At 41.2% G+C, this 111,118-nt stretch overlaps 1 protein-coding gene across 1 annotated transcript; it reads right to left on the bottom strand.

Annotated features, from left to right (window-relative positions):
* Nucleotides 1-10,509: 10,509 nt before the first annotated feature.
* On the bottom strand, nucleotides 10,510-80,046 carry LGR5 (leucine rich repeat containing G protein-coupled receptor 5). Its single transcript, XM_035127534.3, has 18 exons — nucleotides 79,505-80,046; nucleotides 55,740-55,811; nucleotides 48,710-48,781; nucleotides 45,669-45,740; nucleotides 35,962-36,177; nucleotides 33,662-33,733; nucleotides 32,851-32,919; nucleotides 25,387-25,458; nucleotides 24,176-24,247; nucleotides 23,994-24,062; nucleotides 23,560-23,631; nucleotides 20,594-20,659; nucleotides 19,726-19,797; nucleotides 18,049-18,120; nucleotides 16,242-16,367; nucleotides 14,578-14,723; nucleotides 13,516-13,599; nucleotides 10,510-12,998 (listed from the first exon to the last, which is right to left on the bottom strand). The coding sequence occupies exons 1-18, from the start codon at nucleotides 79,735-79,737 to the stop codon at nucleotides 11,908-11,910; spliced, it is 2,748 nt and encodes a 915-aa protein (XP_034983425.2). The 5' UTR covers nucleotides 79,738-80,046; the 3' UTR covers nucleotides 10,510-11,907.
* Nucleotides 80,047-111,118: the final 31,072 nt, after the last annotated feature.

Below are 111,118 nucleotides of genomic sequence, written 5' to 3'. Positions count from 1 at the left end.
ATTTTGTAAAAACAAGAGAGCATGCTGCAACAGGCCAGGATCTTGTTCTCACAGTGGCCAGGCACAAGAACACACACTCCTCCTGCAGTTCCCGGCAGCAGGTATTCAAAAGCCTACAGCCTCCAACCTTTGAGGCAGAGCATAGTCATGAATGGCTGGTTGCCCTTGATATAGAAATTTGTGGAAGGTAAATGCTATTTTAAAGCTATCCAATGCCACAGTTTAATTATACGCTGCATAAAGAACTTTTTTTCTGGTCTTTCAACATGCAGATTCATTGGATGCCCTGATGCCTATGAATTCTCGTGTTACGAGAGATGGAGGAATAACCTTTATCCACTTCATGGCATGCAACATTTTATACCCTGAGGTCATGTTGCCCCTTACCCTTTCTCAAGAGTAAGAGTTCCAAATGTTGCCGCCCTTTTTCCATAGGAGGTGGGGTGCAAATTGTTAATCTGTAGCCCCACTCCCCAGTTGGACTGCACGAAGTTCGCTGGTTTTCATGTCGCATCACTTTCAAATTAAAGAGAAATTGAACTATCATTTGGTCCAAATACTGTTCTTTGTTAGCAACACCATGCCCGCCCTGCCTATTTAGGCCATTATTCTCTTAAACTAGATTAGAGAGGCTAAGGGGAAATGGTGTGTCCTGAGGTCAAACGCTGGGTCTCTGGCTGCAAACGTCTTTTCCAGGGATAGCACATGAAGTGAGAACAAGTGGATGCCAGAGAATCTTCATTTCATGCCTAAATAGAAAAACAACCTGCCACCAGCAATTGAGGAGAACCAGCTATGGTGCAGTGTTCATCTGGCTGCTACAAACTTGTTACTCAGTCTTGTACAATTCTCTTTTGCTGCGATTCTTCCTCAATGGGAATAAACCCTTTCATCCTATGTGGTGTTTCAGGGCAAACACCAATAATACCAATCACTTTTTCCACGTTACTCAAGCTTCATGTGGAGTGAAGACAACTGCAATAGTAGGGCATTTTATTTTGATAAACGCAAGCATAGCTTAGTTCTTTTATAGACTTTCCGTGGGGTAAGTATCATTGAATCCACTGACAAGAAGTAGAGTGTGTTTGCTTTCTTAAATAAGAGAGGCCTTTTTAGTCCTGAGGTGGGGTAAATATATTAAGCAAAGTTATGTATTTTACTGAGTACACAGTAATACACAGCAGATACAGGTGTGGCATATTCTCTATCCAAAAAATGAATTTTTCTTCCATTTTGCAGTTAGCTCCCTGACTGGAAAAAGTTATGCAGATGCAACCTTTTCACAACAGGAGCATTCCTGTGACTTTGATTCAGCTGCAAACTATTAGTGGGAGTTTTTATTCCTCCTATACATATTTGTGGGCACCCCTTCCTCTGGGGAGAGATTGGAGAGGTGTGAATTTGTGGTTCTTTTATTATTATTTTCTTAGTCTCTTGCACCTAAAAGGTTGCAGAGTGACTTGCATTTAAAAAACATACACGTAAATGCATTAACTATAAGGAAAAAAAGTCATACGAAACATTAACATTTCATACAACATGCAAAAATGAAAACAGCCCTTCACACTCGGTAACAGCGATGGAGAACGTTTGGCACCCCACTAAAAGCAGACAGTGCAGTCTTTCAAAGCCCTGGAGAAAAAGTTACGTTTCTACCTGGTTCTGAAAAGGTGTGCAGAGACACCGGGCAGACCTCACTGGGGAGAGCATTCTACATAGTTGTACTTCAATGGTAGAATACATGCTTTGCATGTGAAAAGTTTATGAGCTTCCCCCTACTTTCAGGCATTTGGTTCCTTTTAATTTGGTGCTGGAGAAAGTCCTTTAAAAACAGATACTAGTATAAACAAAGTTTAAAAACACGGCGATGCTAAATTGTCACAACCAGATTTCCTGTGTCAACAAAAGTCATCTATTCCAGACTTAAAAGTTGAAAGCAAAGATGGTATTTCGATTAATTGGTGGAACTCAGGAAGGTATTTCAGCTAAAGCAACAGTGATGCTAAGAAAGGAAGTTGTGACTGCAGATGAGGCTGTTCAATTGCATTGATAGCCTCTTTTCGCTATGTTTATATGTTTGCAGTAGAACTTCTGCCAGAAGTAATCTTAACGGTCCTGCCTGGCTGTCGGGCACAATAAAGACTTGCTGCAACTGAAATCAAAGCTTGTGAAATTGCTGGCATGGAATGCTGAGATTTATTTGCTTTTCCGTTAAAGAGGAGTGTACTCCTGGATCATAAAAGTTTTTTCACACTTGCACCTGTCGGTTCAAAACAGTCCCAGGCGCGAAGAAAGGGCAGCTTAAGGCCTTTCCTGTATAGGTAGAAAGAGGTCAAAGGAGGACAAGCAGGGTTATTATATTTTTAGCTGCCTTCCTAAGAAGTGTGTGTGTGCATTTGAGCCTTCCATGCTGTTCACAGGTGACTGCTTCCAGTATTTTTATATTAACAATTTGTGTGCTTTATTTGAGTGCTGCATTTCCATCTGAAGATGAAGTAGATGAGCTGATAACTATAGCAAAAGTACAAAGCCCTGCTGTGCACCTGAATATTACCATGCATACTTATTTATAAAAATATATGCCACAGTTTCATTGGGCGGGGGATCAATGGGATGCAATGAAAACTAAGATCACAGACCACCAGCTAATCGTAAAATTAAAAGTGTTTCCTTCCTCTGTATAAGCCTGGCACCATAGAAAAGTTTTCAGCAAAATTTAGAAATCAGTATTGAAGGTTCCTCCTGAATCTATTGGAAGAACATTGCACAAGAATGGGCTGATCAGGCATGCCAACCTGAATATAATGTTGGGGGCCAGGTGAGTCCCGCCCCACATTGATCACAAGATGTGAAACACACACACCATTTGGATGGCAACGCCTATCAACTTTAGGGAGGCCAAGCCCCCTCAAATATTTAATGGGGATGGAGCGAAGATACCTCCACCCCTAGGAGTTGACTCCTATGGGACTGCTAACACTGAAAACCATTTCGTGTTGTCATCGATGAGGCTCACAAGTATGAGGAACTATTAAGGATGTGCACACGAAAGCTCATACCAATGACAAACTTAGTTGGTCTCTAAGGTGCTACTGGAAGGAATTTTTTCATTTTGTTTAAACATGTTTCAGTTATTTTTTAAGGTGCCACACTACAAAAATGGCTTGAGCACTATTCTACCAGTACCTCTACGATATAAAAGGATGGTATTTGCATACCACCATTTGGGCAGAAATTTCCCAGGTGCTCCTACTTCATGAGCAAATAGGCAGACCTTATGGAGAAATGCATGAGGCGACAGTTGTACACAGGCCCAGACCTGAGATGCCACTTCCTGCCATCAACCCAATTCACAACTACAGAGGCTGATGAACAAGAAAAGGAACAAACATCACTTGTGCTGGGTGGATCCTTTGCCTCTCTTCTGCAGTCCTGGGCCTAAGGAGCCAGACATACGTGACTGAAGGTCTTCTCCAATTGCTCATGAGGTGCCTGAGTCAAGATGTACTCTGTTCCTCTAGTATAGGCTGATTATTTTCATTGTAGGAAAAGGTAGCTGAGAGGACTACCTGTTTTTTGGGGGGGCACTTCATAAAATGTGTGTAAATATTCTGATTCTTAAAATCTGGTGGAATTGGGGTGTCAGAAGGGCCTTAGCCATTTGTCCTCTTAATATATTGAGGCGAGCAGATCATGGTACTTTTGTAGCATTTTCAGCAACCCCAGTAGTAAAGTATGTACACATGCGTGCAAGTAACACATTTATATACCACCTTTATCTTCCAAGGATTCCAAGGTGGTGTACGTGGTGGTTCTCCTCCTCCTCCTCATTTCATTCTCACAACAACCCTGTGAAGTAGGTTAGTCTAAGAGATGGTGACTGGGCCAAGGTGACCCAGTGAGCTTCAAGGCTGAATGGGCATTAGAACCCTGCTCTCCCAGGTCCTAATCCAAAGCCCTAACCATTACGCCACAGTGGCAACTTCAGAGCTGATGTTGGTCTCTTTTTGGTGCTTTCTGCTGGAAGAAGCTATTTGCTATGATCTGAATGGAATATTGGAGCCTTAGAATGTATCGATTGTAAAAAATAAATAAATCCCTGTGTCAAGATTTGTGGACTCATACTGCAGAAAACGGAATATCCCTTGGACACATTCCAAGATATAAACAACAACTTAATTCATAGAACCTACATGAGTCAGTTGAGGACTATAAAAACCAAACTGGCACATGAAACTCATGTTTACATCCCTTGTTCAGGGACATCATCAAGGAGCCTCACAGTTAGTAGCTTTTTGTTGGGGTTTATCAGGTCAATTTAGATCAAAGTGTAGGTTGCCTCTACAGAAATCCAGCTGTTGGCTAACTTCATCTAAGGATTGTCCCGATTTTTCCACGAAATTGTGTTGAATCTTTCTGAGGTCTTACCTATTTGAAAAGTGATGTTTCCTAATATTTCTGCCACTTATTTTAATCTTGTAACTAGCAGTGTGATTGGAAGGTCCAGCTTCCAGCTTCCAATCGAGGTGACAATCAAGCCTGCTGTTAAATAAACCCAGAGATTATTCCTGCCTTAGTTAAATGAACTCACATACTTAATATAAGTTGGACTGACATGAGAAGGTGAACAAAACCTGATCACTATGCATATGCATTTAAGGAACCGGATAATTGCATCAATGGGCCACACCCCCAAGGGCCTTTGCATCCTTCCCACAACGTGATGGCAACTCTGTAGTATTCAACAGTATATTTTTGATGCTGCATACACATTCTGTCCTTGAAAAGTACACACATTTACTGATCAATGTGTGCAATACATCTTCCAGTTTGAGTTCATTTGCTCAGTATAAGTAGGTTCCTTGTATTCTCCAAAAAAGTGCATTTTCTCCATTTCCCCAGTGGTTGTTTCATTCACATTCAACCCAATATATTGTTAAATTTGGTTCAGATGCTGTGGAAGTGCCAGGGGAACCACTTGCCTGAGCTTGGCTTCCTTTGAAAACAGCAGTCAACAAAGACTTATGCAGCTAAGCTCTTACAATTAATACAAACTCTAAAATGAATACAAATAAGCAGCCCCCCAAAAGACATTTTCCAGAGCAGCAAGCCTGCATTTCTTCTTCTGCCTCAAAACCGCTACTTCCCTCGCTCTCTGGCCCCACCTACCACTTGCATGCGGCCCCTGGAAGGTAAATCACAAGGGACAAAGTCCCCCATCCTTGCTTGTTAGGTCTCTTTATTGTTTCCAAATGGTGCCTTTAATGACTAAGAAGTGTTCCCTGAATGCTTAGGGATATGCTAAGGTTCGTGCGCACAAGTCTGCTTTGAGCATAGGACAGAGATAATGAACAGAAGAGATTTTTTTCTAGGAAGGAGATTGGCCATGAATTTAACCCCACGCAGCTCCTTTTGGTTAGGCCCACAGTTAAATTTACATCCACTGTACTTCCAAGAAATAGTGAGTAGGAATTATACTCTAATTGCAAGAGTTCTATCATCTGTCATACACATTCTGTTTCCAGTCATGTTACACTTACCCAAGTTCCCTAGGGACAAATATGCCCTTTGTGCATTTAATAACTGAAAGAGGATGTGATTAAATAAATAAATAAATAAATAAATAAATATGTAACATACTTCTTGAAAAGCCTTAGACCCAGGCATAACAATATATTGATTTTTTGGGGGGTAGTGGTGGTATGATGATGAAGATCTAATTGTTAGAAACCATTCTCTGGGATTCTTTTGCTAGCCAGTTAAGGTCACCCTTGGCTGGCGCACGGTTTAAAATCATAAATGTTAAATGTTTCTAAATGTCTTCCGTATGCCAGAGGAATTTTGGATGGAAAACTGGAAGCAGAGGGTTGCCAGGGAATTTAACTGGGCAATCTAGAACTGGGTAATAATTTCCTAATTACTCTAATGACTTTCATTACCAAGAATTCCCAGTGTGGTCCCCCAGGAAAATAAAAATGATGGAGTGTTTAATTTCTAAAATGTGAGGTGCCAGAGATCAATTGTGTCTGTGCCATGTATTTTTCTCAATGGGCCATGGCTTCTGAGCAGTGAGTCTCCGGTCTGCCTATCTAGCTGCATTGCTTTGATCATCTTTCACCGATGCAAGGTGAGCAGTTTACAGGAGACACAATAACTCACATCAACTGCCTGTTGGGGTCAACTCAGCTGGCAGAATTATTTGGCTGCCCTCAGCCTGATCTCGGTGATGGTAGCCATCTGGATTGGTTTGGGATAAGAGAACAAAGCTATGTCGAAATTACCATTTACTCTGGCTCCAGTGCACTCCCAACACCTGCATCAGGTAAAAGACATCCCCACCCCTACATAGCCCAAGTTAGGAACGCCGTGGGAGGCTTTCATCCAAAAAACTAAAATTGCTGAATTTTTTAATTACGTTGATGGACTCAAGGGCACCCACAGTAGTTTTTCCAGGAGAGGGGAGCAAAGTAAGGGGGCGTTGAGTGACTCAGGCTCGTGGGAAGACATTGATGTCCACATTTTGTACATTTCGCCTCTCTCATGTTCTATTCTCTTTTTCTCTCTTTCAATGAAAGCTGGGAATCCGGGGGCTATGTTTAGTTGGGGGAAGGAAATTGCCCCCCTTGCACTCATCACACGGACCACCACGGTTGGACAACAGTCCAAACTCTTGTGTGATTTCACTGCTCCTTCTGTAATATGCACACAACACAAAGTCTGAAGGGAAAAATTTCAGTCTGGTTCCTGCTGATCTCCAGACAACTAAGGCAAGGGAGGGGAGTCTTTTTACAGGGAACCAGGCAGAGGGCCTTCTCGATAGTGGCGCCTGCCCTGTGGAACGCCCTCCCATTGGATGTCAAGGAAATAAACAACTACAGCACCTGACTTTTCGAAGACACCTGAAGGCAGCCTTGTTTAGGGAGGTTTTTAATGTTTGATGTTTTATTGTGTTTTTAATATTCTGTTGGGAGCCGTCCAGAGTCGCTGGGGAAACCCAGCCAGATGGGCAGGGTATTAATTAATTAATTAATTAATTAATAATAATAATAATAATAATAATAATAATGGTGCTGGAGGAGACTCTTGAGAGTCCCATGGACTGCAAGAAGATCAAAGCTATCTATTCTTAAGGAAATCAGCCCTGAGTGCTCCCTGGAAGGACAGATAGTGAAGCTGAGACTCCAATACTTTGGCCACCTCATGAGAAGAGAAGAATCCTTGGAAAAGACCCTGATGTTGGGAAAGATTGAGGGCACTAGGAGAAGGGGACGGCAGAGGACAAGATGGTTGGACAGTGTTCTTGAAGCTACGAACATGAGTCTGACCAAACTGCGGGAGGCAGTGGAAGACAGGAGTGCCTGGCGTGCTATGGTCCATGGGGTCACGAAGAGTCGGACACGACTAAACGACTAAACAACAACAACAACAACAATAATAATATCCACCTCCTGCAACCCAAATGCTCTCCTCCAGGAATCTACAAACCATCATTTATTTATTTGAAAACCTTATATATCACAAAGAAATTCAAAGCAATGAAATATACATGCAATAAAAAACTAACAAAGAAAAATGCTTTACAGGCTCATACAAATCAGTCCTTTCTTCCCCATTATAAACTGACATTATCAACCTTCCCATGGCTCAACTACTCCAAGCCATATAGGCTTCACTTGTAAATTCACACAATCTGATTGACTTCCTATTCCTCTGTCTATAGATCTCTCCTCTCCTCCCCTGACAGATATGGGACATATTGAAAACAATAGAGAAACCTAGGATCTTAGCATAGCTGTGATTGGGTGGCAGGATGACACCAAACAAACAGGGAAGCAGCAGAGACTGGAGGTTACTTTAGTATTTCTTATCTCCCTTACTCATTCTGGAAGCTCTCAGGTGTGTGTGTGTGTGTGTGTCAAAGTAGTTTACAGTAAAGCAAATTAACAAATAATAGTACAAAACACACAACATAAAATGAAAGGCAGCAAAACACAACCCACCGAGCAGCAATAATAAAGCAATAGTCAGACTAACAAATGGGTAGCCCAAAGCAAAACCAACAGGTAAGTCAGCAGAACCAACCATCAGTAGAACTACCAGCCTCATTCAAAGTTTTGCCTGAGTAGCCAAACTTCCATTAGGGATCAAAATGATAGCATAGGCCTGTGTGGGTTTTCTCCAGAGGGCATACCTTACAATCCATCCCATAACTAAAACAATCTCCCTGGTCTTTGTACCCACCTACCTGGATTAGGTGCTTGGCTCTTGATTGAAGCATGGCGTGGTATGTACAGAGAAGACAGTACTTTATGTACCTGCATTCCAAAATGTTTTAGGCTTTAGCTAGCATGAGGACAGAGAAAGCTGTCGCCTCTCAATTATTGTGGGACTCCAATCCTGTCAGCTCCAGCCAGTGTAGCTAATGATCAGGAATGAGAGGAGATATAGTCTAGCAACACCTGGAGGTCTACAGATTCCCACCTGAACTCGTTGTGGGATAACCAGCTTACCGTATGTAGCCAACATGCTGAAGTCTAATTAATCCATGAAAGGGTTAATACCATAGAGTAAGCAGTCCTACCTAACTTAGCTATAGTTACAGGTAGTTAGCCGTGTTGGTCTGAGTTGAAGCAAAATAAAAAAAATTCCTTCAGTAGCACCTTAAAGACCACTTCCCCCTCACCTTGAGAGGAGCAATGTAGTCAAGCCTTTGGTCTCCTTCAGTCTGCCTGAGTGTGTAAAGAGGTTTGAGCTAGTTGCTACAACTCAGACTGCATGGTTTTCACAAGCCACTCAAGTTCCTATACCAATAATTTAGGAGCATTCACCACTCTAAGTTTTACTGCCTGTGTAAGTTTTTCTGAATGCTGTATTGAAAAGCACATGGCTCTGATCTTTGGTGAGCTTGTAAGTAAAGCATTTTAAACTTACTTTTGAACTTAAAGGGCGTATTTTAAAAGTCTAACAGCCTATATTTCCACACTTTACTTTGCTGCATGTTTTGTAACATTAAATATATGTTGGGGTTCTCTCACCAAAGAGTACAGTGGAACCTCGGTTTATGAACACCTCGGTTTATGAATTTTCGGTTTATGAACGCCGCGGACCCATCTGGAATGGATTAATTCACTTTCCATTACTTTTAATGGGAAAGTTCGCTTCAGTTTATGAACGCTTCAGTTTATGAACAGACTTCCGGAACCAATTACACCCATGTTTCAGTTTATGAACGCTTCAGTTTAAGTACTTCACGGACCCGTCTGGAACGGATTAATCCACTTTCCATTACTTTCAATGGAAAAGTTCGCTTCAGTTTATGAACGGTTACTCCGTGGACCGTCTGGAACGGATTAATCCACTTTCCATTACTTTCAATGGGAAAGTTCGCTTCAGTTTATGAACGCTTCAGTTTATGAACAGACTTCCGGAACCAATTGTGTTCATAAACCGAGGTACCACTGTACTTGCCCCAAACTTGGATCTTGGCGTTCAATAATTCTCCTTTCTATATATATTATTTTTCCTCAAATGAACACTAGGAACTTAAATTGTGTCTAGAAATGAGCATGTAATCACAGGCTCATATAGCACCTCAGAAATAAACTCTAGCCAACCTCAGGCAAAAAAATTGTTGTGGTATTTTGTACTAATTTGATTTTCTGGATGCTTTTCAAGTGCTTTTTCACATACAAGAGGATAATCTTGGTGTTGGAAAAATATTAATGGCATTGCTTATTCCTTCTTGTTCCCATGCATGAGTATACCTAAATGGGAAGAAATATATTTAGTACTCCCCCCCCCCCAAAAAAATTGGCATTTTCTCTTAAAGGGGGTACTGTATCATGAAAAGCAGCACAAAATCTCTCATAATTTGAAGTCAGGTTTGTTCAAACATAATGCAGAGCCAGCTTTTATTTAAAGACTGGACGTTTTTAAAAAAACTTTTTACATGCTGGATCAGTCTGTATCTCAAAAGTAAGTTGCCTTATTGTTGGCTAAATTGCTGGTCTACATCCATCAATGGATGTTTATTGCCCAAGGTCAAATACCCAATAATAGACTACTACAAACAAATGTAAGTGTTGGTGAGTGTGGAAAAGTTTTCTTAAGCTTTCTCTGATTACATTCCTCCTCACCACCTCTAATCTTTACCTCTTGGGGAGCCTTTGTGTTGGTAACTGTAATTCACCATTACTGGCTTATTCTAAAATTATAGCCTTTCAATGCAATTCTTCATGAGAATTTTGTTAGGGTGACACAAACTTCCAACATGAAAAGCTATAGGTATGTGACATGAAAATCCCTGGGCTATAATGCCAATACCTCGTGTGTGAGAAACATTATTAGGTAAATTGTAAACGTTATGAGATAAAGTATTTTAAGTTTATGTTTTTGTCCTCTGTGAAAAAGAGTTACTTGCGAGTTCTATTATCATGAGGTGGTAAAAAGGTTCTGGAAATATTTGGAAGTGCTGCCTATCTTCTGAGAGTGTAAGATACCAAGGCACTCTTTCTGCTTAGCTGCAGGTTTTTATTACAAATTACATATATTTGAAACACCAGTAGAAAAGAAACCACATCCTCTATTTACAATCACTACACATTTACATATATTATGTACAGATAGTGAATTTAGTCAAATATATGAGAAGAAAATAGAAATCTAGGAAATATATCAGTACAAAACTGTACATGGCTTATTCTCATTTTTAGTATGATTTTACTGTAATAATAAATACAGTTCTATATTTACAAATCCTTTTTTTAAAAAAAAGCTTCTCAAATGAATTTTATTATTTTCCCATTAAAATATCTCAATTATAGCTTTCAAACTTGCTTATGAAAATAGTATGCATAGTGGCCTGTTTTTGTTCTGAAGTTCATCTAACCTAAATTTTTAATATGAAAGAATCTTTATTGAGCCAGTCTTCAGACTTATTCTTCTACTTCTTGTATACAAATGAATATATATTCATGTGAGGAACAATTTCACTGACATTAAGCAGCACTCCATAACTGAACCACAGTAAAAGTAAAGCTAAATAAACATTGTAGTATGTATTGTGCCATGGTCAGATGATCTCTTGTTTAATCCAAAGTAGTTTTAAGAACAGAGCTCCAGTTGCACGCTGCATTGCTTCAAAATCCAAGGAGACAAAGGAATATGATAACCGTGCAGCCGGCGTTTGGGTGCATACTTTCCGCATTTGTTCATTTTCTTTCCCAAGGATGCATGTGTCAGCTCAGAAAAGTGATGCTGGATAAATCTGAAAACAATTCAGGTCTCCCAACCTATAGTATTAAATGTGGTTCTTCCAAAGCAGGTCTGCTGTTGCTAATGGGACTTCTTCATGTAAAGTACTAAACTCAAATGCCTATAAGCTGTGCCATGTTCAACCTCTTTAACCAGTTAAGAGCGGCTCTTCACTTTCACATTTAGTTAAACAAGAACATTGAGGCCAGTTCATGTGTAAATATGTATTGTGCAACTAGGAGTGGTACATTTTTCATAAATACTTCCAAGATAATCTCATTTTCTTAATATTTGAAGTCCCATTTTTTTTAAAAAAAGATCAGCTTAGTGGAAGTTTCATTGTGACCATTAAAAGATTCATGAACGGAGAGTGAGAAGTGTTGATCTATTTTGAATCACCAAAGCCAGTGCTGTAAACATCAATGGCTTTTGGATTTTTTCTTGAGTCTGAACCTCAACTGATTCAAGAGTGGTTGTCTCGAAACCAGACTGAGATGGTATCTGTTAGGCTTTAGGATGACAGTTTTTATTGCCACCAAGCCTTTGGCACCCAATAGTAGTAGACAATTATTTCCCTTTTACTGCATATGAAATGCACCCATTTAATAAATGTGTGATTGATCATTTTTAAACACAGGTGACTCTGAGACGAAGCTAATGACATGGAACAAATGTTACTGACGACAGGTTACAGCTTTCACTCATTCGATACGATGATGGCACTAGTGAATTGTTGATGGGAATATCATATGATATTCTGGTGCTTGCAAAGGTTACGAGAGCCTGAGTTGAATCACATGACTGTTTTTCTGCATCCTCTGAATTAACAGAGACCAGGCTGGCATGCTTGGGCGCTTTCCATGAAAAAGTCTGCTTTCGAAGACTTCCCAGGTCTTCCTTGAAGTGTGGGTTGAAAAGTATATAGAGAAGTGGGTTTAGACATGCAGGTAGGGGGACAATGACTAAAAGTATTGGTTTAATTACTTCTGGGCTAATAAAAGTAAGATTTAACAAGGAAGAAAATGATAAGATAGCCACAGGACAATAAAGAATGCAGTTAGTAAAAAGTAGCAAGGCAATATGCTTGACCATGGAACAGTCCCAAACATTATCCAATTCTCTCTTATCCAAACTACAGTAGAGTTTTGTATAAGCTATTGTCATTATAAGAAAACAGAGAGAGTTCAGCAAGACCAGTGCTACCATGTAACCCACAGCAGTTGGCTTCCCAAAAGGCAAAGGTATGCACAGAGGTGAAACCCCATACTCACTTCCCCCAAGTACTGGAATCACTGCAATGATTAAGGCCAAGACAAAGCAAAACAAGATGGCTATCCTCACGCTAGCAAGAGTGGCACTGGTCTCAAACTTTGTGGCATGTTTCACGGAAAAGCCACGCTCAAGAGCTGCTAGTGTGAGCAAGAAAATGGAAGCCTCTGAAGCAAAGATGGAGAGAAGTCCAATGAAGTGGCAACCAAGTCCACCTTCCCACCATGCTCCGTACTGAGCAAAGACTCCAAAAGTCAATGCATCCATGCTGGCAAGCACACTACTGGACACACCCACGAGTGTGTTCACAATGGCGATTAGTCCGATCAACAGCTTTATGGAGGAAATGAAGAGCGGGAATCTGAAGATCGTCGCAACTACCAATGCATTGCAAACAAAGGCCAAAACAACGATGGTCCAGACTCCAATTCGGATTAGCCAGCTCCCAAAGAGGTAGTCACAAGGCTTGAAGGGTCCTGCAAAGGCGAGACAGAAAAGATGAGTGCTTTTAGCTGCCGTGGCAACAACACAGGCCTTCTCTTGACCACTTTGCACAGAGTGCCTAAGATAAGGTTACCAGATTTTTTTCAATGAATCCAGGGGCACTTTTCAACTTCCTACTAAATAGATGGATTTTGTCAGGGGGCTGATTTGTAAATCCAGGAAACGGGGATGTTTGGTAACCTTAGCCTAAGGCCTTTTTTTTGTTCTGTGTAATGGGTTTTTTGTGGTGCTCAAAACAGCTTTTTAGATTTGTGTATTGGACAGTGGCTCTCCAGGGCTTCAGGCATAGCCCTACCTAGAAAAGCCAGGAATTGTATCTGGGATCTTTTGGGTACAAAGCACGCACTGAGTTGCAGTCATGCACACCATGGAGCATTGCACTTTTTCATAGCTCCTTTTCCTAGAATATAGTGCGGAGTCTGCCAAGAGAGGAAGCGAAGGAGTTTTGAAACCAACCAACCAACAGATGGGAAGTAGCTAGCTCAATACCTGGAGAGGGAGAGCATTGCACTGAATGATGAGCTTTCAAATCTTCATCAAAGTCAAGAAGAAAATCCTCAAAGTCACGGTCATCTGTAAAAAGATGAGAACAAGGAATGAGAACAAGGTCGGTGCCAGTGTTGTCTCACTTGGAAAGCAGTTCCATAGCCTGGCGGCAGCCACTGAAAAGGCCCTCTCTCTCGTCCCCACTAAACATGCCTGTAAGGGTGGCGCTACTGAGATGCACTTCCTCTGAAGATCTCAGAGCAAGTATATGGTCCTTCAGATAGCCGGGCCTAAGCCATAATATCATTAATCTCTTAAGCATTCAGAGAAAGGGCGGCAGCTTATCCATTACTTCAGCATTTCCAAAAGATGCCTTACTGTAACTAACTCTAAGGACACCTAACCCAAATAAAGAAAAAATTCTATCCCAGTTTACACCTACGTACTTCCCTCCCTTTCATCTGGGTTGAATTTTAGATAATATACTTATTGGGCAGACAGTTGTCCTCTTGTAGTCTGTAAAGAACAGAGGCAAAGCTACATTAAAAAAAATCAGTAAGACATTTTGTGTTAAATTCAGGAAATTGATTTCAACGACAGTAACAACCATTTAGACTCTAAGGCAGAGCTGGATCGACAAATTTTGTCACAGAAGGCAAAAGTCTGCATTGCTGCCCTTGCTCTCTTGCAGACATGCCCCCCCCCATCCCACACCCCTGCCCCTTGGAGTGGAGAAGCCTTGCTGGAGCTGGGAGTGGGAATCAAGAGGAATTCTAGATCCCCAACTCACCAAGCCCTGGATCCCTCTCCTTCACCACAAAAGATCCTGAATCCTACAGCTCCTTGCCACCAATGTCTGCCCACACAAAGCTGGGGAGAAAGAATCCAGAAGGAGGTAAAATTCGAAAACATTACTTTACAAGGGTAAAATAGGCATCTTATTGGAGGCTCATTTGTACTGGCATTTTATTTTAAAGGCAGAAATAAGAAAGGCATACATTCATTTGATTATACATTCCAGTCAACAGTAAGTGGCCTCTGTTAAAACTGGTTCTTATTATTTACCATGCGTATGGAAAACGCCAACATCTTTCCTTTGAAACTCCTCAGCACTGCTGTTCTCATCCCTGTTCCACTGGTTTTGGATTTTGTAGTGGCCATCGCAAGCTCCAAATGCACAGCACTGATAAGCATAAGGCATTTCAATCACCCTTTAGAATTAACAGACAAGATTGTGAACATTAAAACGTCTCAGTGTACTCAACCTACATCCTTTGCAAAGTCAATGCAAATGGCATTAGCATCAAACTGAAGCAACAGAGAGGCAGGGCTCTGACTCATTAAACAAATATCAAAAATTACAGTAAGGGAAAGCATATTCTTCCCACATCCCTCTACATTTCAGAACATTGTACACATGCCATAATTCATTCTATTTTCAATGTTCAGGCTGTGAGCACTGTTGCTTATGTAGCCACACAACACTGCTGGTGAACAAGAAGGACTTATCAGTAGATGTGTGCGTAAATCTCAAGGTTTGCAGAATTACATTATTACAGAAAAACTCTAAACGGAAAGGAAACTGAACAATATCCACATGAGGACTATCAATAACCATGAAATAATGTCTGCAGGGGTTGGGAATCAGAAAACCAGTGGGGAGTCAGAATGCCAGATTGGAGTGGAGTGGCTATGAACATAATAATGATTTATATGACCTGAACAGGAAATATAACTTGGATATTTCAAATGTGACGCCAAAATACAGGTTGTTGGTTTTCAATTTTTTTTTTGCATAATCCTTAGCTCAGGCATCCCCAAACTGCGGCCCTCCAGATGTTTTGGACTACAACTCCCATGATCCCTAGCTAACAGGACCAGTGGTCGGGGAAGATGGTAATTGTAGTCCAAAACATCTGGAGGGCCGAAGTTTGGGGATGCCTGCCTTAGCTCAATTACATTGCTTATTTGAACCTCACCCTTTTGATCTTGTAGACTTATGTAGATACAGAAGCTCAGAATGGCTTATGCTGTCCTATTGACTTTTTGTGCCAGGCTGCAGTTTCATGATGGCAACCAACACCCTGGGCTGGACCAGGATACTGGTGCATTGCATTCAGTTGTGATGCTGTTCCTGTTTGGCATTGGTTGAGCCTGACTGGTATCTTTTTACATGCCAGCCCCACCTCTCAAAAGAACAGACCATCAATAGCTCTTCCTCAGATGTTCTGGTTACAGTATTTTTGCATTGTCAATAAGGCAAAGTATTTTACTGCCACCCTCAAACTACCTACTTGATTCAATTCTTTTCTTTTTGTTTGCAGCTATATATTCCCTACATTTTTCAAAATGGGGGTAGTTTATAAAAGCAATGGTCAAGTGCTCACTTTGACAGCAGACATACTAAAATAAAGCAATGGTCAAATGAAGGGAGCTAGCCACTATAAAACACAAATTAGACAAATTTTAACAGAGGCTGTTTATTTAGGGGGGATATTGCTGAGAAGCAGATGTGTTTCAAAGTGAGCAGCTACCAGGGTGTCCAAAATCAATCATATTTTCTTGAGATAAAAAGGATGTAATAAGTCTATAATTTTTACCATGTATATCTTTGTTTCAGTGCTGTGGTTCAAAGCCTCTGAATAGGAAGTAACTCACATTATACAGTGACACCCCTCCCATTGCACATGAGCACAAGTGTGCCTTATTAGTTTTAATGAGGTACTCACTTGAGCTCTGGAAAGTTTTCAGATGATATCAAACTTTGTAGTGCATGATTTCCTGTTAATTTTAGATGAGTTAAACCATATAGGCCAGTTACAGGAAAAGAGGACAAAAGGTTGGATGACAGATCCCTGCAAAATTAAAGGGAATAAAAACCAGTTTACTATTCCAGAAGGGTGGGATTTATTATTATTTTTTGCCTGAGGGTATTTGTTATTTTCGCAGAGTATTAAATTCTGCAAATGATAAAACATAAAGACGATTCAGCTGACAAAAGACACACCTTGTGTCACTAGTAAATCTGCTGATTCACCTCAGAGCTCAATCCACTTAGAAGGTCTCTTGTACAAGCCACATGGAAAGGAATAGGACTGCAATAACATGTTATTGGATTCTTCCCTTCATTTTTATTGTTGGCAACTCTTTGATGCGTAAAGGGCCTTTACTGAAGTTATGTGTACTTGGATGTCAGTGTGCTTGCAACCTAACCAGATTGCTTTGCTTGGATTCTGCAAAATTAGTCAGCATCTGGCATATTAGCAACCACATAATTTAAAAAAAACCAGCCATTGTTACTTATACTGATGCCTTCTAGCACAGGGTTGTGTCCAACTTTAGTCCTCCTCTAATGTTGATCTACAGCAGTCCTAGAGTAGATCTATTGGAATTAAGGGACTTGACTAACGTAGGGCCATTAATTTTACTCTGAGTAAAACATAGTTGGATACAGCCCACACAGTTTTTAAAGAGCAGGCAAACTTTTCCATGGTATGTTATTTGTATGTAATCATTGTTGACCTTTTTACAGGTAGGTAGCCGTGTTGGTCTGAGTCGAAGCAAAATAAAAAAAATCCTTCAGTAGCACCTTAAAGACCAACTAAGTTTATATTTTGGTATGAGCTTTCGTGTGCATGCACGAAATCTGCATGGGTATCTGAAGAAGTGTGCATGCACACGAAAGCTCATACCAAAATATAAACTTAGTTGGTCTTTAAGGTGCTACTGAAGGAATTTTTTTATTGTTGACCTTTGTTTGCATGACATACTAAGACAAACTATGGCTTACCAGGAGAATGTGAATGTGCAGGCTCCTGGAGACAAGCTCACAGAACCTTTGCTTTTCCCTGGTCTTTCTTTAAATTATTTTTTAAATCCTGTGCTGTGTTGAACCTGTGCAAATCAGCCAATGTCATGTCAAAAGCCAGAGCATAAAGTGAGAGAGAAAAACTTGCATCCTGGGAGTCATGCTGCTTACTCTACATAGTAGAGCCAGCCCTACTCCTAGTATCTATGGACACTGCCAAGAACATGCACCGTGGCACCTACTGATGGGATGCTATGGTTCCATGCACCTGTGCAGTGCTTTTAGTCACTTGAAAGCCTCATGTCACAGGCCATGTAAGTCCTCCTTGCCACTTTAGTAAATTAGGGAAAATGTGGGACAACATGGAGGGCTCTAGTTAAATACTGTGGTAGGCAGGAGCTGAATGAATCTAATTAGATTTAGAGCCAGGCTCCAGAGTGATCTGGGTCTGATCCAAATTTAATCATGTGGTGCTAGACATTAGGCATCTGCTGCCCAAGCTTGCCTGTTCTGCATTCACTCCATCACTAATTGATACCATGAAACAATGCAGAAATGCAAGACCACAATGGCTGGCCAAACAAAGGCCAAAGCTACTTTGTTTTGCATTTTGTTGTTCATTAAATTGTCATTCTATTTTACTCTGCACTGAATAGAGCTTTTTTGCCACTGGGTATTTGAATGATCATAATAGGACAGCATCAGACATAAAAAAGCAGAATACTTACAGTTTAATCAGAGACAATAAAGAGGAGAATGCATTGGCATGAATGACTGATATTTTGTTCCAAGCTAAATCCCTGCAGAAAGGAAGAAAATTATATATGCTTTAAAATGCATGGAGATTTACTTTGAATCTTTTAAATTAAACAACGATTAACTGCATGAAATAACTTCCAGTAGGATAATTTTAGACCCGTGTTTGGACATTATGATAAGCCACAAGTCATGGCTTACTGTGAATGAGGAGCATGCAACTGCACACAGCCAGATCGCTTCTCCCTTTGTTGACCTGGGACCAACAAACCACTAGTCTAGGCTTAGTGTGCTGTATGAACCAGTGCTCACAGTTCGTTTGCCTCCAAGGTTTGTTCTTGGCTTACCTACCGGTACTATGGTTTGTTTGGAAGAAACATACCATAAGAACTGGTTCACACACCACACTAACAAGGCTCATAGTTTTTTGCTCTTGGCTCAAGAAAGGGAGTACAGCAGGAGCACATTTTATGGCTTACTGAAATGTAAGGTTGCAAATTTGGGTTGCAAATTTGAATGCACACATCTCTTCCCCTTGATCCAGGATCTAGCTAACTAATAAGCAAATAATGGGATGATCTCTGGTCTGGTTCAGATAAACTACTGCCGTTTGAACAAACCATGGTTTATTGGGGGGGAGTGTTGGGTTCTCCTCTCACTCCCTTCACTCTTCAGTTACATTCAGATTGAGACCCAACTACTAAATCACCATGACAGCTGAACCAGGAAATGTAGGCAGTTTTAAGTTTACAATCAGCATCAAACCCTGATTTGTAATCCTGGTTCACAGGCTATATTTAAAGCATAGCTAACCAGTTCAGATGCTACAGAAAACTGATTTTATAAATCAGAAAGTGTCTCCAAAAGCTAGGCTTGTGAAAGGATGGCAGAAAGGGAGGGAGACTGCTCTAACAAACCATGGTTTGTGGAAGTGTTAAACCTGAACTGAACCTTTCTCTGTTATCTACTACCTTCTCAATAGACCCTCTTCTTCTTTCACATCTGCCACTTCTCCCATATGCCCATCTCTCTGTCTTTCCACTCTTTCTCCCACATATTCCCTTTTATATCTCCTTCTGGATGCATGTTGCTTTTTGCACCAATGCTTCATCATAATAAGAACATATACATATGTATAAGAACATTAAAAGAACATGCCTGTGGAAAACCTAACAAAGGATAATACAACACTGAATAGAATGTTATAGAAACGGATCAATATTACTCCCATTACATGAAGTGTGGCCGTCAATTTTTGTACATTTACACACTCTGCTCCTTGCTCTTTCATGTTGCCATCTGTATACAATTCGCTCAGCTTTTCCATTCAGCAGTGGATTTTGAAGTGTACCCATAAGAGGCTTCTATATGAGTTAAATCAAACTTCCTTTTTCTTCAGAGAAGTCTACAAGCGGAAGCTATTTCAGGGTTGGGGTTTTTTTTTTGTTGTTCACGGCTGTGTGAATTCATTGCTGGAAATTTTCAACGTCAGAATGTTTGTTTTGCTTTGGCAAATCTAACCTGGCAAGCTGAATGATCAAAGGGGGGGAAATGGAAAGCAGAATATGTAGGAGCAGGCAGAGGAAAGGAATGTGAGCTTCCATGTTTCTCAGTACCAAGGTAAATAGCTCTTTTATGGCTATACTCACAGAGAACGTAGGGCAACCAGCTGCTGAAACGTGCCCACTTTGATTTCATATATTTCATTGTGGTGTAAATCACTGTAATGGCAAAAAAATGGCTTTAGAGAAAATAACTTCTAGAGAACTTCAAATGCTGCCCAGGATCCCAGAACTACTTCAGATGTCCCAAGAGTTTGAGCATATCTAGTGGTACTTTGAGTCCCTGTACCAGATCATAAACTGACCTCTCAGATGCAAAAGTTGCTTGGTTTATGGTACTTGGGGCTGGTTATCAGAAAGCATAGGTACAAAGCCCCCTTTGGTTGAGTGTGCAGAACTAGTTGTATGTTTATTTGAATCCTGGCCATTGTTTAGATTTCTTTTATAGCTATATGTTACACAAAAAACAGAATTTCCAGTCTTCTCATGCATGAGAAACAACTTGCACTCCAGAAATATGTATCCTATTCATCCTGTCTCTTTATCCAAAAGGAAGAGAACAAGGCTTAAGGAGCTGCGAAGGCGTTGTAAGAAGCAAGCTAGATGGAAAGAGCATCATATCCTGGATAAAGGTTTAGAGCTTATCCACTCCACTGAAAACTTCACGGACAGAGTCATCTAAAAAATTGAATCATCAATCCTCCCCACCATCAAAAGCCCCTTATAGTTATATTTTTTTAATTCTTCCACATTAAACATGCAAAAGAAATGTGTGATATGATGGGATACATGATGCACCAGAACTCACCAAATGCTTCTCCCCCTAACCCAAAACTATGAATTTAAAATACAAACAAAAGTTTTGACTCATATATACAAGTCTACTCCCTGCATTGGAGGGAATGGTAAAACCTTCCTTATGTGCACATACATAATTTATTTTTTGTAACCTTACATTTTCTGAAGATTTTCACAAGCAGTAAAATGAGGCAAGTCACCCAGCTGGTTATATGAGAGGTCTCTGAAATACAAATGCAGAAAAAGATAAGGTGCCTAATTCTGTTAAATAGTAAAAATATATTTAGGGCTATTGCTTCTTTCTGGATTCAGTTTCCCTTCAAAACACAACTCTTCTTTTAATTGTTTAAAATAATCTACTAGATACTTGGTTTTAAACCATTTTTCTAGGTGGATCTGATCTTTCGAACTACAATCACAGTGAAATTTAATTAGCTTCCCAGACTACACTTTAAATTAAATAATCTTGCCTCTGACCTTTAGAACTGCCATATCTTTAACTGAGGAAAGTGGTTTGAGGAACTAGAACTAACTTTGAAATCAATCACTACAAAGGGGGGGGGGGAGAAAGCCCTTCAAATGATTTGAGCCAAAACTCAACAAATTGCAGAATAACTGAAACATCTGGACTCATTTATAGTATAATATAGCTAATCAAAAACAAGCCATGGTAATTTGCAGAAATTGTAAAAAGAAGAAAGAAAAAAGGGAAATAGATTTGCATCCTGTACTCCTTTGTGCAGGGGAAACTCCCATCAGGTTTAATACGACTTTTGCCTCTGTAAAGAAAGAAATGAGAGTGGACACAGGGACATGTCCCTTGGTTCTGTTTTTTAACCTTAGATGGTAAGGTTTTGCCCCTGGGCTAATATTCTTTAAAATTATTTTATGAAGTTAATTTTAAAGTTCTCCTTGTATGGGTGCAATGGGGAAGCCCCGCGCCCCCAGAGCATTTACTTCTCGTAGGAAACATCTCCACTCAATGGGAGAAGGGTATCAATGCCAAAGATAAAGGGCATGCTCATTTAGCAGGAAGTAAAGCACAAGAGGTGCGCTTGTAACCTCATCAGGTGTAAGTTGCAGAGGCACAAAAATGGTAAAGTTATAGTAGGTCATTTTGGCTACCAGAGAGGTACGTGTGTGTGTGTGTGTTAGAGTGGAACTTCTATCCCAAGGGTAAAGTAAAGTAACTGTAAAAATGGTCAATACTGTACAACGGAACCACAAAAAGCAGAAACACTGGAGGAAAGAACTGTCAGGCCACCCCGTGGATTAGGAATGGTAATCTTTGCACCTCAGGTTCCCTGGTCTTAAGGCCTGGTTGCTTCAGATATTGAGAAAAGATTCTCATGGAAGCATATGACCCAGGGCACACACTGCACATTTTAAGCCTGTAGACAATCATCTTCCCTACTCAGATATGGTTCTACACTCCAAGGAGAGCCTGCAAGGAAACTCCTGCTTAGAGGCATTCTCTCTCCCGCCCACCCCAAAACAACAGGTGGGCAGTAGAAGCAGGAGTGGAAGGCACACAATGCCAGGGCTGGAATCAGCAGGCAGCTATTCTCACCGCTTGCGTGATGGTTAATTGCATGAGAGGAATGCCGAAATAGAAACAAATGTGAAACTTGCAATCTGGACAAAGAAAAATATTCCGTAAGTTGAGCCAACATTTCTGAATGATTTTGTTTATACGTAGGCCTTTTCTGCATTAAAAATAAAATTGTCAATGCTTCCCCCCTTTTTTATACCCCCCAAATGCGAATTTAAATCAGATAATTCTGTACATATACAGTTGATCTGTGATGGTAACAATGGTGTCAGTTGAAACACCTTTACTGAGTTTGGTCCTATTCTATGCTTTGCAGGAAAAGATACTTCATTTTGCTCCCAAAGTCAGAGGAGGAAAGGTAGCTCGTAACCAGCAATATTTAAAGTTAGTTTGATAGAATTAGTACCCAACTTTCTAAGAAGTGCCCACAAAAGCCACTTTGGCACTATGACTGTATGTTTTTAGCTAGAGTTATTAGAATGTTGGCAAAGCAAACTAATGCCAGATACATTCATCATGATGTAATCATTAAAGGAAAGTGCAGTTGGCCCATTCACAAAGAAGTGGACAGAATGATTACTTTTGATAGTGATTAAACTAACACTGCAGCATTCTTGTAAGCTACAATAATGTATTGGTTAATCATTATAAGGAAACAGGTCTCCCATACATCTCGGGAATAGCGTTCAAAAATCCAATTGAATAAATATGTCTTGGAGAAAAAATAAAGGTATGGAAAATGAAGGTATAAGTGAGGATGGAGTCTGTCCCCATTCTCGGTGATTATCAGAAAAAGAAAAACCTTTGAGAGAATGCAAACTGGACTTCCCTGGCCCCTTATGTATGCTTTCTGGACACGGGTGACCTTTAAAAATTATTGAAAAGTAGGAAGAAGCTTGCTTAAATCCATACATTCTATCAATCCTATACACTCTCAATTTTCTCTCTCTTATGGTCACTGCAATCAGTTAACTGAGCATTCTCTGACTTGTGATATTGCTTGCTCATCTGATTTTACCAGGCCATCCCACCACGTGTTTTACCTTTTTTTTGCATTATAAAGGCATTGTCTCTCCAACCACAATCCTGTGTATCAAGTATAGACTGTAGGCACTGCAAGCAGGGGCCATGCAACATTTATGTTCTGTACTTGGCTTAATACACCATTAGCTCTGGATCAGTGCTAGATAACAATAGTATTCATTTTATTTTATCTTGCCCTTTCTGCAAGGAACTTAATGTGGCATACAGTTCCTATCCCACCTGCCCAAGAGCCTTGAGAGATGGGTTAGGGTTAGACTGAGAGACAGCAACAGGTCCAGGGTCACCTTGTGGCTCACCAGCCCTGGACCAACACACTAAACACTCGCCATGCTCAATCTAGCGCTAGTACTAAGTCTTGGCATGACGCTGCAATCTTGTTGCTAGGCTCTTTGTTATGCATCTGTTTATGCCATTGAATTACGAGAGCTAAATATGTGAATTTCCATTGTGATGATATAACACATTTCTGAGAACGCTGTATCTTGAAAGTTCCTATGATTTAATGTAAATATGTCTTTTATACTTACAGTACTTGGAGGTTGGGTAGCTGATCACAGATTGTTTCAGGAAGGTATGTGATCCGAGCTCCTGTAAGGGTCCTGTTAAGAAATTACACACATCTCCTTAGGGTGATTCATGCCAATGCCCACCAGGGAAGAGGGAGACTGAGAGAAGATCATGTGAATCAGGCTTATTTGAGAATATGCTTCTGAAAGGAGTATGGAGCATGGGAAGAGGTGTTCAATTGTATCTCCACCGTGCAAAGAGTAAGAGCATGAATCAGATCGTAGTGTCAATGGGATCAAACTAGCTCAAATCCATGAAATTTGAATTGATCAAGGTTTCAGTCTAGGTTGAACATGATTGGTTGAAGGACAGCTTCTTAAAAGCAAGTCAGCATCTGCAATAATTAATGCCATCTGCTTTCAGCAGTAACATGAACTATCTGTTTGATACTTACAAGCTTTCCAGACTTGTTGTCCCGGTCAGATCGGGAAACTCTGTTATCTGTGAAGCACCATTTAGTGTCCTAAAGTTACAAACACAATGTAATTAGTGGGATTTTAATTTTAATTTTTTTGAGAAAGAGCAAAGGAGTTGTTGTTTTAGGGGTGAAGAGATTTTAAACTTATGGATACATACAAGGTTCTGAGTTCAGGTAAGTGCTGAAAAGCAGACTTTTCCACAATCTGAATAGGGTTGTCATAAAAATGGCTGTGAGGAAGAAGAAGACACATTTAATACTCAATATTTATTTCTTTAAATACTTTTGCAATAAACCGGGGGGGGGGGAATGGGATGTTTCTCATTAAAGCTTTGAAGAGCTAGCTTGCAATATATTCATTATCCCTTCTCCTCTGCAGTTACTTCTTTTAATGTGCCACACCTTTCTCCCTTGCTTTTTGAATTTGCTCCCCATATTACAATTATATGCTTATTTTGATTTAGACCAACTGTATGATTATACCATGGTGCATTACTGACAAAATGTGTGGCCTAGGGACATCAGAGTGAAGGGCAGGAAATAAATTAACAAACAAACAAACAAACAAATAAAGGCAGGGATGGAATTGAACACACCTTACACATTCAGAGTAAGAAATGAATAGGAAGATAGTGTTCATACTAGCCTAGCGAAACTCTCCCATCTTGTTTCCACACTAACATATCTCAGTTTATTAAGCAGAGATATGCACAAGCCTTGTGCCAGCATGCTCAGTTTTCCAAATGTGGAAACTAGGGTTATCAGGTTACAGAAAAAACAGGATCTGAAACCAACGTCAACCTGTTAAACACAGTTTCCTGGTTTTGATATACAGTCATACCTCGTGTTGCGTTCTGCTCGTTACGGACTTTCAGCTTACAATTGTGGCAAACCCGGAAGTGTTTACTTCCAGGTTCACCACCCGCACATGCGCAGAAGCCATCTGCATGCTTCGCACATGTGCAGAAGAGCTCGATCACGCCACGCACATGCGCAGAAGAGGCGCTCTAGTTGCGGACTTTTCGGGGTGCAAACGGCACCCTGAAATGAATTAAGTCTGCAACTAGAGGTACCACTGTAAAGAGAAACTACGTGAGGCCTTTTAGACAAGTAACTCTTTATAAAATGGCATTTTATTCGCTTTTTCATCTTCCAAATGCCATTGTATCATGTATGTGTCTGCTGGGAGCTGGAGCCCAACAGTATTTGGATTCCACAACCTTGATTTTAATGTGTACAAAGGTGGGGCGAGATTTCATAAAGTTTGAGAAGCAATGGCCTGCTCACAGAAAGTAGAGAAGCAAGATACGCAATGAAATTTAGTAATTCATTTCACATTTTCTATTAAAAGTGAACTGATACTACTTACATTGCTATAAGGGATGGATTGCCCACAAATGCCTGCCCAGGTATTGACTTGATATTATTACTGTGAAACCCCCTGGAAAGGAAACAGAAAGCATGATACACACACTCACAATATGTGAAAGAAATATGTGAAAGGCATGGTTTCTTGGCATAAAAAAAATCAGATCTGTAGAATGCTAGCAGGTGTAATAATGGAGTCCTTCTGTTTTCTAGACATTACGGCAGTAAATGGGGATAGATGGGTGGACAATCAGAATTTTGTGTGTGTGTGTGGGGGGGGGTTGTAACAACACCAGCAATTTTCTCAAGTCTTTCTTTTTATTCCTAAAAGCAGCAGGAAGTGAACTTGCCCATTCCCTCTAGTAGCAACATGAAGAAATGTTTCTGTGATACACTGGTAAAGTAGTGTTTATGAACAGTTTTATGCTGAGCGACATTTTTTGTTAATGAGATTTGCAGCCAGAGCTTGCATACATGCTTATTTTGGAGGTAGGTCCCAGCATACCACTCTTCTAAATATCTTACTGGACAAAGTGAACTAAAATAAACAGGACCAGCTCCCAAGAAAATGTGTTTCAGATTAAGGTGCTGCTAATGAATGCAAATATACATAAAATCCCAGGGTATCCTGTACATTTTAGGCTTTCACCATTTCTTTATGAAAAGTATTTTAGATGAACAAGCTAAAAAGGACAAGCTAAACAATGTAATTGCTGCCGTTTAAGAAGGAAGCAAATTGTCTCCAAATTAATTACAGCATTTTATTCACATGAGTAATAATCTATTGTCAGAAACAAAGGCAGCAATGAAGTGTTCAGCAGGAACAGTAATGATTTGTGTGGGAAATGTTCATTTGTTCAATCAGGTATGAACAAAGTCCCCCAGATTTAAACTGAAGCATGGCTTGGGCAAGACCATCAGCTCCTGCTATTAGTAGGTTGGCTCAGAATACTGGCTGCACAAGAAAATTATCTCTAGAGGAGAACCCTGAACAATTAAAGCTGAGGCAGAGCACAACACTAATTATTATTATATTTAAAAAAGATTTCTAAACTACATATAAAACCCCAGACATTTCCCCAGTGCTTTATCGTCTGCAACATCATATCATTGGGGGGAGGGGGGATCTAAAGGAGAGTTTTTCAATATTCAGGCAGTGAGCATGCCTACTGTAGAAGTTATGTAGCTATTTGTTCAACAGTGCAAAATTAATGTTATTTCAACATACAGTAACAACCTTTAACTTTCTGCCTACCATGACAATTTTGAATGTGCTGTTGTACGGCCAGGTGAAAAAAGAACAGGCGTCCTCTTGCATATTTAAGTTGCATAGAAGAGGCCCTTTTTAGCAGATGGAGCTTTTTTTTTAATTTCCCTATGTGCACAGTGCTTTTCCCAACGCAGTGGCTGAGTATCTCATCCTGTGAGCATACTAAATCTGAGAAAGTCAGATTCTTATTTGGTTAGATGCAGGCTTCCTCTATGTCAGCCTCCCCATCTCTTGGGGACAGAACATAATAAAACTCTATCATTTTGAACACAGTTTTTTGCCTCCATTACATGAAAATTCTAGAGGCACCAGCCATTTAGAATCAGTATTACTGTTATCTTTTATTTTCAGTGCAACCTCCATTTAATGTATTCCCTGATCCAAAGACTTTAATAAAAATGCTTTCAACCTTAAGCCTGGCATTGATTGACTTAGGACCTGCTTTACCCACAAGTTTAATTCATGCTATAGATTTACTAAAGAGGGGAACGTGGGAATATTCAAAGTGAGACTGGCTGGCAGTGACCAACAGGCCAGAGAAGCATTAATACCCTATTCTTAAAAAAACAAAAAACAAAACAACCTCCTGGCTTATGAGCAGGGGTACAAAATGGGTTCTCGAAGCTACCAACATGAGTTTGACCAAACTGCAGGAGGCAGTGCAAGACAGGAGTGCCTGGCGTGCTATGGTCCATGGGGTCACGAAGAGTCGGACACGACTAAACGACTAAACAACAACACAAAATGGGAGGTGGTGATGGCAACTAATATTTGCAGAGGTTCCGCTCCCCCGAGAGTGCATGAAGACAAACACACCAGATATAGGAGTGGCAAAGGGTTATAATGATTTCAAGCCAGTTCCCTAATGTGTATGGTACACAAAAGCATGCTACTAAAAGCAGGTATTATGGTCCCCTTGCACACAGCTTGAACAGTTGGGAGTTCTTAGTCAAAGGGGAAAGATGAAAGGAGAACTTTAAAAGTCAAAGATGGAAGTTTTTAAATCTCGGGCAGAGCATCACAGAGTTCAGAATATGGAGTTAAGAGGAGAAATGAAACAAAAGGTATCCTAAGAGCAAAAATGCGTTCAGCAGGCTTGGCTGGGGAGATGTCATGGGGGGAAGGATGAGAAGAAAAGGCTTTGTTGGCATCATCTTGTACAAGTTGTGTTATACAGTGGTGCCTCGACTTACGAATTTAATCCATTCCGAAGGCACCTTCGTAGGTCAAAAAATTCGTAAGTCGAAAAACGGCATTGGAAACACGATTTCCCATAGGAATGCATTGAAAACGAAAAAATTCGTAAGTCGAAACAACCCTATCTAAAAATTTGTATGTCGAAAAATCCCTATCTAAAACCGCCACGCTTTCCTTTCGGATGTTGAGACATTCGTAAGCGCGCGGATTCATAAGTAAAAAAATTTGGTTGTCAAGTCATTCGTAAATCGAGGTACCACTGTAGATTTATATTTAATCTGTAGAGGAAACTTGAGCCTTTTGTTTAAGCTAGGGGTGGTTAACGTGTGGTCTTCCAACTCCCATCAGCTCCAGTCAACATGGTCAGTGCCCACGTCTTGCAGAATTTGGACTTCAGCAACATCTGGAGGGTTACTAGTGACCCAACCCTGGTTTAAGCATTAGCCTGGTAGACAGAGGCTACAAGGGATTGCATGTAGGCAAGTGAGTGGACTGACAGAAGATGGGCAGAGATAAGAGGTCTTTGTCCCATTTTCTGTGCCCAGTAGAGAAATATAGTTGGGTGCTGTGGGAGGGCCAGAACTCTCCCAACCAGGTGAGTATTTTATTTATTTTTATTTTTGTGGATTAGTAACCTTCTGGACTGTATTTAAAATACTGTGATAGTTCAAATGCTGTCTGCAAAGCTTTGGCAACATTTTCAATTGCTAGCAATTGTCGTACTAGAGACATGCCACTCTTGAAAGAACCTGCTCTCTCTTTTCTTTGGCTATTACTTATGAATCACCATGTAAATAAATGAAGTCATTGCTGAGGATTTTTGGATTATAGCTGTGTGTGTGTGTTGCCTGGATTTTGGGATCTGAGAGCTGCTTGCTGAACAGGGGAAAATGTCGTGTGTGTGAAGCGGCCCTAACCTCATTGGCAGTCCTTCCAGATGATATCACAATTTATGTTCAAAGGCCTCGGGATTGATAAGGTCTGTTACAAGTGCAAATATCATTCATCTTGATTATAATGATTTCTTTTTGATGTCTACAAGATGCACTTTTGGCCATTCTGGTAGCATCTGGAAATACATACTTCTTGTGGCAGTAATGGGCAAAATTCAGATGAATTTTGGTTCAAATAATTTTTAATATGGAAAATATTCCCAGATGCTAAATGACACCCGTACTGTTCATGGAGGTACATATAATGGGGAGGGGTGTGTGTGTTTCAGTACTGGAAATCTGTATGTGGGATGTGCCTTTCTGGAGTCAAGGCAGCAGTCAGTTAAACAACCAGGGAAAGAACTGCAGGAAAGCTTTGATGCCAATGGCTGCTTTCTGACTCTGGAATGCTTTGATATGGCTTTCAACCAAATGCAGGAACATACAGTGCAATCCTAATTATGTCTACTTGGAAATAAGTCTTATTGAATTCAGCGGAGCTTACGAGGTAAGTGGGGTTAGAATCGTTGCCTCAGGCAGCACTGCGAAACATACATGCTACGGAGTAAGGAGTAAACCCTATTAAATAAGGGGAAATAACTTCTGAGTAAATGAATAAGATTGTGCTGCGATGGTATGGCAAAACACCATGTATACAACTGGGCAAAAGTTAGCCTTGACTACTTCCCACTGACATCAACTGAACTAAAAATAGTTGTGACCATTCAATTCTGTTTCTTTCAATAGTGCTAAATTCTTAAGTGAGGAGAATCATAGAATCATAGAATCATAGAGTTGGAAGAGACCACAAGGGCCATCTAGTCCAACCCCCTGCCAAGCAGGAAACACCATCAAAGCATTCCTGACAGATGGCTGTCAAGCCTCTGCTTAAAGACCTCCAAAGAAGGAGACTCCACCACACTCCTTGGCAGAAAATTCCACTGCCGAACAGCTCTTACTGTCAGGAAGTTCTTCCTAATGTTTAGGTGGAATCTTCTTTCTTGTAGTTTGAATCCGTTGCTCCGTGTCCGCTTCTCTGGAGCAGCAGAAAACAACCTTTCTCCCTCCCCTATATGGCATCCTTTTATATATTTGAACATGACTATCATATCACCCCTTAACCTTCTCTTCTCCAGGCTAAACATACCCAGCTCCCTAAGCCGTTCCTCATAAGGCATCGTTTCCAGGCCTTTGACCATTTTGGTTGCCCTCTTCTGGACACGTTCCAGCTTATCAGTATCCTTCTTGAACTGTGGTGCCCAGAACTGGACACAATACTCCAGGTGAGGTCTGACCAGAGCAGAATACAGTGGTACTATTACTTCCCTTGATCTAGATGCTATACTCCTATTGATGCAGCCCAGAATTGCATTGGCTTTTTTAGCTGCTGCATCACACTGCTGACTCATGTCAAGTTTGTGGTCAACCAAAACTCCTAGATCCTTTTCACATGTACTGCTCTCAAGCCAGGTGTCTCCCATCCTGTATTTGTGCCTTTCATTTTTTTGCCCAAGTGTAGTACTTTACATTTCTCCTTGTTAAAATTCATCTTGTTTGCTTTGGCCCAGTTGTCTAATCTGTTAAGGTCATTCTGAAGTGTGATCCTGTCCTCTGGGGTGTTAGCCACCCCTCCCAATTTGGTGTCATCTGCAAACTTGCTCAGGATTCCCTCAAGCCCATCATCCAAGTCATTGATAAAGATGTTGAACAAGACTGGGCCCAAGACAGAACCCTGTGGCACCCCACTAGTCACTACTCTCCAGGATGAGGAGGAGCCATTGATGAGCACCCTTTGGGTTCGGTCAGTAAGCCAGCTACAAATCCACTGAATGGTAGCATTGTCTAGCCCACATTTTACCAGCTTCTTTACAAGAATACCATGGGGCACTTTGTCAAAGGCCTTGCTGAAATCAAGATAGGCTACATCCACAGCGTTCCCTTCATCTACCAGGCTTGTAATTCTGTCAAAAAATGACTTCATATCTGGACTTGCTCAAAAGGTTTTATAGCCTAATTCCATTTTGCTGCCCATTATGGTGTTTTGAAACCTTGTTCAATTCAAACACGTGGGTGCCTGGAGGGTTAAATTGCAATAAATAAATCCTCTCCTACCAGTTAAAACCCATCCCACAAGTTCAAAAGGTTAGACATGATGACTTGGGGAAATACCCCTATAGCCATTTAATTGTTCTGTGTATTTTGCCACAAGGAAACAGAGGTGAATCAGTCTCATTCCAGGCCCCTTTTCACCTTACATTATGAATTCCCAGAATTTAGGATGTTGCAGTGCTGTTTTCACTGAAGTTCTTTCAATGGCATTATAAACAAGGGAATCAAGAATCCTTGTTAAACCACAAAAATGGTCAATTCTTTTTTTTAATAGCCAGTGAAAAATAGCAAAATATTTTCATTATCAATATAGGCCTTGTGATATGGTTCCAATTGACCTCCAGATCTGGAAGAAATTCTGTGGGTAATTTATAAGTCTGATGGATGATGTTTCAAGGCTAAAACTGCAGACACCTCACCGGAATAATGCAATCTATTTAATATAGTGGCTTGGCTGAAACACTTGACAAGCTTTTAAATAAAATAAACTGCTGTGCAAGAGCTGAAGATCAGTCCCCCCCACCCCATACCAAAATAAACTTGATCTCCACAGAAATCTACTCAGGTTGTGGCTATTTTTGCATCAGGTGCAAGAAAGACTACCACCACTCCCAGGGTTTCCCTACCTGAATTTCTAAAACATCTGGACCACAGACCCAACCGAGGAACATAGGTCTTCCTAGGTTGGAAGTACAGGCAAGATGACCCTCACCTTTAAGTGAAAAAGCTGTGTGTGTGTGTGTGTGTGTGTGTGTGTAACACTACAGAGGTAAGTGGGGTTTCCCCTACACCAAAATACTTGTCCTTTCTTAAAAGGTTGGCACCATTTATTATTGGTTGTACCAGCAAGCCACATTTATGTAAGGTTTTATTTATGTAATGAAGAATTTTAATGGGCAGAGTGTACCAAGTATGTTTAAAACATTGCTGACGAAGAATTGTCGAAACAGGGCCTTGTCCTGGGATTTTTTCACTGGAATTTATTTTTATTTGCCTATTATACTGGAATTGATTCCTATTTGAATTCTTCATTACATAAATAAAACCTTTTGAAGATTCACTTGAAATTCATCTTCCTCCTGGCCCGAGTTCTTGTAATTTACAGTTTAATTTTTGAAAGCATATCTTGCCTATTGTATCTGCTTTTTGATGGGACCAATAGTAGTGCCATGCCATCACAATGTAAAGAATCATATTCCCCACTCATCTTCCCAAATACAACAGAAACAAAATCTGCATGTTAGTTCCAGAAAATCCCTATAACTATGAGGATCAAAAAAATAATAATGTTAGAAATATACCAGAAAGTAGAATGTTTCTACTGGGTGTGAATAATGTCGTATTCATTATTTACATACTGCCTATATTCTGTACAATAAATTCAGTCTTGCGCCAAGCTCTACTCAACAGTAGACCAATTAATGGTCATTCATTCATTTCAGCGAGTCTACTTTGAGTAAATGTTGGACACAACTCAATCAATATACCAAAGTTCAGGTCTGTTTGGCTGCTATGACTCTCAGAATGGCCATTTTGCAATCTCCCAGAGTAGACTAATTAGTTTGTACTGACCATTGGCTACATAGCTGCCCTAGTTTCATCTTCAGAAAGATGTAGAGGAGGCTCCAGAAATAATGCAGAAGTGTTTAGGATCCCATCTCTCACCTTTTTTTCACTCTGATGGTGGTCAAGTCAAGCCAAGTGAAGCTCCGAGTCTTGGCCATGAGGAGAATAAGCTTCCATAGAGCTTCTGTAATACTACCAGTTTAGGCAACAAAAAGTGCACTTGAAGCTGAAAAGTCAGAATGACCCCCCCCCCCCCAAGGTATGAAGGATGTGCTGCTAGTCCTGGCACTTCTAGCAAATATGGATTTGCTAACAAAGCAATTAGCATTTGAAACAAAGCAATCTACAGGAGGAAAAGAGGATTCTAATAAACTTTGCATTCAGTACTTACAGTTCTTTCAGGTTTCTGAGTGCCCTGACAGAGATGGGGAATTCATCCAGATTATTGTAATTTAAATCCCTGGATGTTAAAAAAAATATCACATCACAGTAGCTATATTAGATTATACAGTATTCATTCATATTTGCAAGGAAATATTTTGTCTGCATTGTATTTATAGGTCTATAACTTCATAGAACTTCAAGAGTAGGAGATGAGTAGGAAATGTTTATGGGCATTTGTAAACTCTCCACCCACAGTATTTATTATTATGTCGTGCTTAGTTAATCTATTCCCAAGAAATAATCTTAGGTCCACTTCCCCAGCTGAGCATGCCTGAGTGACAGCTGAGTTCTACAAGCTTTATAAAACATGTCAGCTTCCTAACTTACTCTTACTGGAAAACACACACACACACACACACACACACACACACACACACACACACGAAACCAAACCAAGAACACTGTTGTAGGCATTGCCAGTTGTTGCAGATTAGAATTGTGTGTATTTAAATCTGCAATAGCAAATATGAACCAAGTGAAAAGTTGAATCTGGGCAAAAATCTGCCAAAATAGACAATTTAAGGATTTGCAAAGATCGATAAGTAAGTTCCAATGTCACTGTTATGTTCCATTGTCTACTAATAGGAAAAAACAAATTAAAAATTTAGACACCAAAATTTACTTTTATAGTGTCATCACAAATGTTCATCCTGAAGCTGCAGTAATCCCAAAATAATGTTTGCCTTTTATTTTTTATTTTTGCATAATGTCAGTGAAAACACTGAAAACAAAGCACAACAAATAAAAGGTCAACTCACAAAGTCTCTAGGTTGTGGAGACCATCAAAGCATTTCTTTCCCAGGGAGTAGATTCTATTGTTATGGAGATGCCTGCATTAGAACATTAAGAACACAAGTCAGAAAAACAAGCTATATGCAGTAGACATAAAAGAAAACATTTTGATGCTTAAAAATCTAAAAGAAGTGTTGTTTTTAAAAAGGCTGGCATGATTTATATGCAAGTCCTGTTCTCACAAAGGTAGGGAATGAGAGGGAATGCTTTCTACCTCCCACCTTTCCACTAGCTTTCACTTGGCCTTTGGCTTTAAAAGCTGATTTAAAAATTACAGACTCAATTGGTATAGTTGCAATAGTTGCAAAACAAATATTTAAGTGTCTGTTTATGTATACTGCAACTAGGCAGGTTATGTTTGTAATTTAAAACAAACTTCTAGAGCACACGTGCTGTATCTAAAATAATGTTTAGGTTGGGAGAGAAGGAATAAAAATAAAATAAAATAAAATAAGCATATATGACACAAGGAATGTGCATGTAGACCTGCAAGGATGCTTGGATAAATTAATCAGCTATTTGTTCACAGTGCAGTTTACCACAGGTAAAATTTATGCCAAGTTAGGTTCCCCAGTTTACAATGTCTTTGTATCTGGGAGGTTCCTCCACCTGCTGTTGAACTGCAACTGCAACTACACACTCAAGCTATCTTGAGCCAAGCCAGCCATACCCAAGTTTTGCTTATGTTCTGCCACCCCCTTCTCCTAGCCTACCTACAGCTGAATGTGGGGTAGTGGCAGAAGTTTTGCTTTTCAAGATCTTCTCTGTTATCATTCCCATTTTAGCATATGTGCTGCTGAAGTGAGCACATTTTGCTTTTCTATAACTACAATAGGCGATTGTGGTTTTTGTTACTACAAATTCCATGGGAAGATGTACCGCACAGTTATACAAAATTTGCAGAAAAAATGTAAACCCGAGTAAAACTACTGAAACCTAACAAACCACACCCACCACAACCTTGATGGAAAATAGGGCTGCCTCCCATATTAAACATAGTCTCTCCCCAAAACAGCATTGCCAAAAGCTACTATTACATTTACATTTTTATTGACAGTAGGCCCAGTTTTTCTCCCATTGAAGATGGTATCAGATTTCACATTGACCTTAAGTTTTACATAACTTGCTGAGTTACGCAGGCTTAAACTGCAAAGTAACAGGGCAAGGGGGAATTCAGCAATAGCTCTTTCAGACAGGTGGAGGGGGGAACTATATGTGAATTATATGTACAAAAGGACAGTGTCAAGAACATGCATAGTAGTTGGGTATATGATACAAAAAGAACAATCCTCTATATTCATTTAAAAAAATTAACTATTAGCATAATCACAGCCCATGAATTTTGCATGTTGGCCATTCTGTATTTTGGAGAGAGAAAGGGGGGTAAGCAGTACTTTGCAGAGCCTCATGCCCCTCCCCTCCAGGAGCGGCAGAGGGTGTTTTGCCTCAGATGCCCAAATGCCTTGGGCTTGAATCTATGAACAACGAGAGCATCAGAATAATGTGTTCCCATCACCTGCTGGTGTGCTTGCTTTTCTCCCCAAGACTGCATCTTGAATTAGCACATTTATATAGCAGCCTATGTACATGGAGTCCAAAACATGTAGGCTGAGGCTAAATGTTTTGCTGCACTATAACACTGTAGTATCAAGATTGCACAACTGGGCCTATATATGATGGACTGTCACAATTCCTTAGAGGCTTGCATGCAGTTATTGGGTGATGGGATAGGTAGACCAGGGAAGACCAGACTCGGAAAGCTTAGTCCGGATCTTTTCACAGGATGCAGACTCAAATATCTACATATGGATAATAATTTGTATCATTCCATTTTGTGCTTCTATTGGTGACCGGAGAGATCTACTGAAACAGCAAGTGCTATCAAATCTTATTCGCCAGCAATTTGTTTCAGTACTGCAAATGGAATTTTGTATCTTTTTACATGGGCAAAAGAAGCCATATTATTCATACGAGTGTGTGTGTGTGTGTGTGTGTGTGTGTGTGTGTGTGTGTGTGTGTGTGTGTTAGGATCCAGGAATAAAGGGAAGAATGAAGTATTTACAATCTCAACCTCTACTTCATTCAACTAGCCATATTAACCAATTGTTAACCAATTTTTGGCTCTATCAATCATGTCACATTTTTGCTGCGCGCATCTACTGAAAGCACATTCTTTCTCTCTTATTCAGTTTATATTAAACCAACTACTTCAAGATGCAAATAACAAAGTTCAAATGTTACACTTTGAAATGCAATGAAAACTTACAGAACCACTAAACTTGAGAGGTTTCCAAAAGCGTAATCTGGAATGTGGTATATTTTGTTCAGAGCCAGTGTCATTGCCTGAAGTGCTGGCAAACTCCTGAAAGCTTGCACCGGAATTTCTGTCAGAGAGTTGTCATCTAACCACAGGTGTCTCAGTGAAACCAAGCCGCTGAAGCAGTTGGGGGGCACGAGGCTGATATGGTTAGCATCAAGGCGTCTAAAAAAAACCCACAGAAACACTATTATTATTATTTTGCAGGAGAAAATCTGCAAATGAATGAATCTAACAGGGAGCTAGAACCAAGTTTCTGCTTTTGAGAATAATAATACACCAGTTTTTCAATACTGTCTTTTATCTTCTTTTTTGTGTGTCCTGCAAATAACTGCAAGCATTTTATCACACTTTGATTAAGGTCTGTTGTGGGCTTCCAATTGGCCATTTCTAGCTTGAAAGCACATGGGTTAAGAATCATAAACCATTTTGTAAGCTAGAAAGGGCTACAAAAGAAGAAGAAGAAGAAGAAGAAGAAGAAGAAGAAGAAGAAGAAGAAGAAGGTGGTGACTTGCCATGCTTAGCACTATTATAAATTGCCTCACTGAATCAATGTTTTAAATATAAAGGTGATGGCCCATTCTCCATGTGTGGTACTGGGCAGCTCTACCGGTGGTAATAGAAACTTAAATGTGTGACAGAATGGTTCTGGAGGGGTACTGAATCATCCTTCCTCATATGCTTTCCAAATCCAAGTTGCAATTAAAGGTCCCTTTTCAGTTAGCAAATTCTTTATTTTACCTATGTTCTTCCTGAGGTGAATCTAAAGGCACAAAAGAACTCCTAATTGCTGGCTCTGGTTGTTGCAGAGCCAGCCATAGGAGACCACCAGGGTGGACTTTAGTAATACACCACCCTGAGCAAGGAAACATTTTTGGCACCCTCTCTCCTCTCCAGGGCCGTCTCAAGCATGTCGGGTGCCCAGGCGCCGTGGTGCAGAGATCGCTCCGGTGCCCTCGCCCTGGTGGGTGGGCGCAGCGCCCCCCCTGCCGGCCCGGTGCCCTGCGCCACCCAGCCTACCCCTAGAGCCGGCCCTGCTCCTCTCGCCTTCTGTTTTGCACATTCTCTCAAGTGCACTACATCATAGTTTTGCGCCCCCTCAGCTTGGCACCCTGTGTGTGGGGGGGAACCACCAGCAACTCCCCCCCCAAAAAAATCCAGTGCTGAGACCACTTAACTAATATAATTGTAGAATCCTGAAGAAAAGCAACAGGGTTTATTCCACAATGCCTCTGTCACCGGTTTCCTTCAACAAACAATGCAGGCTTATAGCAAAACCACAAAAGTCCTCAATGCACACAGTCTATTTGTTACTGCATAAGGCAGTCAGCATAGCAGATGTAATTTCTCAGCACTATTTAGCAGCTAAGATAGATTCTTTGGTGGTTTTGAAATGAAGGTTCCAGCACAGTGCGATCAGCAGATCCTGTTACCTCACTTGCTCCTAGTTCCATTGCTTTTGCATCCAAACCTTTAGCAATCTTTCGCTTTCCTGCACTTGCAGGGATGGAAAAAGAAGAAAAGGGACATAAATCCAGGGCTAATCTCTTCAAACCTGGCATAGGGAACCTGTGGCACTCTAGTTGTTGTTGCTATCTGGGCCTGATGGGAGTTGGGAGTCCAACAGCATCTGGAGGGTCAGAGGTCATATCCCTCTTTAAAGGAAAACAGAACTTTCTATTTTAAAAAATCCATAGTCTGTCCTGTATCCACATTAATATTCATTTTACTGGATTTCATAGATGTATTGGATTAGACTGCTTGGGGAGAGAAAAAGGTGTTATAGCACAACCCAAGGACCTGAAACCAAAATGCATAAGCAGCAATATTTGATGCAATGTTACAGTTGGAAGTAACTGCTCCTTTTTAAAGTATGTACGGTGGAACCTCAGTTTATGAACACCTTGGTTTACGAATTTTTGTTTTACGAATGCCGCGGACCCATCTGGAATGGATTAATTCACTTTCCATTACTTTCAATGGGAAAGTTCGCTTCAGTTTATGAATGCTTCGGTTTATGAACAGACTTCCGGAACCAATTACACCCATGCTTCGGGTTAACTACGCTTCAGGTTGAGTACTCCGTGGACCCGTCTGGAACGGATTAATTCACTTTCCATTACTTTCAATGCTAGCAACTTTGAGCTCCTCACAAAGTAAGGGAATAATAAACAAACTAGGCAGTGAAAGAGGAAAAAGCAGCACTGGGAGGTGGGGTATTTCTGGTAGCAGCTGCAAGTTTTGCTTCCATTTTTGATCAACAGCAGTTTAGTGTTACATTCTAACTTTACACTGTGGTTCAAGCCCATGGGCTGAAGTTGCCTTTTGTTAAACAAGGCTTAGTCAAGATTAGCCACACGTCATCTGCTTCAGAAAAAAATGAAAAGCTGCAGTTAATAAAATAATGAAAGCAAAAGTTTTTGGTCTTCTTTTTGCAGCCATACTGGTGGGAGGTAGGTTGTTAGTGCACAAGCCCAAGGCTCATTCTGAGTCATTCCCATCTCAACCATGGTTTACAGTGATGTCCAAACCAGCTCTCTTCTCAAGTATGGTTTACAGTGAAGTCCAAACCAGCTCCCTTGTTTAGGAAACACCCTTGCAGGCTAAATAGGTTGTGTCCAGATAAATTATACGAAAAGAAAAGAAAAGAAAGATGAAGTAAAAATATGCTTAAATGTTTTCTTTTTTCACTGAACTAAAAGAAAATGCAAGCAGACCAAGTAATCTTGTACAAGGCAAAGCTAGCTCATTTGAAAGAAACTGGGCTTTATGGCAGGCCTGTTAATCTCTTTATTTAAAGCTGCTTCTTCGTTTTCGCTCATGTAAAATGTCAGGTCCTTTCTATCTACTTGTTCACAGTATTTCTACCTACTGCACGAGAACAAATAACAATTTCTGTGGCTTTATGCCAGGCTGGCAAATAACTGAGACAAGGTCAGTTGGAACAAATTTATAAAAGTTCAGTGTCAAAGCCCTTTTACAATTAAATTTTCAATATGAAAACTGACATGGCAGGCTGTAGGGACACAGCTTCCAAAACAGCTCACAAGTTCTGTCAACAAATGGGTAAAGCTGGAAATGTTTAGAAATACCCACTCTGCAAGGGCAACCAGAATATTTTGTGCTACGTTTCCAAGCAAGATATACTTTGAATGGAAATGCAAAGTTTCTTTTCATTTAGTCAGAAAGGCATTTTTTGTCTGTGTGATGTTTCTGTCTAAGCCAAGGACTTTAGAGTTCACCAGCTTGACAGTTACACTGCTTAAAGCTTCTTTTTAAAAAACATTTTCTTTAATCAATTTGCACGTGTGTGTTTTTCTCCAGCAGGGCTAACATCCTGCCTTATATATGACCTAGATCTTACAGCTCTTTCTTCTAGCACTGCTGTTTATATTAGTTGGGATTGCAGGACTTTAGGCATAAGCCTGCATGATATGCATGAGCAGCGGGCATACTCTGTACCAAGGCACCAATAAAATCAAGATTTAACCCTCTTAAATTAAACAATAAATGATGGACTGTCTGAATTTTACAGCTCCAGTGTCATCAAGTGCCATCTTGCTGAATGGAATGGTACGTAATGTGCACAGGAGTGATGGGTGAGAGGAGGCACCACAGCACACCTGACCTCCTGGCAGCAACGTCTCTGCCACTTGCTAGGAGAAGGTGAGGTGGTCAGTGCTGTGTGAGTGCATCAATGTGCCTACACAACATCCACCACAGCACCCCTTTCTCTCCTGGTAAGCATCAGAGCCTGCTGCTTGGAGGCATGGTGCCTGATGCAGTCCTTCCTCACTGACTGCTCCTAAATGTGCACCATTTCCACTAAAATATTCAAAGTAATGACTTGCAGGGCAATCCAAACCCTTCTTACACCAGACTTGTTGGGGGCTGGTGGGTGTTGGATTGAGTGGAGGCATCTTTTGGCTAAGCTCTACCAGCTGAGCCAGCTTCCTGTTAGCCTCTGACAGGAAGTGACCCAGGCGATGCTCCATGGGGGCTGACCTCCTCCATCCACATGCTGGAATATCAGCACCAGCAGAGTCCATCGCAAATGGAACATTTGGGGGGGGGGCAGAGGCAGGGCTGAGCTATTCAGAGATTCACTGGATCCTGAGCTGGTCTCTCTGCTGTCAAGAGATGCCATTGGGCCAATGTTGACCCAACAGCTGTGCCTGCCTAGAGCTGTTGTAGGGGCTGGGCCCAATTGTCCTCTCCCCACTTTCTGCTGTCATGAACGGTAGGGCTACAGATGTGGCAGCGGCTCTGCTGCCCCGAAGGGCCTTGGCAGCAGCAACTTCGGATTGTGCCCTAAATTGTTCTATTGGTGGTGGAGGCATTGTTGGCAAGACACCAGTGGTCAGCACAGCAACTGGTTGTAAGCAGCTACAAGCCATTTTACATTTACATTTCCCACAGTGAATAACAGAATCAGTAGAGTTGAAAGGGGCCCCCTGAGGAACATCTAGTCCAACCCTCTGCAATGCAGGAATATGCAGCTGTCCCACATGGGGATCAAACCTGCAACCTTGGCATTAATTGGCTCCCCACACTAACCAACTGTGTTATCCAGACTGTGCATCAACATAGCATTGCAGGAATCACTTCTACCATAAAGTTTCAAGGTGATTTATATATTGGAACAGAAAACATAATAAAAAATAAAAGTAGGTAGGATCAAAAAGAATCTCCGACCAAAAGTGATCCTATATAAATTCAAGACAAATAAAACATCCAACTGCCACTGCAAACATTAGTATAAGCACTATTAAACAGTCACTAACAAAGCCATCAAACCTCACAAAATAAAAATTAACAGCTAAATGCCTGGGTGTGGAAGTACATTTTGACCTGGTACTGAAAATATATCAATGTTGACAACAGGCAGGTCTCCCTAGAGAGAGCATCCCACTGTTTTTTTTTAGGGTGGGCACTCTGCATGCCCTTTGGAGTCAAACTTCTTTTTTAAAAAAAGTTTAGTTCTGTGCATTAACTTTTAACCTTTAAATGTTACAGGATACATACCTAAGCTTATGGCAAGCACGCAGTACACATCTATACAGAAGTAACTATACTAATTTCCTATTCAAATCCAGCAAGGTTAATTTTTAACATGCCAAGCTAAGAAGCTACTGTAGCATGTACTACGGTACTACAGAAAATGCAACCCAGTTAAAGAGTTCACAAAGCAGTCTTAAAACCTACCGCCACAAATGTTCCTTTGTTATCTAATCTTTTCTTTTATTCCTAAGTACCATTTTTCTAGTTACAGATAATAAAACTTTTCATTAGTGATTGTGCTTCCTGTCATAATGTAAATAATGCATGCTGATCTATAAAACATGCAATGAAAACCTTAACGTTTTCATTCAGTTGTTTTAGTTGCGCTGATCAAAGTTTTGGCACTTTCAAAGCTAAATCCATTAGCTCATAAACTGTACCTTATTTATAATTTAAAATATATGGCTAACATGTGGAAAGTTTAAAAGCAGCTATTGTGCTCAAAAGAGGGCCAATTTAGGGATACTTTTTATTATTTCCTACCATAGATAGCATATAAGGTAGAATATAACATGAAATTGATCATGAACCCTTCTTAAAATGTCCAAATCTTTCAAGGAGAATACACGAAGCATAAGGAATGCAATCTAGTGTCACTTTTAATAACAAATTGTGCGTGCCCTGGCCATATGCTCTGCAGCTTATGTAGAAAATATTATACCGTACTTTAAGAGTTATGACAATCAGTTTTTCTAATTTATTCTCGTTATATCTAGGAATAAAATACTGATTCCTACAGTGCACTTTCTGGGCCACAACCATGGAGTACACTCACCTCAGAGATAATACAAATACAGGATCTGAGAAGCCATAAAGGGCACTGAAGGAGGAAGTAATGAACGAGAACTAAAGATGCTCAGAGGCTATTCTTAGCTTTCATCTAAGGCCTAGATGTCAGTTTGGGACATTCCAAAGAGAATTGGATTTCCTCACGATCACCTTCATATGTGATTTTTTTTAAAAAAACTTTCATATTATTTGTGAATTTTGAAAGAGATGCAATACAAAATCTGCGCATGTGCACCTGACACTAGAAAAAATCCCACCATGAATCACATGGGAAATACTCCAGGAAATAGCCTTATTAGTCTGTTGCAGTTTGAGGATAAATCAAATGCTCTTTGGTGTTGAACTTTCATGTGCAACAGTCTGCTCAATGAAGTCAAATATAGTTTTGTTTAGGCACGCAGTAAGAACCAGAGGAGTAGATAAAGTGGCAGAACTAAAAGCAGTGTTTTCCATGATACAGTGGTATCTTGGTTCTCGACTGCCTTGGCTCCCAAACAAATTGGCTCTTGAACGCCGCAAACCCGGAAGTGTTCCCGTTTGCAAACATTCTTTGGAAGCTGAATGTCCGACGCAGCTTCTGCTTGACTGCAGGAAGCTCCTGTAGCCAATCGGAAGCCACGCCTTGGTTTTCGAACCGTTTTGGGAGTCGAATGGAATCCCAGAACAGATTAAGTTCAGGAACCAAGGTACCAGTGTACACATAATTCTGGATGTCTCTCACATTCCTGATTGAATAACACTGTTGTTACCTGTGAGGAAGAGCTCCATGTGAACAGCAAAATGCATAGGCATATGTTGCATCAGAATTCACAAATTTTGAATTCATTTCTAAATCATTGTTGAGCTTGCAGGAAGAGTCTTTTTGTAAATTACCCCACAGTCCAAAGAGCATGGACACCAGTCATAGCTGCCAAGTTATCCCTTTTTTTAAGGGATTTTCCCTTATGCTGAATAGGCTTCCTCGCGAGAAAAGGGAAAACTTGGCAGCTATGACACCAGTCTGCCTCCACACACACAGGTGGAATCTAGACATATATAAAAAACATTCTGAAAATGCTTCTTGAAAAATATATTGAATTTGTCATAGCTCACCATCATGATCTACTGTCACATTTGTATAATGCACTTTACAACACACTTCAAACATTTTATTTGCAGCTGTGTAGCTGAGTCCACAGACTGCTTAGATTAGAAGTTTCCTCAGAATTCTTCCTCTTGAGTAAATCAAATAGCCCAGTTCCTGAGCCTTAGTATTTTTTTACACAGTTCCCAGTCCATTTTGATTAATTCACAAATTTAGTCTTTCTAGGGCTCTCATATTTCTTCTGGGTCTATCACCTGGTTGTGGGTCAGAAACCTGCTTCTGCAGCTGCTTCCAGACACAATTTCAGGATCCCAGCTGTTTCCTCTCTGGCACATGGAGAATCAAGCATCCCTAATGCACAATGCTCCCTTTTAGCAGGATGCAACCTCAAGCAGCTCATGAATTAAGAGGCCAGCCCTGTTCTCTGCTGCTGTTGCAGCAGCAACAACAACAACAACAGGCCAATAGATTCTCATGGCTGGTACAAGCAAAGTCAGGATTGGCAATGAAGAGATGGGCTTGCAACCATGGGAACCCAGTGTCAATTTTGGGAACCCAGAAGTGTTACTAAATGTTGTGGGGCAGGCAGTCCCAGCATTTCAGCACTTGCAGAGGAAGATATATACAAATCAGAATAAGGATGCAGTTACTAGAGGGCTTTCAAGTGAAGGCGGAACAGAGTTTGACAACTCGACCCACCTTGCCTCATGCAGAATCTCATTGCAGCACGAGGCTGGAGCAGAGGCTACAGACTGAATTTGTATGCAAAATGAAATGTAATATTAAACATTAAAATGGTTTGTTTCAGATTTATGTTCATTATGGGGAAGGTCCATAGGGTCCTTCTACTTTGCGTTCTACTTTGTGTTCATTATGGGGAAGGTCCATCTACTTTGCGTTCAGAAGTTCTCAGATTCAGTCCCAAGCCTGCCCAGGGAGGGGTGCAAGGGAAACCAGCATGAAGCCCTGGGGAGATGCTGCCAGACAGTGCAGACACTACTAAGTTAGACGGACCAATGGTCAGACTTGGTATAAGGTAGCTTCCCATGTTCCCAAGAGATATTTAAAAACCAGTGCCTTCATGCAAATTCTGTTTTATAGGCTTTATCCACCTGTCAAAGTGGCCCACTGGGGGCAGGGAACGCAGGAGGAGACCTGCCAGCCAGGAAATGTTCCCTACCCCTGATCTAAATAAGCACTGCCCATTAATATCTAGGTCATAAATGCCTGGTGGTTTAAAGGAATAGGCTACTTATCCTACTCATCCTACTCCAAAATGCCCACCATTCTCTCAGACACTGGTAAAAGGATTTGGGAGGATGGGAAGAAAACCTGTTTGCCCCATGGTGATCTAGTAAATTAATTCTGCATTTGGGAGTAGAATGTTAACCTGTAGACAAGCAATAAGATTGGCACATGAGCAAAATGGGACAAAGCCATCAGAATTCAAATAAAACACCTTCAAATGAACTAACTTCTAAACCATGTCATACCTTAAAAGAAAGCTCCTATTTTGTAGAAGCTCCTAGCTGGCTTTTAAAGCTTTCAACTCCTTTAAAAAAAAAAGGTTTCCCGTTTTGAATAGTTTCAAAGGAATCCTCATTGTAAATCGGAAACCAAGACGCAAATCACCTTATGGATAGAAAATTACTAGGTTGTATGAAACGAGAAACTGAATCTATGCACACCTTTATCAGACGGGCACTAACTCATTTGGAAGAAACAAAAGAATCCTGGTTTTCTTTTCCTCAAAGAGGTCACATTTGTCAACGATCCTCTTTCAACTGATAGTAGCCTGTTCTGTACATGTACTTATCATTCCTATCTGCTGTCTGCTCCACAGCTGTTTAAAGTTCCTACTGACCACTCTCATTCTCTTTTTATTTTAATTTTGTCACCAAACACCCTTACACAGTCAACACAACCTCTCAGTTTTCTCTCCTTCTTTCTCCTTCGCCTCCTCTTTTCTATCTTCTAGAAAGGCATTTGCAACAAAGAACGAGAGATAGCGAGATAGTTTATTTAGAAACTCTGTTGAAAATTCAACTCTCTTTCAACACCACAAAGAACCCTTTGTTTATATGACTTATCATATAAATAAACACTTACTATTTAGGTTGTTGGAAGAAGCAAAACACAGGTTAGCCTGATGCACAGACTTTAAAATCACTAAAATTGAAATGAAATATTCTTTTCGAAATGCATTTCTGCTGTAGTATTTGTTGGGTCTCGTTTGTCAGATTTATTCCAGCAATCATGTGGACTGTAGGCTTACTTTCATTTAAAGTAAAATATTGGAGAAGACAGAATTCTAAGTTGACACACAGGTGCAATACATTGCTCAACCCCTTTGCAGCCTTTGGAACACAAGAGGAAGAGAGATTATGCCTTTGTGGCATAAAATACTAATTGTACATTTATTATTTTAATATATATTAAATGGGACACTCTCAATGGAGGGCTTTAGTACATCTGAATCTGTTTCTATCTGAAAGAGAGACTAGAATGCTCAGGGAAGCAATTCCTTATTCAACTATTTTTTGGTTGAAGCAGTAAGAATTATACTTTGTACTCTATTATTTATGCCATGTAGTGTCATTTTGTACTTCAGATTATGCTATTTTTTATAATTAATAGGAGCAGAGGTTATGCAATGACATACTTTGGCATAATCACCATTAACAACCATGTAGTGTATTATAGGGTATATGTATATACTTACAGAGACTGGAGAGAGTGCAGATTCTGGAGCGCTTCAGCAGGAACTTGCTTTAGCAAATTATTCTGAAGCATTCTGCATTTGTGGAGAGAGAGAGAGAGAGAGAGAGAGAGAGAGAGAGAGAGAGAGAGAGAGAGAGAGGGAGAGGGAGAGAAACAATTTTAGCTTACAAACCAGAGGTCAGTGTTTAGTATCTTACCCCCCCCCCCAGAAGGAAAATGGTTAGTAACATGGGTGTGAGATCTGGTCTCCAAAACAGAGTGTACCACCTGCTAGTTACCAATATTTTGAAACCAAGGTTTAGAGATAAAACCAATATTTTGTATAATTTGAGAGCCAGCGTAGCATCATGGGGATAGCCCTGGAGACTCTCTCTTAGCCTAAACTATCTCACAGGGTTGTTGTTAGGATAAAATGGGTAGGAGAGAGAAATACATGGAGGAAGGTAAGATATTAATGAGATAAGTTAATTAAATGTAAGTATGTGCCTCTTCCCATCATTTAAAGAGCTGTCCAAATTGTGTATGAGTGGAACCTATTTGCGGTGGTTCCAGTCCCACATGGATGGTTGTTTTCAGAAGGCGATGCTTGAGGAGTGCTCTTCTGCCCCGTGGAGTCTTCAATGTGGGGTTCCTCACAGTTCAGTTTTATTTCCTATGCTGTTTAACATCTACATGAAACCACTGAGCGGGGTCACCTGGAATTTTGGAGCAGATTGTCAGCAATATGCTGATGACACCCAGCTCTACCTCTCCTTTACATCCGCAGGTGAGACACTTGTCTCTGCAATGGACTGGATGAGAGCCAACAAACTGAAGCTTAATCCAGATAAGACTGGGGCTCTTGATGGGGTTACCTTCTCTCTGAGGGAGCAGGTATGCAGCCTGGGGATCACTTTTAGATCCTTTGCTGTCGCTTGAGGCCTTGGTGGTGCAGAATGCCTTCCATCACCTTTGGCTAGTGGCCCAGCAGCACCCCTACCTGGACAGGAATAGCCTAACTTTTGTTGTCTATGCCAGTGTTTCCCAACCTTGTGCCTCCAGATGTTTTGGGACTACAACTCCCATCATCCCTAGCTAGCAAGACCAGTGCTCAGGAATGATGGGAATTGTAGTCCGAAAACAGCTGGAGGCACAAGGTTGGGAAACACTGGTCTATGCTCTGATTTAACCTCTACCCTGTTTCCCCTTTTTTAATACGTAGTCAGAAAGTAAGCCATGGCAGGGTTTTTAAGCATTTGAGAAATATAAGACATACCCCCAAAATAAGCCATACTTCCGCTCCGCGGAAACCAACCCCCACAGGCACCTCCACTCACAGAGTCAGAGTGCAGGAGCGCGATCAGCTCTGAAGTGGCGCTCCAAGAGCTCCGCTTAACAGCTGATCGCGCTCCCGCCTTGCTGGCTGCATCCCCGCGCTCCGCCTTCTCGTCCATCGCCGCCCTGCCGCTTCTGTGCTTGTCGCCACCGCTGGGCTCACTGCTTCTTCCTTGCCTGGCCTGGCCAAGGAGCTTGGAGCGCCCTGCAGCGGCAGGCGGAGCGCCTGAGCCAGCGGCCTCTGCCTGGCCCGGCCTAGGATGCCTGCTGCCCCGCCACCCGGAACCAGTGGCTGCTGCAGCGCCGAGCACTCAAGAGAACCAAGCAGTGCCCTGAGCCAGCGCCCTGAGCTGTAAAAACTGTACCGGTAATAAAAAAAATAAGACATCCCACCGAAAGTAAGCCACCCTGTGTTTTTTTGAGGGAAAAAAGTTATAAGACGGTGTCTTAAAAAAGGGGAAAGACGGTAGGTTAAATCATTGCAACACATTATACATGGTGCTGCCCTTGAAGACAGTGCACAATTTAGCGGCCACTTTCATCACCAGGGCAAGATGGTTTGAGCATTTAATGCCAATTCTGGCTTGAACGCACTGGCTGCCAATTAGTTTCTGGACCCAATTCAAAGAGCTGGTCTTGACCTATAAAGCCTTAAATGGCTCAGGGCCACAATACATTAAGGACCACCTTCCCCCATATTAACTTACCTGAACCCTGTGATCACCATCTGAAGCCCCGTGCTATCTATATTACATATATTTAGGCACCAGGTGAAAACACTCTTCTCCTCCCAGGACTTTGGCTAACTAAACAATATATGGCCTTTTGCACTGTGTTATGTGTGTAGGGTTGTTGTTTTTGTTTGTTACTATAGCATGTATTTTTGTGTTTTTATATTGTAAACCGCCCTGTGATCCTCGGCTGAAGGGCGGTATAAAAATCTAATAAATATTAAATACTTAACAAAAACATAACAAGACAGAGAATAAAATGCATCTTAGAAAAAACAACCTAGAAAAATTAAGAACGAAAACTGGAATTACACATCCGCAGAGGCCTTTCTAAATAAGTATGTTTCAATGAGGTGTAAGAATATAGTCAAAGGCAGCGCTGCTTAACTTCAGAAAGAAGATGATTCCACACAATGGGTGCAATCATGGATAAGGTACTCCTCAAAAGGAATGTGTTTCAGCAAAAAGCTGAAACCTGCTTGGTTTCATAAAGACCTGCTTGGAATGTACTTCACAGTTTAACAAAGTTAAGTTTTGACTACATCTACCAAGAAATAACATAAGATATGGGCGTAACGTTTCTTAAATACTACAATGTTTGCAGTAATTATTCTACTCATTTTGTCCATCTCCCCACCCATATAAATAGAAATAAAAGTCATCTCCTTTTTTCCATCCTCATTAGAAATGTCTCTGAACTTTGAGAACTAAAACCTGCCCTTCTGTAGGAAGTTAAAGAAACAATTACAAAATTAGATCTTTATTTGATATTATACAGAAACATTAACTTTATGAGTGAACTGATTTGGGGACATCACCCATCTTTCAAAATTTCAAGGTTTAATACAAAGAAGCAAATACCTTATTTTTCTAAAAGCAGTAACCATCTTTTCCTGGTCATACTCTGATCAAAATGAACAATTCACTTAAAGTGTTCCTTTAGTATTAGGCCCTGAGATATTTTAAACAAACCACATAGAAATGTTGGTTTACTTACAGTACTTTAAGGCTGAAAAGCCCAGAAAATGCTCCTTTTGGGATGTGTGTCAAGCCATTTCCTGCCAGACGTCTGCAGGATTAGAACGAAAAAAGATAAATAGATTTTATTTTGTGTGGAATTAATCTGGATGTTAAAAAACACAGGGCAGTTATATTGGAAGCACCAGGGCTAGAAGGAGTTGTTTAAGAGCCCAGTTTTGTCATCATTAACATTCCGTGTGAAACATTTTGTAACTACACAGTCCATTTAACGTCAGCTGAGCAAATGCATTTGCTTCAATAAACCTGGCTTACAGTGCACGCCTAATTGTCCAACCTGTTCTGCTTCAGTAGCAAACAATGCAAAATTACAGAATGCAGATTGGCTACTATTTTCATAACTTTACATTTGCCCCAGTAGACATGAATTTTCCCCAGTAGACATAGAAAGCACACAGATAAATTGACAAGCCTCATTAGCTACAAGAGAGCACATGGTTACAAAAAATGGTACACATGCCTTCAAGCATAGCTGTCAAGTTCTCCCTTTTTTTAAAAGGGAAATTCCCTTATGCTGAATAGGCTTCCTCGCGAGAAAAGGGAAAACTTGACAGCTATGGTTCCTTCATAGTGTTGTGTTTTAAAAAGCCGACTAGTCATGAATGGATAGAAATTACATGTGGAAATTTGCCTTTCAGTGTTAGAATCATAGAATCATAGAGTTGGAAGAGACCACAAGGGCCATCCAGTCCAACCCCCTGCCAAGCAGGAAACACCATCAAAGCATTCTTAACATATGGCTGTCAAGCCTCTGCTTAAAGACCTCCAAAGAAGGAGACTCCACCACACTCCTTGGTAGCAAATTCCACTGCCGAACAGCTCTTACTGTCAGGAAGTTCTTCCTAATGTTTAGGTGGAATCTTCTTTCTTGAAGTTTGAATCCATTGCTCCGTGTCCGCTTCTCTGGAGCAGCAGAAAACAATCTTTCTCCCTCCTCCATATGACATCCTTTCATATATTTGAACATGGCTATCATATCACCCCTTAACCTTCTCTGTTACACATGTGCTTCTTAGAACAGTGTTTCCCAACCTTGTGCCTCCAGATGTTTTGGGACTACAACTCCCATCATCCCTAGCTAGCAAGACCAGTGGTCAGGAATGATGGGAATTGTAGTCCAAAAACATCTGGAGGCACAAGGTTGGGAAACACTGTCTTAGAATAACGTTAACTGCTGCTGAGGGAAAGTAAACCTGAGCAGAGTATCAGAGGAATTTGAGATCAATGTTATGTCAACTTTCATTTCAAATACATCGCTGACAGTAGTGGGATAGCAAGGAAGAGGCACTGCCCACCTGCTCTCTTAAAGGAGAAGCACGGGCTGTTTCAAACAGTAGTTATGAAAGACCCCTTAACCACCTAAGACAGCCTCCAGCACTCAGCAGTATCACCCCCTCCCCACTAGCTGATGCAATGTAGTGCGCCCACATTATGGCCATTTTTTCCACCAGGTAAAGACCTTTTAATTCAGCCAGCCCTTTTAATTTTAACTACTTGCTTTGGTGCATTTAAATATGCATCCAAATGGCTTTCCCTTATTTATAAATAAATAGCAATGGCTGATCTGGTTTGGGGGAGGGGTGTAGGATACTTTGTATTCTAGATTCTGTGTTTTTATGACACCAAGCAGTGTATAAATTTTAGGAAACAAACAATAAATGCAATTTCAAAACCATGCAAATTCCCAAGTTGTCTCAATTTTTGTATACTCACAATAGCCACCCTAACACAACTTCTACAAGTTGAATATACAGTATAATGTATTCTATTGATTTTTAACGGTTGGGTAGTGGCAACATTGTTCCCCAAAGTGCTATACAGTACTAGCAGCAGAGGAAAACTATTGCTATGAATGCTTCAGCATATGTCCAAACTGAAGCAATGCTTCCATTTTTAAATAAGCAACACGACAGAAATCTAAACCATAACCTGCATTTTATTTGCTTGGCTGCATCTCGTTGTCTGAGGCAGCTCAGAGGAGCAAATGGACTGTAAACAGGAACCTTGGTTAAATTAACTAAAGGACTGGCCACTGAAGAGGCTGAGTCAGATTTTACAGCCATCTGAACAGCCTTATGCATGAGAATTCAAATGCATGTGGATACCCAGTTCATTATTGCTTTGAAAATCGTTAGCTTTTATAATAGTTATTGTTGCTAGAATAATCCTCTGTCAGAAAGAGCGCATGCACAAAACTTGGGGGGGGGGAAATACTTTTTGGCTATTAACCCAAATAGTTATATGAGAAAATACATTGATTTTAAAATGCTGTGTTCTGCTGAGCAGGGCTTTTCTATTTTAACTACTATTGCGGAGTTCTTACTTCATACCAATCCTGTCTTGTGATGGTGGAATTTATTATGTGTCACTGGCTGTTTGCCAACCTGGAGGCATGCAAGTCTGATCATACATGCTACTATACTTTAAATACAACTATTATCATCTTTACTTTGCATGTCCCTTTCTATACAGGATTATAAAATGAACTGGGCAACTTCCAGTGGTATCTGCACACCAGCAGAATGACTTCAGTTGGTGAGACAGGACTTCCCCTTCTTTCCCCTTCTCCCTGAAACCCTCTACACTTCAAGCCCTCCAGATGTTTTGGACTACAATTCCCATCATCCCTGACCACTGGTCCTGTTAGCTAGGGATCATGGGAGTTGTAGGCCAAAACATCTGGAGGGTCGCAGTTTGGGGATGCCTGGTCTACACATACCCCAATTCTGCTCTGCCCAATGTGGTCAGAGAAGTCCATTTTTGTGATGTTGCCTGTCTCCCAAAGTTTATTTACATCACTGCACTACACAGTTACACAGGCATGACGATCCTTCTCCATGGAACAATGGCAAGGCTACATATATTTTTTTATCTGCTCCACAACAGCCATTTTCACATGCCTCACCTCATTCAGATATGACTTGTGAGAGATTATGCTCCTCTAGTATTGCTAGGTTTTGCAACCATATAGGGAGACACTGGTACAGAGTACTGACACATCTTGTTCCCCCCCCCCCGTTCGTAGCAATTTATGTTGCTTACCCACAACACTTGTATCAAAACTCCCCATAAAAATAGTGCCAACTGCATGTAACAAACTGAGTGAGCCAATTCTGCTAGGGGTAAGAGGTAGCATTTAATCTACCCTGTTCCTTAAGTCATGCCTTCCAGGTGAATATAGAGGAAGTACTGCTTCCCCCCCCTCTCAGAGCACCACAACTGCGAGTGAGTTTTACAGGTTGCCTTCAAAGGACATATTTACCTTGCCAGCAGGTCCAACAGTTCTGAAAGGTATTGTGTCTACTCCCTTCACCTTTGAAGGTACCCAAGAGTGGCCACTGAAGCTTAAAAATGTAAAGGTACCCCTGACAGTTAAGTCCAGTCGCAGACGACTCTGGGGTTGCAGTGCTCATCTCGCTCTATAGGCCGAGGGAGCCAGCGTTTGTCCGCAGACAGCTTTCGGATAATGTGGCCACCATGACTAAGTCACTTCTGGCGAACCAGAGCAGTGCACAGAAATGCTGTTTACCTTCCTGCCGGAGCGGTACCTATTTATCTACTTGCACTTTTTTTGGCGTGCTTTTGAACTGCCAGGTGGGCAGGAGCTGGGACCGAACAATGGGAGCTCACCCCATTGCGGGGATTCGAACCACCGACCTTCTGATCAGCAAGCCCTAGGCTCAGTGGTTTAGATCACAGCGCCACCTGCGTCCCAACCTTAACTGCCTATTAACTTCCCGAACCTACCTGCCAATGTTGCCAATTAACCAATTTAAAAGCAACCATCCAATAAGGACATCTGCTGGAAACGCAGTACAGTACAGAATAGGTGAAATAAACCAGCCAGCACAGCCAACCAGCTGACATGCAAAAGATTTCTACTCGCCCCCCTGAAAAACAACCAGCTAATGTCCATACTGGATAAAGGGTGGGAGGGAACCGCAAAACTGCAGAAGTTTTGCAGTGCAGCATGCATGGGCATACAAGAGGCTGAATAATAATAATAATAATAATAATAATAATAATATTTATACCCCGCCCTTCCCAGTCAAGACCGGGCTTAGGGCGGCTAACAACAAGAATATCAAAGCAAGCATAAAAGAAATAATTCAATTAAAATGCAGATTAAATACAATGTTAAAATTCAATTTTAAAATTAGGAATCTACAAGTGCAACCTCATTTAAATATCTGTAGGATAAAGCCTTAGGAGAGGGGAACACCGGGGTCAGACTGAGTCAGTCCAAAGGCCGAGCAGAACAGCTCTGTCTTGCAGACCCTACGAAAAGAAGACAACTCCCGCTCTCTCCTAAGAGAGAGCGTTCCACCAGGTCGGGGCTAGTACTGAGAACGCCCTGGTCCTGGTCGAGGCCAGTCTAACCACCTTGTGACTCGGGATCTCCAGTATATTATTATTTGTGGACCTTAATGTCCTCTGCGGGGCATACCGGGAGAGGTGGTCCCATAGGTACGAGGGTCCTAAGCCACATAGGGCTTTAAAGGTCAAAACCAGCACCTTAAACATGAGTCTGTACTCCACCGGGAGCCAGTGCAGCTGGTGAAGCACTGGATGAATGTGATCTCGTGGTGAGGACCCCGTAAGGAGTCTCGCCATGGCATTCTGCACCCGCTGAATGCCAGTTGCTCCTCCCTAAAGGTAAAGGGTTAGGGTTAGGGTTAGTTGTGACCGACTCTGGGGTTGCACGCTCATCTAGCATTATTGGCAGAGGGAGCCGGCGTATAGCTTCCAGGTCATGTAGCCAGCATGACAAAGCCACTTCTGGCAAACCAGAGCAGCACATGGAAACACCGATTACCTTCCCGCTTGCCCCTCCCTAAGTGGCTACAAATGGCATCTGATGCTACTGCTTCAGGCACAGTGTCATTGTTCGACTTCTACTGTTAAAAAGCTAGCATTTTTGTTCTGAAAATTGTAATTGCAATCTTTTACACTTGTGCTGTGTCTTTGTACTTCATTATGGAATTACCAAGTAGTCCTGGAAAGATTGTTCTCATTAATGCCCCCCACCAATAGATTAACAAAACTGAAATCACACAGGAGTCACACATATTCATCATTTAAAAAAAGGCATGAGGCTTAGTTTGTTGGTGGTTTATACCTATCACTGAGACAGAGCTAACGTTTAAGGCAGAGCTAACTTTTAAGGCAGCTTTGTCACTTGGTTGGCAAAATGGTTGTCACCCGAAACTAATTCTCAAATCATTCTGTTGAAAGGGAGAGGGGAAACAAAACAAACAACCCAAGTGAACTTATCTGTGCATTATTCTACTAAGGGCACCTGCTGTAAAGTTGTTGAGCAGTGTACTAAAAACTGCTTGGAGCTTTGCCCACACTGCTTTTGTTTGCAAAGCCCAATTTTTCAATCTTAGAAAGGAAACTAGATATGTCTTATTCAATGATGCTGTAACTAGCCCCAGCAGCCTTCTGGCTTTCTCCTTTAGAGATGTAAAAGCAATTAAGTGGCTGCAGGTTCTACATAGTTTGTGTATTTCACTCAGTCATAGGCAGTTGAAGGAGACTGGCTGGCGAGACTGTAAAACAAAACAAGGCATTGGCATTCAGAGCACTGATGCTGCAGTCAATAGCTTAGGATTCCCATCAGGACGTCCTCACATGAAGTGGCATTATGCATCCCAGTGCAAGTTTGGATCCTTTTCTAGACAGAAAGTGTGTTATAATGAGAATAGAGGCCATCCCAGTATCAACTGATCAGGTCTCACATTTGGAGCAAGATCCCTAGATACGATCCCTCTTGCCCCCATGATTATAGACAGTAGCTCACATTGCATGACACTACCAAGTCAGGAAAACTTTGGGTATTTAGGAAGAGGAAGTGATACATTGCTTTGCATAAACAAAACTGCAACTTTCCATTATATGTGGGGTTTTGTGGCTTGCCACTAATTAGATGCCACAAGCTGAGTGTCAGATGGGGAGAAGCAGAGGTACAAACACTTTGCTTTTAGTTACAGGTAGGTAGCCGTGTTGGTCTGACGTAGTCGAAACAAACAAACAAACAAAATTCCTTCCAGCAGCACCTTAGAGACCAACGAAGTTTGTCATTGGTATGAGCTTTCATGTGCATTCTTCAGTGTATCTCTAGTGTTGGTCTCTAAGGTGCTGCTGGAAGGATTTTTTTTATTTTGTTTCGACTTTGCTTTTAGTGAACCTCACCAGGATACCTGTGCCTTGAGTTACTGTAAGAATGAAAATCCAAAGCATTTTGAAATTCTTAGTTCTGTGCACTTTGCTACATATAGTCTTATGTGCATAGAGTGGTTTCCTCTTCTGGCTGGCCATCATCACTGCTAATCAACATTCCACTTGTGATCCTGTGTTTGATTAACTAGTTTTTACAGCATAGTGGTTTTTTTTCTTTTTTAAAAACAAAACAAAACAGAAAACACCAAATAGAACAAATTAAGCTATGCAGGGTTCTGTGTTTCATAGCCAGCCTTGAGGGATGCTAAAAGCTAAAGAGTAAGGAAACAGTAATTAAAAGTGATTACAACAAGACGACTTAGTACCATGAAATGTGAATGCAAGTGTCCTTGACACAGGCAGAACCAGACAGCAGGATTTGGTTTTGATTATAACTTCACTTACTATTTTAATAAACATGAGCTGGTATTCAAACTTTTAATATCCTGCTGCTTAACTATTTCCAAATAGCAATCCAGCTCTTTTAAACAACCCTTTAAAAAAAATTAATTTCTACAGCCCTGTCTCTGCTTAGAAAAGTTGCAGCCTCGTGGTAACTCTTTAGGGTTTCTCCTTTTGGGGGGGAGGGTAAGCTTATATCTAGAATCACAAGCAATTGGTGTTCCCCCCCCCCCAGCTAAGTGTTTCCGCATGTGCCAAACGTGTCAGAGCTCACAGCTTTTTCTGTGTAGTGTTATCTGGTTCCCAGAGAAGTGCCTAAGAATGTTCTCTCAACTATTGTCAGTCAAGGATACAAAGATACGTACAGCTCTTCCAGGAAGCGGAGATTGTGCAGCGAGTTTGAGGACAGTCTAGAGATGTTGTTCATACTGAGATCACTGAGGAAGGAAAGAGACAGAGTCTTAATACAGTATACATAACTGGAGTATGCAGCTGTTCGTACATTTTAAAGCAGCACATTAACAAAACAACAAACAAAAAGAGGTCCCTTTCAAAGTCAGATGAACTAACCAGAAGTATTTAAGCCATTTATTCCAGATGATCCTACAAATTTCTATGGAATTGCTTTGAAGGAAATGGTTTTAGAACAGCAGATGTGGTTTATTAAATACAATTTTTAAAACTATTACCACATATTTTTGGTTGCTTTTTCTTATTACGGTATTAAGCTACTGATTTCAATATACCACAGTGAGAAATTAAAATGCTGGTAGTTGGCATAATCAGGTTACTTCTTGCTTACTTACAGGAAAATTGGTTCCTATGGCAGATAAACTGCAACATGAAAAAACAATAGTTAAATATACTTTAAAACAATGTAGTAACCTGTATTTCACTCTTGTTAGTTGCAGATTGCAAAACAAAGGAACTTTGCCCTATATTACTGCCCTAATACTATAATAGCAAATATTTTGACTCACAGAAAACCAAGCACCCCCTACATTTCTCCTTTTAATGGGCTCCCTTTGCAGATTCTCAAGTTGCATTAAATAAGTGAAATGAACCACAAAACAAGGGTGCAATCTGATCCTGCTTGTAGCACACTTCCTGGTGGGGTTCCACAGTAGTTCCTGGCACAGGAAACCAACAGGTTTTCCTAAGTCACATCAACCTCACTTTTATGCAGTATTCCATTTAGTAATTATACTTTTAAAAAGCCAGTTTCCCCCTCATGCTAGGACAGTGTAATTACCGTGGCATCACTGGGAGGGCTCCACTAAAATACATGGGAGCTATACAAGACATCAAAAGGGTTTGTGCCCACTGTGGGGCTTTCTTGCACAAGCCCCATATGAATGGGAGCTATCCAAGCAAATGGACCTATGCACATGTTATTTATTTTTTTAATGAATCACTTCCCATAAAGCATCCTGAAGCAATTTGAAGCATCAACAGTAATACACACACACACACACACACACAGAGAGAGAGAGAGAGAGAGAGAGAGAGAGAGAGAGAGAGAGAGAGAGAGAGAGAGAGAGAGATCTTTCATGGGTGGGGGGGAGAAGTGAAGGGAACCCCCCCTCAAAGCAGTCCAGTGAAGACTGAGCATCCTCAGTGGCTGCGGAGGAATGCTGACTGATTGCTTGCAGTGGGGTTGGGGGGAAACAAAAACACTCCATTGAAGGGGAGAATGGAACAGAGAATTATAGAACAATGCATGGCTGGCTGGCTTGAACCCTGAACAGCAGCACTCTACTCAGCACCACATTTTGCAGGTCCCACTTGTATAACTCACTTATTTTATTATATTTCTATATCACCTTTCTGCAAACCACCAAGGCTGTACGCAACAGATCAAAACCAATAAAACACAGTTAAATGAACAATAAAGAATATCTGAAGAAGTGTGCATGCACACGAAAGCTCATACCAAAATAAAAACTTAGTTGGTCTTTAAGGTGCTACTGAAGGAATTTTTTTATTTTAATAAAGAATAAAAACATTGCAAACAGCAACACTTCTTTTTTTTAAAAAAAGACTAAATTATCGGTAGGACGGTATCGCACTCTTAGAACTTGCCACCAATCATGGCCTCCTATACAGTGTACACGGCACCTATAAAGATCAGTCCGAGGGCTTTTTTACCTTCATAGGCCCCAGAGGTGCAAGCGTAATTGATTATATTTGGTTCTCCTACACATTGTTCCCCCAAGTGCTTAGTTTTAACATCTTCAACAGGGTGGACAGCGACCACCTCCCTATTGCAATCATACTCCGAAGGACATGCCTTAGCTTGCCCTCCCAACCCACCCACCGGGCAACACAGTCGCTTGCACCAAAACGCAAGAAATGGGACCCCTCTCTGGAACATGAACTTAAAGTCCACCTAAACTCTCCTGCATCATTGGCCTTGAAAGCTCATCTTGAAAGATCCATCGAGACCCACCTCTCCTTTTCTTTATACCACCAAATTGTAGCATCCCTCCTACCGACTAAATTAAGAAGTGTAAAATCATTAACTAGTAGCATAAGTATTGCTACAACCAAAATCAGCATATAAAATACAAACAATTGCTCTAATCTCCATTTTTATTTTTAAGACAGTGACAATTGTCCTGATACACTAACAGTGTGGGCTGTAATCCGGCTACAGGGGAACACAAGTTTGAGTCACTGATTGTATTGGAGGAAGTCAGCCTCAAACTTAGAACATTTTGCTTCAGCTGACTCAGGTTGTAGACCTGGCAGCAAATGATACTTAGTACAGAAGATCTTTCATTTTGTGGGCAATGTTATTTTAAGCAGGTGTTCTGGGTGTGCATTATAAGTTCTTATCATGCTGATTATTCACACCAGAGGCTAACACTGTTTTTAGCCAACATTTTAATGCAGAAATAAATTTTTACTAGTTTACAGCCATTCATTTGACAGTTACACAGGGCAAACTTGGAAATAAATGACAGTTTTATTGTTAAGAAATATTAACAATTACCCATTTTCAACTCAATGTGTTGTTTAGTAGTCACTTCAAAAGCTAATTTATTAAACAACACCAGAGTAGTTATTAAATTCCCTCTTTTGTTGCAATATTTAATCATGCCTTTCTTTCTCTTCAGTAGTTGGCTACTACCCCCTTTGTTTTGGCAAAGGAACAAAAGATTTTCTTTGGCAAAGGAACAAAAGTACAGCAAATGAAATCCCAGTCAAATTAATTATATTTTAATGGACAATAAGATAAAGCCTTTGGGTGGTGACGTATTTTGTACATATACCAGCAACAGTGCTTTTAAAAATGAATACTACACATTTGAAGGGAAATGTTCTGAATAGGGCCAATTTCTGCAAAAACAAAGACCCTACAAATTTGTACTATGACAAATATTGATACATACCTAAGGAATTAGTGTCCAGTTTGCAAATTTTCATTTAAAAATCAGATTGGGCTAAGGCAGGCATCCCCAAACTTCAGTTTGGGGATGCCTGGGCTAAGGTAAAAAACCCCCAAAACACCCAGTTGCAAAAATCACACCTGGGAACAACTGTCATAATCTCACTGTTCAAAGTGTTGGTGCTGACCTTTAAAGCCCTAAATGGCCTCGGTCCAGTATACCTGAAGGAGCGTCTCCACCCCCATCGTTCTGCCCAGACACTGAGGTCCAGTACCAAGGACCTTCTGGCGGTTCCCTCGTTGCGAGAAGCCAAGTTGCAGGGAACCAGGCAGAGGGCCTTCTCGGTGGTGGCGCCCGCCCAGTGGAATGTCCTCCCATCAGATGTCAAAGAGAAAAACAGCTACCAGATTTTTAGAAGACATCTGAAGGCAGCCCTGTTTAGGGAGGCTTTTAATGTTTAATAGATTATTTTATTTCATTTTTCTGTTGGGAGCCGCCCAGAGTGGCTGGGGAAACCCAGCCAGATGGGTGGGGTATAAATAATAAATTATTATTATTATTATTATTATTATTATTATTATTATTATTATTATTACTGCTGCTGCTGCTGCTGCTGCTGCTGCTCTGTCCCAAGTTGGCTGTGGCTGGCCTTTGGAACCAATTTGGGAAGGTGAAGTCCTGGCATCTGGCCTCACGCATGCACTTGCATCTGCTATGGTTGGATGCTGCACTACTTAAGCCCACCCCATCTTCCCCTCAGGACCAGACTTTCTCCCATCACCTGTTGTTATTCTCAGAGAAGATTCTTCTTCTTTGGAAGCTCCCTCAACTTCTGGCATCCTGCCTTCACCAACATACCAGTCCTAGAAGTGGTGGAGATTGGGAGGCTTTCCAGCACTGCTGTAGCGCAGCCCTCAGAAACTTAGTGTGATCCTCCTTGCCTGGCAGGTGAACTCCATTAGGAAGCTGTGTCCCAAGTACTCACACCTGATATACAGTGGCATATCAGCATTCAGTGGGCTTCTGACCAGTGCAGCAACACTCTGAGCTACTCAAGGGCTGAGCTACATGATGACAAAGCTTCTTCTTCTTCTTCTTCTTCTTCTTCTTCTTCTTCTTCTTCTTCTTCTTCTTCTTCTTCTTCTTCTTCTTTTGCTAAGTGGACTTAAACAGGCTACTTTTACTGTGAATAACAAGCAGATTTTGGATGTCAGTGCAGAACATGTCCCCAGTCTGGTTCCCTGCCCTGCACTCCAATTTGCCCTAAACGTGCTATTACACCTTTGGGGGACAAATAGCTGTTTTCAGCAAGGAAACATACTCCAGATCAGGGCTCCAAGCATGTTTTTTTTCTTCAAAATAAAACATACAGTTTATGTATACATTTTTTTTAAAAAAAGCATTGTTGTTATAACACATGGGTAGGCAAACTAAGGCCTGGGGGCCAGATCTGGCCCAATTGCCTTCTAAATCTGGCCCACGGACAGTCCAGGAATCAGTGTGTTTTTACATGAGTAGAATGTGTCCTATTTAAAATGCATCTCTGGATTATTTGTGGGGCATAGGAATTTGTTCATTCCCCCCCCCCAAAAAAAAATTAGTCCGGCCCCCCACAAGGTCTGAGGGACAGTGGACCAGCCCCCTGCTGGAAAAGTTTACTGACCCTTGTTATAACATGTAGTTTCGCTCTTAGCCTCACTTGCTAGCTTTAATTTTGTCTACTGGGTTTATTGTGTACTCTCCAGGGTCCTGATGCTGTGGGCACCATCGCAGGTGCCTGACTAGTATTGTATGTTCATTTCTGCTATTCACATAGCATTTTACCCACATTAACCTGGTGCAGATGTAACACTTTTCTTAGCCATAGTTAAGAAATCAAGGAAAGGGTCTCAGGGTTCGAATTCTTTGTTTCTATCCTGCATGAAATCTTCTCTCCTTCTTTCAGCAGTGAATATGGTACAGTGCTATATCTGCAAAGGCTGCCCCTAATTGTGGTTGCAATGATAGGTTGAAATCTAGTAGGTGAAATTGGTTTGCAAACCATGATTTATGTTAACTATAGGATTGCAGAGCTGTAAGGGATCCCAGGGGTCATCTAGTTCAACCCCCCTTCAATGCAGGAATCTTTTGCCCAACATTGGCCTCAAATCCATGACCCTGAGATTAAGAATCTCATGTTCTTATCGATTGGTTTGCACTAGTACAAATGCAATGTGGTCTTGTGCCTTTAGCAGCTGTGGGGTAGGCAGCAATTTAACAGAGTAATCCCTTTATAGTACTGAAAAACAATTATGGGGAATGCTTCATCTGTTTACATTCTGTTACACATCTTATCACTTGTTTTTGGCTCCCAATGTGCCTTTGGTTCCTCTGCAAAAGAGGGCACACATTCGCATATAACAAAGTATATACAATTTTTATGCAAACGTATGTCTTCTTTTGTGAGTGCCTAATCCACATATTGCATACTGAGCCCAAAAAATCCTGGCAGCACCCCTGCTTGTGTCCATAACACTAAACCATGGTTTAGCTTTATAGGTGAACCTTCCTGCATAATACATTTTATTTATGTATTAGGTTTATTGCATGCATCCTTCCAGGAGCTTAGTGCAGCATATTTTAAAGCAATATTGATGTGGTTATAGTGCAGCCTCAGATACGGATGGCTAATCTTTTTGGGATATACCGTATTTTTGCCATTTTTACTGTGAGGGCGCAGGAAAGACAAAATAACCAGAGATCTGAAGAAAGTGAAACTGAAGGGTCAGATTATATACCGGTATATACAATGATGAAGCAATCAAGCAACTAACTGACTTTTTCTTTTCAGTGGTAGGAGTATTCTAAGCATATTAGGTATACTGACACAATGTCATCACTCTGGAAAACTCAATGTGGTGAGCAATATATTATTAGGGCAGCTTCAAAAAAAACCCTCCACAAATTCAGATTTTTGGCCAGTAGTTCGCAAGATATAAATATCAAACAATTACCTTATAGTAATGGGAAAGGATGATGAAGTGACTGGTTATTATTAAACCTAATGTTTCTAATATTGTTTACATTACAGACCGGGTGTGTGTGTGTGATCCTGTCCCCAGAAAAAGGACAGTACAATAGGGTTTGGATAGGCACTGATACTAGCAACTTCTGACTGCACTGATCCTTGGAATACCTCCAGGTACCCTACCTGTCTTCTCGCACAGGTTACTATTGCCAGGGTAAGGCTGTTCAGCAAAAGTCTGGTAGTATCAAGAGCCAGTTGCACACATGTACAGAGAGGTTAGTCTAGACCACTGCTGCTGAGCAATAAACAATATGAGACCAGGGCATTGGTGCTACTATGAACTTAAGAGGCGAGAAGCGGGGAAAGGCAGGCAGTTAGGGAAAAGGGAAAATTGAGAATAGGAGAAACAAATGATGGGCCTTTTCCTACCTCACCTGGCTGCTGTCATGTCATCTAGGATGGAGAACAACAGGCCTAGAAACAGGCCTAGAGGGGTGGCGTATGTGAAAGTTGTGAGAGTTTGGCTGGAAGCTGGAGAGACAGTGACTTGTCTTGATATGTACTAGATTTGGTGTTCCCCTGGAAACCGAATGGGGAAATAAGATCTGTTGGAGTGGTAAAACTGTGAGCTCCTCCATCCTATGCTCAGGTTATATATGTGTGTGTGTGTGTGTGTGTGTGTGTGTGTGTGTGTGCTCGCGCACGCACAACTAAAGCTTATTTATCTTTGACCCCAGTGCCCTGGGTCAATATAGGAACCTCTGAAGCCTCTCACTGCTTAGAGACTGGGGTTGTGTGTAACACATCCATAAAAGCAACCAAGGCTATTTCAATGCTGAAACCTAGCCATACTGTAATAAAGATAACCAGAAATGTGAATTAATACTTGTCTCAATATCCCCAGATATTATTAAATTAATTATATTTTTTATTCTCCATACAACTCACAAGAGCAAAAGTTTTTTTTGTTTTTTAAAAAATGAATTTATGAATGGTTTGTAAGTGCTTTTCTTCCTCTTTTCTACACCAAAATGTTAACAACTTCTTTGTATGGGTTATATATGTATCTGCAAAGGGCATACACCACATACATATAAATTGGAGTTTGACTAGTTGTTAAGAAAGTCAAAAGAAAAACAAGCTTCTCAAACTTTACACAGGTTGGGATAAAGTTTTTGGACAAGGTTTCAGATTTGACAAAATTCTTGGCAAAATTTATTCCGCCACTCCCATCTCCCACATTAAAAAACTATTAGCAGAAAGGCTATTGAAAGGCTGTCCATGATCCCAGAGACTTTTCTGGAAACAGTTCTGTTTAATTCTCATGCCCGCACAATAGCAGTTTGGCACAATCAGTTATATACAAATGTCTCTAAGAGGGGCCTTACCTCCTCTTTTCCAAGGCCACTTGTTTCAAGGGTTCCAAACAGCAAAGAAAGTCAGTGGAGGGTATGTAGGGAAAGCTTGGGGTGGGGGGGGATGAGAAGGAACTTCTGCTGAGATATTTCAGAGTCAGATCTCTTTCTATAGTGGGAGGGTTTCCCTTTAAATCTTTTTCAATAGGTTATTGATGGCTTTGAAACTTAAATGGCATTTGTCAACCATCAGTAAATCTTTAAAACTTTTTCTGCAAATAGCCCAACTCCAGGTCTCAGCTTTTCCCATTAATCTGTATGTAAGGCCACTGAAGGCTTTTTCAGAGTTTAATTAATGCCTAGATTAAAAGGTCCATTCAGAAGGAAAAGCTTTAGCATTCACCTTGTGTACATAGCCATTTCACCAGTGGTATTCATGGGTTGTTATTTCAACTCTGCATTTGTCTTGCAAACAAGACATACGCCACAAAGGCTTGGTAGAGACATTCTTTAGTGAATTATCGAAATCTATTTGCCTATTTGTCATGGCTTGTTATTTTTTATTATGTATAATCAGTTTGAATCCAGAACTTTAAACTGACAAATGTTGCTATTTTAAAAATGAAAGGTACAATTCAGCAATGATGCTGATAAAGGACAAATAGGATGGTTTGACTTACATTTCTTTTATTGTTCCCAGATGAGTCCCAACATCTTAGATGTTGCATTTGATGCAATTAAAAAGAACTTCGCAAAAATTGTTTTAGTACCGGTATGTTTTGTCTTTTCCTTGTTTTATAGACTTCCATTGTTTATTCATTTTGTTCCTTTCATAAAAAGGATGCAAGAGGCAAAAGATTAAGACATTTTAAAATAGCTGGAAGCATCTTCTTCCTGCTCTCCAAATCACATAAACTGAAAATATTTCAAGATTGAAAGATTTGCGGCACTATTTGAGATGTCCTTAGAATTAGCCCCGCTGTTCCACGTGAAGGTTCCACTGCTCAACATCTTTAAGTGGACTTTAAAGACCTTTTTATTGCTGCTTTTAAAGGTTAGACTGAGTTTGTGTTTAGATTTCTGGCATGGTCATGTTGGTTCATGCTGGTTTTAGTAACATTTTGCACTGTTCAAAATTTAATAATGTCTTTTTAATCTGTCTTAACAATTGTACAGTTTAAGCCATGACACCTGAGGGACAACTGCTGCTTGGAGAGCCAGCCCAGTTCCTCAGATAAAGTTGAGCAGAGAAAGATCGAGATCCCCCTCCAAGGAGGCAGAGGAAAGCAGAGACTTGGTAAATGGAGGTTAACAGAATCACAGAGAAAGGGGAAGCAGGGAAATAAAGAAGAGGAAGCTAATGGGCTGAAGAAGAACAAGTATCTTATTCCATTTCTATATTTATGTTTCACTTTTTTCATGTCAGGTGTCGATAACTATAAAACAAACTACAGTACATAAACCTCTGCAGGCAACTAATCCAGGCAGTTCCAGTCATTAAGTTCCCAAAGTACTTGACAACCTAGAACTATTCAGTTTGATGCATGACCTCAGAAGGAAAGAACCATCAAGAAAGGCTGAGTCAATTTGTATAAGGCAATAAAAACTAAGCATATTTCCATGTGTATATATATTTTAAAATAACAAAATTTAAATCTGATTATTATGAGTAAATGGTATAAATTAACAAATGTATTTGTTAAATAAAATACTAACTTTGGCTGACTAGTAGCACATTATCCATATTCCAATCATTGGTAATAATTTACGGAACTTAGGAAAATAGAATGTTATATTCCAACCAAGACACTTTTAATATTTAGATACAGATAGCAGAACCTGTATTCAGTAATACAGATGATAATTGCTCGACTGAAGTCTTGTTTTAGTTTCATATTCTTATTCTTCCCCATTTGAAACAGAATCGTTAGTTAAAACCTATCCTATGTCAGCATCGTAGTTTGAAATAATGTATTCTCTGATGATCTGAAAAGTTATACAGTACTATGCTCCCAAAAGTTACAGTGTCTGCTGTTCCATTCCATATTCAACATGATACTATTGGCTTGCTGAATACTTTTATCCAGAGGAATATTAGTTTTATCTTCTGAAGCAAAACAAATTAGACAGATCATGGCTGATTAGAATGCAACAGTAAAATCTCCTTATACATTCTATTCTACTCCATTTCTCTCCAAAATAGGGGTGATGTCAAATTCATAGGTATTTCCCACGCCAGTCTGGACTCTGTTTCTAATAAGTGCTGTGGCTGGAACAATGGTTCTTACACAGCAACTGAAGTTCTTTAGTTCAGTCATTGTGCACAAAAAGAACAGAGAACTCCTTAGCAAGCATTTGATGAAACATCTAGATTTCCATATTTCCCTAATTGCATTTTCTAAATGTGTGTGCATCTTATCTGACCAGAGTTTAAATGTTTTCTTTATTTCACTGCTATGGCAAAATAAGAATGTGAAGGGCTGGAATGATAATGATGTCTCAATTTATACACTTGAGGAGGGGAAATGATTTAAAAATAAATAAAAGTGGGTGACTGGAGTCCTGATATTGTGTATCCCATAAATGTGGTATTTGAAATAGTGGTTGAAATAGTGGTTCTGCTTTAACTCTAAATGTTTCACCCTGTTATTATTTATTTATTTATTTATTTATACCCCACCCATCTGGCCGGGTTTCCCCCACCACTCTGGGTGGCTTCCAACAAATAGCAAAATACATTAAATGTGTTGTACTCTCGTTTTTTTTCTGTTCACAAAATTCTGCAAATGTGTTTGTTTTTCCATGAAAACTTTTCCTAAAATTTGTGTGGCATAGACAAAACAGATGGAAGTTGGCTGTGCTATTCCTTTATTTATTGTCAATTACTATATGTTAACAGTAGATCTTGTATTTAGATCCATTTAAACTTCACTATGCAGCTGCCCATTTGAAAATAAAATGGTTGCCTTCTTTCACTTCAGTGGGCACAATACAAAACACCCATTGAGCTTTCCCTTTATTGCAGCTGCCAATGCCCAGCCGACTTTTAACAAACCAACCAAGCGGAATAACAATGCAGCTGTAACATTTTATGGTATTTCTGTTAGTTCTCTTTTGAGACCGAAGGTGTTAATTAGGAATCAAAGAATACTACCCTGCCAGCCTTCTTTCACAATTTATATACTGGTCACTGCAGTTTTCAGAAGAGAAAAATAAATCTAATAAAGGGACAAAAATGTTGTTTGTCACATCAGTAACATGTACTTAATATGCTTTGATCGCAAGCTTTTTATGCAGTCTTGTCAGACAGGCTGAAAATATTTTTCCATCTCCCTCCAACTTTTTGTTGTCTTTCCTGAATACTCATTCTCAAGTCTGAAAAGTCTGGGTGGGAGAGAGGAAGCTTTAATAAGAGTTTGATTTGCTGGTGAAAATTGATGGTCTTGTTACAAGAATATTATCAACAGCTCTTCTGTTCTTCTATTAAAACATAAACTGTTTTTAACGAAACATAGTTCTCTCTCTGCCAGGTATTGAAACTAAGTCTCAGGCTTTCTGGCATTATCTATCAGGCATGACTCAAAAATTTGGAAAAGATACTGCTTAACAGATGACAAGAGTTTCGCTTCAAATAAATACAAAAAGTCTTATGCGGTAGAGTAATATGTAAAACTTCCTTGTTCGTATTCCTAGTTAGAAAGGCAGCTTTTGCACTACAGATTTGATAATGGTTTTCATGTATTCCACACTCAAAGATATCAGCATGAAGTCATTACCTTTAATCTTCCATCAAACTTAAAACCTTGAAATAAAACTTTATGAAGTCAGCACTGCTGGGAATTAGTCAAGCTTCCTAGCTCTCCCAGCAAGAGCTTTTACTGTTAGATGTCCCAATCATGCCAAAATCCATTAATCCTGCTGGAGGAAGACAGAAGGACGCTCAAATTGTTGATTTAATGTTAATGGATTGAATGGACTTCCAAGGCAACCTATTGAGTTGTCTAAACTATAAAGCAAGCAAAGCAATTTAATTTAATTTACATTTGAAATGTTAAAAACAAATTCATAGTGTAGCTTTGGGAAATAAAAATTGACAATCTTTTATGAAACATGTTGACCAGTACATCATTTGAACAGGTTGGTTGCAAATCCTGTGGCTATATCTAGTAAGGTGAGATGACAAAGAAGCAAGGGTACCTCTAGGAGACATGGGGAAAGATAAACAAAATGAAGACAAAGTGTGACAAAATGAAGAATAAAGCAAGCCATTAGGCTGGTCCAGAAACAAGGGCTAGCTTTCGAAACACTTTTGGTCTGTGACAGATATGCAGTTCAGCAAGGACAGGTCATCTTCTAGTTGTGCAACCAGAAGTTGATCTGATCACGAAACTGCTGGATTCAGTTTTTGAACTGGCATGCAAAACAACAACAACAACACACTCATTCCATGGTGGTGCAGCCTATGTCAACATAGCAGAAGGAAATATGGACAGAAACCACAGCTGCCATGGATTCAAAAGGCAGAGTGATGAGATCCTAATTCAGTGTTGTCCCCCAGGTAAGTTACTGGATTAGCATATGGCAGAAGTGGGTTCAAACTGTATACTCTACCACAAACTCATGGGGGGCCCTGGGCAAGTCACTATCTCTCAGCCTCAGTTTCTTCACAGCACAGGTTTGCCTACATTTCAAAGCTATTGATGGATGGGATAAATACTTTACAGAGGGAAAAGTGGGGCGTGAAGTTGCCACCCATAAACTGCTAGGCGGTGAGACTCAAAGCTCTGTTTCCTGCACGACCTTAGGTAGTGAAGCTGATCTAGCAGGCTTGAAGTCACCACCTGTCCTCTGATAGCTGATGATATAAATCCTTTGCACTTTAAGGGTCTTGATTGTGCCTTGGAAGCTTTATCTATACTTATCCCACTCCTGACATCACATAAGATGTCAGATGTGGGGTAGGTGGCAAGATCTATGGTGGTTCATCATCCCTGATCTATATACATATAGTTCCCCCCCCCATTATTATTTTTAATGAATATATTCAATTACTTCAGAGCTAACACAATAAGAACTTTGGAGCTCTAAGTCTTTAATCTTCATCAGTTTAAGAAGAAGCCAGGACATATTTGGTTGAATGTGTTAAGAATAGAAAACCAAGCTACCGTTACTCATGTACCATGATCTTGGGAACTGCTGCTAGCAAAGGGACCACATGCAAATGCTTCAAGCCAAGTAGTTTAACCAAGTTTCTTTAAAAAGAAAAAAGAAAAAAATCATAAACACTTCCTCTCTAAAGCAAACAGAACTGGAGAACTGCTTCAACTAACATTTCCTGTATTTCATGGTATTTCACTTGCCTAATTGTTATGAGCCAGATAGGAGTTCCCATTCAGCTGCTCACTTTTGCAGGGGGGGGGTCACTTTGGAAATAAGAAATGAAATGTTTGTGGAAAGAGTATCACAAGTTCTATGTCATAAACCAAATCTAGGTCTGCCACAAGAGCGAGACTATGTTTTAACAGTTACATGAACGAGTTCAATGAGACCTTTCCCCAGGTAAGCAGATATAGAATCATAGCCTCAGTGTGCCACCATAACCCTAAATAGGCTGGGGGGGGGTCATTATTCTGAGTCATTATTATTGTGATGGTGGACTCTTATGGTTAGTCAGCAAGTGATCAATCCCTTTAGGAAACAAACAAGCAGCCTGCTACGTGTTACTTAGGTCCCGAGCATCTCAATCTTCATGTATCCACAATTCAATTGTGGATAGCAAAAATAGGAATAACTATCAATCAGTTGCAAATATCCCCTTTCTTGGGGAAGGTGGTTGAAAGGGTTATGGAGATGCAGCTATAAGCATTTTTTGATGACATGGATTATATAGATTCATTCCAAGACTGGTCCATGAGACTGTGTCATCCTCGGTCACCTGATGGATGATCTTTAAAGAGATTAGGACAAGGAGAGTGTGAACTTGCTCTTTCTTCTGGATCTCCCTGTAGCTTTTGATACCATATACCATGGTATCTTCCTGGACAGAATCTGTGGATGGGAACTGGAGGCACTCTGTTACAGCCAGGGGTGCCAACTTGAATAAAATATTGGGGGGGGGGAAGGTAAGCCCTGCCTGCATGATTGATCACATGATGTGCCGCACACATACCATTTGAATGGCAATGCTATTAAGTGAGGGGGTGGGCTCAAATATTTCATTGGGAATTGTTTCCTATGGTTCCAGTCCTACCTACAGGGCTGAATCCAGACAGTAGCATTGGCAGAGTGCTTTTTGGCCCCCTGACAATTCCGCTATGGGGTGCTGCAGGATACTATTTTATCCCCAATGCTTTTTAAATATCTATATATATGAAGCCTCTGGAAGTCTTTATGCATTTGGGAGTAAGGTGCTACCAATTCACCAACAACACTCAGCTCTGTTTCTCCATAACATCTGAGTCAGGAGCTACTGTATGGGCTTTGAACGACAGCCTAGATCATACCTGCCAAGTTTTCCCTTTTCTCGCGAGAAAGCCTATTCAGCATAAGGGAAAATCCCTTTAAAAAAGGGATAACTTGGCAGCTATGGCCTAGATGCAGTTGGTGGGATGGATGAGAGAAAATAAGCTACTGGTAGTAAGACAGAGGTACTGTGGGTGAAGGGTACCTGTGTCTGAAAAATTGGTCAACTGCCTGCCCTGAATGGGGTTGCACTCTCCACGAAGGAGCAGGTACACAGTCTGGGAGTGCAGCTGAATCCTTGTCACTGGAGACCCAGGTAGCCTCAGTGCCTAGAACCACCTTTGACCAGCCGAGGCTGATATAACAACTATGGCTGTTCCTAGACCAGGAGAGCTTGACCACAGTAGTTCAGGCATTGGTAACTTTAAGACTGGATTACTGAAATATGTTCTGTGTGGGATTTCCCCTGTGCTTGGTCTGGAAATTACAGTTTGTACAGAATGCTGCAGCATGGTTGCTGAGAGGAGTGAGACTCTGTCCAGCATCTAACACCTCTGATCAGATACCTGCACTGGTTGCTGACTTGTTACTAGGTCAAGTTCAAGGTATATAAAGTCCTCAACAGCTTGGGACCAGTAACTTACAAGATCCCTTTACCCCATATATGCCCATTTGACTGCTTCAGTCTGTGGAACTGGCATTGTCCAGGTGTCACATAATATTTGCTCTGCACTTAGAATCATAGAATTGTAGAGTTGGAAGGGAGCCAGGCTGGATCTAGACACACCAAAAAACGCGTTGTAAACTTCAAAGTGGGAAAACACGTTGGTAAAAAATGGAACTCCACAGTGCCACCTGGTGTCACAGTGTTATAATGCATATAAAATGCTTTTTCTTTAGTAAATGTAGCTGAGTCCCCAAAGGTACAAACATTTTAGCATATAAGTACCTACAGTTTGTAACTCCCTTTTCATTCAGACAAGCCTATGCAGACATGTAGAAGCTGACAATAATCCTGGCATCTTTGTTACATATCTTTAGGTACCAGGCAAAAACATTATTCTTCTCCCAAGCCTTTGGCTAATTAAACAATCTATGGATTATGTGTGTGTGGTGGGGTACTATTGTTTGTTACTATGCTATTTTTTGTGTTTTTATAGTGTAAACTACCCTGTGATCATCAGATTAAGAGAAGTACAGTATAGACATTTAATAAATAAATAACAAATAGCCTGTTTTTAGCATTACTATTGATTTTAATTATATTATGAATTTTTAAATTTGCCTCCTATTGATTTTAATGTTTGCTTTATTTTTGTAGACTACTTAGAGCTTATGTTTACAATCAAGCTGCATATAAATGTTAAATAACTAAAAAGAAATATAAGTAATGGAGTCCCAAACTATCCATATTTATTTATTTAAAATAATTCTATCTTGTCTCTCATGCATTTGAGTCACCTTACAATATTAAAACACAATAAAGACAATTATAAAACATTATGACCAGATAATTTCACAGCAGTACCGTATCTTCACACTTAAATTTCCATCAGCTTTGAAATAGGGTTATAGGTCTTATAACCCTATTTTAAAAAGTTGTGTAATGACTCTGAACTCAGCTTGAAAAACACCACCAGGGGTAAAGCTCTCAACTTGTCTGGTCCTGGTTAACTATCTTGATGCCCTGTCCTAAACTAACTGAGGTTTCTGGACCGTTTTTAGTTGCAGTTCCACATATACTGAACTGCACAGATCCAAACACATAAAAACCACAGCATTTATGTTTCAGTTGCTGTGGCAACACAAACTGCTCTTTATATGGTGGTGACTAACAGCTGGGCTTTGAAAACAATAAATGAATGAATAATTAAGTACAATATTTGATTTTTCATTTGTTTTACACAGAGCTCATAAAGCTTTGTCTTGTCCTTTTCAGCAGAGGAACACAGCAATTATTCACCCCTGGGTATAATTAACAAAAAGGCCTGTCCCAAGTCAACATAGAATGCTTATCCCCAGTGAACTTCAGACATACCTGCAGACTTCAACTGCCATGCCACGAACATCCACGGTTGCTATAAATTAGGGTGATGAAATCTCGGGCCCAGGGATGGATGAGGCCCTGCACGTTTGTCTGTCCGGCCCTCTGAACTGTACCCAGGCCACGTACCCCTCCACAATGCATACTTCCACAATCATACTTCCAAGACCCTGCTCTGCACTGTCTAAAAGTACTCTGGACCATTTTGAAAGTATGCTTTAAATATTATAAAGCCTCATGCTTGCCTAGATGAAGAGAAATTTCTGTATGCACACATGCATATTGGGGTCCAGACCCTCTACCACTTAAGTTCACTGCATTGTTACTGAAGGGGGTTAATCACCCAGACCTTATCTGTTTCATGATCAGTAGTCCAAACTCAAGCGTTCTCAGTTACCGTACCATAATCCCAAACCCAAAGAATTCTGCTCTGTTCGGCAACAATGGAACTCGCCTCAAGACCTCAGCAATCACGATAATACTATTCCTTAAATTAATAACAACAAGGAAACATAAATGGCATTAGCTGCAGCATTTTAAATGCCTGTAAACAATTAACACCCCTCCTCCTATTCACTTGGATACAAATCCCACTGATTTCGGTGGAAATGATTACAATTGCAGTCTTTAAACAATAATGGGCAGAGGCTGCCGAGAGTATAAAAAGAAAGCTTTCCAAGTTTCTCCAGACCTGGGTTGCGATTTTAATGGTAAGCATTTGAAAGACAAACTCCACTGGGGAAAAAAAAGGCCAAGTTAACAAGGGAACACATGAAGGAAGTCTAATCTCAGCTGGCATGTTGACTGGGAAGGTCAGCTTCATGCACGCGTTCACAGCTGGAGTCGGGCTCCCTCTGTCAGGCCAATTGTCCTCTGCACTCCAGATACTAAGCCAAACTGAAGGTGCCTTCACTCTGCCAGACCCTTGCATTTTACTAGTTTAAAGGGAGTTTCCTTCCCCCACCACACCACCCTGTCAGTTTACATATCATTTCCACAGAGCAGTCACCACAAAAAAAGGAGCACCGCGTGTATGCTATGGAATGACTTTTTCAGTCTCTCCCCTTAAAGTCACACAACCCCGACAATGCATATAGTTTTAGCAAACAGGGAATGCAACACATAGTTTAATTGTGCTTTATTTAAGTACAAAATGGCCCAGTATTAAAAAGCAGCATAGTTTGCCAATTTATACGTGTCAAGGAAAACAGAATTGACTAAAATGTATTTCTATAATGCTAGCATCCTTGAGCTTAGCCACCACGATCTAGATAACCTTACCATACAGGGCCATTCTAATTAATAAGAATATCATAAACCTTTATGACATAAGGTGGATTTATTTACTTACCTTATACTATTAAACTTTTGTTGTGTGGTGGTCTGATGACTAGTTACAAATAAACAAATCTGATCTATCATGATTTATTAATTGTAAACTAACCAAAACAGTGAATGTACAGAGATGTTAATCAGATGTAGAAACTCCTCACTTAACTGCACCTTTTTGATATTTTTTTCACACAGCCAGAATTTTCCTTAGATTACACAACATTATTCTTTCACTGACTTTTTATATTTTTGTTTTCAATGGCCCATATAACAATATACTTTTTAACCGTACCTTTTAAAAAGTTTTTAGAGAAGAATAAATGTTTAAACGAAAATGAGAAGAAGTAAAATCTCCCATCACACTTGCTTCTTTCAGCTATGCTTAGGACTGAAAGGTGTATGGATATGGGTTTCCCCACCCCCACCCCAGAAGGATATATATTATCATCCTAAGAACAGCACTTAAATTCACCTCAGGAAAGTTCAGTCTGACAATAAAAATATTTCTATAAGCAATATATAATTAAATACAGTATATATTTAATTATATGGTTTGCGTGTTATTCATCTCTGAGCAGAGAAATTGAAGTAAATGGCTATGACTAACAAGGTAGATCTACACACAGGAAAAAAAACCTATGTAAAAATTGCACTTTTTTTGCTGTCCTGCGCTATCTGGTGTAGCAGGTTTATAATACATTAAAAAACATTGGTGTTTTTTTACTAATGTAGCTGAGTCCTTAGTTTCATTTATTTCGGTGGGTCTACTCTGAACAGGACTTAGTTGATTACAAACCTTGGTATCCCTTTTCTACTGCCCTTGACATATAGCTCAAATTAGTCTGCGCATTGGCAACAGCAAAAACAAACTTTTGTTATATAGATCCAGTGGTTTTTTCTCTGGGGAGATGCAGTGGTACACATATCCCTAAACATTTTGTGAATCTTTGTACTTTTGTCCATTTACTGTATTTATTTTCCCCAATTTGAACTATAAAACAGTGATTCTCTTGAGTCAAAATGAGAGTAGCCCTAAACTATTTCTGGGTTGCTAGAAATCACAACCACAGTTAGCCACAAAATCATGATGGAAACCTTCTTTAACTGTGATTTGGCGTGTAGTCTGAATTGAGCCACACTACTGATGCGGGTGGCACTGTGGGTTAAACCACAGAGCCTAGGGCTTGCCGATCAGAAGGTCGGCAGTTCGAATCCCCGCGACGGGGTGAGCTCCCATTGCTTGGTCCCAGCTCCTGCCCACCTAGTAGTTCGAAAGCACGTCAAAGTGCAAGTAGATAAATAGGTACCGCTCTGGCGGGAAGGTAAACGGTGTTTCCGTGTGCTGCTCTGGCTCGCCAGAAGCGGCTTTGTCATGCTGGCCACATGACCTGGAAGCTGTACACTGGTCCCTTGGCCAATAGAGCGAGATGAGTGCCGCAACCCAAGAGTCGGTCACGACTGGACCTAATGGTCAGGGGTCCCTTTACCTTTACCGCACATGAAAGAAAGCAGTGTTTTATATACATTATCAATCAAGTCTCATCTGTAGGCTGGATAGGATGATGACAGGTGTCTGAGGCAATACAGTGGTACCCTGGTTCTCAAATGTAATCCATTCCGGGAGTCCATTTGACTCCCGTAACCATTCAAAAACCAAGGCACGGCTTCCGATTGGCTGCAGAAGCTTCCTGCACCAGTCAGAAGCCGCAAAAACCTCATCAGCCATTCGGCTTCCGAAAAACATTTACAAAACGGAACACTTACTTACTTCTGGGTTTGCGAAATTCAGGAGCCAGTTTGTTCGACAATTAAGCTGTTCGGGAACCAAGGTACCACTGTACCTGAATCCTCAGCTTTCAGGAAGGCAGATACTTTTGCCACTTGGCTGGTATGTCACATTTTGAGTGTGTCCTCCTGCCTGTCCCTGTGGTGCACAGCATCAAAATTTTCCAGAGGAGCAGTTGTGTTTGTTGGTTTCAGCAAAGCAATCAGTATTATGGCAACTTAATAACTAACAAATTTATTCTTGGATATATATTTTGCAACTCTTGTTTCCAGTGAGGAATTGTTACATAGAATGAAGTTCTTAGGCAATAGCTTTACTTGGTTAACAACAAACAAAACATTCAGCTAGAAACATTAATTTGCACCAACAGTGGAAAATAAGGAGGCGAGACACAAGGTTGTGTGAAATAGGCCACATTTATTCATTTAAAATGGACGAGCGGTGGGGAAGAATGGTGTGGGATATTAAATGCATATGGCAAACTGTGGTCAAGCCAGCCCTGCTTCATAGGTTGGCCCCAAAGGTGTTCTCTAACCACAGCCTCAAAGACAAATCTCAGGACTACATCTGTTACTCTTAAAGGTGCCTAAGGAGGCTGAGCAAACCTTAAGTATTTTGGCCTATGTGGCCAATTAACCTATTCAATGGCTGCTACCTGCTAAGAACTCCAGCCACCAAATCAGTACAGTGTAGGCCAAAAAAAAATATCAATCAGCAAAGTCAAAAAATTCCTACTTGGTCCTGGAAGGCAACTAGCAATGCCTATACTGAACAAAGAGCAAGGGGTGGGTGCCAAGGAATGGAAGAGGCTGTAGGAGAGGAGAGGCAGGCTTAAATAGTCCAACCTTAGCCCCGCCATCTCCTTTAGCATTAACATGTGTTAGGACTCTTGAAGCCTCCCCTTGCCTAAAGGGCTGCAAAGGTTATTCACCACCACTGTTTCAGGCAAGGCTGCAAGGAGATTTGTTATAATGGGTTGAAATAGCATTATTTGCTCTGTGAATAACGAAGTTGACCTCAATAGTAAAGTAAAAAGATACTGGCTTTAAATGGAGAAATTTCACTACCAAGCAAATGTTCCAAACAATTGTTGAAGTTGAGAAAGAAAAAAAGGGTTATCATGATGTCCTGATAATAGCAACAAATTGATGTCTTGTCTATTCACTTTCATGAAAAGTAGTACTTTTCTCAAAGTCATACAATTATTTTAAAAGCGTAGCAATAAACCTTTAGCCCATTGTATAATGCCAAAACCTGTACAAATGGAGCCTGCACACTTTTCAAGCATTAAACTGGGTGGATATAAATGTGACCTAAAATCCACAAGACAGTGGTGTAGCATCACCTCCTGGTTTGGAAGAACAGTTTTCACATATCACGGGGGCCTCCAGTATAAAAGTCTCATACTCTACTGTGTCCAAATCTGTTTTGTCTTGAGAGAGAAAAAGATATCCACCATGTTCAAATGCCTTCGACCTTCTACCCAGTAGCCACACCAGAGAAGATTAGGGGTGGGAATCCAATGTCAGATCAAGTAAAAACACACTAGTTTATCACCAGGTTTGATAAGCGGCATATAGACAGGGGTGGGGGACCTTTTCCAGCCTGAGGTCCACATACCCTCATAAGAAACCTTATGGAGGTCACATGCCTATAGTGGGTGGAACACTGAATGCAGAAGTCAGAGATTTCTTCACACAAAAACACATCTCTCCATCCCAGCAAGCAAGAGCAACTTCCACAGTTGAAGGACATATTACAGCCAAGCAGAGGCACTCAAGAAGGATCTGAGCAGAGCCAGAGTGCAGTGTGGCCTGGGCAGGGGGCACAGCTTGGAAAACACCCCAAGAGCCGGACAGAGATGCCTGAACGGCCACATCCACCTCTCAAGTCAAAGGTTCCTTATCTCTGATATGGAGACTACAATTTCCTTGGCTAGACTGAGTAGTAGATCCAAAGCGAGAGCATTGATCTGCCTTCTTGGGCACCTCTCTGGTCTTGGGCAGAGATCAGTTAAAGATTAAATAAAATACTGCACTTCAAAGCCATGCCTTGGGAAGCGAAGGTAAAGATAGCATCCAGCAGTGCTAACCAAGTTTATGCTCTTGCTTCATTTTTAACTACTCTATAAACAATGCATCATAATTATATAGTGGATTGGTATAAGTACCGAAAGAATATAATATAGGGTTGCCATATTTCAAAGAGTAAAAACCAAGACACCCCAAAAGTTGTTGAGGCTGGTGGATCAGGCCAGTGGCCCATCAAATCATACAAGATACTTGTATATGTACCTTGTACCTATTTTGAACGGAGAGAACAATGTATTTAAATGGCTTATATCCTACTTTCTAATAAACATATGTTTAAGGCCGTAATCCTATATAACCTCTTATCTGGGAGTAAGCCCCATGGAACTCATTAGGATTGCACTGTAAAGCAACATCTACACTGGTGCTTTGGCAAGAAATTGATTGTTTTTCTAGGATGCCCCTTGTAGTATGGTTCTAAATACATACATCCCCTAAGTGTGCATGGATTTGGCTTTGAAGTGGTGTCTCTATGCCACCTCAAGGTATAGTAGAGTGAAGTGAGATCATCCAGTACACCTGTATTGCAATGCCCTGGACAGCAGCTTCTCAGTGAATGTACAACAATAAAACAAAGCATGCAGGCTGTAGTTGTAGCTTAATTCCTATATAAAAGAACTTTTCATGTATAAATTTTGATCATCTGAAAGCGTATTCTCAACCATACTTTTTTTCTACTCAGGCTCCATAAATCCACATGACACATACACATATTACCTCTTTGTGCCAAACAAAAAGAAATAAAATCTGCTATGTACTTTGATAGAACAGCAAGATACTAATATAAACATACAGCACACACACACGGCACTGAGCCTCTTGGGCTTGCCGATCAGAAGGTGTACGAATCCGTGTGATGAGGTGAGCTCCCGTTGCTCTGTCCCAGCTTCTGCCAACCTAGCAGTTTGAAAGCACACCAGCAAAAGTAGATATATAGGAATGCTGCAGCTGGAAGGTAAACAGTGTTTCTGTGCACTCTGGCACTCATCAGTGTTCTGCTGCACCAGAAGCAGTTTAGTCATGTTGGCCACATGACCCAGAAAGTTGTCTGTGGCCAAGCACTGGCTCCCTCAGCCTGAAAAGCAAGATGAGCACGGCACCCCATAGTTGCCATTGACTGGACTTAACCATCCAGGGGTCCTTTACCTTTACCTTACATGGCACTGTAAATCCTGACTGTCTCTGCTAAGAAGTAACCCACTGAGTTCAACCATACCAGGCATGTTTCTATAGGACTACAGCCTTAAACATATTTCACAACTCTACCATCTGCATCCCCTGGTACCTTCCAGCTCAGAATATGCAAACAAAGAGTACCAAGTAAAACATGTTGGAGAGCTGTAACAAGTACCACGGCTCACTTAGTTTGCAGTAGCCCTGATGAATGTAATAGAAGGTGTGATTGTAGCCTACAGATTTGAAAGTGACATGGATCATGCTGGATCCTGATGTGTGTATTTTTACAAAAATATTTGTCATAGCTCATGATGCTGGTTGCAATGCTGAATCAGATTTTTTAGCTCTTGAGGATGGTTCTCAAGACTCTGTCAGGCTCCATGGTGCATTTGGATTTTTGTTGCCCATTGGTGGTGGGAAACAGGCACCACATCTCTCTAAAACCAGAGTGCCTCAAGCTTGGGAATTTCACAGTGCTGCCCATTTCCGTTATATCTGATGCAATCAGAGTGGTGGACAGACACCAGGCTGTCAGATATCCCCACTTTTAAAGAACTGCCTTCTGATTCCATGTTATGTCATGGTGGGTTCCACAAAGTGCAAATGGGTTGTTGGCAACAGTAAAATCTATTGGGTTTTCCTTGGAAAGGTTAAATCCTAGTTAAATGCCATTGCCTAGTTTATGCCATTGACATCCTGAGGGTGCTGTCAAGGAATTGCATACATGAGGAGCGCTGATCCCACAACACCCATATGCTAACAACCCTATTGAGATGGACACCTTCTTTCTTGTGAAACTCCACTGCTCCTAAAGAACAAACTCAAACTCCACAATGCCCTTAATTGTTTTTAGTGCTCATGCAACAGCCTCTCAAAACAGCTCATCTGTATTTTTTTAATTATAAAAAAGCAACCATAACTGTGGAACAGGATCACAGGAAACAAAAAAAAAAAAAACTATTTTCACAAAGTTCCCTTTGAGAAGGAGGCTCTGACAAACCTAAAGCAGTAGACACACCTCCGTTTTGCTTAGGTTACTAGATATCCATCGCTTTAAGCAGCATGGCTTGTTTCGGATACCGCTGTCCCCTGCTTAATCCAGGACATCACGTCCTCAGCAGAACATGGTTTTGCTCTGGCATTGGCGACCATCGCGCAAAGAACTGAGATCGACGAGATTTTTGACCCTCCCCTAGTTCTTATACCTTATTATTCTAACTAAGCCAAAGTCTGCGCAATTGAAATAGAATCACAGAGCCCTCCTCGCACGGCTTCAGTGGGTCTTAGATGGTAAACCCTCTAGGTATGGTAGGACCTGTCTTACCTGTTCTTCGTAAAGCACGCCGATGGCGTAATCATAACATCACCCCCTATACCTAGCCTCACCAACGGCTAAGGTAGCGGCTTTCTCATTGCCCTGCCGCCCTGCCCCCCCCCGGCTCCTCTTCGTCCCCGCAGCAGCAAAAAGCGCGCCAAAGCCACTTACAGGTAAGAGGTGAAGACGCTGAGGTTGGCGGGCACGCCGGCCAGGCCCAGGTCCGAGCAGTCCGCTCTCACTAGCATCCCGTCCTCCTCGCAGTGGCAAGCGGCCGGGCAGCTCCTCGGGCGCCTCCCGAACGGGCTTCCTCCGCCGGCAAGCGGCACCACCGCGCCGAGGAGCCCCAGCAAGCGGACGAGAAGCAGCGCGCGGGCGGCGGCGGGAGCAGAGGAGGTGTCCATGGTGCCAAGGCAGCGCTGAGGGGGCGAGCGGCGAAAACGGCGGAGCTCCTTTCCTTAGAAGCGGACGGAGCCGCTGACATTCCCTCCTCAGCTGCACGACTGGGCGCTGCAGACGCTCAGAGGCGCGCGCTCGGCTTTTGATGTGGGAAGGCGACTCTCGCTCTTCTGTGAATATACAGCCTCAAACTCGGCGAGAGAGGGGACGCTTTGAATAGCCGGCAGCTCGTTAAACTGCAGTTGGAGGGACTGCGGTGGCCGTGACTGCGGCGGCTGCGGCTGCTGCTCCCGTAAGCCTGAGCCGCTCTTTGTAGGAGCATCTCAATTTACACGCTGTTTTTAAAGAGCTGGAGTCTGAACCGCGCGCGCCCGCTGACGTCGCCCCGACGTCGCCTTGCCGCTGCGCTCCCTGCTTCTGCCAGCGCTGGAGAGCGCGGGGGGGGGCGTGGTTGCGTGAGCGACAGAAAGCTCGCGAGGAGGGTGGGGCTTGTGCGCTCTCTCGCCAGAGCTCGGCGGGAACAGAAGCTGGTCAAAGGCAAGCAGATGCGATCATCAAGTGGGAGTTTAGCCGCGCGCCGCGCTCCCCCCCCCGCTCGTTCCCTTCCCGCCCCTTCTTCTTGCTGCTGTTTGGTGTGCCAAACGGGAAAAGGCCAGCTTGGCAGCGCCTCAGGCTCAGAGCTGCGAGGCGAATAGTCCTTGACGCAACTAAAGCCCCGGACGACCGTAGTTTTCCCCTCGACGTACACATACCCGCGCGCCACTGAAGCCCCTCACGTCAAATGTCAGCGGGAACTTGTCACCATTCCCGCCCCCCCCCCCAGCATTTCACCTTCAACCGCTCCGTTTGTGGCGGGGATTCAGCAGGTGCAGCTTTTCTCTTCTGACCAACCTTGCAGCTGTTAAAGAAACAGGAGATCAGACACGTGTGAAGCGTCACTTCAGTCCCCGTTCCCAAGAGAGCGTTTTATTTAAGCAGCCTGTTGATTACATATAAATATAAGTTCAAGGCATTCGCAGGAAGATCTATATGGTGGCAGTCATAGCCAGAGGGGGGCAGTGGGTAGGGTTACTAATCTCGAGGTACAGTATCACAGAGCGGTTTCAGATATTTATCCCATTGTGATAGCGACCAGATCGACAACATTACAGTATGTCCTTACTGTAGAAGCAGGACTATAGTTTTCTCTCCCACATCTACGCTTCCCCAAGTGTAAGGCAGGTTTTTCCCCACACAGTCAAAAAACTTAAGAGTTGATGGGGGGGCACAACCACAGTAGACAAAGTCTACTTGCTAATTATCAAGTGTGTATGTGTGTGTATACTATATATATATATATGTTGTTGTTTAGTCGTTTAGTCGTGTCCGACTCTTCATGACCCCATGGACCATAGCACGCCAGGCACTCCTGTCTTGCACTGCCTCCCGCAGTTTGGTCAAACTCATGTTTGTAGCTTCGAGAACACTGTCCAACCATCTCGTCCTCTGTCGTCCCCTTCTCCTAGTGCCCTCAATCTTTCCCAACATCAGGGTCTTTTCCAGGGAGTCTTCTCTTCTCATGATGTGGCCAAAGTATTGGAGCCTCAGCTTCACGATCTGTCCTTCCAGGGAGCACTCAGGGCTGATTTCCTTCAGAATGGATAGGTTTGATCTTCTTGCAGTCCATGGGACTCTCAAGAGTCTCCTCCAGCACCACAATTCAAAAGCATCAATTCTTCGGCGATCAGCCTTCTTTATGGTCCAGCTCTCACTTCCATACATCACTACTGGGAAAACCATACACATACTTTACACACACAAAAATACACACACACCTACGGTACCTGATGGGCAAGTGGTGCATCAATTTCAATCTGTTAGGGAGGACGATTTGAGCCTGTAAATCCTGATTCATTTCAATTGTTTGGCACTGGATGATGTTTTAGCCTATTTCTTGGCTAAATAGAAGGATTTGACCTCCTCCCCAACTATAAACAAATAATGCTGTGGGTCCGGTATAGGATCTTGGATAGGAATACAGGAATCTGAGGGGAAGTAATCAAGCAAAAAAAGAAATAAAAAAGAAGGAATCTCTTGTTTTGTACCAGATTATATATATATATATATATATATATATATATATATATATGCACATACATACAGTATATCTGTCTCCTACACCAGTTTTATCCTCACAACAACCCTGTGAGGTAGGTTAGGCTGAGAAAAAGCAACGGGCCAAAGGTCACCAGGGGAGTTTCATGACTCGGTGGGGATTTGAACGCACGTCTCCCCAATCCTAGATAGACACACTTATCAACCACAGAGAAATGGCAAGTGACATCTATGGGGGGGGGGAACCTGCCTCAGATGTCCCAGTTATCACAAGCAGATATAGATCAAATGACCTTCAGAAGAAACATGCACCACTGCAAAGTAGTTTTCAGGTATTCAGTTGTACTTGTACAAAATGCAAACATTTCTCATCAAACGCGAAATTTCTGAAAAATCCTCAGTAACTTGGAGTAAACAGGACACTTGCAGTTTCATTCATTTCTAAAATGGCAGTTGCCTGAATAACCGCAGTTCATCTTAGGCAAGATGGCAGCCCCATTCAATGTGTGTTCCAACAGTCATCTACGGTATGTACTTTACCAAAGAATACCACGCCTGCATAGTTTTAGTCAACTGATAAGCAAATATTTTTCAAACATATGTTAAAACACTATTTGCATTCTTTGCTGGGTTGTTATGGACATATTTAATTTGTTCCAAAAGAGTATAATGCCCACTGTTTACCTTGCTCTTTTCATGCTGAGGAAATAATGCTTTAGGCTTGATATCTCTACTTCCTTTTGATAAATGCCGTTTGATTAATAATTGAGAGGGAGGGGGGGAAATGATATTTTGCTTGGACATTATTTTTTATGCATATGTTTGATTACCTAATAGGCCAGTGTGCAATATTAACATATCTTTATTTAGTTGCTGCTAATACAAATATTAACCTTTGAATAAGTCTAGTGTTTTTTTGTCCTTACTGGAAGCAGGATGTGATTGGATTGGAATTCTTTATTTTGTGCTGCACACCAAATATTTGTGCTGCACACCAAATATTTGGACCATCAGAATCATTTGAAGTTCTATTTATGTAAGACCCCACCCCCACCCCCTGCGATTCCACATGTATGAAATTACACTATTTCCACTCTCATATAAGACATAACATTGTATGTTGGAGATGCTCTCTTGGGGTTGGTAGCAGTGTGATTTACTAATATTTCTGGAGCAGACTTTTTATGTTTATGGAAGACACATTACATAGATTGCCTCCTTCTGACCAAGCCAGCCATGGAAACTCTTTTGTGGGTTATTCTACCATCGGAGGTGAGGTGAGAGGACACTGGGGATAAAGGTTCCCCTTTGGTAATGCTAAAGCTTTGCAACTGCCACCCAAGAAAGTTTGCTTGGTATTGAGTCTGTTGTCTTTTTGGTGCTGGGTAAGTCTTTTTATATTTTCCCAGAACAATTAGATCTGTTGATTCTAACTCTGCTTTTGCTGTTACTGTTGGGGGTTTTTACTTACTGATTTTATCATTATTGTTAAAATTATTTTGAATTTTAAGCCACTTTTGGTTGGCTTTGGGAAGAGGGGTAGCCAGTTAATCAAGAATAAATGCAGAAGAGTATTATTATATGGTTGGGCTAGATATACAAATGGATCATATGACTGGGATGTAATATGCAAGTGTGTCTCTAGCCAGTGAACTTTCTACAAACCTAAGGAATTTTGCTTGCCCAGGAAAATACTGTATGATTGCTTTGTTAGCAGTTCATTTTGATTCCTGTTTTTATTTAACATTTCCTATAACGTTTCCTGTGAAAATGGACGTATTGATGCCCAGAGGATATGCTATCCATCCTGTGTGATTCTTTGTAATGCAATGGTCAGGGGAAATGGTCAATAAATATATCAAGTTAAACTTTATTTATTAATATAAAAAATGCACACCCTGCCCTTCTGGTGCCTGTGCACCACTCAGGGTCATAGCTGCCAAGTTTTCCCTTTTCTCGCGAGGAAGCCTATTCAGCATAAGGGAAAATCCCTTTAAAAAAGGGATAACTTGGCAGCTATGCTCAGGGTGACTAGCAATTAAAACCAACTGTGCAATGTATAATACAACAACCCCTTCCCTAAAATACAATATAATGAGAACAGAGCAGGGAGGTTGTTGTTTACCAAACGGAGGGTTTTCCTTTCACATTTGGTCTGATGATTCCCATCAGCTCGTGTTAGGGGGAAATAGTAATTATTCCCGAGTTAAACCTGATGGGCAGCTGAGTAGAGTTACCCTACAATGGTGAATCGCAGTACCACAGAACAAATAACCACCAACTTACTGATACCATTGCACTGGCAGGATTCTTTCAGCAGCTCCATCATGGCATGGGCAGAGTACTACCATGATGGTGCGGTGGCAGGAGCATAGCAAGGGAGAAATGCAAGTTCAGGAGAGTGCAAGAGTTCCCTCACTCCAGTGGTGTTACATATGTGTGAAAACAGGTATCAAAACATTACTATAGAAGTCAATGGATTGCCTATCAGCAAATTCCAGTGGGCGATAAATGCCACGCCTTGAGAATTTGATACACTGATATCCAAAAGCCCGATACATTTGAGCCTACACTTGCATTACTTTTATAAGACTACGTACCACGTCTGATTCTCCGAATCAGGCTCTTTGAAATAGTGTGTGTTTAATCAGGTTACTCAGTGAGTCATTCTAGCTCCTCCTGGAGTGTCCAGATACAATCCAAATTGTATTGTAAGAAGTTGGGCAATGTTTTACATTTAAATAATTACAACTTGCCCTTTGCAGTACTAGAAGTGGAAGGAAAAGGAAAGGGGATGGGTTCATTCCAACTTCATGTAATTAATTAAAAAAATTAATTAAATACTTGGATGCATCTCATCACCCTCTCTACCAGAACATTATTATTCTAACAAATTCAGAAGTACTGTGTGCCACCACTGCAATAAAGTTGCATTTCCCTCATCCACATGAAAGCACTGAAAGAAAATACAAGGGCTAATTTGCAAATAAACTTTCAAAACTGTGGCAGGGGCTCGGGGTTACCGCTCCCCCCCTAAGCCAGTTCTGAGATTATTTCTTCTCCAAGTAAACTACAGTGCTCCAAATTGCAACAGCTAGGTGAGAGCTCTCGCTGTGCTCAAGTGGAACCCCTTAGCTCAAGTGAAGAAAGTTCAATCTGATTGGGGAGTCATTTTTCACAGAACAAGGAGCCTTTCATATCTAGTCTTCTTCCTAGTTACCTAGATTGCATATTATTTTCTTAGGAAACACACCAAGGTTCAATAATGATAATAGTGGCTTGTCAAATTTCGTGCAGATTGCATAATGATGTTTTTTTTTAAAAAAAAGAAGATGGAGAAAAGAATCCTAATCTTGATTTGGGACCTCCATTGATGCTTCTTTGGGACACACTCTGTACTTGATTTTATACTCTTCTGCTTCCTTCTCAACCTATATTTCTCTACAGTTAGTAAAGGTGTTTCTGTACTCTCTGTCCGTTAACAAAACTGAGGCTGTAAATACCACCCTGAAAATTTCACGAATAAGCTGTTTAGTTTTTAATTCAGAGCTAGAGCAGTCCAACATATTACCAGTTTTACAAGCTATATATATATATTTAACTTCTACACGTATGCAAGAAGTATGTGTGTCTAGATTTTTTAAAACAACAACAACAATAATTCAAAAGGATTTTTTTAAAAAAGGAATTCTTGAGTTTGCATGTGAGGAAAAGGAAAAAAGTTGAAAGCATGAGCTCCCTCTGCTGGCCAAATAGAAATTCTGAGTTACGTATTGTAGTATGAAATCAGCCTACTCCAAAGCCTACTCTGGAGTAGGCCCTCAAAATTAAGAACATGATTTAGAGAAAAAGGGTAATGGATTTAGTCTGGTCAGTTTTTACTAATGTCATTGTAAAGGCGACCCATAACATTCATACAGTATAACATTCATATTACTAGTGAGGATATTTAAAATCTGAAATGCTATTTTTTGTGTAAGAGTGCTGAAATAAATAAACAAAACCCCAATAAGACCTATATCCTCACTCAAAAACTACATTTTCTTCATCCCTAACATGGAAAGAAGACTTTGCAGAAGTCTCCACTTAAAAAGAAGAAGAAGAAGGCAAAATATTCCCACCTCATAGTTTGTTCCAAGTGTGAGATGATTCTAGCAAAATAAAAAAGATGGATCTTTTAAGATGATTCACACTCAATCTTTGAGGAGGAAAACTGATTCTTCTTTCTTTTTCTCCTAAAATCTACTAAAAATATTTTTATGATTTTGTGTTATGTTGTCATAGCTATTACCTCTACATGGACATAATCCCAGAGAGCTGAACATGAAATAATATTACTTTTTGTGCCTTGTTGGTGCCTGAGGCCAAAAATATTGCTGCAACATTGTAAGTGCCATGAGAAATGTTTCTCGCCTCAACCCTCCGCATTTCAGCAGATGCAAGCAAAACATATAGGCATAGAGGCAGAAAGTGCTGTTGCTTCGCAGTTCCTATTTGCAAGCGCTCTCTCTCTCTCTCTCTCTCTCTCTCTCTCTCTCTCTCTCTCTCTCTCTCTCTCTCTCCCCGCGCGTGGCACACGCTCTTGCTTTGATCACCTTTGTCCTAAAGCCATGGACAGCAGTGGCAGACATGTTAAGCATACTGGGAATTGCAGCTCTGTGAGGGTAAACTAAAGTTCCCCCAGGAAACTTTGGGGGAAGTCATGTGCTTTACACATGTCCTAAATGTTCTTTAAATGTATGGTGCGGATGTCGACCACAGTGGGTTCCACCAACATTGTGGTTTGAGCTTCTCCATGCAGTGTGGAATAGAGCCAGTGTCTTTCAAGCATGCTGACTCATCAGTGGGTCAGCAATTCGCTGCAGAAACTGTTCACATAAGAAGGTAGCTGGGTGAGAGATGGAGGCAACTTGACCGAAACAAGCAGCCAAGTTGCTTCTCAGCTCCCACTGCAACTTCTTCCTACTTCTTTATGTACTGGGAGGCTGGGACTGATCAGGGCAGGGTGCAGACAGGTAAGATTGGTTTGGTTAACTACTTAGGATAAATTACTGTGAGCATGGTAAAACCAATGGAAGATGGTGATTTCATTTATTGCATTCTAAAGCAAGGCAGGGAGGGAGGAGGCAGAGGTCCTTGCTGCCACTGCTAAACCAATCGCAGGAAGTAAGCTGGGGAGGCAGGGGAAGAGGGGGCAGAGGCCACCATTGCCATTAAAGTGCTGCTGCTGTGGAAGTAATCCATGATGAAGCACCACAAAGAGGAGAAGGAGCAGCAGAGGCAGGGGGCAGATGAGGACACTCTGGGAGAGAGTGTGTGGGAGAGCCAGGTGTGGTGTAGTGGTTAAGAGCGGTAGACTCCTAATCTGGGGAACCGGGTTCGCGTCTCTGCTCCTCCACATGCAGCTGCTGGGTGACCTTGGGCTAGTCACACTTCTCTGAAGTCTCTCAGCCCCACTCACCTCACAGAGTGTTTGTTGTGGGGGAGGAAGGGAAAGGAGATTGTTAGCCGCTTTGAGACTCCTTTGGGTAGTGATAAAGCGGGATATCAAATCCAAACTCTTCTTCTTCTTCTGGGGGCATCCACACAGTGCAATTTGTCTTGGGCCTGACACCTCCTTAGGGGATGGTACCTTCAAACGAATGCTCATTATGGGAAAGACTAATAAAAAAATGCACGAGGTTGGTTTATTGCTTAGTCACACTTGGACAATGTTGCCTAAAACATTTCTGCTTTAACTTCTTTTCCCCTTTTTTTAATTAAAAAATTAGAATTTCAAAACAAAACAAAACTTACAGAAAATTCCATTACAGCAATAACCCACATCCTAAGGTAAAGCAAATAACAAAAAAAGAAAGTTTTGTTCACAACCCTTTCCCCCCCTCCCTTTTCCTCCTCCTCCCTACTCCCCCATTGGACTTCCTGTCAGTTTCTGATATATATCCTATGTTTTAACACAAATGTACATAACTCAATAAAATTCTCTGTATCCAACGTCTAATACATTATTTTCTCTTGGCGCGTCTCGGTTAAAGCAAAAGTTTTATCATAATTGGTCCATTTTCCAAGGTTACTCAAATGCTTGCATAGATAATAACCCTTTACTGTATGTTTGCACATATAGTTTGTATCTTCCCCAATTTTCCATAAATTTCTCTATTGACTTGCCTCTTAAAGAATTTGTTAAATATGCAATTTCTGCTAATTCCTGCATTTTACCCTGCCATTCAGTTATTGAAGGGGTCTCCTGTTCTTTCCAGCCCTTAACTTCTTTTTTCCCAGAGGAATTCATTCTACTAAGTAATGCAATATTAAGGCCTTCAGAAAACACTTAGAGTGTGTTATATTCTTTACAAACATAGTTTAAAAATATCACCTACTGCTTGTGGGGCATGTTGCCATCAACTTTTGCATAAAGCAGACATTGATATTTTTTAAAATAATGATTGCTATGACCTCAAATTATTAGAAAAGGTACGATGGCCTTCACTGCTTAAACTACAGAATGCCACATTACCCTTATGCACTATTCAGGAATGAGTTTTAATGTCACCCATGCACACTTGGAAAATTAGCGTTACTGGTAAATGTTGAGCTAGAGAGCTAGGGTATGATGAATTGAATGAAAACTCAATGGGAACAGAAATTCCAGTTTCAATAACTCAATTTGTTTTCCAAGGCAACTCACTCTGAATGTTTAAAAGGCAGAGTAAGATCTAATTTACTCTGCCTTTTGAATGTTCAGAGAGAATTACCTAGAGAACAAATTGAGTTATTGGATCTGGAATACCTCTTCTCTTAGAGCTTTCAGTCAGTTCTAGGCCATTATATTTATGTGCGTTGCATTTCTAAGCATGTTTCTCCCCTCAGAAATACATGTTCTCAGGGCTATCCCAAGATATTACGTCGTCTTGGGTCAAGGACCAGATGATACATCCTGCCCCCACCCCATTTCATTTATAGAAGCCAACTGGGCTGACAGCTGAATCTTCAACACTGATGACTGCTGGACAGCATCCATCACTGTCAGCAGCAGATAGACTTAAGGATCACCGGACTGGCTGTATGACACACACACAACTCTCCTCCAACACCTCCTTGCCCCCCTTCCAGCATGTCACTCTAGCACACACAACTGTCCACCACCTCAGTCTGCCTAATGGCAGGGCCGGCCCTGGATGTTCTTAGTTGCCAGGGAAGATTTGTGATATACAGAAAGTGCGTATACAGAAAGTTGCATGCTGCATTCACTTGTCGATTGTCTCAGTTATGCCCCAGCACTGATGGGACAATCTTCTCTTCCCCCATACTTTTTGAGGACTCTAATGCATAATACGATCTATGAAGCAACATATTATTTCCAATCTGCTCTCTCTTAGGCTGAAGTAAAGAATGGGCACTGCTGTGTTAGCACCCTTGTAGTGTGGCTCCTTGCCATGGTGCAAAGATACTGTCAGAAATGCTAGGTAATGTCGGGGGAGTTCACAGCTGCTTCCAAGGTCGGCTGTTACCTTCCTGGGAACTAGAGTGGGAGGGAGTTGTATTATAGACTCCCGCTTCCCAAACCAGGGCTTTCCAGGAAAGGGATATGCAAAAATTGACCACAGACCAAGGCTCGAATCATGGCTTTCCCCAATTTTTGGTAAATCAGGGACTACAACAAGCTAATACTTCCTTTGTAAAGACTTTGCTTTATGCTACTGGGCACGGGTGGTGCTGTGGGTTAAACCCCAGAGCCTGGGGCTTGCCGATCAGAAGGTTGGCGGTTCGAATCCCTGCGATGGGGTGAGCTCCCGTTTGGTCCCTGCTCCTGCCAACCTAGCAGTTCAAAAGCTCGTCAAAGTGCAAGTAGATAAACAGGTACCACTCCAGTGGGAAGGTAAACGGCATTTTTGTGCGCTGCTCTGGTTCGCCAGAAGCGGCTTAGTCATGCTGGCCACATAACCTGGAAGCTGTACGCCGGCTCCCTCGGCCAGTAAAGTGAGATGAGCGCTGCAACCCTAGAGTCAGTCACGACTGGACCTAATGGTCAGGGGTCCCTTTACCTTTACTGGAATAATAATGACCATACTGTTTGTTTGTTTTTACTCTTGATGTGTTTCTAGTATTTGACTGACAATCTTTGGCTTATTGTCATTGCTTTATTGTTATTAGTCACTTTGAGATCTACAGCAAAATGTAGGTTATAAATCTTTTTAAAAGCTTAAATAAATTGCTGGCTGCTGTTGGGTCCTCTCGCCAATGCTAGGAGGCATAAGCTTGATTCTGTGAGCTTCTATATCTGCCTGGGTGAAGGCTCATAGCACTGTGATGGAAAGTACTTAAAGCCAGGTGTTATATAGGTTTTCTCAGTAGGAACTGGCTTTCTCACAACAGACCTCCAGATAGTGAATTAATATACACTTATATTAATATACTTATTAATGTAAGTGTATATTAATTCAATATACTTATTAATATAAGTGAAGTACTTATACAGCAATAGGGGAACTGAAAAGCAGAGGTGATCTTCCAACAATCATGCTGCACATTGCCTATAGTTGCAACAGTTTATTTTTTAAAACATGAGTTAAAATAAGGAAAAGAAGAAGCAGAGCAAAAGTATGAGCACAGAGTAAATATACAAAAATCTGTGCTATCCGAAATGTGCTCCTGTTCAGCAAAGGACATTACAATTACTGTTCAGATGCGAGGCTTTCATTTTTGGACAAAGGGTATATTAGTATTAAGAAATGCATTTGATAACATTCACAGCCCAACACATGTGTTGCACTAAGGCCCTTGGAAAACATTTCCTAAACTTACTGACAATTCAAACAAAGTGAAGGTGCATTGCCAAATCTGATAAAAATATCAAACGGATATAGAAGTCTAAAAGCATTACTGATCACTTTCCAAGGTGCAGTTGGTTTAGCATTCTTCCACCAGATGTACTTAGACTTGTGTGTGTGCCTTGTAGTTGGTAAGTGAGTTAGAGATATTAAGTGTGTTCCATTACCAGTTGGTTTTTATCTTCTCAAATGGGAATTACCATTGGAAAAATAAATTCCATTGCTCCCCCCCCCGCCTTCCCTCAGTCCTCCATTCTTTTCTATAATGCGATTATAGAAGCTAATGTCCAACTTCATCCTATAAAATATATTTTGGAGATTGACTGTTAATTCCTACATGCATGCTCTGGGGTCTAGTAATTAGTACACTGGTGGTTTGGAAGGTATTTCCTCTGAAGTCAGACAGACTGGAAATTCAGGGGGTGGTTGTTTGAATTTTACCCGAGGCTAATTGACAGGAAAGCAACTGGTTCAGTTGCACTAGGCGCGGAGCTTGGGGGTCGCTGCAGGGGGTGCCACAATTATGATATGGAATGGAAAGCGACAGGCGGGGGTGAAGACTTTTGGTGTCACATAGGGCACCACTGAAACCTGAGACCTTGAGGTCCGCCACTGCTTTGACCTTGCTTGAGCATTCTGAAAAGCCACTCTTCTTGCTGTATTCAGATGCAGCCCTGTGTACTGTGCATTCCATTGTCCTTTCTGCTTTCCACTTGCACATCAATATGTAAACAGGAGCAACAACAAAGAGTTGCAGTGTGGAGGAGTGCTCTTGTTCACTGTTCCTGTGAGTCAACCATGCCTCCTCTGTGATACTCCATTCCATCCCTCCTCCCACTGATTTCCCCACCCTCCCCTACAATCACTCTGTGATCTCTATGCACAATCAGTCCTCTCTGGATTGGTTTTTAAAGATGTACTTTCCCATTTAGACCCCCCCCCCATTTTTTTTATTAAAAAACTACTGCAAACTTCAGGATTTCCTCCAGTCTGCTGACATGCCCCTTCTGCGCAGTGCCATGTGGCTCCGTAAGAATCCATGCTCACCTCTGAACTTTGAAAACAGAGGGAACAAGTGGATTTATCATGTGACATGGGGCAGGAGAGAAACACAACTCAATTATTTATTTTCATTTTGCATCTGCCCTGGGGCACAATTCAGCTGAATTTAAGTTGCTGCCACTGCCGTTGTTTAGAAAACATCCTTAGATATTTCAGCAGGCGAGAGCTCGTGCTTAATTCTCTCACTAGAAATAATGTCAGCTAAGATGCTTAACTGGGTTGTGACAATGTGTTTATTGTATGGTTTAACAGTGCAATCCTAGCCATGTCTACTCAGAAGTAAGTCCTTTTGAATTCAATGGGACTTATTCCTGGGCAAATAGAGTAAGCAGGCAGCATAACCAATTGAGTTTTTTAAAAATTGAATTTTAGTCCAATTAGACCTGAAGAGTCACAGGTTTCCCTGCCCTATTTTCTTCCATTTCTTTTACATTCCATTGCCATTTAATTCCACTGTTCCTGTTTTCCCCTTTTACATATATGTTTTCTCTTTGCATCCATATATGCCTGACAACTGAGGACCACACTCCATACATCTGAAGTGGTCTCTAGTCCATGAGAGCTTATCCCATAATAAAATTGGTTGGTCTTTAACTTGTCACAAATTTTCTTTACGTCTCCATTTTCAAAGACCAAATACATCAACCTGATTTGTTAGTAGTTTTGTTTCCACCTCTCAAAATGGATTGTCCAAATGTCAAAGGATGTAGCAGATGTTGTTTGAAATACAATTACTTCATTATTTACAAGTTCAAAGAGATTTAAGCACCAGAAATTTCTCCTAGCTTCCTCCATAGGTATAATTTTTCCAACTTATTCTTTTAAAAAAGCATTTCAAGTTTCATGTCAGATAATGGGATTTGCAGCCATACATAAGAAATGGGAATGGATATAAAGATCCAAGTTTTTGAAAGCAGGAAATTTTAATCCTTTGTAACCCTACATAGAGCCAAATTTTGTATGCTACTCAGTTTCACTTTTTATAACAATAGGGACTACTAAGTATTATGCCCACGACTCCTGTTTCTTTTATAAAAGAATAATGCAAGCTGGAAAAAAATATGCCTAAGAATACCCTTATAGGGGGAAAATTGTGTCAGGATGCTGGCAGTAGTTAACCATTGTTGTTAACTAGAAAAAGACATAATTCAATCACTTGCTCTCTAGTCAATCCCTGTTTGCCACTTGCTAGCAGATGGAAATTTAATCAACCCCAGCATTTAGTATGGCAGAAGACCTTGGCAGCATGCAGTATCACAGTGTGCCTTCCCTAATTTAGAATAGTGGTGTTCCAGAGAGAGTTTTATATTCTTTTTTTACATAAATAAAATCAATTTAATTCTTGTTGGCCTCTAGAGGTCACAAATGTAACAGGATCTGATCTTTTCCCACTCATTTCCAAAACAAAGGAAAGATTATTTTATTTAGCAGGGCATCACATTGTGTTTAGAAGATATTTTGGTATGTTTAGGCATCCATTTCCCCTCATCATTGGCCATGCAAGCTAGGGCTGAAGGGAACTGTAGTCCAGCAACAACTGAAGGGCCCCAGGTGACCCAGCCCTGATTTAGTAAAAGGGCACCAGTATTTGATAACTTTTCACATGAAGGTGAAGTGAATACCTACCTACCAGGTAGGAACTCACTGGGGCTTACGTCTCAGTAGATATAGACAGGATCTAGCAGTCTGTTTTGATATTGTTAATGTTTATAACTCACTTTCCCGGACCAAATCCACCCAAGGCAGAAACCAACAATGTAACAATGAAATGCAATACAAAACAATAATGTGATGTAGTGTAACATGTGTGGTCAAAGTTATACAACAAAAAATGCCATTAGAAGTAAAATGAAAATGGTTAAGGGGCAGCCCTGTTTCAGCCTGGCCAGTCGAATGATTCACTTTGACACAAACACTTTAGTTATGCCAGCTTGACTATATAAAATGTTTTATTACTCCAGCTCCAATTCTTCTGCTACTTCTCATCTGCAGTACATGCAAAATTGCCAAATGAACCAAAAACAATTCAACTATCTCTGCTGAGTATCCCATTGGACTTGTTTATAGGCGGGAGGGGAAAGCAAAGAGAAAACAGAACAGTTTCAGAGGAAGGATGAATCTTATTTGTAAATTATCCAGGGATGTTCTCGTAGATTTATGGCTTTGAATGAAACAGCTTACAGTAACTAGCATTAGTGAAATGTGGAAAGCTTTGAAGCATTTGCAATGGATTGGCAGTTTAGAGGCTTCACAGTAGTAAGCATGCTATGCCACTCGGTAAGGAAGCTTGTGCTAGTAATTAGAAAGCTAAATAACAAACTAAGGATGACTTCTTTGTTTATTCAATGTTATCTATTTCTGTCAGTAAGCCAAGCTGACGCACATTGACTCCATTCCATTCCCCCCCCCATCTTTAGCATTCAATGCCCTTGCACTATGCTTGGTCCTAATTGGGTATTGCTATTTACATTAGGAGTGGTATTTGGAAAACCGAGTTTGGTGAATAGTGACTTGAAGATCTACTACATAATACTGTCTTGAGAAATTGAAACACTCCCCCATTGTTTTCAGAGCACTGCCATTTTAAATAACTAGTTTGATCCCAGAGAAAGACTTCAACATGAAAGCCCATGGAGTCAGAATTCATTAGCAAATTTGACACCTTGGCGTTGGTCTCACTCTCAATGAATCCTAGGTCCGCCAAACTCACCGAAGGAGGTAATTGTCTCTCTATTTACACTTTTGTTCTTGCTATGCCCATTAATCACCAGCTTTCTCTAGGCAAGAGGGACTTACCAGGCAGGTCTGGTGTTTGACTGAATTTTCTGCTTGTCTGGGCTCAGCATAGTACTATGGCACACCTATGTTTATCTCTAGCATTGATTGAAATGCCAGATTCACTTTGTAAGCAAACCACCCTGTACTCAGAGTGCATATATACTGCACCTACCCATGTAGGTGACCACTTCATGTATCTTCTTCCCCTTAGATACCACAAGACTTGTATTTGATGCAACACACTATCACGGCTACTCTTTGGAGGCTAAGGAACACCTTCCCTTCATAAATGAACACAAAAGACAATTAGATGCCCTTGGCTGGCTACACAGGCTGGCTACCACCCCAAAGGCTACTTGCTGGCAAACCTTTGAGTTTCAGAACATACAGAAAAAGAGGGGTGGGGACATCGTAAAACATTGAGTTAAAATAGAGGTATCGCTGGCAAGCAGGGATACTTTGCTACAGTGGCAACATGTGTAGTACCCTCCAGATGTTTTGAACTCCAACTCCATTCATCCCTAACAAGGATCGCCTATGGAAACTTTACACCAGCATGCTTACGATGTCAGTAAAGGCAAATCAAGTACCGTATCTCTTTCTAGCTGGATTTGGAGTCCCGTCCCGCACGATTTATCAGTTTCAGATGAGATGTGCAATCTACTCTAGATAGTTCCCTTTTCTGCAAGAGAAGAACTAAGTATTTTAGTACTGTCTCATAGCCTCCAGGGGTTCATTTATGGAAGCTAAAAAATGTGTCAAAACATTCAGTTGGTAAATGCTCAAGATAACAAAGATGTTCTAAGTTGTTGGGGCTTTTTTTTGTTCCTTGAAAACCCATTTCTATATGCATAAACAAAGATATCAACTGGAAAGATTTTTTAAAACTATTAAGTAGATGTATATTCAAAGTACTACATTCATCTGTGGTTTAATAAATAACTACAGATCTCATTTCAGTATTCTTTCTGATCAGTCATATGAAATAGCATGATTCGTAAGTAACAAGTTCAGACAGCTGTGGTTTTGTTGAGCAGAACACTGTGGAGATTCACTACATGAAGTTAGGTAAGCCTTTTTCTTTCAGTAATATAACTAATGGTCCAAATGCTTGCCCTTTCTTTTTCCAAGAAACCACTTCCAGGAAAATGTTTCCTCTGCTTTTAAAATGAAAAACAGATACAGCAAAGAAAAAAAAATGTAACTTAGAAATAATAGGCTGACTGGCACCAGGTACTGTAGGAATTAAACATATTCACTTGACTTAAGAATTGGCTTATTTATTATTAGCTGCTGTCCAAAAATACTCTGGAAATGATTGCTGATGTTAAATAGAAAAGTATTAAACAGTTTATCACTGTCAGAGCAATTCAGTTTAGACATCCTCGCTATGAAAGGGCTCCTCCTGCCAGGGAAATATCTGTCATAATATGCATGGGAAACAATAGTTTTTAATGATCGGAGGAAGGGCAGAGAAAGTAGTACAGGAATGTTCCATAGATTTTTCCATTGCATTTTTGCATTCCAATTGTTTTCTTTGCCATAGTATTAAAGATAATGCCACTGAATTCTGTCCAGATGTGTTTGTATATTTTTACTTCTGGATCCGTTCAGGTGAACAAGAGTCACTGTTTACATGAGTGGGGAATCCTAACATTTGTTAGCCACACACATCATTTTCAGTCTCACTGTTTGGATCACAACTTGCAGTAAGTTCTCACTCACGGAAATCCTGATTTTCTTTCTTTCTTTCTTTCTTTCTTTCTTTCTTTCTTTCTTTCTTTCTTTCTTTCGGTACAGTTGATTACTGTGAGGTTGTATTTAATTATTAAAGGGCAAGGAACTTTAATTATGAAGATGAAATTAATTATGAAGATGAAATTGAGGACAAGGGCTAATCTTTCAGCTTTGAACCCATAAACTGGTAGTTTTCTCAGAACAGCTGAATTGGTTAAATAAGCCTTCTGTAGTGATCATGGAAAATGGTGTTATCTGGCTCCTTTCCCCAGTCCTGGGAGTTAGGATGTGTTTCCAAGAAGCTCAGTTCAGCTTGAACTCTGTACATTCACTGGAACTTAGTGTGTGATTTGGCTTTATTCTGAGCAACAAGTTGTCACTGCAGTAAACAGGGAGAGCCCATATGGTGCAAGCCAGTGCTGCTTTCAGCACTTATCAGATACAGTACAGGCATGAGGTTCGGAGACTGCCTAATTGATTCCCTGAAGTCTATTGCCATTCCTGCAATGCTTCTAATTCAACCATTAACTATCCCTGCAGGAAAAAAGAAGCTTTACCATTTGCTTTGTACAAAATCTTCTAAAAATGAATAAATTAAAAAGGACATCCATTCAATAGTTTTCTCTACTTCTCGACTTAGGAAAAACAAGTTATGTAGCTTTTGCACAATGCCCATGTGGAATTTGGTTAGTATCAAAATCATAAGACAAGTGCTTACGAAGTAGCAACAGTAAACTACAAGTGTTTTGGAAAAAAGGAAGCCTCTTATCATGCTGACGATAAGTTAACATTGTATATTTATTAGGGAGATATTTTTCAATTGACTGAAACACAATTTATTCATCAGCAAGCAGTTCCACATCTTTCTTTCTTTTATTATTATTAATGAAATGGCTTCATGCTTCTCTCAGGTTTAAACATTTAAAGCAGGGGTGTCAAACTCAAATTCATCGGGGGCCGCATCAGCAGTTTGGTCACCCTCAAAGGGCCGGTTGTGTCTGTAGGACTATGTGTCCACTCTTTATTATCATAAATTATTGTCACTGCATTCAATTATTACTGTTTTTTGTAATAATGTAAGCTCATTCCCGCCCCCACGTGAATCACATTCCTGCGTCGTGGCGCGTGTGTGGGAGGGGATGTAAACGAGGGAAATTTGAACAAAAGGTGGGGATCGATGGCTTCCGGGGGGGGGGGCTCAACTAAACCTTCGGCAGGAAGGAGAAAGCCACTGCTGGGATTAAAAACCTGCAGATGGAAAGAGGGCTTCCCTCTCCCGCCCTGTGCACACCCAAACCCCGCTAGGCAGGATGCCACACGCTGCAACCCACCCCATGCTTTGGAGAGGGGCAGGAACATGCGGTGCAGCGCCAACTCCCTGCTTTGCTTTTTGCATCCTCCCTCCTCAGCGCCAGAGTCCCTTCCCCTCACGCTGAGGGAGGGCAGCGGATTTCCTGAGGAGGAAGGCGGCGGCAGCCCCAGCGGACGTGCATCTTCACCTCAGAGCTGTTCTTCCTCCCACCCGCACTGTTGTCGTCTTCGCCGCCGCCTCTCCCTACCAGGACTGCAGGCAGAGGAGGCTTGAAAACCTCCCCCCCCCAAAAAAATTCCCCTCCCACCTACTCAAACCGCGAGGCGACTCCATCTGGAGCCCTACATCACAAGGGGCTGAGAGGAGGCGGCGGCAGAGCGGGAAGAGCAGGAACCCGTGCCGTCGCCGCCGCCTCCCTCCCGGCTGCCCCCCGGGGAGCAGCTCCGCCGGAACTGAGAAGCCAAAGGGTGGCTCGGGGTGGGGGGCAGAGCAAAAGCCAGGCACCCTCCCGAGTGTCTATGAGGAGAGAACGGGGGAAGAGGGAAGAGAAACCCGGCTCCATCAAGAGAGCGGCTGTTGCGCTTCGCCTACTTCCCCCTCAGGCTCACTCCGCGTCCCTTTCGCCCACTCGCTCGCCCACCTCCCGGATGCAGCCGAGGAGAGGAAGGGAAGCGGTGGGCGGCGGCTCCCCAGTGCCGCCTCACTCGCTCTCGGAGACCACAGCAAAGCCCGCCAAAAAAAAATCCAGCGCTGCTCCGTCCCGGCACCAACTTTGCCGCCGGCGCCTGTAGGGCTTTCCTACCTCCTCGGCGGGCTTCCTCCTCCTCCTCCTGCATCTCACTTCCCCGTCTGGCCGCTGTGCCACCGCCTCCCTCAGCCTCATTCGAAATTGAAATTCCCTGGCCAAGGCCGTCAGCGCGGCTCCAGTGCCCCGGCCTCCGCCTGCAGCCCCGCCCCCCGGTTTTGACCCTCGGACAATCGCAGGCTCCAGAACTACTGTCAGTGGGTAATGTCGGCGGCGGCTACGCGGGCCACATGATGAGGTCTGGCGGGCCGGATTAGGCCCCCGGGCCTTGTGTTTGACACCCGTGATTTAAAGTATACTGAGAAAACCAGAGTGTAAAATATCCCAGCTTGACTTTCATAACTTGTCTTCATTGTACTTTTGTTTCCTCTTCCTACTGAAGTAATTGCCTTCCCCCCAATGATCAAATGCATTATATGATTTCAAGGATAGTTCTGAATATACAGTGGAAATGTTTATTCTTACACGTGCATTTTAGAGATCTGGGACAGTATGTGCCTAGAAAAATATTCTTTTTGGGAAAAAGCCAGAGCAGCCCATACATTTACTTATATCTATAACTTTCACACATCTCAGAAAAAGTAGGAGCTGAAAATGGAATCTACATGGGTGGCTTATGACTCAGTCCTGGATTTAGGATGTATTGTAAAAAGCCTCACTGCGGCTGTTACACGAGCAAAATACACTGATATTTTATTTCCTTGATCTATAGTTTTATGAGAACTAGCTCACAAAATGTCTAAAATAAAAGTAAAATACAGAGCACACAGTTGCTTGGTTTCCATTAATATCAGCCAAGCTTCTTTTACAGTATGCATGTATACCTTAAAGTAAAGGTAAAGGGACCCCTAACCGTTAGGTCCAGTCACGGATGACTCTGGGGTTGCGACACTCATCTCGCCTTACTGGCTGAGGGAGCCAGCGTACAGCTTCCGGGTCATGTGGTCAGCATGACTAAGCCGCTTCTGGCGAACCAGAGCAGCGCACAGAAACGCCATTTACCTTCCCGCCAGAGTGGTACCTATTTATCTACTTGCACCAGGGCCATCCCTAGGCCCGGGCTGGGTGGCGCAAGGCGCCAGGGGGCCTGGCCATCAGGGCGCGGAAGGGGCGCCGAACGTTGGTGTCTGCCTCCGCGCGCCTCTGCTCTTCAGGCAGCTCTCCAGAGGTGCGCGGGGAGCGTGAGCCTGGGGCTGCCTCCTCCGTGCCTCTCAACTCCACGCGCGCCCCTCCTGCCCGCCTCACTCACGGGGGGCGTCGGAGGGATCTTGGCACCAGGGCGCCAGATATGGTTAAGGCGGCCCTGACTTGCACTTTGTGTTTTCAAACTGTTAGGTTGGCAGGAGCAGGGACTGAGCAACGGGAGCTCACCCCGTTGCGGGGCTTCAAACCGCTGACCTTCTGATCAGCACGCCCTAGGCTCTGTGGTTTAGACCACAGCACTCCCCACGTCCCTTATGTATAGCTTAGAAGACTGTAAATTATCTTTGAGTAATGTGGATTTTTTAAAAATTACTTAAAATATGAACAATAATGTTTGTGCATATACAGGGCTGACCTCAATAGAGTGGTACCTCTGGTTAAGAACTTAATTCGTTCCAGAGGTCTGTTCTTAACCTGAAACTGTTCTTAACCAGAAGCACCACTTTAGCTAATGGGGCCTCCTGCTGCCGCCGCGCTGCCGGAGCATGATTTCTGTTCTCATCCTGAAGCAAAGTTCTTAACCCGAGGTACTATTTCTGGGTTAGTGGAGTCTGTAACCTGAAGCGTTTGTAACCTGAAGCGTTTGTAACCCAAGGTACCACTGTACAGTTGAGAGTATGTTGCAATTTTCTGGTGTGGATTAGAAATCTTTATTATTATTATTATTATTATTATTATTATTATTATTATTGATGAAATTTCCATACCGTCATTCACCCAAGGATCACAGGGTGCTTTACAGTATAAAAACACATACCATAGTAACAAACAAAAACAATAATCTCCACCAGTTAAAGAGGCCATAGATTGTTTAATTAGCCACACACACACTTTTTTCTATAAAGTGAGTGTGTGTGAAGTAAAGGGATTTCTAAACTGAATGCTGCTGGTATGAAAGGATTTGTCCATTTTGATTGTCTATCATTTTCCCAATCTTATATTCAGTTCTCCACATTTCTGCAGCAATTTGCATTTTTATTTTATTTTTAAAAAATCCCTATGAAATTTAATCAGGATTTTAGTGCAGATTTCTCCCAATAAACACATTTTATATGCAGTTTTGACTGATTTACACAATTTCCCCATATACAATGCACTTGTATATTTTTTCCACATTTTCCTCTAATATATGCATTTTTGTAAACATCAGTTGGAGAACAAAAGCACAAAATTGGACGAGTGCAAAACTGTTCTGGTTCACATATTGTTTCAGAAAGTGTGAATTTGATAGATTCACCTTTGAATGTGAATCTAAACTTCTCCCCCATCCCTGCTTCCCAGTCACCATCCAAAGCTGCTGAACTTTATAAGATCCATCTTTTCTGAACAGGCTTGCTCAACTTCTTGACTATTACAAAAATTACGCAGATATGATTGTGGATTATTGCCAAGGTGCTAGTGAAGCTAATACTTGCATGCTGTGAAAATCATCAAGAAAAGGAAAGTCATTTCACTCCATATGTACTGCCAAACTCTTTAAAGATGTTGGCAGCTATCAAACTAGTCTTATTGTTTGTCTTTTGTTGCTGGTGTGAAGTCAGCTGTAGGGCCTGGATCTTGAAGATGCTAGTCAGTAATTCAGCCTGTGTGCAACCATTGAGCTTTGGTCAAAGTTGAGATTTGCAAGATAGCTAGCGACATCTACCAGAATTACTTTGTCCCTGAAAGTCATGTGCTACTTGAATAAAGACAAGAACTTCCAGGCAAGATCTCCTTCTTTGGTCTGAACACTGAAGGGCCTCAGCTTGCTATTGATCTTCAGAGACCATCTTGCCCAGCCTCATTTCAGAAGAACATAAGAGGATCATATAAGTGGGTCATATAAAAGGTCCATCTAATCCATCATCCTGTTCTCACAGTGGCCAAGTAGATGTCATGGCAAGCCCGCAAGATGGACATGAACACAATAGCACTCTCCCCAGTTGCACTTTCAACAATTAGTATTAAGAGGCATACTGCCTCCTCTGAATTTTTCTAAACCCCTTTAATAGATGTCCAAATTCCATATTTTTAACTACGCACTGTGTGAAGCAGTACAGTTGTACCTTGGTTCTCGAACAGAATGGGTTCCGGGAGTCCGTTTGACTCCCGAAACTGTTTGAAAACCAAAGTGCGGCTTCCAATTAGCTGCAGGAGCATCCTGCAGCCAATCGGAAGCCGCAAAGCCGCACCAGATGTTTGGCTTCTAAAAACCGTTTGAAAACCCACTCCCTTCCGGTTTTCAATTCTTCGGGAGCCGAAATGTACAAGTTCCAAGGCATTCGGCAACCAAGGTATTTCTTTTTATCTATCTTGAACAGTATACAACTTCATTGGATGACCCCCAGGTTCTAGTATTATGGGAGAAGGGGGGAGTCTCTTTGTCCACCTTTCTCTACACCATATATAATTTTATACACTTCTATAATGTTCCACTTATTCACTTCTTTCCAAACTAACCCCCACCCCAAGTGTTGCAAACTTTCCCCAGTAAGGAGTTGCTTGAGTGGTTTCACTATTGGGTTGTATAATGGCATTATGATACGGGAAGCTTTATTTTCAATCCGTTTCTGAATGATCCCTAACATATAATTTGCCTTTCCATAGCTGCCACAGCTTGTATTGGCAATGACTATGATCCAAATATGCATTTCCTGGCCACTTCAGGCTTTGCTACCATACAGAACCTTTGGCTTTTTTGACCAGGTCTTGACACATTGCATTTCCTAAGAACTTGAATGAAGAAAAGCCAGGCCAATAAAATGGGGGTGGTGGTCTTGCAATACATCTGAAAATGTTTAGGACAAGCTCATTGCCAGAAATATTATGGTGCAAGAGGCTACTGGGGGCAGACATAATCAGTCAAAGTGAAGAAGCATATATGCACAAGTATATTTAAAATTGCTTAATTTATTCATTTAAACTGAATGACATTTAAAGAACCATGTAGTACTCAATTGCTTATCTAGGCATTAGATTCCAGGGTGACCACTCGCAGAGTTCAAATCTTATTAATATACTGTATCTGAAAAGGTCTAGGACCAGACCACATATGAATTTGCCTAGTTGTTGAGATCATCTAGGGAAAACCAACTTTGCGTCTGTGAACCTTTTAGTTGGTTTTTTGTTTACCAAACCAAAGTTCATCCAAATAATTTTGACCCAGATCTTCCCAAATTGTCAACATATTCAAACTAAAATTTCCAGTAAGAAAAAACTTCACAGTTAAGTAAAAGCCCACCTATTTCTGTAAGTACATTTATATAAGTATAGTACTTATTTCATAACAGAAGTTGTGTCTCAGAAATGGCCTTCATAGTGATGCTTTCTCTAATTTATTAAAAACCGTCCCCTCTAAATTGGCTTTCAGTGTTTTCCAGTGATCCAAGCAATTAAGAAATAATTCTGTGCTCTCTGTTGTGCTGCCTTCTAATCAGTTACAGTTTTAGACATTGAATCTTTGCCATCAGTAAAAGTAAATTGCAATTCCACCCTAAAAGGATGCATTTTCCTTGGTAAAAATAAAATAAAATCTTTGCACGTCTTTAATTTCCCCCAAATATTCAAGAGAATCTTGAATTTCAACCACTTTCCAGATTGTTGCAGTATTAACAAATATTTTCCATTGCAATGACAAAGCTTTAGAAAGGCTTGCACTGTTGACCCATTTAAGAAAAAACAAAACAAGTTTTCAGTTTAGTTTAGTTCAGTTTAGGTTTTGTTTTTTTTACTTTTTAAAAGTGTGGAGAAGTCATGGTATGTTTAAGCTGGGAAAAATCCTCCAAGGAGAATATCAGTTATGTGTTTTTAAAACTGGCCTGAAAAACAATAGTTCTCTTTTACTACAAAACTGCAAGGTAGAAATGTGAACTACTATCTGCCAATGTTTAAATTTGCCTATATAATGTATACACTTAATTTTGTCAGGTCTGATACTATGGAAGCTCAGATTGAAGAGCTTTCCATCTGTTCGATATATGATTTCTACTCCGGTGGGGAATTTCCCTTCAACAAAGTGTAGGATCATGGCAATGAAAATAATGAATAGAGTTGGGGCAATAACACAACCCTGTTTAACACCTGATCCCACTGTGAATGGTTCACTTTGAGAGCCATTGTTATCTGCGATTGTTGCTGTCATATTATCATGGAGGAGCCGAATGATGTTTACAAATTTATCTGGGCAGCCAATTTTCAGAAGGACAGTCCACAGGGCATTACGATTTACAGTGTCGAAAGCCTTAGTCAGGTCAATAAACGCCATATACAGGGGTTGGTTTTGCTTTCTGCATTTCTATTGAAGCTGTCAAGTGGTGAAAATCATGTCCACTGTCCCCCTAGAAGGCCGAAAACCATTTTGGGATTCATGAAGGGTCACCTTGGATATTGTTACGAGATGGTTTGCTAAGATCCTTGCAAGAATTTTGCCGGCCACAGCTAATAGAGAGATGCCTTGATAGTTTCTTACAGTCCACATCCAAAGGCAGCCACCCCCATCTCTACCTTCTTATGGGAAGACACAGCCAGTCAGGTAAGCCTCTCATACTCTCTTTTGCTTTTTGTTGCTTCTCCTTCTTCCTGTCCAACATCTACCTCTCCTTTCTGACCAATGTGCCACTCCCAGACACCCCTGGATTACTTTGGGTGGTGATCTGGGGCTGTTTCAACCAGACTCTAGCAATTCCTGGTCCTCCGTGAATTGGGTCCCCCCTGAATTGGCTCGATTCAGTTTGGGACTCAGGCTTCAGCCGGATCAGGTGCACAGCCCTCACTTTAACATATAAGCACCAGAGAGTGTTAGGCGGGCAAAGTTTGGCTATGTCCAAATGTTATTACGCTCTAATTTAAGCACAAGTGGAATACGCGGTGGAGAACGATGAGATAATTCATAGCAAGGGATTGAGTTAAAATTGTATGTCTGGGAAAAAGCAGCTAGTGTTCATAATGCTATTTCCAGCTGAAGATTCGAGATGGCATTCTAGGACACAGAAAGATGACAACTGGTTTTATCTGAAAGTTAATTGTTTTAAGGAGGTTCCCCCCCTCTCCAAACAGCAGGTTCTCATTCTCATAAGCTTACCACTTCTCTTTAAACAAAAAAACTGTTGTTTGAAATGTGCTCATTTTATAATTCAGCCTTGTAGTACAAGCCTTCTTAACATAAATAAGGATTCTTCCAGCGATTTAATGACATATTTTTGGAAAACACCAACATGTGTCTTGCAGATTTGTGATCTGCAAAAATTCCCTTCCATGCCAGCGCTCTGGAGATCATGTTATTGGTCATGGTTCAAGACTGCCCGTTCCCTCAATTTCTTTACCTGTTTCAGCAGAAACAAAGAATCTGAAAGCACAATTAAACCAAACTTGGAAACGGATATAAACACCCTTATCAGTTGTGCTGTTCAACATAGTACAGTTAGGCTTCTTATTACAAATATTTTCAAACCACAAATGAAATCACCTTAACTGAGCAAACAAAAATGAGCGTGGCGTTAAAACTACAGCACTTTGAAGACAATGTGTGTCTGTTATTCAAATAATTTCTGTGTTAAGATCATGAAAGCTTGTGACCTCTTTCCCTTTAGGTACTTTCCAGAGGATTTAAAAAAAAAAATACATGTTGCTCATAACACACTGCCACCAAGTACCTACATTTTTATGAAAAGGTCGATGAAAGAGTGGCTTATGGGGAAGAAGACTTTCTTTCTCATCATTAATGATGTTACAAGTGCTAACTAATAGGACCTTTTGGTACTTGCTTGGTCACACAGTGCACAGATACAGTCGTACTTCTGAAGTCGAATGGAATCTGCTCTGGAAGTCCTTTCGACTTCCAAAACTTTTGGGAACCAAGGTGCGGCTTCTGATTGGCTGCAGGAAGCTCCTGCAGCCAATCGAAAGCTACAGAAGCCACAACAGACTTTCAGGTTCCAAAGAACATTCGCAAACCGGAACACTCACTTCTAGGTTTGCAGCATTCGGGAGCCAAAACGTTTGATTTGCAGGTGTTTGACTTCCGAGGTACGACTGTATAGCATTTATACAACAATTACATTAGATTAGTCAAATGTGCTGTATGTGGGGCTGCCTTTAAGACTGACCTGGAAGCTGCAATTAGTGCAAAATGTGGTGGCTTGACTACTCACTGGGGTGGACTATTGCTCCTGAAAGAATAGCACTGGCTGCCAACTGGCTACTAGGATAGAGGTTCAAGGTGTAAAAAGGTGTACTGGTATACAAAAGCAGAGAGCTTGGAACCAAAACACCCAAAATTTTATCTTATCCCCTACGTACCCAACTGAGCAACACATTCTGCAGGAGACAGCATCCTGCAGATACCATCCTACCAGAGGTCCATTCTGTATGGTCAGAATGGAATCTTAAGTGTGACAGCACCTACCTTTTGGAACTCCCTCCAATTATATATCAATCAATCAATCAATCAATCAGACTTTATTCGACCGTCAGTCAGAAATAAACATTTATCCATAGAAAAATTAAAACATCAAATATCTAAAGGAACTTAAAACTTAAACCGACAATAAGAAATAGGCTATATATTTAGACCCATGTCAATGCTGGCAATTTTAACCTTACGGCGCTTAAGGGCCAGAAAAAGAAATTTGGCCACCAAGGAGGCTGTTGTTCCAGTAAACCTGTTCAGCAAAAACAAAACCTGTCTTTCTCTGGCTTGAGGGATAAATTGGCATAGGAGTGGAGCTATAAGTTTTTTGTCTAAGATCTGCATAGAATGGGCAGATCAAAAGAATATGTTCAGTTGACTCAACCACTCCCAGGGGACAATGGCAAGATCTCTGGGCATATGGGACTCCCCTGTACCTTCCCAACAAGACCGCCAATTCCAGGACATTTAACCTAGCAGCTGTGAGGAGTCTACGGTATTCTACATAGTGGATTTCTGCAAAATAAGGGGCTGGTGTAATCTGAAATATCTGATCCCCGAAGAACACCCAATGTTTCACAAGAGCAATGTCCTCTTGTCAATTATATATCAGAGAGGCTCTTTCCCTATTGTTGTTTTGTATCTGCTACTGACATTTCTCTTTCAACAAGCCTTCTACATGAAGCTCTTTATCCTAGTTAGTGTCTGTATTGGACTTTAATAGATTTTATGTATGTGCTGTCGTTGCTTTAAACTTTCTCTTTCTCTCTCTCTGTTTTATATATGCAATTGTTCAAATTGATTTTATATATGTAATAGCATATATAGCACACACACACCGTATATGCTATTATATTGTAAGTCGCTTTGGGATGCCTCATGGTAAGCCATTCATAAATGAAACAAATAATAATGCTATTCTGTCCCTAGTAGTAGAAGAGTGGTTATTGCAGAGGACATATGTTTGGAATCCAAAGGAGGACCTCTTGTAGTAAAAACCCGCTGAGGACCTCTGTGGTTTGGCTTTGGGAGTTTTCTAAGTCAACTGGGAAAGCATGGGGGTGGGAAGACTGAAAATTAGTTCCTGGAGCCTAGTTGAGTGTTCAGAACACACCGCATTGTATGCAATATTAGTCTGGTCATGTAATTCACAGCAAACGACGGCTGTTTGAGAGCAAAGGCTTAACATGAAAGAAGTTCTCTGCATCTGCCTACAAAGCAGTGTGGCCAGCTTGACAGCACATGTGCAGAACCTTGTATGCTGAGCTAGGGAAGAATTTCTGGAGAAAATGGCAATTTATAATTCAACCAGGCATTATGAGCTAGACAAATTTGTTTTCCAAATGAACTTTATGAACTCCAGCTCTAGCTCAAGTGCTAAGTTGTAAATATATATATATATATATATATATATATATATATAATAAAAAATGCAGTAAATTTACGCATGCGCTAAAATTATACTCATTTTCATAAAGGAAGGAAAATGAAAAACTGAGATTTGATGAAGTGCAATTTATATAATAAAATAACCCATCACATGTAAGAAGGGGCTACATAATATCCTGTGATATTCTTTCACAACCATGTGTTTGTTTATATGTTGCAATGTAGTTAGGCATCTGTGAAGAATTTTTCATATGAATAACCGGGGGGGGGGGGAGAATACACATCTGTAACACAGACTATATAAAGTCTTTGGAATATCAGCAGGCAGGAAAATGAACAGTCGGGAAGGGGAAAGAGAAACAGGTGCCAGGCAGTGGCGCAGCTAGCCGCTCAGGCACCTGGAGCGTTGTGTGTCCCCTCCTCCCAAGGGTGAGGCAAGCCGCCCATTGGGCAAGCGAGCTGGGGCAGGGTGTGTTGCATCGAGCCTCACCACTGCCCCGTCCCCCTAGCTGTAGGGCGGCTGAGGGAGCTAATGGCAGGCAGGCAGCTTCAACATCCCACTGAAGATTTAAATAACAGGAACACTGATTATTTTACTTTATTACCTGCCCTTCACCCCAAGGTCCCAAGGCAGGTCACAATGATTTAAAATGCAACATTAACAGTTTAAAGCAGGCATCCCCAAACTTCGGCCCTCCAGATGTTTTGGACTACAATTCCCATCTTCCCTAACCACTGGTCCTGTAAGCTAGGGATCATGGGAATTGTAGGCCAAAACATCTGGATGGCCACAGTTTGGGGATGCCTGGTTTAAAGCAAACTACAAACACAAGAATAGGGTGGTTCCTAAGAATATACATCTCAACTTGGCCACAGTTTGGGGATGCCTGGTTTAAAGCAAACTACAAACACAAGAATAGGGTGGTTCCTAAGAATATACATCTCAATTGTCAAAGGTCAGGCTGAAGAGGTGTGTCTTCAGCATTCAACAAAAGCTGTACAGTGAAGGTGCCAGATTCACTTGTGTGATGAGTTGGTAGAATTCAGCAAAAGTTAACTAGCACAGCTTGGCTGCACTGAATATAGATATATATAGATATATATAGATATATATAGATATATATAGATATATATAGATATATGGAACTAGAACTGAAAGCAAAACGAATAGCCTGAGATGCAAAATCTGTTTCCGATGTGGTCTCTGTTGTTGCTAGCACAATTTCATGGTCAAAAATATTTCATGGTCTAAAATGAAGGCTGCTAGATCATGTAAACAATATTTAGGAAATGAATAACCTCAGATTTAGTTCAACAATAACATGTCCCAAAGCTAGTCAGAGCCCCTGTTTCAGTACCAAGAAGTTTTAAGCAATCAGAGTTTAAACATAAAGCCTCCGCTTGCTGAAAGAGAGAGAGAGAGAAAGAGAGAGAGAGAGAGAGAGAGAGAGAGAGAGAGAGAGAGAATTGCTCTGTCTGCCCATCTATTTAGTGCATAAAGCAACATGATTTTTTTTAAATAGAAAGTCTGCTTTTCCCTCTACAGCTCAAAACCTTAGGCTTTAGAAAAACAAGCAACATTTCTTTTATCCACAACATCTTGGATTGTATCAGGGAAAATATGAATCCAGTATTGTGTGAGTTCCTAGACTAGCAATGCCATAGCTTAAACTTACTCTTCCTCAAGACAGCAATGTACAAAGCAGGCAATTAGTGTTGTCAGTTCAGAGTCTAATTATGGTGGTACACTGACTGCCCTATGAGCCATTAAAAAAAAAGATTTTATTGAACAAACTTAACAAAACAAATGATCACTCAATATAATCAATTACATTTCCCCTACTTTTTATTCCTTCCCCTCCCCTCCCACCCTCCCTCCCCCACCTTCCCGAAACTTCCCTCAGCTCCCCTCTCCGATTTGTTTGTACATATTGTTTTCTGCATGTTATAAATTGTATATATCCTTGTCTATCATATGTTCTACTAATAAAATTGTGAATGTTTATTCAAAGCACCCTATGAGCCTTTTCAATACTGAGCTGGTATTCAGAGAATATGTTCAGCCGGTCTGTTAAAAATACAGCAGAAACAAATGCCCTTTCATTTCAGCCTCAGGTACACATCTACTGTAGTAACCAACTCCTACGGACTGACATCCTTTCGACGCCCCTCAAATATTTGAGGGGACCAGGGGCCCTCAAAGCTGATGGGCATTGCCATTCAAATGATGCGCATGTGCAGTGTCTTGTGATCAATTATGTGGGGTGGGTAGCAAGGATCCTTAACAAAGAATTAGGAACTAAGTTACCAGAGATTCGAGGTCCAGTGACAATAGTAATTTCTGAGCTCCAGTCATCTGTACCTTACATGTCTCCCTGCCCACCAGAATCCCTCCCATCTGAACAGATTGACCAGTATAATTCTGGCAGAAATACAGCATGAGATAAGCTTGTTTGTAGAACCATCAAGAGGATATTTTATAAATGGCGGGTACAACATCAATGTGGTGATCTTCCATGCCACACCATTTCTGGTTTGGGACAGCTAACAATCCATGTCCCTGCTTTAAAGGTTAAAAGCCAAAAGAAGCAGATGAAAAAAGAGAGGTTTTTTTTAAAGCCCCCCAGAGAGGATGAGATAAATGGAAAGTATGCTCTGAAAATATTTTGTATTTTTGGAGTCTTCATTCACGAGATGAGGTTTTTCCTCCCCCGCACCTTTGTTTCCTGAGCTAAGATGCATGTCAGGGGTCTCGTATGTATTAAGGACATTTGTATTAATTAGCAACAGCCAGTTTAATTGCTTTGGGAATGGAGCTTAGCCTAAAAACGTTGTGCATTTTATTTCCCTCGGCAGGAGGCTGTGGATACATCATGTACTGTGAGGATGGGATTAACACACAGTACAATAAATTCCTTCTAAGATACTTATCTGTTTTGTAATACTCTCAACATACGTGTATTATTCTAGGGTGCTGCATGTTACAAATGAGTGAGACAATAAAATGACATGGGTCTCCAGTTATCTGTCCCGCAGTGGATCCATCTTGAAAAGGTCATCCCATTAACAAATATGTCCACTCCCCTTCCCCGAGGGGGTGGCATTGCGGGTGGGCATCCGGGACCTCCCAGTGACCTAGCTGTGGGTGGAGGGATGCCCGCCGCATCATAAGGACTCCTGGCCGCATCACGCTCCCCTGCTGACCAATCGGGATAGCTGGGAGGCATGGCCAATAAAGTTGCGGCCTATTTTATCCCATTAACCTAAACATTCATGTCCGTGTGTTTATTATAAGGGAACTGCAGGGTCCAGGGCCGTGCCATGCAAGTCCCTATCCACAGCTAAACCCCTAGCACAGCTATTATATGGGGCTCAGATCTGGACTGGCACTAACCTTGGATCTACGGAAGCTGTCCAATCAAAGTTCTTAAGGCAATTTTTTTCTGTACCACTCTGTGTCCCAAACACATCATTGCACCTAGAAGCCAATCCCCCCTCGGTAGAAATACGGATCTGGCGTAGGACATTCAACTTCTGGCTCCACCTAAACTCAAATCCCCCCGGTCTAATATCCCTAGTGCCACAAGACTGTTACAAGAGTGCCTGGTCTAAAACTGTCAATCAAAAACTTCACCCTTGCGGTTTATCCCCACAACAGCTACTCACTGTGGGTCATAGTAAAGCAAACAGTCTAATCTGCCAACACCTAAATGATGTTGCCCCTTCGTGGATCACTGCCTTGTCATGGCGAAGGGGCTTGAATAACTCCAAGAAGCTATGAGCTATGCTG

Source organism: Zootoca vivipara, chromosome 9, assembly GCF_965207765.1.
Source record: "Zootoca vivipara chromosome 9, rZooViv2.hap1.1, whole genome shotgun sequence".
In the NCBI taxonomy this organism is placed as follows: domain Eukaryota; kingdom Metazoa; phylum Chordata; class Lepidosauria; order Squamata; family Lacertidae; genus Zootoca; species Zootoca vivipara.
Note: the sequence above shows the minus strand (reverse complement) of the source record. Positions and strands in the feature narration are given on the sequence as shown.

Bases quoted from the DNA above. Each gene is read 5' to 3' on its own strand.
- LGR5 (XM_035127534.3), bottom strand. From the start codon at position 79,737: ATGGACACCTCCTCTGCTCCCGCCGCCGCCCGCGCGCTGCTTCTCGTC. The intron at 48,782-55,739 runs GTACGTATCTTT...CTAATCCTGCAG, and splicing joins CTCCGCTTCCTGGAAGAGCT to ACGTCTGGCAGGAAATGGCT. The intron at 32,920-33,661 runs GTGAGTTGACCT...TTTAACATCCAG, and splicing joins CTCCACAACCTAGAGACTTT to GGATTTAAATTACAATAATC.